Here is a 144,179-nt window from a genome sequence, read left to right on the forward strand (position 1 = left end):
ACAAACAGACCCAACCAATAGAAACATCAACACTGCAGCCATGTCTAAACTAAAGAAAAAGAACTACAAACAGACCCAACCAATGGAAACACCAACACTGCAACCTTGTCTAAACTAAAGTAAAAAATAAATTAAAAAAAAAACACACTTGTAATTTCCTAGAATTGCACCTTTCTAATTAGTATGCTTGCCCCAGCAGGGCAACCAGACTATTGTTCTTGTTTTTTCTCATCATCTGTTTCTGCTTCACCCAATCAGACATCACAATACCTTGACATCGTGAAGTCATCCTTTTCCCCCTCTCTGATTGGTCCCGTATAGGCTATCAACGGCAACCACACTTGCAATGTTTTAATTCCAATGGGAGAGTGAACGTGAACACAGCTTCTGAACCATTCTTTAGCTCCATGGTCACAAGCCGCAAAATATTCAATTCAATTTTTTTTTCCAGAGACAAATCAAGAGAAAATCTACTTTATTATCAATCTCTCTGTCCTAGCAACACACTCTCATAGGATCTAGCACCAGTGAACATAGAGCAGAAAAACCTTTGCCTAATGAGGTGTCATGGTGACTCAAAACCAACCTTTTTAGATTCTCATTCATTCCCTACCCATCATAACACTGGGTGATTGAAAACAATCAATATGTCCATTCATTCCCTACCTACTGTAATCATAATACCCAGGGGTCATCAATATGACAAATGTGTACTGTTACAAATTTGAGATTTATACATTATATTGTTCTTAGTTTGATCATAAGACCCAATTAGTATGGCACATTATGAGTCCACTAGTAGTGGTTCTCAAATTATTATTTTCAAGGACCCCTTAACTCTGAGAGTGTTCGAATGGATTATGGGTCCATTTGTTTCCATTTGTGCACTCTCAGAGTTATAGACTGGTCAATCAGGGCTAGCTCTGTATGTGTTTCTGGTAATATGACAACAATGGAATTTTGAGGAAAAATTACCACCACAAGCCAGTGTGGTGACTGATGACCCCTGACCCTTTTTGAGCTGCGCTCCTGGAAGGAGCTACGCTCCAACATCTGGCTTTGTCCGGGCTCTGAAGCGTGGCCTACATCTTGGCACAAAGCTCTCAAAGTATGTTGTACGCCCAGGGTCACATTGGCCAAGCTTTGCGGGAGGCTTAATTAAATCAGGCACGTGCACACAAAGACATCAAAGGGGGCTTGAGCCCCTGCCCTTTTATCCGTCTGTAAAAAGTGCCCTCTCCCGACCATGAATGCAGTTTTCACTGAAAGAAATGCAAATGCCCTCTTTCCATGTCATAACCGAAGGCAGCATTCAAGAGAAATGCCTTGTCCAAACTCTCCTGAACTTGAATGCAGCATCTTATGTTGAAAGGATTGCCCTCTCTGTGTAGAAATCCATGCCGTTATTGCCAGTATTGACTTGATTATGCTTCGTTTTGGTATCAAGCATCAACAATTTTCAAAGGCCCCTTTTAGAAATGTGAGCCCCTGCCTCTCTAACATTCTCTGCACGTCCCTGAATGAAATGAACTCTTAAATAGCACTGCTTACTTCACACTAGGTGTGTTTTTTTTTTACCTTTAGCCTACTGCTATAGCTATAGAATACTGGACTTGTATGTAATCCAATATTGTTGTACAATATTGATTCTTTATTTTGCAGGGGTGACTGACGTTTCCACTTTCGTCTTCCTCAGAGTAAAACAGGTCAGTGAGACCGCCTGGGGAGCCAGAGCCCCTGGTTGTCCCAGGTTCCATTCCAGAATCCAGGCCAGCAATGTGTCAATGTGTCCCTGAGCAAGACTCTGAACCCCTAACTGCTCCCCGAGCACCGTAGAATCCAATAGCTGCTAGCTGTAATAGGATGGTAGGCCTATGCAGAGGATGAATTTCACCAATATGTATACAAAAACACCTGGAGTGGGGACTATTCTATCACAATGACCTGATCAAGCAACATAAAACACTGTCTGTGGTGAATAGCCTGAGTAGACGTTGAAATGACTCCAAAGTGAAATGTCCCTTTACAGAAGTAGTTCACCTAAAACATTACTTATTTTATATTAATTACACATTATAATTAATTTGATGACTCAATATTCTCAAGAGTCTGCTGGTCATCAAATTATTGGCTCAGGAATGCGAGAACATATATCCATCATATAGTTATTATAACTCAGTAATAAAGGAATCCTATACTTTAATATCACTCAATAGGCTATCTATACTAACCAAATGAACCATAAACTGAATACAACACCAGTGTCCAGCAGTCAAATGTAGGAATACAACATTCCCCAAAACAATGATTAGAAACACAATCATGATTATGGTTTATTTATAAGTAATTGAATACAATATTACGTTAGTTCTTCTTCAAATGTTTTCAAAATAAAAGCATATACATAGCTGTTGTTTTTTAAAATAAAAGTTACAAATCCAGTTTTTCTTAATATAGCTCCACAAAGTAAATGTAAAATAAATGCCCCCTCACATGTTTCCTTCCCCCCAGTTTTTGAGCGGTGCTAACCGCTCCTATAGAACGCTTTTTTACCAAAACTATGATGTCACAAATGATGATGACATGAGTTCGCTAGACCAATGAAACACTTCGATTCTGTTGATCTGTCCATGATGTCATAGTCACAGAGGCACCCGATTGGTTCACCCTGATTTAGAACGCGTTTAGGCCGCGTAAAATACGTCATAAAACATTATTGAGCGGTGCTAACCTTGAATTTCAAAATTATATTAGATGAATATCACTTATAAGCGATAAAATAACCACACTTTTAGACAGACTGTGGAAAATCTTACAGGTTATAAATGATAGGCAGCTAATAGAAGTTTAAAATACAAATGAACAGACTTTGAAAAACTAAAATATTCATCTTCTGGCCTCTTCTCGCCTCTCTGGAGGCCTCTCTGGAGGTAAATAAGGTCACTTATCATTACACTATGACACTCTTACAAGCTACAATCCGTAGCTTGGTCAACTAACTGATGAGAAATGACGATAAAGACTTATATAGTCTGAGCAGACCTCTAGACTGACATCATACACAACAAAAAGAATATTGCCATGCATGCCTATCAACACTGATTTGCGCAGGAATTAGTTTGCACCGCTCACTTCACACGGGTGCGATTTTTATTAAAATGTTTCACCCCAAAACAGGCTAGGTATCATTTTAGGGGCAAGGCCACTTGGCCTTTGGTGTTGTTAAAATCTTTGTGGACACAAAGGCAAAATGCCAGGGGAGGAAATCCATCAAATATAACAAGGTTTTATTCCATTGAAAAAATTACTTAATTTTAAGGGCTAAGGATGATTTCAAATGTAATGTGTAGACTAACGGTAGAGAATTAACCCTTACGTTTGGTTCTACATTTTCATTCACCTGAAACTGCATCCCATATTTTCTGAGCCTCTAATGCGGTTTACAGAAATGCACAGTATTATACCGAAACACAGACACACAGTCACCCCCCCCCCCCCAACCCTAACCCCCACCCTGATGCACAGAAATACAAGGAAGCATGTACAAACAGAAACATGCGCACCCCCCCCCCCCCCCCCCCCCCCCTAACCCCTCCAACCCCACCTTTACAATACCATCATCTTGAATTCACAAACTCAACAAAAGACACTGGTGTCTACATATTGACATGAAAGAGACAGAGGTGATTGGTGAACAAGATACAGTCAGCTGGGGAATTAAGGCCACTGTGTGTGGCCTCAGAGCATGTCCTGAAATTCCTGCCCTCCCCCAAAATACCCCAGTGTTCCAAAACTCAAATCCAAAAGGTCTACTCATTTGACCAATTAGCATGCAGCCTCTAGTGGTCAGATCGCTGCATTGCATTGTCAGTGCATGTTTTATGTCAATCAATCAATCAATCAATCAATCAATCAATCAATCAATCAATCAATCGACTGTTCTGGCTTTGATCAACAGAAGTAACTTAGTATAACTTTAATTTTAACTTAGTATAAACTTACGTTAAGTTTGATATGTTAACATTATTTTCTCAATAAAGTCTGTGGGTGTTTTGTCAAATATTTAATGAATACTGATGATTGAGAGGATGATTAATATCTACTGGGGTGATTTAATGGTGACAATCATAAAGAGATTGTTCTAATGTTATGTTGTTATTCCATAACTTTTGTGTATAGATTGTTATAAAGGCTGGTGGTGGTTGAAAGGGGTTTGGTCCAGGATGTTCAGGTATGCGGGGGTTTGGTCCAGGGTGCTTTGGCCAAAGTTTCCAAGATCTGACTGAGAGCATTCTCCACCTAGTGGACACAAACAGTAAAAACAGCTTACATTGCATTAATGTCGACATTGAAATGATAACACTTTTTGACAGAATGGTCTGGAGATCAACATACTGTGCAGTAAACTGTCATCACAGAACAAACATTAATGTTTATCTGTAGAACAGACTCTTGGGAGAGAAGAGATTTGAATAAACATCTGAACATTACCTTGGTCTCCAAAGCTCTCATTTCGGTTCGCTGTGCAGTGAACTGTTCAGTCAAAGAGGCTTTGGTTTCATTCAGTTGTTCAGTCAGTTGTTTCAGCTGATTCTGTTGCTGCTTCTCCATTCTGTCCACTCTGCCAAAACACACACACACACACACACACACAAGCACACACACACACACACACACACACACACACACACACACACACACACACACACACACACACACACACACACACACACACACACACACACACACACACACACACACACACACACACAGTTTAACATGGCACGACACAGCACGAGATTTTCAGTGATTTAAGTTCAGGACAAAGCTAAATTCAACTCCAGTACTTGAGTATACAGTAGCCTATAAATACTCCTAGTCATATAAAATTACAATTACAATTAGCATCTTACTTGTCAGAAATCTGCTTAATCCTCTCAGAGTCACTGCTTCTCTCTGTCTCACTCTGGGCTTCCAGGAACTTCTGCTTCTGCTCCCTCTCCCATTCCTAGCACATGAAGATTGAGGATGCTATGAATACCATCTACATCTGCTTCACATGCAAGTTTCATTCTATCTCACCCAATTCCCTGACCCAACAGTACAACATATTAAATATGACATATTACTCTGAGTGATTTCCAAAGTGCCAAACCGGAGTAATCCTCAGCAAAAAACAAGCAACAAGAGTTAGGTGGTAAGTAAAAATGGAGTAAGTAAAGTAAATGGAGTGTAAGAAAAATTAATAAGTACTAGAAAGTAACTATAACAGGTGAACATCAAACCTAGCATCTGTCTGAACAACAAAAATAAAATAAAATACCTGTGTTCCAATGGATACAATGTAGTTATTATTTATTATTAATATAATGAACTGTGTTCCAATTGATCCTATGTAGTTATTTTCTCACAAGCTCAAATTAATACTTTTCATTGGTTGAATATTCATAAAATCCACAGATACAGTTTCACAAAAAAAAAAAAAAAAAAAAAGCAAAACTACAAGCTCACAACGCGTTGCAACGTTGTGCGTTGTGAGCTTGCAGGTTGGCTATTTGTGCTACCTTTGTGTGACATATGGTGAAGTAGGACATTAATTTACATTATTATTCACATTATATTCTGACCTGGAGTGGGGACTGGATGGTCCTCAGAAGGTGTTCCTTATGAAACCCAGTGGACTGACAGGCAGAGCACAGGTCATAGTCAGCACACACTGTGCACACATACCTGGTCCCCACAATATCGATCTGGCAGCCGTCACAGATCCTATCGTGCAGGATGTTAGGATCTGGCAAACAAAACAAGAGGAATGTATTAGCCTAGTATGAATTCACATATAAAACTAGAAAACATGCTCCCCGCAGCACAGGTTTCGACCAGGCCAGGTAGCTTAAACTGACCTCATGGACAATGTTAATACTTTTGAATGGAGGTTCTTCCTTGGCCTACGGGGAGTGTGCGTTCAAATGTTCTCACCGATGGGCCCAGCAAACGAGACCCTCCTGAAAACTTTGTCAGGTTTTCAAATGCCATTTAGTTTTATGATTTATGATTACTATGAAGTCCAAATTAAGTTTTGTTCATAATTATAAACAGTGTTTCCAAGAGGGAAAAAATAAATAAATAAATATATATATATATATATATATAGGATATATATATATATATATATATATATATATATATATATATATATAATATATATATATATATATATATATATATATATATCAGTGATCGCGTTAGACCGGTAATTGCCGGTTTTGACCGTTTTTTTATGGCCAAGACCGGAAAATAAAATTCCTCCCGGACATTCTGACCGATTGAAAAACCAATGGTCATTTATCATTATCGCCGTCTGCTCCTCATGCGCAGGCTGCCTCTATCTCTCTCTCTCTCTCTCCCTCTCGCTCGCCCGCCCTCCCTCTCTCTCTCTCTCTCTCTCGCTCGGCTCGCTCGCTCGCCTGTCCGCTCTCCCTCTCTCTCTCGCTCACTCGCTCGCTCATTTCAGTGTCAGTTTGCGACACGCACTGCATAAGCCATGGGAATTAAGGAATGCACGCACGGTCAGCAATCAACCCATATGAACAAACATTATACACTTGTTTGAAGTTCTTTATGAGGAGATGGAGTGGAGACAGTAGGAAGAGCCTTTTCAACTCTCCTAAAGTTGCATAACATGCGCACGGCGCACTGTCTGTCTGTGTCACCACTCGACAGTGAGTATTGGATTCATTGCTGGTCAGATCAGATGAATCTATCAACCTTTCCTTATGAAGCAAATGCTATTTTTCAATATTCTTAAGTCAAGACATGGTATTGTAGGCCTACTGTTGGTATGAAAGATGATGACAGAAAGACCTTGTTGTGAAAGCAGTGTGCCACATGCAGACAGCCTGCGCGATTAGTCCAATAATTAATTCCCTTGTGCGAGATTGAAGCGTTTTTTTTTCTTTCTTTCTTTTTAGCCTACTTTTTCATTCAATTCGTTTTCAGTCCCAACTATGCTGAGTAGGCCTAATAGACTACTTTAACTGTTGCTATTGGCTGTTTGTACACCTGCTTGTAATTTATGCATTAAAATGATTATGTCCGGTATTTTCTTCAGATGTCCGGTAAATTTTTATCATGCCGGTCACGGTGACCGGCTGTTAAAAATCCTAGCGCGACCTCTGATATATATATATATATATATATATATATATATATATATATATATATACCAGTAAGACTCCCTAATCGGGAGATAAGCGACCGTAGGTGGCTTATCTCCACAAATAGGGCAAAAATTTGTTTTTCCAAAATCTTCCTGATCCATGTTGATGACATGAGTGTAGACATGCTGTGTAGTGATATTCGTGATTTTAGGGCAAAAACTGTAGGAGCAGTGTCCAAAAATGTGGTCATTTGGTCATTTTTGCACATTTGGTCATTTTTTACATCTGGGGGTCCCCCAGGGGCTCCGGGGGTCCTTGGAGGTTGTAGTTTGGCAGGCAAGGAGTGTGTGTGTAAAATCTGGCATGGATCGGGTCAACGGGTGCGGAGATATAAGCAGGGAAAAAGTGTGACGTGTGACGTGTGAGCACATTTGGTCATTTTTTACATCTGGGGGTCCCCCAGGGACCTGGGGGTCCCTGGGGCTCCGGGGGTCCTTGGAGGTTGTAGTTTGGCAGTCAAGGAGTGTGTGTGCAAAATTTGGCATGGATGGGGGCAACGGTTGTGGAGATATGAGCAGGGCAAAAGTGTGACGGACTCACTGACTCACTGACGTACAGACAGCCGGTGGAGGTTTTGGTAGTAAATGCGACCGGAGATATAAGCAGGGAAAAAGTGTGACGTGTGACGTGTGAGCACATTTGTTCATTTTTTACATCTGGGGGTCCCCCAGGGACCCAGGGACAGGGATCTCCATATATGGGCATAAAATGTATGTTAATTAGTAAAGCCAAGCAGGGCCTTGGCAAGTTAGGGCCTGGGTTTGATGACTGGGGATCATAAGGCATGAGGGGGACCCTAACAGGACATCATCTGGGAATGCCCATAGTGTATTATGGACATTTTATTTATTTTATCCTTTATTGATATATATATATCCATATACGGACTTAATATTAACGTTCTCGGGGAAGGTAGGGTGTAAATCAGAGTAAAGCAGGCTCTTGGCTAGTTAGGGCCTGGGATTGATGACATCAGAAATCTCCATATATGGGCATACAAGGGATTTTGTTTCTGGGAATGAACATAATATGGTTTAATTTTAGTATATCCTTTATTAATAATACTATGTATCCATATACATACATACAATATATTGTATGCCCATACATGGAGATCCCTATCTGAACCAGCCACACAGATATGGGCCATGCCTTTGCCATCTGGCCAGTGATATATATCGATGACATCAGGGATCTTCATATATGGGCATAAAAGTGATAACTGTTACTCGCTATCAGAGGCGCATCATTCTCTGCAGAGACACAGATGTGCTGGTGTTAATTCTTATGTTTGCATACCAACTGAAACAAGAAATGTGGATACATGAAAAAGTTCAAGATATCAAAATGTCAAGTGAGATATTATAAGCCAAGGTCTGTTAGCATTTAATGTTCTCACTGCCAGTTCACTATAGGAAAAAAGAGAGCCTGGAAATTGTTCCAGACCTCAACTTTTACCAAGTACAGCTACTATCTCATTATTAGTGTGTATGCACACTCAAAATCAACCAGCAAATCAATTCATGCCGTTTTCTGTGGCATGTTTTGAAAACTGAAAGCCAATATTGATACATTGCCGCCAACAAGTGATGCCTTGACTCTGCACATCATGAGGACCCACTATCAACGAGGGTATCCAAAGCTACCCTCAACAATCAATTGTGTCTGGCACATGGTAGAAGGCAGGTTGGTCCCCCAGCTTTAAACTTAAAAACCTCTTTAGGCCAGATGCTTGGAACTTACAGTTTGTGGATGCAAGGCAAGTGGAAACCAGTACAGGGCATCGTGTTGGTCGTAAAAGAGGGATTTACTGTAGTGGAGCATATGGATGTGCCCGTGCAGCTTGGTACAAAAACTAATTTGACAAATTAAGAAATAGACCTTGAGTAGTGCCTCAAAAGTTCACCAAAATTGTATGTTATTACAAGCATTTTACTGTTATTACATGATTGTATTATTATTATTATTTTCAAATTATTTGACCATACAAGAGTGCTTCTTGTTTACTGATTACACATATTTCCATTATTAGATAATACCCAGGACGGTACAGTTTGCCATAAGCATTGAGTGTTGTCATATTGTCTATTTAGCATGACACATTAGTCTTGCTGTTATTCTTTGACCTTATCCATTTTGGTGTGATGTGTGTTTTGAATTGTGTAATTTCTTGTATACTCAAAATGGACAAAAACGCCATTAAAGAAGTTGCCTTTTACCATAATATTTACAAATCTATTGCAATACCATTCAAAATAACTTTCCATATTGTTCTTTTATCTATGTCCTTCAATATAACATGGAAAGACATACATTTTAAAGTAAAGAATGAATCAAATGCATATGATGTTTAATCGGATTATTTGACTATAGCATGAAATGGGCATTCAAATATTGAAGGGCTTATAAAAGTTACCAGAAAATGAATTCAAAATGCCAACCACCTTAAAACATCTTCTATGGGTACCTTCTAACACAAAAAAAAGGTTGTCAGCTTCTACCCAAACATAGCCGCAAAACTCATTTCTGAAGCACTTTTCAGTTTTGGCCCCTTGACTAAGGGTCACTTTTCTAAAAATCGACCTGTCCAGCTTTTTTAGTTTCTAGTTTTCAATGTTCATTTTAGGCACAGTTACACAAACAATTTTGTACAAATTAGATTATTTTTCAAAAACAATTAATCTGTAAAGAATTGTAAGTTACAGAAGTTACAAACTTCAACTAGTGGTCAAATCACACAATAACCTTTCCCTAAAGATAGAAGATTATATAAATCTTTATTCTATTACTGACCGTTTCGTGGGGAAGCTTGAGAATGGTTGTTTTCTTTACAACATTGATCCTTGCAGATTTTCTTTAGAAAAGAGGAGAAGAGATAAAGGTGGTTGATGATGATGAACGGAGGAGCCAAAGAAGGACGGGACTGGTACTCCATCACAAGCTGGTAGTGCTGGAACCTCCAGTAGAGGTCACTCTTCTCCTCCACCTTGTTGAAGGTGTTGCTGCATCATGGGGTGAAGGCACAAAACAACAAACTATCAAATCAAACCACTAAAAAACTAAGACGAATATGAAATAAGAAGTGATAGGAAGGTGATGACATGAAGTAAGATCAGAGATGATGAGAGGAGCTAAGAGTTGAGTTCAGGAAACCAAGAAGAGAGACAGAGAGAGTCTGGTTTTCTACCTGAGGATGGCGATGAGCAGGTTGATGAGCAGTATGTTGGTGACCAGCAGGAAAACCACCAGCAGAACCATCACCAGCCAGTTGTTGTACTCACTCCTGCATGGCTCAGTAACGTCATCTATCAGTGTCATGTTTTTGGTGCAGTTCTGCTCCCATTCTTTGCCGTAGACTGTATAAAAACATGAAAAAAAAGGATTGTGACATCACCCATTGGTTTCCAAAGACCCGTTTTTGAAGTGTAACCTCAGCTTAGTTTAGTTTAGTTTAGTTTAGTCAATTCTTAATAACATAAAGCAGTGTTTTTCTTTTCTTTTCTTTTTTTAATCATGGTTTATTTATTCAGCATTTGAGAAGCGGACCACCATTTGATGACATTTAGGGTGCGTTCGGAAATGCACACCTGGTGTGCTGAGTGCGAGCACTGACCGACCCAACTCAGAAGATGGGGTTTGTTGGTGTGGTGCGTCAGTGCGGTGTTTTGATTCTCAGCTGTGAACAATGGCGTGCAATGAATGCACTCTACAACGTCACCGCCACTGCACTCACTACACACCCAGTGCGTATTTCCGAACGCATCCTTAGTCTCTCAGTTGTCGTTGGATAAGATTTTGTCCACAATTCTATGCTGTATTGATGTTGGTGCCATAGGAGAGATAACAGGCAAACGTTGATCAAAATAACAATTCTTCTGATCTACATTCTCTATCTCTAATTGTGTAGTTCTGTAAAAAAAAAAGAAAAAAAGAAAGAAAAAAAGTAATCCGCTACTTTACAGCGTTACCTTCTGAGAAAAGTATATTGTTAGATTACTTTTCCGTTACCGACAATTAAAACCCACCTGCGAAGATGTTTGGTAAAATCCAGAGTTCAGCCTACTGGAGTGTTGTGGAGCTGTGCTGGGCTTCACCGTGGCTAATTTGCATTGAAGTTGATCTCCTCCTTTCACCAATGCATCTAAAAATAGTGTGAATACTTCCACAGCCTTACTAAAAGGCAATCACTGTCTTCTCTCAATATCTGGCATGTCACACATGTGCGACTAATGAATGTAAACAAGACCCTAACGGCACGCCGTCACTCGTGTGTGACACCAAAAGTAGTGACCCATTGAATACTGTAGATTAGGCACAGATTTTCGTGTAGTAGTGTAGGAGTGGGACGTACGGGAGTGGGACAAGCATCTTGCATGCATGTCTCCGCTGACAGAGACGCAGACAAGCTCATTCATTTAGGAAACAGCGCAAATGTGTCAGATGGATCAATTTTCCTTTGTGGCAACAGAAAGAATAATAGGTCTTAAATGTAACTAAGTAATGAGATTATTGTTTGGAAAAGGTAACTATAACAAAACTACTAAACTGGCAAACTAACAAAAAAAAGTAATCTGTTGCAGTAACGCCGTTACCCACAACACTGAAATTAGGTAATGCAGACGTTTAACAATAATTAACTTGACTTGAGAGTGTAAAATGAAACCAAATGGACCCTGGACCCACAAGACCCATTTAGTTTCATTTTACACTCTCAAGAGTTAAAGATCTAGTGTCCATTTGGTTTCATTCACACATGTGCTCACACACAGACACATACATACCATCTATTTCCTCAAGATTTAAATCTCCAAAGATGTAGAGGTACGGTCTGTAGAACACTCGACGGAAGATACGATCTGGGAAGGGATCAAATGGATACAGCAGAGCCTGAGTGGCTACTCCATATGCCAGTATCCACACCCCCAGGAAGAAGAGGAAGGAGATGACATCTTTCATCTGAACAGTGAGAAACAAAGACATTATTTTATTCGTTATAATATCAGTGACCAATGAGACCTTAACAGCATGATAAAAGAGCATTAATATTTTGTCTTATAGCTTACCATTTTGCCAACTATGATGATTTTTGGTCCCATTTCTTTGTGAATGGTGGAGATGTGAATGAGACGGAGTGTGAAGACCATGTAGTCGATACACAGGACACCTCGTCCAGCCTCATAGGACCACTTGAACATCCTGAAGCACACAAGCAGAAGAAAACACATTTCATCTCAGTTAATTCATTTTAATGAAACTCCTATAGTGATATGCAGTAGGAACCAAATAATGCGCTGTGCGAAGCCCTGACGTATATGTTGCAACTGCTTGTATACTTTCCGGCTCTGTCCACAGAACTGCCTCAGTAAAGTTCAAACATTTGTCAAGTTCATTACATCAATAATTATACTGCCATTGCAACACGGGTCTATTTGTAGCTAGACAGCTAGTTGACAATTCCTGGGATCCTCCAATAAAGACACAAGGTGTGCATTTTTGGAGACGATTAATTGTCATACAAATAATCGCAATTGACAAATATTGTACATTTATTTCTCCTTCATTATATACCACTGTGATAGTATGAGCTTCCATAATACATGTACTGTACACCTTAATGAAGAAAAGAGCAATTTAATTGCTTTTTGAACATCAAGAAAGACAAAAATGTTAGGGAGGGACTAGTGGAAAAGTAGTCTGGGATCCCTTCACTTTTCAGGGTTTGATCCAGTCGGGAGTGGAAACCGCTTTACGTCATGTTGTAGTTGTCAAAGGACTACAATTTAGCCGGAAAGATCAAACCGGATTCAGTTTTAACCCAAAATAATTCCCCTGCACTCAAGGACATACTTTTAGGGCCTACCTAATAAACCCCTTGATGCGGCGTAGTTTTGCTTTTGGAAAATTTGTTTGGTATATGCATCTTTTAGTCCAACTCGTAGCGACTGGCAAGACTACACTAGGCTACTCGAGCATTTTAATAGGGATTGAGGAAACAAACGGGGGGAAACCAAAACAAAGCGACGCCGCTTCTTCTGCTTGTGGTTTCCGTCTAGACCGGATCAAACAGCCCGTTGTAAACGATCGCAAGGTTAGAGATCGACCCAGTAGAACTAAAAGACAAGTCGTTTTATATTTGGCTGCAGTCTGGTGTTGCGCTCAGCAGATCTACGAGCTCGCAACGTGTAGCTTTGACGGGTTAGACCATAATAATCGGTGTACTTAGCTTTCAAATATTATATTATCTTTTAAATTGCTAAATCTAATAATCTAATAATTGCCCTTTTTTCAATATTTAAAAAATATAATTAATTTATCACAAATATCATAAATATTTTAGATAAATAGATAAATGAATACATGGTGATTCTCAGGTCTTAATCTGAGTTTTCTATTCTCTATTCATAACACAAAAACATAAATTTGAAAATGAGTCTTTTTCCTTAATTTTCATTTTTCCACCTGAATGCATTTTTGAAAAAATACAGCAAATCTGTCCGGGATTAACCTGACTTTCGCCAGATGGTTTGCAGCATTGCGTATGCCTGCATAACGCTCTGCTTCTACCATCTGGACTCGGTCCAGCACAACCGATGTAAGGGGCGGGCCATTTTTAGCAGGTGATTGGATATGGCCGTGCCAACTCCAACGACTCATATTGGCCTGTCTGCATGACGTTGCACCCAGAATCCGCCTCCTGGGTTTCCACGTGGTCTGCAATCAGACTCTATTGGCTCAGAGCCGCTCAGAGCCCGCCCATAGCTGCCGCTGATTGGTCCGGCCAGGGACATTCCGAAGGGAACCCCTCCTCCGCAAGTGAACCCAGATGGTAAAGCAATGCATAAGCAATGCTGCCACCATCTGGCGAAAGTCAGGTAAGTCCGGGATGCTTCAGAACGAGAAAATGAAAAATAAACTAAATGAAAAATTGAAATTGGGGCTCCAAAATGCCCTTTTCCATTTTCTAAACCTTTGATTCTGCACCAAAAGTTAGAAATTGAAAAAAAGGACTCATTATTCGTTTTTTCGTTTTTTCTTTTTTTTTTATATTGAAAAAAGGGCAATTCTTTTTATTATTACATAATAGTAAACAAATAAACAAACGTTTGAACACTAAGTACACAAATTCATAATCTATGGCTAGATCAGATTCTGATGGACAGACCGCTGCCGTTTTATTTCCAAGTTGGACGTATTTTTGTGGGTGGTGGTGGGTCTGTAGATGTGTTGTATTAACACTTCTGAATGGCACGTGGCACCTTTTGTACGGCAAAGTTTACAGATCGCTTCCTCCACATTACTGGGCTCTCTTTTATCGTTAAGCTTAACACAGAAATGTGCCCACAGCGGTGCGGTGGTACGAGGCTTTGGAAACAAACTTTCATCCCCATGACAGAAACTAGTTATCTTAGCCTATGCTAGCGCATCTGACCAAGACGACCTGACGACGACACAAGGACAACACATTAATAGCAGTGTGGCCGCTGCCTGCTGCGTGTGCGTGCAGCTGTGTGTGTCATTAGCGTCTCAGTTCCCACACCCTAGGTGGGCACTGCCTCCCCCTGGCCAGCCAGGGCACCTGATGGAGGGGAAAGGAACTGGTTGGAATAACGTGCTCCTTCCACGCGCTACGTCACAGCTGTGTACCAACCTGCAGATGAGACCAATTATGAACAGAATGATGGCAGCGACGTCACACCAGTTCCACAGATCCTGCCCGTACAGCCTTACAGAGAATGCCTGGAAGTAATAAATACATCAATCAAACTGAATCAAGTTGATAGATTACATTTACATTTAAGCCCAAGGAATGTTTTTTGTGCAAAACGAATGCTTCCAATGGATTCAGAATCATGACAAAACCCTAGTTTGACCCCTCACATGCTACATAAAGCATTTATCTTTAGTATTTTCTTCTTGTATAGTAAAGTTAATGGGACCCCAACTTAGATTGGCTCCCACAAAGTTTCCCAAGGGAGTTGGGTTGGAACAAATTCAGGGGTGATAGTAAGATAAGATTTGCACACGTCTTCCACGCTCAGCCCACCCCCCTTGGATTTAAGACTTTGCACGCACCTGATTACTGTATGCTATATTATTATTTGTCTTTAAAGTTGTACCATGTAACTTTTTTTATAAAACAAATCTTAAAATTGTCCTAACTGTTAAATCGCTAAAGTTTTAGAACACCCACTCCGTTATTTTCAGCTTCTGAAGCCTTCTCTTTATATGTTTTCTTCTTAGCAGTGACAGGGGCGGGATTTCGCGCGAAAATGACGTAATCTGCATCATCTGTATACGTTGTGTATACGTTGCCCAATCACATCGCCGATCATGCACACATGGTACACTACCGGCCAATCACAGCACATCTTGAAGTGGGGTCGCCATATTTGTAGTCGCCCGTGTGTCTCTTTACTCAAAAGGTAATCTCGCCTACCAGGCAGGGTGAAGTAGTCCGTTTCTCCGGAATGCCTGAACGCACAGGAACCAGGGACCCCTCTAAAGATAGCTCTCGGCGTTGTGGAGGCAGACGCGGGGGTGTGAAGGTACGAAAAACGGGCGAAAGACGCGAACGCGACCGCGGTTTGCTATAGGGCTACTGACCACTAGTTGAGCATCTTACACAGTATAGCTTTAAATGTCTTGATGAATTGAATACACAGTACCTTAATGTATGTTTTTTTTTTTTGCAAACTGCTAATATCAATCAATCAACCAAAAGAAGCTCCTCCCACTCACCTGTCGGATCTCCTCACATAAGAAGGTGAACACCCAGAAGTACAGGAGGTATTCACAGATGGACGGCCCACTAGGGGGCGGTGGCTTAAAGTCCACCAGCAGCACGTAGGCAAACAGGAAGAGGAAGAGGATGTACATCACTGCATTGCTCACAAAGGTAGTGATGGAAGCACTCCAGAACTGACGCCATCTTGAGTAGCCTGTGTCACTGTGAAATGGATGAAACATGATCAACCCTACAAAACTATACTCGCCGTAACACAAACACTGTGGCTTAGAATTGATAAAAAACGGTCCTGACTGAAAGAAAAGATTTTCGCAAAATAAACAGGACATGCTTGGATTACATTTACTCTGATTACTTTGCTCGACAGTACTTCAAAGGTAGGTAAAATGGGGGGTTGCCATGGGCACCAGCAAATTAAAAGTTGAATAATTCTGGGCACCCGCTGTGTTAAACAAATGATGAATGTCATTATAATGTCAGTAATGGCTATAACATATGGGACAACAAGTGTATTATTGTGTTAAACATGGGTGCTAACCTGTCCTTGAAGGTGATGAGGTTGGTGCAGAGCAGCAGGGGGCAGAAAAAGGTGAGAAGGAACTTCCACACTGGAGTGTCTCTCTTCATGTCACCCCACCAAATCTGAGACAGCATGGACTGAGAGGCAGAACAGTTTTAGCCTTTTTATGTGTTAATGTCACACACAGATATGTGTAATTTAATTACTGTATGTCATTTGATTGTCTGTTTTCATAAACTACAGTCTATTCCAAAACTATTTTAGGTCCTCAGAACTAATAACAGGATTAAAGGGATTAAACCCGAAGGCTGATTTTGTAGTTTGTTTTCATGGTTAAAAACTACAGCAGGGTAAAACATGGCAGGCTGCATAAGGCGGACCTTATAGTACACAGTAATGTAAGCAACTCAGCTGCATAAGGCTGACCTTATAGTACACAGTGATGTAAGCAATAGCTGCATAAGGCTGTGTTATTTGGCAAAGCAACTTTGATTATGTGCTTCTTGTAAACTTGTAACTAAGTTTACATCTCTTACAGCTCAAGACCTATTTCTTCACTCTTGCTGAAATTTTAAATCCCTGTGCTGGTATTCATGTCCGCACTAGTCTGAATTTTTTTTTATGATACAGCGCTTACTGATATTTTAAATATTTTTTAAAGTTTTATGTTTTTACGCTTTATTGTAATCATGTCTACTTTTTATGCAAGCACTTGTGCTGCATTTCATGTCATGAAATGAGGCTACACTGTAGCCTCATTTGGTTCCCAAACATTGGGAACAGTGCTATTTGAGGTGCGTTTTTTTTTTTTTTTACTATAATTTTTATCCCACGATTTTGCAACCCATTTTCACCCAGTGCCAATTGCCTATGTAATCCTGGGCTCAGCTCTCCCTCTGCCGTGCCTGGGGAGACAACGGACTGACCTCATGCTTCCTTCAATGCATGAGTAGTCCAAGTTGTTTCTTTTCACCTGACAGGGGGGATTTCCCCGGGATGGACGTAGCGCGTGGAAGGAACACGTTATTCCAACCAGTTCCTTTCCCTCCAATCAAGCGGGGAGGTATTATTGAGACCAAGATTACTGCATGTTTTTGTGAGGGTATCAACCCTAGGAGACACGGGGAGAACATGCTAACTCCACACAGAAAGGCCCTATCGCCAACCACACCTAGGGTGTGGGCGCTGATGACGGGGAGGGAGAAACACGCCCCCAGCACCCACAGCAGGAATCGAACCCAGGACCTTCTAACTGTGAGGCGAAGCGCTAACCACTGCCCCACCGTGCCCCCTGCGGTTGGTTGTTTAAGTTGGAGAAAATGTAGACAAAATATTTTCCCAAATATGGATATGACCACACTGTTTTGTAGGAACTAGTTATAATTATTATTCTTTTTATTCTTTTTTTATTTTTTCAAAAAATATTAAATCCTACACTCAGCTCACAGGAACTCTTCATTAGGCTATAGACAAAGCAGTCATTTTACTGACCACTCTGTGTTGCACATGTACAGTACCATAACTCAGAATCATAACTCAGACTGTGACCAGCTGAACCAGACAGTCTGAAATGGACAAACCTCTAATCCATCATGGTTGAAGAAGAGGAGTGATTCAGCAGCCATAGCCATCTCAAAGCAGTTTGTTCCCCAGACTGGAGACACTTTGTTGAGCAGCTTGAAGGAGTTATTCTCATCGTTCTGGTAACATGGACCCATCACAGCTGAGGTGAAAAATACCACACAATGAAAGTATTATAATATTAATAATAACTAGAAATGTAGTTCCTGCAGAAACTGCGTAGGCTCGCTGAAAACACACACAAAGTATATTTGTCTGGCATTTTGAAATAAATAAATAATTTCGCTACTGAGGGACGTCATTGTGGGACAGCTAAATATTGTCTTGCACATGTCCAATTATTCCCATAAAGGCCAAACCTGCTGAAAATACCCACAAACTATATTATGTACAGTACTAATTGAGCACAAGGAGATTATGACGCCAGAATCCGAGAGATATTGTAATGGCTATTTAAAGCACTTCCAATGGGAAAACGGAGAGGACTTCAGCAATTACACCTCATCCCTAATGGTAGACACAAATCATGTCTTACATAAGACTTTCTAGCACAAAGAGTGTGGAAATAGTATATTATGTACACTAGGAAATGCAAACTACCCTCCTCAGACACTAGTATATTATGCACAGTAGGAAATGTACACATCCCTCCTCAGAATTTTGATTCAGCTCAAGGCTAAGAAGTAATATAAATGGTAAGACAGAATTCATTTCCCATATGAAAAAATATAAAATATTGATATTGTAACAAGAAAAATACAAGCACACATAACTGTGTAAAGCTGAACAAGTTGAAGTTTGAACGGAAGCTGTAGCTCTAAAAACAAACAAACAAACACACACACACACACACACACACACACACACACACACACACACACACACACACACACACACACACACACACACACACACACACACACACACACGGCTGAAATGGTTGTTTAGACATCAGGGCAGAAATGGGTCTGGGAGAGCAGGTCGATTCCTGGATTCCTGGATTGTGAGCTTGTTTTTAAACACTGGATATATCAGTTCAGGAACAACAACCTAAAAACTTGAGTTTGATGATTTATTTAAGGTCTCACATTGTGCCAGGTTCTCGAACTTCAGTGACAGGTCTTTCATAGAACGTTTGGTCTCTGTCTCATATTCCATCTTTGACATCTCTCTAAGCATCTTACAGGCACTCAGAGCATTCAGCACTGGCTCCTCAGTCTAGGAGATGGGCAGAGAAACAGATGGACAGAGAGACACAGAGAGAAAGGGACAGAGGGACAGAAGGGCAGAGAGACAGGGACAGATGAGCGACAGAGACATATGACTGGTTACAGACACTTTCCCCCCCTTCTTTTTAGCCTTCTCTGAGCATCAGGTGTTTTACCATCTCCCAGAAGAAGACAGCCATGTCACTGTGGTTCTGCAGGACAGCCCAGATTAAGAGATCAGTCCAGGGGGATTTACAGGATTGGTTCCTGTATTCTCCATCCATCAGGTCTTCTCCCTCCTCCATCAGCTTTCTGACATGCTGAGGAGAGAAGAACAGAACTATGAAGAGGGCATCTAAGATAAGCTTTAAATGACCAATTTTAACAGATCAGGCTTATATTGCTAAAGGGTTAGGGTTAGGGTTTGTATTTGATTTGTAATTGGAAAAAATATGCTATTTGCAAATATTTTACCCCATCATAAATCACAATGTAGGCATAGTTACTGTATGTCTGTTTTACTCCAATGTTTACAAACATCAACATCAAACAAAATATAGAAAACAAGCTTACAAATCATTTATATTTTGTCTATAGCAGGGGTTTTCAAAGTGGGTGACGGGGCACCCTGGGGTGCCGTGACGGCAATCCAGGGGTGCCGCGAGATAATTTGATAATATTTGGAATTTAATTGACACTTGAAACAATTATTTAGTATAATTTTAAACTTGAAGTACAAAGTTATTTTCAGTCAGTTCTAACCAAAATGGCTATATCTTTTTTTTTATCGTTTTGTTGGTAAAGTAAACCCTGCTTCATCATACAAGACTGTCACACAAAACAAGTGAAAACAGCCGATCTACAAGCACACAGCGCCTCCCGATGCGAAGCGTTGTGTGCTTGTAGATCTGCTGTTTTCACTAGTTTCGTACATTTTGTAGATGATAAATACAAAACGAATGTTTTTGGACACCCGACAATGCCGATATGCTATAAATATAAGGTACTGGGAGTGAAAATTATAATGTAGGGGTGCCTCGGATTAAAAAAATATTCATGGGGTGCCCTGAGACAAAAAAGTTTGGAAACTCCTGGTCTATAGTGTTAACTAGAGAATAAAATAATTTCTCCAGGGCTATTTGTTTACATTTATAGTACTGAGCAGGCCTTCATTGACTTAAAAAATGAAGAAAGCAGAAGAAAGCAGTTATTTAATTTGATAAAACAAACTGTGCAACAGTTCATTATTTCCCTCTACAGTAAATATCCACACATAAAATAGCCCATCTACCAGCTTACAACACGCAACAACACTGCACATTGAGAGCTTGAAAATCTGCTGTTTTCACAGAGTGTTTAACCCCAAAAGAGGGACAATTGGGTTCACGTTTAAATAGTGGATGAAACAATATAACAGTATCATATGTTAAGAGGAATACCTCCAGAGCCTTCTTGGCAGAGGTGAAGTCTTCTAGACCCAGAACAGTGAAGTAGAACAGCTTCTCTTCACCCATTAACTTCTTCAAGACAAGTGACACCTGGAGAGACAGAGAAGAGGCAAAGAAATAAGACAATCCTGTCACAGAGGACACATTTCTCAAATCAGGATTTGTCCGATTTCTTTCTTTCTTTCTTTCTTTCTTTCATTCTTTCTTTCTTATGTTATTCACCAATGGTGCTGTTAGTTTAATTCCCCCTCTACCAACCTTACAACATTAAGTAGTGAGTCAAGGTCATGTCCTCAGAACCACTGATCAAAGATTATAATCTGTCTAAACCTAAACCCACCTCAAACAGGCTGATCTCTTCCAGAGAGTCTGAGGTTCCAAGTCTCTCCTTCAGGCGCTCCAGTAGCAGCTTGTAGAGCAGTGTGCCTTCACCCACTGTGCTGTAGAGTGTCTCCAGGAAGCCATAAGTCAGGTATTCCTCGAAGTCGAACTTCTTCTCAATGAACAGACGTACAAACTGTGTCTTGCCATTGATCAGTGCGAACGTCATGCAGTCCTTCAGAGCTTCATCCTGTTGGACACAGTGGAGGTAAAACAGGGACAGATTAAACAACTGTTTTTAAAATGTAGAAACAAATAATAATAATAATCATTGGCGGCCTTAACTATGTTTCATTGGTTTCAATTGAAACGGGCCTCGGCCGTCAGGGGGGCCTCCGACTGCCCGTCAGTCGAAGTACAAATGATGGTCAATGCAAATGATCGTCCATCGAAAACCCCCTCTCACATTTGGGCCCCCTTTAACGTGCTAGTTCTGCCTATGTCCTGTTGCCAGGGGGGACTCCGACTGCCGGTAAATCTCAGTCCAAATAAATGACGGTCAATGCGAATGACCCTCCATTGGAAGCCCCCCTCAATGGGCCCCCCTCTATCACACTGTCGCTGTGCCTGTGACGCTGCAGTGCACACCGATCGGCTTGACTTTGTAATACGAGCTAGGCGCGCGGTTTAGTTGTCGGATGGACTATCAAAACAAGTTGTTATTAGTTAGAATACATCACAGCTAGAGCCTTTCAAACGAGAGGGCACTTGTGAGTAAAGTTGGCAAGATTGTTCAACCACTAATTAACAACAATGCACGCTCATTTTAAGATGGCAACAACAAACATGGACGTAACACTGGTCTGTCTGTCGCATCCTATGGTCGTATCCAGTCAGATGAAACACGGTGTTAATCATGTCATGTGGACAGCTGGACACGTTACAACGTTACCTTGAATGGAATATATATCTGAGGAGCAATTATTTTGTCAACTTCCCCAAAAGGCTGTCCTGTCCTATTAAACCAGACGCTGGGACAGCATCCACTGCTTGTATCCACAATATAACTTGTGAGTATCCTAATTTATTACTTAACATGTCACGCCGATGCGCAAATGGTAATGTGGGTACAGTAATTAATGTACAGTATTTGTGCAAGTTGGCCCTACAATTGTGGATAGCCTATGCATTATGTTCAAACAGTTCAATCCAAAACATAATGCTTATGGTTGTGTTAGGCTGCTTTTATACGGACCTGGTTGTCATTAATGCATACAGATATCTATGAAAGGTCTTTTTATTAGATGTCTGGTAGATTTTAATCGTGCCATGTCACGCTGACCGGCAGTTTAAAATACTAGTTTGATCTCTGGTAATACAGTATATTTTTAGGGAAAAAAAAAAATACTGTGTATAAAAATATACACAGTATGGGGGGGCCTCCAAATTAGATCTTGAAACGGGCCTCCCAATTCTTAAGGCCGCCCCTGATAATAATGAATGGTAATGAAATAAAATGTGGGCTGATGTTCGGAAATGTGTTTGGTTTATAAACCCAACACCACGACGTGGTGAATAATAACAAAAGGCTTACTTATAATAATCTGACTATTAGGCTACTTATATTACAAAATAAAAATAAAAAATAATTTTATTTTGACCTCCCCCACCCTGCACAAGCACTTGGAGTTGTAAGACTTGAGGGGAAAGTCCTGTTCTGGCGAAGCCCGAACTGGCGAAGTGGGGATTTGTCTCCTACCGTAGCGATCTGGCGAATCGATTGTCCACGACACTGCAAGCGGCGCGAAGGCCAGCGGACCTTGGTCCTGCTCTTCGCCCCCGAGCGCCGCAGGCGCGAGTGGCCGCGAAGAGCGGGCCAGGGCCGCGCGGCCGGCGGAGCGCCGCGCGAGTTACGAAGCCGTGGTGAATGCAATCGTTATATTTATGCCCAGGCCGTAAGGCCTGGGCAAGCGCACGATAAACGCCCTGTCCAGAAGACGTTCGCCAGATCGCTACGGTATCGGACATTTCCCCACTTCGCCAGTTCGGGCTTCGCCTAAAAGGTACGTGCCCGACTTGAGGCATTATATTTTGTAGCCTATAACACGTTTCTATTTTCACAATTTCTGCCTCTAATATTTGACAATTTGGCCAATGTTAATTCTTTTATTTTAGGTATTAAAAAGTCCAGAATGCACATCAAATCTTTGGATTCAACTGATGCAAATCATAATGTGCGTGCCAGTGCAACCAGACTATAGTACTTGTCTGACTTTCTTTCTTTCCATCTTTCCGGATTAACTTTATTTTTCCGCGCTACTCCTCCCACAGTGGTGGCACGCACTTGGGCCAAATCATCCAGCTTCATCGGGAATCATCTGCTTGCATTTTCCAAAGAGATACAGTCTTATAAAGTTTAAATCATCTCCTCCCACGACAACAGCTGTGGGCGCGACTAACTCAAACACACATGTGTGTGTTTTGTCACGCCCATTCAAAGCAGTGCTTTGAAAGCACGCCAGGTTGAAAGTCTGGTGACGAGAGGTAGTTTGGTTATCTTTATATCTGCTAAATGTAGATAAATGTTGCCTGGCTCCAGCCAATAGACCCGCCCACTCTCTGAGTGGACAGCGCAGAGTCTGAAATCAGGCTAAGATAAATGTACAGTCCTTTCATTGTTTACCATTGTTAACAAGACATTTGGCAAATGTTTCTTTTATTTATAAAGACAGGGGTTCCTTCACCAGCACATTGTTTCAGATGATTGTGTTCATTTTGGTGAAATTTACTAAAGATTACTAAAGCAAGCCACTGGCCTGACAATTTAATATAGCCTACATTATCCTGAGGACACAGAAAGCACCATCTCAGGAGTGTTACCGCTGAGTTAAAATATCTATCAACCCAAATTAAATTAATGATCGCAAACATGAAACGGTTTGACTCATGTCTCGCTGTCGACTGTAGCTGCAGGATTTGGTCCCGTATCAAGAGCATAAAGATCCCTTCATCTAAACATCGTATGAAGAATGTAAAGGCAGTCACGGTAACCTACAGATGTCTATTGTTCCAACGGTGTCAAAAAATGCATTGATGAGTTGTAACCGTTTAAACCGGGTTGATTTTGTTAGCATGCAGTGAATTAATATGGATGCTATTTCCTTGTTGAGAGCGTGCCTTCATGTTAACCGCCATGGGCAGTCCTTTCATTAAGATGAGGAAGGATTAGGAAAGGTGGTTGGTCTTGTAGGAAGAGGCGGAGGGACTGGTTCAGGTGGGTGGTGCTAAGGTGAAAACCAGGTATACTTGTGATTGTGAACTGGTGAGTGTGGCTATCTTAATACCTGATGATCATATTTTAAGGGGGGGCATGTAAATACTAGGTGGCAGTATTTACATGCAGTGATTATACCTTTATATGTGTGGCTGATGTTGTTTCTAACCTTCCAGTTGATGTTGATGTCATCATTGAAGAGCTGCCTGCTGGCAAAGTCTACTCTGTTCCATCTCATTGCTAGAATCAGCTCCTTACAGTAAGGGAAGGTATCACCTGATGCACGCTGCTTACTGGCTGAAACACACACACACACACACACACACACACACACACACACACACACACACACACACACACACACACACCTTTTTCCAAAAATGCTTTGATCGCAGGGCGACACTGGGCTGCGACACTGGGCTGCGACGATTGACCGCGGTTAGAATTTTTGATTTCCGTGTCTTCAAAATAAAGCACAGGGAAAATGTACACTTGGATAATTACAAAAAATAAAGGCACTAAAATATTAAACATAATATTACTTATTGTTCTATGTTCTACCTGGCATCAGGGCTTTGATCATGACTGTATCAAAGTCTTCTGGTCTCTCCTTCTCTTCATGGTAGAATGTTATCAGATTCCTGTTCTGGTAGATGCTCTGAACCTGAGGGTCAAGGTCAAAGGTCACAGCAGGGGCGAATTAGACATTTATGCAAAACAGTAAAACTTTGAGTTTAGCTGAATCATTGCACGCGGACATACACACACCATACAATTCAAAATGTTTTTCATGTATTTTATTATTCCCAGGGTACCCCCCCCCCCCTTTTTACAAAAAGAAAAATCTGTAGGGGGAGGAGGGTGAAGAAAAAGAAAGGCACTGCATCTAGACTTGTGTGTCTCGGTTTTGGTTTTTGTCTTTGTAGATGATTGCACAATTTGAGGCATTACAAAACCTGATATTAAGTTTACATCCTTGAATGTTAATGTCTGGGGATCCCGGTCAAAAGAGCTAAGATTCTAACTAAATTGAAAAAAGAGAAGAGATTCATTTCTTCCAGGAAACCCACCTATCATGAACGGAGCATGATAAATTTAAGAAATTTGGATACATACAAACATATATACTAATACCCGTAAAAAAGGATTAGCAATTCTGATCAAGTATATCAAGTATATTTTGAGTGCCAAAAGGAAATAAAAGACATAGAAGGGAGATTTGTTATTGTTAAAGGGACTATAGATGAAACACAAACATTGGTGAACATATATATATACGCCACAGGAGAGCGATAAACAGTTCTTTAAAATGTTATTTGATACTATAGCTATGGAAACAGAGGGGGTATATTGGTGTGCTGGTGATCAAAATGTAGTTATTGATTATAACTACCAGTAGTAATAGAAATAAGATCTATCTATATCAAGGCTAGTTAATGGGAAGAAATGGGCTGTATTGATGTTTGGAGGGATTTTGTTCACCCTTTTCGGACAGATTACATCCACTACTCACAGTCTCACTCGGTTTACAGCAGACAATTACTATACACAGAAAGAAAATAGAGAACCAATACAGGACTGCCATATTGGAGTAACTGATGTGTCAGTTAGACCAAAGTGCTGTTTACATGAGGGTCTGTTTGTAAGACAGACAGAGAAATACAATATGGAGGTTGAATACTGGATTAATAAACCACCAGTAAGACGCCTAAGGGCGAAAAGCGAGGTAGTGCAGGACGTACAGTTTCATGACAGCACTGGTACAAGGTCAACTAAAAGGAGAACCTAGAAAGCCGTATGGCTTATTTACACAGGAACCACTTTATGTATCTCATAACATTGAAAGACAGACGGATAGAAGATAGTACTTTAACTAGGATAACATCAATTTCAAAAGCAGAAAAAGGATAACATCATACAAAAGCAGAAAAAGGATAACATCAATTACAAAAGCAGAAAAAGGGGAAGGGAAGGGGGGCTGGGAGCATGGGGGCTTAGTCTATTTACAAGTCTCGAGTCTTGTAAACACAGGACGGAATTCATTTTCAAGTGTGATTCGAGTTACCGTTGGTTGTTTAGGTTGGACAAAATGTGGTCAAAATATTTTCCCAAAAATTGATAAATATGACTGACGTCTGCCGTCTGCCATCATAGATGTCTTATAGACCACATGAGACTCAAACAATATGTCCACATATGGGCATTCCAAGCTATATGTTCAATATATGGGCATTCCCAGATATGGGCTTAATATTGATGGCATAAAGGGAATTTTATTGTATGGGCATTCCCAGATACAGCCATACAGGCTTAATATTGATGGGCATAAAAGGGATTCTATTAGTGTGGTTTCCATAACAGGGCATCAACTAGGAATCATGTAGATGTAGATGTAGAGGTCAACTCCATATATGGAAATAGGTGATGATCCATGTATGGATATAGAGCATCGCAGTTGAAGCCCCACCCCGTCCTCACTCTGGTGTCGGAAGCGTTTTCCGCATTCATTTCTTCCATAGACATTTCATAAAGTATTTATTTAAACGTTTTTAAGCCTTGGACAAAGCCACCTCGGCTGGAGAGGGATCATGTCAATATTCACATTTTTTTGAATGCAAAGATTAATTAGAAAGCTAAAAAAAGGGGCAGGGTACAAGACTGTGTACAACATTATTTTTAAAATTGCGGAAACTACACTCCCAGAATGCATTGCGAATGTTGTTGTTGTTTCCTGAAATAAAGCCCTTAAATCACGCTCAGTTTAGTTATCCAGGCCAGCATATGGTCTGAAATATAGTTATTGTCATCTCTGTGGACGCTCTTATCGTCATCCTTAACATAGTGGATCATATTTGTAAAAGAAAGACGATCGCTGACGGAGTTCAACTGACGTGCAATAATCCGCCGGGAAGACAGGGGGCAGTAGCTACTTCCGCGGTAACCGCAAGATACATGAAAGAAGAAAAAGCTAGACCAATCACAGACGTCGATTTCACCGGATGTACATGTTTAGCAGTATGGGAAATGCAGTTCTTCTCCGTGCGATCTTGATTAAAACGTGTTTTTACTAAAACTAGAGTGATTGCATACATACTCTGGGGTTCTACAGGAGCATATAGAACCATTTTACAACCACCAGCCTAGTGGTAAGTGTACATTGAATTGCTACGACTTTGTGGCTGATAATGAAAAACGCTATGGTGAAAATGAATGGGTTGTTTACTTCCGACACCGCACTGAGATGCTCTATAGGGTTTGATCTTTGATGAGGTGATGTCGCAACAATGTGATGTCACAATGTCAACAATATGATGTTATAATGTCAACAGGCAACAGGTCAGCAGCTAGACACTGAGGACGTCAGTTTGTTAACTTTCGGTCGCGAAACTAAAAACGTCTTTTTCACGGCCCAGTGTTGTTGAAAAAGATTCTCGGCGTTCTAAGCGTTTTTGGAAGTAGATTCCGAGATAAAGCTGTTTCTTTGCATCAGCAATGAATAGAAGTCTATGGAGATTATTACATGCTTCCTGACGCTGGCGGCTGGAGTTGCATCATGGGATATGTAGTGTTTTTATTACAGTACCTGTTCAACAAGTTGACCTGTCTGGGCTTCAGAAGGGAAGTGTTTCTTGACCAGTTCTGTCACTCTAACAACGTCATCACCAGCAGAGGCAGGTGATTGGTTCTCTAAGATGTCACTCAAGAGGTCAGCCACACCTCCTGAACCTGCCAGCACCAACCAGGGTGTGGATTTCGTCACAGACAGAACCACCCTCTGATGAAGATAGGAGAGAGAGAGAGAGAGAGAGAGAGAGAGAGAGAGAGAGAGTAGGCTACTTATACATACACATTATGTCAACGTTGCCTCTTCTACTACTTTTACAGCCTGGCTCTTATTTATTTTTAGATTTTCCCGATATATAAATATGTAATTTCTTGAAACAAAAGCACTTTGTATTTATAATTAAATAAACTGCTAAATATATAAGTTTCCTCACTCTCCTGGCTCATGTAAGTGAAATTATACTGTATAAAATCATTGTAATGTTAATGATATGGATGAATAAATTGTATTAAGAAGCAGTGATTGTACCTCCAGCATGAATAACTCTCCTGATATGAGGATGCAGAGGACAGGAATGGTAATGCTGCTGCTCTCTGTAAGAAAATAAAATGAGAAGATTATCCAATCATAACTCAACTGGGAAATGATCTTCTTCTTCATTGTAAAGAAACTGGGATGGAAAAACTTTTATTTTGAAAGATCATGCCGGCCCGGAACACAGAAATGGGGCTTTATTCCATTAGGAAGAGAAGGGAAAGGTTTGATGCGAAGTGCACGGACGAAGGGAAACCAAAGTATTGCAAACCTTTGAATGGATGGATCTTAAGACAAAAACCTGAGTTGCTTTGATCCCTTTCCCATGAGAATTCCTTTTTGATCGGATTGAGCTTGAGTTTAACAAACATTCAATGTGTTGCAGTGGGGTGCAGGGCATGCCACGTCTCACCGCAGATCTAAGTGAATATAGTGCCTAGCTGGAGATTGATTTATTGTTGTATTTTATTTTTAGGGTTATGGTGGTTTAAGATGCATTGTGAGAGTATTTAGAAATGTAGACAATGGGAAATGTGCAATTATTTGAATGTGCAATTCATTCTATTCTTCGAGTTTGCAAAATATATGTACATTTTATTGATTTTGCTTTTGGATTCAAGATTTTTTTCTTTAGTTTTCATGTTGTCTCCAATAAAGTAAATCTACAACTCATTGTCAGACTTAACCTCTTTCATGACCAGCTGGGACTCGTTGCTCTTTGTACAGTACAGTACAGTACAGTACAGTACATTTATAGCTATAGCACACTGATGTATTATTATATTTCCACATATCTCATATGTGAGTTTTACTTGAATATTTTCATATTTTTCTCTTTTTTATTAGATTTTACATTTGACCCCAATCGTTAAACTGGCATCAAGAGGAAGTAGAGAAACCTGGTTCTCACTTGAAACATTAAATATTATCTTCTTCACTTTGTGGAGACATGTTTCCACTGAAGCCTGAAGGCCTACTGTCACTTTCTGTGATTCTGTAAAATAATTTATATTTCTATCGATGGATGCTATTACGCGCAGCAGCTCTAGTCAATTTTAGACTATAATAAAATTGGTCTTCACAGAGTTTAATCAAAGTAGATTAAATATGCATTGTTTGTAATAACTTGTTCACTGATTTGAAATGATGTTTCAGAGTTTGATTTGTCTTTCATTTGTATTGTGCCCATAATTAAAATGCTCAAGTCATTGAATGATTTTGCAGTCCTCACGTTATTATCATTATAAGGAGCATGATGGTGCGGTCACTCAAAAATAAATATGTTTATATACAAGAATATTTTACGACCTGTTGCCACCTGTGTAGTCACGTCACCTTTTCAACAAGTGATCAGTGAAGAAGAAGAACAACAATTTTAGGTATTTCTGACTGAGCCGACTATAATAATAAATTGGTTCTAGCAATGGAGAGATGCTGATCCATACAACAATCTAGACAAGGTTTAAACTAAGGGGCTCTTGACTGTGTGGCATATCTTCAGAAAATACAGTAGGCTACGTAACAAGTCTCACAAAGGAGCGATATGCGCCCAGCCAGGGTGATATGTTAATTAATATGTTAATTTGCTGATCTTTGGGACCACTGGAACCCCCCTTTTGATGGCCTGTAGCCATAATATTCTTCTGTTTTTATGAAATGGGTGAGAACCCCTCGCAATATTAAACATTTTCCACACATCTTTTGATTTATTGGCACAATTTACTGTACAACAACTTCTAGTTATGTTTGATTTGTAGCGAAAGCATCCAAATCCCGACCAAAACACAGCATAAAGCGTACTTAATGCTTTCTAGCCTTGACAAGCGCACGTCAAACTGATAAGACGCTAGATGCGTGCGCAGGTCGGCAACAAATTATAGCGATTCAAAACAGTTGTCCTTCAAACCCCACCTCCATTCACTGTCATCAGAACAGAGGGAGCGCTCCTCATGATCACCAGAGCGTCTACTGTTCGCCCAGCTGCAGTCCATGAAGCCTAATTTATGCTCCGTCCTCACGTCCTGCGACGGTGTCGCGCGCAGACCTCCAAGCTCAGAACGGTTGCATTGGTGACGCCATGTGAGCTTGTATATCAGCTACTCTCGACGCGCAATACCGTTGCGCAATGAAGTATATATGTCTCGATAAGGGCGCACCCATGGGTGCATGTACTAGCCAACACACAAGAGGTTGAATGAACTGAAACCAGCGCTCCCCAAAACAACAGGTTTGGGGAACTGTTGAGAATTGATTACATGAAACAGCCACCTGTGCATTTAGTTGTAAATGTTTAAGAAGCATTCTTAAATGTTTATAAACAAGAAATCGGTCTATTTGCTGATAAAATATAGTTATCGACCATGACGGAGGCGCGCTGCCTCAAGCGACCTTGAGCCACGTGTGAACACCGCCAAGCGAGCTAAAGCGAGCGAGTTGCCGTGTCGAGCCTTGCGAAGGTCGCTTGAGCCAAGTCAGTGCCTTTCAAGTTGTAAATCAGGGGCCCAGAATAGTAAATATTGTTGTGGGACTGCTTTTGGGATTATTGGGTTGGGCTGCTGCATGCAGGCAGTGGTGGCTGCTATGTCTGGCAGAAGCCCTTGCTGGATGATTTCACCCGTATGCTGCCTAATGTTGTTTGTTGCTTTACTAGCCTGCAGGCGCAGCCAGAGAGAGACGGACAGTTGGCCACTTTTGTTTGTTATCAAGTTGCATTATTCTAATCTATAACGTTTTCAGATACATTTTAGAGTGCTGATTAAGTTTACAATGAGTAATACACAGTCTGGACGTCATCTTGAATGAGGAGTAGCTCTGTAATTAAGCTGTATTTGGATGAGCGTGCAGCAATGGGAATCAAACAGGTGAATGTATATTAAGTAGAGTCTATCCATGTCATCATGCAGCACGTTTTCATTCACAGGAAGTAATTAAGATTGGCTTTTTATGGACTTTTTATTTAAAAATAAACAAATTGTTTATTTCTTTTTTGGGGGGCATCTAGTGTTCGGTATGCCCATATGATGACCACCGATATGCACTAAAAGTGTGAAAAACATATTGTTCAAGGACTTTAAAATGTGATGATAAAGTGGCATAGGGCTTGTGATTCTACTGAGTGAAAAACACACTTTCATTATTACATAAAAATTAGTAAATAATTAAATAATCTGTCAGATATATATATATATATATATATATAATACAATAATTAATTTTGCCTAGTTTCTTGTGGCAGTTCAACACAAAAACAACCACAGTTAAACTATTATAGTTTGTGCTATTTTACTACTATTGAGTGGCAGATTATACCATGCTTAAGTTAATTCCAGTAACAAACAATTAACGTCCACCATCTCTTACCTCTGATGTGTTGTGTGGGGATGTGTTCCTCTAACAACTTGGCCCTGAAGTTCTCCTCTCCTCCTCTGCGACCTTCACTCCCATCATCCACCAGCAGGAAGACATCATGGTTCTTCTCCAGACAACAGGAGTCATTGGTTTTGTTCTCAGCAGAGTACTGAACTTCAATGTTGTCCTGAGAAGAAAACAGGAATTCCATCTACTAATGAATCTATGTAATAGTAGACATTACTGGTAACGTTGTTACCCAGGTGCTTCTGGTAAGATGGGGGGGGGGGGGGGGGGGGGGGGGGGGAGTCAGATGTAAACGCTGAATTTACTCAATTAATATGGTCCAAGACAGGAAGTTATGAGTATATTAAAAAAGGATCAATATTGTCAAAAACAACGTTATCACATTGTAATCTCAGTATTTATTATAATTTGAGAGTGGCGGTAACATAATAAACAGGACATTTAATTAATATCAGTACATACTACATACAGTACAGTACAGTACAGTATGGTACAGTACAGTACAATACAGTACAGTTAAGAATGTGATGTAAATATAGTAGAGTTCTGTAGAATGTTCATTTTATGAGGATGATTAATTAGATGGAGGAAAACACAATGTGTAAACAGTGTTTGTGTGTTAATACCTGAGGGTCGACCAACTGGTCTTTTTTGTGCAGAACTCCCCATGGAGTAATGCCCACCCTAGCGACCCTGTAACGGCCCCTCGATGCCTCTCCTACACATCTCCCTATGCCTTCATCAAAGCCTTCTGTCAGGATCCAGGGCCGGCTTCTTTCCATTTCTGTGTCTGTGACTGTGCGTGTGCGTGTGTGTACGTGCGTGTATGTGTGTGTGTGTGTGTGTGTGTGTGTGTGTGTGTGTGTGTGTGTGTGTGTGTGCGTGTGCGTGTGCGTGTGTGTGTGTGTGTGAGACAGAGAGAGAGAGAGAGAGTTTGTTCAGTAACAGTGTTAAATAGCTCTATAATGTGCAGTGGTCGTGGAAACAGTACTTGTTTTACTTAAATAAAAGTATCAATACTGCAACAGAGAAATACTCACTTACAAGCACAAGTCTGGTAAAAGTACAAAAGTAATGGCATCACATTATACTTCAAATAGAGTTAGGGTTAGTAAGTAAGTACTCTTTATCCAGAATGTCCCATTTCACAATTATATGTCTAAAATATATTAGGGCTGAGTAATCGTCATTAGAACATGGAGGGTTCCCAAAAGGTTCCCAGTTTGATCCCGGGCTCTCCCGGGTCTGGACTCTGGACCCCACTCTTCGAAGTTAAGCTCTGTACAGACCGGCGAATTAGCGAAAGCGACGTGAATAAGCGAACCAAAAAGGCGAAGGAATCCTTTTTCCATACACACCAAAAAGCGACGCGAATATGCGTATAATATTCGCTTAATTCGCCTAAATACGAGGGGTGATATCTGCCTGTAGCCACAGGAGAAATGAGAAGAAAGGAGAGAGAGGAGAGAGGAGAACGGACGGGGAAACAAATAAAACAATGGAAACTACATCCTCAAGTGAGGATGACCTGGCTGTGGTTGTTATTGTGACACATTGTGAGCTTGTATATTTGCTATTTAAAAAGTATTGATGGGAAAATGAAATTTGAATATTTTTGAAACATTTTCTGAAAATGAAACATAAATCTGTGTGGAGGTCCCTGGCACCACATATTTTCAGATGGGGGTCTGCGACTGTGAACAAATATGTTAATCTGAGGTCCTTGATATGAAAATATTTGGCAACCACTGGTTTAAAAATATTAGAAAGTAAGCCCAATAAGCAACTATAGTATTTTTTTAGAGACACACATTGCTTATTATAAGCCAGACATGGCAACCCAGGTACATTCAGAGCCCAGAGCGCCAACTACTGACACTTAAATGCAAGGACAACAGGAAACCAAATGATGTTTTTCAGGCCATCTTTTTCAGCCTCCGCCTCTTTCAGGATATGAACAGGAAGCCGGGGGCGGGGCCAGGAATAAGGTGAATAGCTACCTGTTCCACTGAAGAGCATTTCATTTAATCCAATCAGGAGAGATAACTCATAAAGGAGTAAAAGGATATGAGGATGTATAGTGCTCCATTTCTTTCAGCTCACTGCTTAGTGTTATCACTTCCAATTTAACTTTTTCCATAAACATACACACACACCTATTTTATGCAAGGCGTTGACCAGTCCCTCTCTGATGACCTCCTGGACCCAGGGTTTGACCTCTGCACTTCCTTCTCCTCCCACCACAGACACCACCAAGGTGGGTAGTCTATATTCTCTTGTGAGCAGGTCGTAGACAGGAGAGGGTTCAGTGTTTGATGACAGACGCAGGAACTATAGGTGATAAAAGAGACAAATCAGAAGGATGACAATGATGAACATGATCAACCTAAATACACTCTCAACTGTCATATCAAGAGGGGCAGGGTTTATAATACACTCTCATTTATACCCTTAATGTCTATTCTAAAGTTGAAGTTGTGTGTTTGTGTGTGTGTGTGTGTGTGGGGGGGGGGGGGGGGGGGGGGGTACAGCTGTCTGTCTGTCTGTCTGTCTGTCTGTCTGTCTGTCTGTCTGTCTGTCTGTCTGTCTGTCTCTCTCTCTCTGTTGTCATAAACAGTGCTATTAGATCAGAGGTAGGCAGCATTAATTTCCAGAGGGCCATATGGACCTCGATAAAGTGAGTGAAGGGCCACACTTTGTACAATTGAATTGAAACATGAAACACATAACAATTATGTTAAAACTGCATGAATTTGGTAGACAGGACAAACTACTTTACAATGAGGTCCTTTCACAACAAGACAGCTGACTGTTGTACTCTGGCCTACAATAAGAATATTACAGTTAATAGTTACATAAAATAATCTGTGTCAATGTTGTATCAAGTTTTAAATGAGCCTATACATTTATACTGCATCTTATCTGATATTCATCTCTCCATAGCTCACTGATAAAACACATTGCATTAAGTTATACATATGGACTCAGGGTTGACGGTTGCACTGTTACTGTTGGTGCATTAAAAACAGAACATTTGAGTACATACAGAGGTATGCAGGTATGTACTCAAATGGTAAATATTAAATATGAATTACTATTAATTGGAGTCAAGTTAAATCAATGTTTCTAGGGCCTGATTGAGATGGTCAAAGGACCGGGTCCGGCCCCCGGGCCGCATGTTATCCATGTGTGGATTAAATGAAGGTTCTCTCTGTGTGTGCGTGCGTGCATGCGTGCACGCGTGCGTGCGTGTGTGTGTGTGTGTGTGTGCATGCGTGCATGTGTGCGTGCGTACGTGTTATGTATTGGGATGATTCAATGAAATCATCATCAGAGACCTTAAAGCAATAACAACCTCCTCTTGACTGAATAATGTTAAATAGATGATGGAAGACAGAGTATCATGAACCACAGAGAACATTGATCACATTGTCAGTCAGACACTTACAAATCTGGAGGACTCTATCTCTCCCTCAAACTTCAAGTATCCATAAGCATCAGTGGGATGTTCAGAGGAGTGCAGCTCAGTGGTCCACTCAGTGTCCTCAGCTGTCTTGATGTCTGTTAGATGTTTGTCTCTGGGATGTCCACACTGACACCATCTATCCCTGATGACACAACAGGACAATACATCAATACACCACTGCTTCTCAAAGTGGGGTCTGGGGACCCCCAGGGGTTAAATGAGGAACAGTTTAAACACTTAAACCCTATTTTATCTTTAAAATGTAACAAAAACAGCCTATCTAAAAAGCTCATCACAACGTGACATATTATAGATTGTTTGGGAGGTGTGACCAAATGCCACTTATTTTATTCAGCCTCATGTTGCTATAACAGGCCGATTCGTGTTTTGACCTATAACTCCACCGATGTAATGTAAAACACCAAAGAGGCCAAGGAAAAACCTTTGCCCTGCATCTTTCACATCTGCCTTTTATATCGCCACCAGGAGACCAAATTATGAATGCAGCGTCCGGTTGCTGTGAAAGGCAGAGAAGATATGGCACCCATTTCTCTATTTCTCTATTATAGCGTAACTTGTACAGTTACAAGTAACTCACAAGGGCAGTAACTTGATCGAGTTATAGTTCTGCCCCTGGAGAAATGTAACTTGTAAAGTGTCAAGTTAACATTTTCAGCGTTAAATTGAGAATGTACATTTGGTGTACATGAAACAAAATATAATACCCTACAAAAAAAAGCTAACCATGCCAGCAGAAATATACCTCTCAACCGAGTTTTATACTTTTATTTCAAATGGTTGACATTTTCTTTAGTAAACATCTGTGTTCCTAAAATAAAGTTAAAAAAGAAGAAAAAAATCTGTTCTGTTGAGGATACTGTTACATGAGTCATGACATTTGATTGTAAATCTTATCACATCACATCTATATATGCGTATTATCTAAACTGTTACGACATTTGATCGTAACAGTAAAACTATACTTAACTGTTCCCTTCATTATCACACTGTGATATTACGATGACTCTGCTAGTAGCTGCAATACACCGTGGTACGGCGAAGCATAATATCAGGAAACAGTCTGTGTATATTATTAGTGCAGGAACGGAACGCAGCTGGCTGTCGGAAGTCAATGTTGCTCATAAAAAAACCTTAGATATTGTAATGTTGTGTTACTTTATTTAATATCCAAATAGCCTAATAATATTAGTTATAACCAGTAAGACGCCTAAGGGCTGAAAAGGGCGAGGGCATGAGGACGGAATTTGCACAGGGCAGAATTCATTTGTGTGATTCGAGTTGTGGTTGGTTGTTTCAGTTGGACAAATTGTGAACAAAATATTTTCTCAAATATGGACTGACGAGACGTCTGACATCATAGATGACTTATGTTATAGACCACATGAGACTCACCCAATATGTCCATATATGGGCATTCCAAGCTTTGGGATTAATATTGATGATATCAGGGATCTCCATATATGGGCATACAGGGGACAAGGAGGGAATGTGACAGATTGAAGGAAGGAAGGAAGGAAGGAAGGAAGGACAAGATGTGGGCATGCGGTCACAACGGGTTCCTATCGCCAAATCAAATGTGTTCAGATCTCTGAGTCAAGTCTCCTGAGGAGGTGCTTCTGAGGCCTGTCCTGGACAGGTGTCACCGGACGTAAAAACAACAACAACATAATAATATCATGGAGCAAGGAAACGGAAACCCTTTACCTGGAAGAATCTTCTATGAAGGTGTTGCACTCTCTTTTCTTGAAGTCTTCGGGCCACCATCTCTGAAAACATATTAGACACAGGTTATGATATGTTCCTTATTATGTCTGGGCCGCCCTTCGGGCGGCCCAGCGTCTAGTCGGCGACCTGGCCAACTCGGAACAATGTAAATAGGGAATGAATGCCCCGCCCTTTAATGCAAACCCCATTATACCTGTTTTCATAGGACCCGTTTTGACCATCTGTCTGCCTGTGTCCATTTATGCCCATATATGGAGATATCTGTATCTGTCTGTCTGTCTGTCGGCGTCCATTTTATGTCCATATATGGAGATCACTGCAGTTATAGTTCTGGGTCCATTTTATGCCCATATATGCCCATATATGGAGATATCTGTCTATCTGCGTCCATTTTATGCCCATATATGGAGATCTCTGTATCTGTCTGTCTGTGTCCCTTTTATGCCCGTATATGGAGATCTTTGTGATTCTGCGTCCATTGTATGCCCATATATGCCATATATGGAGATATCTGTTTATCTGCGTCCATTTTATGCCCATATATGAGATCTCTGTCGCTTTTTTGCCCATATATGAAGATCTCTGCACACACAGTACCGGTTGCGGAAAACTCTGATGTCAGACATCAGCTCCGCATACGGGCATTCATTTTATTCCCATATATGGAGAACGCGCGTGTCCCGGTGGGACGAACGGTTCTCGAGATACGCGGATTACATACATACATACACACTCACAGAGATTTTTTGTTGACTCATGTGGCGTACGTGATGTCAGAGCCTTTTATGATGTGATGTCACAATGAGTCAGCGCTTGCGCCGATTTCCTCCGGAACAGCCTGATGTCAACAATCAGCCCAGCATAAGGAGATTCCGAACGTTTCGTGCCGGTTATAGGGAAAACCGCGCGTCGGGTCGGGTCGAGGCCCGGCACTGCACTCCGTGCCGCGGCGGGGAACGCGCATGTCGAATCTGAAGCCGGTGGGACGAACGGTTCTCGAGATACGTGGATTACAGACAGACAGACACACACGCAGACACGCAGACACGCAGACACGCAGAGACTTCTCGCATTTATAGATAGATATGACATTTAATATATCTGCAATGTCCAATGCCTATAATGCATACACAGATGCACAGTGCCATTTCAAAACTTCACACGTCCTGCCATTAGATCAGCTATTTTGTTCTATTTTTATGACCTTCTCTGACTTCAGTTTAAATCTATGTATGAAGGAGGATTCTGCTTTTCATTGGGAATGGAGTGGTTTCTTGCCATTAGCAAGTTTGGTTAAAGGTCCACATAAAGTTTAATAATAGAGCTATTATTAAAGAACCCACCTCCTGTTCAGATGCAGATGTGTTGTCATCGATGAGCCCCTTCTCTTGGTGGCGGTCTACCTCGTCGAGCCCCTCCTCCCCGGTGTTTCCACCATCTAGGTAAGCTGAGGTCAGTAGGTGCATCCCCACCTCTATTACCTCATGGCCGCTCATCTTCTCTTCTGTGTTTCTGGAACGTCCAACTCCCTCTCTCCTTCTTGCCTCCTAGGATGATACACATAGAGACATTGTTGTTATTAAAGGAGTCTTCATTTACTAAACAGGTTGTTTGATCCGGTCTAGACCGGATGGCATCCTACCGTACATCATTTTGTAGTAAAACGGACTACAATTTGGCAGGAAACACCAAACCAGAAACAGTTTCAACCCTGTTAGCGCATGCGCAAGTTGTGAGCGCATGCGCAAGTAGGAGTTAAAACTGTTTCCGGTTTGGTGTTTCCTGCCAAAGTGTAGTCTGTTTTTACTACAAAATGACGTAGCTAGGATGAGATCCGCTCCCGACCGGATCAAAAGCCAGAAATTGGAAGCCGTCCCAGGCTATTAAAGGAGTAGTTCACCCCTAAAATGACTTTTGTTTTATTGATTACTCACGCCATGGAGACTTCAGTTCAATAATGCTTGTTTTGTATTTATTACAATAAATGTAATTTAATTGATGTTGGGGACCCAAGACAGTGACTACGTTTGTTACCTCATGTAGAAGAAGTAAGAAATATAAAGGCACGTGTAGCCTAATGCACCCCCCCCCCCCCAGAAGAGGAGAGGCTTTAAAAATGTTCAAAATTGCCAAATACAAGCTCGCAGCGCGGCAAGAAGTGACAGGGTGTGAGCTTGTAGATCTATGTGAGACCCAAAATCAGAGTGAACATTTTGAACCCAGTCTTCCTAGTGTCCACTCTTCCCATAAAAATGGTTTCCAGATTTCCCTAGTGCCCACCTTTCCTGTAGGCCTATGTGTCAGTAGTTTAGACAATTTAATGTGATGGTTTAATATGATTTAGGCCTGGGGCAGAGGTTCTTAAATAGGGGTCCAGGGGCCCCCAGCGGTCCGTGAGGGGTATCCATGGGGGTCCCCAGCCAACATGACCTAATATAGTATCAAAATCAGTTCAAACATTTCAACCCCCTGTACTGTATATGTTGGCTATGTGAAGATCTACAAGCTTACAACATGAGGCGGTGAAACACGTTTAGATAGATCAAAAAGAAATATACAAAATACCATACTTAGCCTATTATACAATCCTGCACTAATGGATATCAGACTAAGGTTGATTTATTTAACGTTCATAGGAGTCTGCATTTGAAATCCAGTATCCCCAAAATGCTGTTTCACTGCAAGTGTTTCTGTCACCAATGCTGCTAGAGAAAAATGTTTCTTCTCTGTTTCCCCTCAAACAACAAACAACCACTATTTTACCGTAGTGGTTACGCACACGCACCCAGTAACACGCACACGCGCACACGCACACACACACGCACACACACACACACACACACACACACACACACACACACACACACACACACATATATATTAAATGATTATATACCTTTCTGTGCAGCCTCTGTTGTGGTCAGTGTGTCCGTGTCTGGGAGTGGAAAGGCGGGCCTGAACTGAAGAGTGGTTTTATACTGGTTCTCAAGGTGAGGCACGGGGCCCCAGGGCCTGCCAGGGGGTTGGGTTAGGTCTGGTAGGACCTGCAGACACACACACACACACACACACACACACACACACACACACACACACACACACACACACACACACACACACACACACACACACACACACACACACACACCTCTTGGACAGAGACTACATGAAGCTGCTGAAAACCTGTGTGGTCACTCATGAGAGTGACCACGTGTCTGCCCAGGCCTACAGGAGCTGTTAGACAGGTTCCCAAGGACCTGTATTGGCACTGTCTGTATCATCCTGAGGAACGGGACGACTCTCAGCGCGCACACACACACACACACACACACACACACACACACACACACACACACACACACACACACACACACACACACACACACACACACACACACACACACACACACACAGAGCGATACTACTCTAACTTGTTTGACCGTTTGGTCCACGACCGTTTGGACCGTTTGGTCCACGACCCACTGCTCACTCTCTGTTTCCTTGTAATTATCTTATGTATGTATTGTGCAATGACCAATCAATGTATGTAACAAAACCTGTTTGTATGGTTTCATCCCATTGTATACTGCTCCGTTCCCTTATGCCTAAAGCCCATTTTCCACTGGCCCAACTCCACACCACTCCACACCACACCGCCCACTTGTGCCAGGTTTTCCACTACAAGGACCTGGGTAGAGTGGTGTGAAAGTGGTACTAAAGGGTACTAAAAAGTATCCACTCTAGAGTAAGTCTGAGCTAGGCCAAACAGGGCCAAACACTTCATAATGACTGATCACTCACTGACTTTTCATTTAGACCACCAGGATATAGTTGTAATACATGATAATAGATTCTATTGTGTTATAACCACTATTATAATCTATTATAGTGTCTTTTAATTATCATAGTAATACATTAATACTTTATAATGTATTATAATCACAGTTATATTCCATTACAGTGCACTATAATTAGGATAGTTGTAATACAAATTTATATTGTATTATAATCACAGTTAAAAGGGTCAATTTGTTTCTTACCGATGGCGATAGGGGTACTTTTTTGTAATGGAAAATGTAGATATTTTTTATGTGGTGTGGTGTAGTGTGGTGTGGTGTGGTGCTAAAACTGCAGTCAAAAAGGGGCTTAAGGGGCAGAGCCAGTCAATATATACTGTACGTTTTCTGCTATTCTGTGCCATTCTCTGGTGACAGCCACATGCTGTCACTAGACTAACACCAAAACATATGCTTATGTGCTCTCTCTCTGACAGCCCAGGCTGTCATAAAACAGATCACACAACATTATTGTGGGCTCGCCTGGAAGGCGAGCACACGTATGTTATCTTCATTATTGTGGGCTCGCCTGGAAGGCGAGCACACGTATGTTATCTTCATTATTTATATACTATACTAGTCAGTATCTCCTCAAAACTTTGGCGCGCTTCATCTCTTAAACGCTTACACCTTTCAACACCATTCAAATTTTTATGTGTTCAGCTTACTGAGGACAAGTGTGCTTGTATTCTTGGTTTTGAAATGTTTTGTAGTATAAATATAAAAAAATAAAAATGTTTAACTTTAAGCACCCAATGCATTTCCAATGGGTTTAGTGAGTGGGGACAGAGTGGAGAGAAGGATAATAGACCCATGTTTATGTTAAGGCGCTGTGGCTGCAGTGTTCACACTTCAGATATGCTATCTATATCATTGCGTTCACACAGGTCTGCTCTCTGATTTGATCCAAATGTCTAAGCTGTGTGATGTATAAAACTATAGTTATAGTTAAAACTATAAATAAATGTCCCTCTCCACTCTACTGATTACACAGCTGTGATCAAGAATCAAGTCCGGGCGATGGGATGTAAATCCCATAGCCATATATCCTAGAGCCCGCAGGGACAGTCAGCCATATTAGTGGTTGTTTTTGGTTGTCAGGGAGATATCAAAACCAATGCATTTCCAAGTCAGATACACAAACACAATAAAAGTCATGCTCCACTCCTCAGTCTGGAGTGGCCACATAGAAGAACGCCTTGGTTATAGACATAGTGGAGGACAGATGTGATCTGGGATTGTTAGCCTACAGTATATGCACTCAATATACTCCACTACAGTTGGAGTCCATTTGACAGTTGCTGGTTCCCAAACACAGAATCAAAAATGTAGATCTAGAACACATAGAATATGTACAGTACAGTAAGGTTCAGTAGAGTACAGTAAAAGTACAGTAAGGTTCAGTAGAGTACAGTAAAGTACAGTAAGGTACAGAAAGGTACAGTACAGAAAGGTACAGTAGAGTACAGTACAGTAAGGTACAGTAAAGTACAATACAGTACAGTAAGGTACAGTAGAGTACAGTAAAGTACAATAAAGTACAGTAAAGTAGAATAAAGTACAGTAAGGTACAGTGGAGTACAGTAAAGTACAGTAGAGTACAGTAAAGTACAGTATAGTAAGGTACAGTAGAGTACAGTACAGTAAGGTACAGTACGGTACAGTAGAGTACAGTATAGTATAGTACAGTAAGGTACAGTACAGTACAGTAAGGTACAGTAGAGTACAGTACAGTAAGGTACAGTAGAGTACAGTAAAGTACAGTAAGTTACAGTAGAATACAGTAAAGTACAGTACAGTAGAGTACAGTAAAGTACAGTAAGTTACAGTACAGTACAGTACAGTACAGTACAGTACAGTACAGTACAGTAAGGTGCAGTACAGTATAGTAAGGTACAGTACAATACTGTAAGGTACTGTACCTTACAGTACCTTAAAGTATCCTATTTGTTGGGTTGGAATCGAGCCCACACTGTTTCGAAGGAACAGTATTTCTAGTTTATTTATATATGTGTATCTCCTCAAAACTTTGGCGCGCTTCATCTCTTAAACGCTTACACCTTTCAACACCATTCAAATTTTTATGTGTTCAGCTTACTGAGGACACGTGTGCTTGTATTTTTCGTTTTGAAATGTTTTGTAGTATAAATATAAAAAAATAAAAATGTTTAACTTTAAGCACCCAATGCATTTCCAATGGGTTTAGTGAGTGGGGACAGAGTGGAGAGAAGGATAATAGACCCATGTTTATGTTAAGGCGCTGTGGCTGCAGTGTTCACACTTCAGATATGCTATCTATATCATTGCGTTCACACAGGTCTGCTCTCTGATTTGATCCAAATGTCTAAGCTGTGTGATGTATAAAACTATAGTTATAGTTAAAACTATAAATAAATGTCCCTCTCCACTCTACTGATTACACAGCTGTGATCAAGAATCAAGTCCGGGCGATGGGATGTAAATCCCATAGCCATATATCCTAGAGCCCGCAGGGACAGTCAGCCATATTAGTGGTTGTTGTTGGTTGTCAGGGAGATATCAAAACCAATGCATTTCCAAGTCAGATACACAAACACAATAAAAGTCATGCTCCACTCCTCAGTCTGGAGTGGCCACATAGAAGAACGCCTTGGTTATAGACATAGTGGAGGACAGATGTGATCTGGGATTGTTAGCCTACAGTATATGCACTCAATATACTCCACTACAGTTGGAGTCCATTTGACAGTTGCTGGTTCCCAAACACAGAATCAAAAATGTAGATCTAGAACACATAGAATATGTACAGTACAGTAAGGTTCAGTAGAGTACAGTAAAAGTACAGTAAGGTTCAGTAGAGTACAGTAAAGTACAGTAAGGTACAGAAAGGTACAGTACAGAAAGGTACAGTAGAGTACAGTACAGTAAGGTACAGTAAAGTACAATACAGTACAGTAAGGTACAGTAGAGTACAGTAAAGTACAATAAAGTACAGTAAAGTAGAATAAAGTACAGTAAGGTACAGTGGAGTACAGTAAAGTACAGTAGAGTACAGTAAAGTACAGTATAGTAAGGTACAGTAGAGTACAGTACAGTAAGGTACAGTACGGTACAGTAGAGTACAGTATAGTATAGTACAGTAAGGTACAGTACAGTACAGTAAGGTACAGTAGAGTACAGTACAGTAAGGTACAGTAGAGTACAGTAAAGTACAGTAAGTTACAGTAGAATACAGTAAAGTACAGTACAGTAGAGTACAGTAAAGTACAGTAAGTTACAGTACAGTACAGTACAGTACAGTACAGTACAGTACAGTACAGTAAGGTGCAGTACAGTATAGTAAGGTACAGTACAATACTGTAAGGTACTGTACCTTACAGTACCTTAAAGTATCCTATTTGTTGGGTTGGAATCGAGCCCACACTGTTTCGAAGGAACAGTATTTCTAGTTAGTGTGGTTGCCCTTACAGGGCAACACACTATAGTCCTCGGGAAACTTTATTAAGTGTGCCTATGCATAGCATGGGCAGACTTATTGTTATCGCTCATATTTAAGTCTGTCCATACTTTTCCCCAAAGTTTGGCACGCTACTCCTCCCACAGTTTTTCCACCACACACTCGCGCCATATGTCAAATCGACCGGCTTACTCGGGAATGGTGTGCTATCAAGTTGCTAAGAGAAAGGTTCTATAGTTTAATTGATATTAATTTATTAGTGAATTAATTTTCCCCATTGACTTATAATGGGAATCGCATTCAATTGTTTTTCTCTCGCAAACCATAGGGGCTACAGTTTCAAGACTTGGAGAGGAGGTTCATAATGATTGTAAGAATTAATCAAAAAATAATGACATCACTCGGCCTCATGGTGGCGCTATAACGGCCAACTTTACGTTTTGCCCCGTAACTCTTGAACCGTAGGTCGGAAAATGAAAATTATTTTTTCCCTGGATTCCTTGGGTCATGACGCATCTCCCCATATAGGCCACGCCCATTTGCGTATGGATAGATTTTCCGCCATCTTGAATTTTGTCCAAAACACACTTTTTGCTCCTTTTCCTACATATTTTCTTCAAATGTCTTAAAAACCGGTACACATGATCTATGAAGCCAGGCGATAAACATAGTCAAAGGATATTTTGATTGTCAATACCGTTTGTTCGTAACGCGCTTCCAAAGTTAGCGGGAGGGGCCCGTTTCACAAACGATAACCATAAATCACAAACAATAAGTCGAGTCACCACGGAATTTCAACCACAGGTCGGGGGTGGCATACTCAACGAATCCCCAAAAGCATTTCCACTTCGACCCCTAGGGGGCGTCACAACCGCACGAAACGTAACCGCTTCGTGCCAGAACGCGTTTTTCACGGGGACCGACCCTCTCACGACGAAACGCAGACGACTCGGAGGATGGTCTCACAGTTTGAACCGCTTGCTTCCTTACTGTAGTGTACTGTACCTTAGTGTGCTGTATTGTACTTTACTGTACTGTACTGTATGTTATTGTACTGTGCTATACCTTACTGTGCTGTACCTTACTGCACTGTGCTGTACTTTACCTTACTGTGCTGTACTTTACTGCACTGTATTGTACTGTACCGTACCTGCACTGTATTGCACTGTACCGTATCTTACTGTATTGTACTGTATCTTCTGTACTGTACTGTACTGTACTGTACTGTACCGTACCTTACTGTGCTGTAGTGTACAGTACCTTACTGTATTGTAGTGTACTGTATCTTCTGTACGGTTTTGTGCTGTACCTTACTGTGCCGTGGTTTACTGTACCTTATTGTACTGTATTGTGCTGTACCTTACTGTACCGTAGTGTACTGTATCTTCTGTAATGAACTGGATGGTAGTGTACTGTACTTTATGGTACTGTTATGTGCCTTACTGTAGTGAACTGTAATACTGTACTGTACCTTAGTGTGCTGTACTGTACCTTACTGTACTGTACTGTACTGTATGTTATTGTACTGTACTATACCTTACTGTGCTGTACCTTACTGCATTGTACTGTACTTTACCTTACTGTGCTGTACTTTACTGCACTGTATTGTACTGTACTGTACCTGCACTGTATTGTACTGTACCGTACCATACTGTATTGTACTGTATCTTCTGTACTGTACTGTACTGTACTGTACTGTACTGTACTGTACTGTACCTTACTGTGCTGTAGTGTACTGTATCTTCTGTACTGTTCTGTGCTGTACCTTACTGTGCTGTAGTGTACTGTACCTTATTGTACTGTATTGTGCTGTACCTTACTGTACTGTAGTGTACTGTATCTTCTGTAATGAACTGGATGGTAGTGTACTGTACTTTATGGTACTGTTCTGTGCCTTACTGTAGTGAACTGTAAAAGTGTGCTGCCCACCCCCACCCCCTGGAAGTGCGGTAGGCTGGAAGCCTCTAGAACCTAGGGGGCGTCACAAACACGCGAAACGTAACCGTTTCGTGCCGGAACGCGTTTTTCACGGGGACCGACCCTCTCACAACGAAACACGGGCGACTTGGCAGATTGTTTCACCGTCCAAACCGCTGCACAAGGTCGCGCACTGCAGGCACACTTGTTAAAATTGACTCTGTCAATTCTAGTTAAGTGTGCCTATGCATAGCATGGGCAGACTTATTGTTATCGCTCATATTTATTTACTTAAGTCTGTCCATACTTTTCCCCAAAGTTTGGCACGCTACTCCTCCCACAGTTTTTGCACCACACACTCGCGCCATATGTCAAATCGACCGGCTTACTCGGGAATGGTGTGCTATCAAGTTGCTAAGAGAAAGGTTCTATAGTTTAATTGATATTAATTTATTAGTGAATTAATTTTCCCCATTGACTTATAATGGGAATCGCATTCAATTATTTTTCTCTCGCAAACCATAGGGGCTACAGTTTCAAGACTTGGAGAGGAGGTTCATAATGATTGTAAGAATTAATCAAAAAATAATGACATCACTCGGCCTCATGGTGGCGCTATAACGGCCAACTTTACCTTTTGCCCCGTAACTCTTGAACCGTAGGTCGGAAAATGAAAATTATTTTTTCCCTGGATTCCTTGGGTCATGACGCATCTCCCCATATAGGCCACGCCCATTTGCGTATGGGTAGATTTTCCGCCATCTTGAATTTTGTCCAAAACACACTTTTTGCTCCTTTTCCTACATATTTTCTTCAAATGTCTTAAAAACCGGTACACATGATCTATGAAGCCACGCGATAAACATAGTCAAAGGATATTTCGATAGTTCGTACCGTTCGTTCGTAACGTGCTTCCAAAGTTAGCGGGAGGGGCAAGTTTCACAAACGATAGCCATAAATCACAAACAATAGGTCGAGTCAACACTGAATTTCAACCACAGGTCGGGGGTGGCATACTCAACGAATCCCCAAAAGCATTTCCACTTCGACCCCTAGGGGGCGTCACAAACGCGCGAAACGTAACCGTTTCGTGCCAGAACGCGTTTTTCGAGGGGACCGACCCTCTCACAACGACACACGGACGACTCGGCAGACTGTCTCACAGTCCGAACCGCCGCACAAGGTCGCGCATTTAGCGCGCTGCAGGCACACTTGTCAAAATTGACTCCGTCAATTCTAGTTAAGTGTGCCTATGCATAGCATGGGACACTTATTGTTCTCGCTCATATTTATTTATTTATTTATGTCTGTCCATACGATTCCCCAAAGTTTGGCACGCTACTCCTCCCACAGTTTTTGCACCACACACTCGCGCCATATGTCAAATCGACCGGCTTACTCGGGAATGGTGTGCTAGTAACTTGCTAAGAGAAAGGTTCTATAGTTTAATTGATATTAATTTATTAGTGAATTAAATTGTCCCCATTGACTTATAATGGGAGAAAGCAAAAATTCACATTCAATTATTTTTCTCTCGCAAACCATAGGGGCTACAGTTTCAAGACTTGGAGAGGAGGTTCATAATGATTGTAAGAATTAATCAAAAAATAATTACATCACTCGGCCTCATGGTGGCGCTATAACAGCCCACTTTACGTTTTGGCCTGTAACTGTTGAACCGTAGGTCGGAAAATTAAATTTATTTTTTCCCTGGATTCCTTGGGTCAAGACGCATCTCCCGATATAGGCCACGCCCATTTGCGCCTGGATAGATTTTCCGCCATCTTGAATTTTCTCCAAAACACACTTTTTGTTCCTTTTCCGACATATTTTCTTCAAATTGCACAAAAAACGGTACACATGATCTATGAACCCATGCAATGAACATACTCAAGGGATATTGCGATAGTCCATTACGTTCGTTCGTAACGCGCTTCCAAAGTTAGCGGGAGGGGCCCGTTTTGCAAACAATAGCCATAAATCACAAACAAAAGGTCCAGTCAACACTGAATTTCAACCACAGGTTGGGGGTGGCATACTCAACGATCCCCAAAAGCATTTCCAATTGGCCACATGGTGGCGCTATAACGGACCACTTGCCTCGTAACTCTTGAACCATAGGTCGGAGAATTAAAATTCTTTTTTCCCTGGATTCCTTGGGTCACGACGCATCTCTCCATATAGGACACGCCAATTTGCACATGGGAAGATTTTTCACCATTTCAAATTTTCTCCAAAACACACTTTTTGCATTTTTTCCTACATATTTTCTTCAAATGTCACAAAAATGGGTACACATGATCTACTAACCCATGCAATGAACATAGTCAAGGGATATGTCTATAGTCCATACCATTCGTTCGTAACGGGCTTCCAGAGTTAGCGGGAGGGGCCCGTTTTGCAAATAATAGCCATAAATCACAAACAAAACGTTGAGTCAGCAATGAATTTCAACCACAGGCTGCGGGTGGCTTACTCAAGGAATCCCCAAAAGCGTTTCCAATTCGACCCGTAGGGGGCGTCACAAACGCGCAAAACGTAATTGTCCCCATTGACTTATAATGGGAGAAAGCAGAAATTCACATTCAAGTATTTTTCTTTCGCAAAGCATAGGGGCTACAGTTTCAAACCTTGCAGAGGAGATTCATAATGATTTTAAGAATAAATCAAAAAATAATTACATCACTCATCCTCATGGTGGCGCTATAACGGCCCACTTTACGTTTTGCCCCGTAACTCTTGAACCGTAGATCGGAAAATTAAAATTATTTTTTCCCTGGATTCCTTGGGTCAAGACGCATCTCCCGATATAGGCCACGCCTATTTGCGTAGGGATAGATTTTCCGCCATCTTTGATTTTCTCCAAAACACACTTTTTGCTCCTTTTCCTACATATTTTCTTCAAATGTCTTAAAAACCGGTACACTTGATCTATGAAGCCACGCGATAAACATAGTCAAAGGATATTTTGATAGTCCATACCGTTCGTTCGTAATGCGCTTCCAAACTTAGCGGGAGGGGCACGTTTCGCAAACGATAGCCATAAATCACAAACAATAGGTCGAGTCAACACCGAATTTCAACCACAGGTCGGGGGTGGCATACTCAACGGATACCCAAAAGCATTTCCACTTCGACCCCTAGGGGGCGTCACAAACGCGCGAAACGTAACCGTTTCGTGCCAAAACGCGTTTTTCACGGGGACCGACCCTCTCACGACGAAACGCAGGCGACTCGGCGGACGGTCTCACTGTCCGAACCGCCGCACGAGGTCGCGCATTTAGCGAGTTGCAGGCACACTTGTCAAAATTGACTCTGTCAATTCTAGTGTTGAATCTACAAGCACACTTTCCCAAAGTTTGGCACGCTACTCCTCCCACAGTTTTTGCACCACACACTCGCGCCATATGTCAAATCGACCGGCTTACTCGGGAATCGTGTGCTAGTAACTTGCTAAGAGAAAGGTTCTATAGTTTAATTGATATGAATTTATTAGTGAATTAATTTTCCCCATTGACTTATAATGGGAATCACAAAAACTCACATTCAATTATTTTTCTCTCGCAAACCATAGGGGCTACAGTTTCAAGACTTGGAGAGGAGGTTCATAATGATGTCAAGGATTAAATAAAAAATAATAGTGTCATTTGGCCTCATGGTGGCGCTATAACAGCCCACTTTACGTTTTGCCCCGTAACTCTTGAACCGTAGATCGGAAAATTAAAATTATTTTTTCCCTGGATTCCGTGGGTCAAGACGCATCTCCCGATTTAGGCCACGCCCATTTGCGTAGGGATAGATTTTCCGCCATCTTGAATTTTCTCCAAAACACACTTTTTGCTCCTTTTCCTACATATTTTCTTCAAAGGTCTTAAAAACCGGTACACATGATCTATGAAGCCACGCGATAAACATAGTCAAAGGATATTTCGATAGTCCATACCGTTCGTTCGTAACGTGCTTCCAAAGTTAGCGGGAGGGGCACGTTTCGCAAACAATAGCCATAAATCACAAACAATAGGTCGAGTCAACACTGAATTTCAACCACAGGTCGGGGGTGGCATACTCAACGGATCCCCAAAAGCATTTCCACTTCGACCCCTAGGGGGCGTCACAAACGCGCGAAACGTAACCGTTTCGTGCCAGAACGCGTTTTTCACGGGGACCGACCCTCTCACGACGAAACGCGGACGACTCGGCGGAAGGTCTCACGGTCCGAACCGCTGCACGAGGTCGCGCGTTTAGCGAGCTGCACTGCAGGCACACTTGTCAAAATTGACCCTGTCAATTCTAGTTTATTCCTTATTTCTAGATAAACTTTTTTTTCGGCGCGTTTCACGGCCCACAGTTTTTGTGCCACACACTCGCGCCATATGTCAAATCGACCGGCTTCATCGGGAATCGAGTGCTTCCATTTTGCTAAGAGAAAGGTTCTATCGTTTAATTGATATTAATTTATTAGTGAATTAATTTCCCCCATTGACTTATAATGGGAATAGCAAAAACTCACATTCAATTATTTTCTCTCTCTTAAACCATAGGGTCTAAAGTTTCAAAACTTGGAGAGGAGATTCATAATAATTTTAAGAATTAATTAAAAAATAATTACATCATTCGGCCACATGGTGGCGCTATAACACCCCACTTTACGTTTTGCCCTATAACTCTTGAACCGTAGGTCGGAAAATTAAAATTATTTTTTCCCTGGATTCCTTGGGTCATGACGCATCTCCCCATATAGGCCACGCCCATTTGCGTCAGGATAGATTTTCCGCCATTTTGAATTTTCTTCAAAACACACTTTTTGCCTCTTTTCCCACATATTTTCTCCAAACGTCACAAAAATCGGTACACAAGATCTCTGAACCCACGCGATAAACATAACCAAGCGATATTTCGATAGTCCATACCGTTCGTCCGGAACACGCTTCCGAAGTTAGCAAGAGGGGCCCGTTTTTCCAAAAATAGCCATAAATCATAAACGAAACATCCAGTCAACACCAAATTTTAACCACAAGTTGCGGGTGGGATATTCAACAAATCCCCAAAAGCATTTCCACTTCGACCCTTAGGGGGCGCCACAAACGCACAAAACGTAACCGTTTCAGGCCAAAACGCATTTTTCAGGGGGAACAACCCTCTCAAAACGAAAGACAAACGATCTCGGGAGCGACGTGACAACATAATCGTCTTGCAAAACTCGTGGGAGGGGGGTGGGGCGAGCAACCACACTCGCAATTTCCCAAATTGCACATTTTCTACTTTATTTATATATGTGTATCTCCTCAAAACTTTGGCGCGCTTCATCTCTTAAACGCTTACACCTTTCAACACCATTCAAATTTTTATGTGTTCAGCTTACTGAGGACACGTGTGCTTGTATTTTTCGTTTTGAAATGTTTTGTAGTATAAATATAAAAAAATAAAAATGTTTAACTTTAAGCACCCAATGCATTTCCAATGGGTTTAGTGAGTGGGGACAGAGTGGAGAGAAGGATAATAGACCCATGTTTATGTTAAGGCGCTGTGGCTGCAGTGTTCACACTTCAGATATGCTATCTATATCATTGCGTTCACACAGGTCTGCTCTCTGATTTGATCCAAATGTCTAAGCTGTGTGATGTATAAAACTATAGTTATAGTTAAAACTATAAATAAATGTCCCTCTCCACTCTACTGATTACACAGCTGTGATCAAGAATCAAGTCCGGGCGATGGGATGTAAATCCCATAGCCATATATCCTAGAGCCCGCAGGGACAGTCAGCCATATTAGTGGTTGTTGTTGGTTGTCAGGGAGATATCAAAACCAATGCATTTCCAAGTCAGATCCACAAACACAATAAAAGCCATGCTCCACTCCTCAGTCTGGAGTGGCCACATAGAAGAACGCCTTGGTTATAGACATAGTGGAGGACAGATGTGATCTGGGATTGTTAGCCTACAGTATATGCACTCAATATACTCCACTACAGTTGGAGTCCATTTGACAGTTGCTGGTTCCCAAACACAGAATCAAAAATGTAGATCTAGAACACATAGAATATGTACAGTACAGTAAGGTTCAGTAGAGTACAGTAAAAGTACAGTAAGGTTCAGTAGAGTACAGTAAAGTACAGAAAGGTACAGTACAGAAAGGTACAGTAGAGTACAGTACAGTAAGGTACAGTAAAGTACAATACAGTACAGTAAGGTACAGTAGAGTACAGTAAAGTACAATAAAGTACAGTAAAGTAGAATAAAGTACAGTAAGGTACAGTGGAGTACAGTAAAGTACAGTAGAGTACAGTAAAGTACAGTATAGTAAGGTACAGTAGAGTACAGTACAGTAAGGTACAGTACGGTACAGTAGAGTACAGTATAGTATAGTACAGTAAGGTACAGTACAGTACAGTAAGGTACAGTAGAGTACAGTACAGTAAGGTACAGTAGAGTACAGTAAAGTACAGTAAGTTACAGTAGAATACAGTAAAGTACAGTACAGTAGAGTACAGTAAAGTACAGTAAGTTACAGTACAGTACAGTACAGTACAGTACAGTACAGTACAGTAAGGTGCAGTACAGTATAGTAAGGTACAGTACAATACTGTAAGGTACTGTACCTTACAGTACCTTAAAGTATCCTATTTGTTGGGTTGGAATCGAGCCCACACTGTTTCGAAGGAACAGTATTTCTAGTTGCTATATCATGTTCGTTAAATAAAAAATAAAAAAAACGCTCAGAAACTCAACCTAGTGACTTTTTATTGAACACTCTCAGTGCTGTTTGTGCCTCCAAGTGTACAATAATGTACACCCCAAATATTGGCCACTACAGAACCTTCCCTAAACCATCCAGGACAACGCTCCACAGGTCCCAGACTCCACCTTAGCCCTTGCCTTGACGACCTTGCAGGCATATGCAGAGGTTAAAATGAATTATAAATGAATTATAAAATAGCAATTTATTCAAATGTAATTGAAGGTAGTTACTCTGTTTATAATGATGTGTTCTATGTCTATCTATGTACCGAGGGCATTTGCTGTAAACAGTGCCGGGATACACACAAGCACACGCACATGTGCGCACACACACACACACACACACACACACACACACACACACACACACACACACACACACACACACACACACACACACACACACACACACACACACACACACACACACACACACACACACACACACACACACTCTCTCTCTCTCTCTCTCTCTCTCTCTCTCTCTCTCTCTCTCTCTCTCTCTCTCATGCTAGTTGACACTCACTGACCTATAATCACTGCCTTGTCCAACATAAACCTGACATTGCACACATTCTCTAGCAAGCTGTCCTTCTCTAATGATATGCTGTCAAATCCTGATTGATCAATACTTGTCTTCATTGTGAATGTGTGACATTCCATGCTTCAGCCATAGTAAATTAATATAATATTGTAAATTAATATAATATTCTACTGTATGCACTGACTGCAGACAAACAATAATCATAATAATGTGCCAGGATGAAATAAATAATGAATTGAAAGACTAAACAACAACACATGAGGCTACTGTTTTCAATCAATCAATATATTTAGAAATTCCTACTTAATTTGTCCACTCCACATACAGAGCCAGATGAATACCCTGGCTGTCTGATTCTTGGGGTCACATCATCATCCTATTAAACGACGAAATGTCTGTCAATCACACTCAGCCAATCAGGAACCAGCATTTCGGTGACACCATAATATAGTAGGCCTACTATAAAATGGGAGAAGGTGGCGCAAACCTCCATCTGTAACAGGTAACGGGTAAGGAACAGATCAGGACCTGATTATTATAATTTTAATTTTTCTCCCGATTCAAAGCGATTTCCAAAAATGTATTCTCATTCTCATTTCAAGCAGGGTCGGTTCTAGGCATAAGCAACATAAGTGGTCGCTTAGGGCCACAGCCACTAAGGGGGCCACATCACAGGGAGAAGATTGCAACGCGTTTTGAGCTTGTAGATCAGCTATTTTTCACTATATGCATTGTGGCCCTCTGGAGTGAGTGTGAATACAGTGGCCCTCTCGGCATGTGGCCAAGACCTTCACTTAAAGGAGTAGTTCAACCCCAAAATGACTTTATTTCCATTGATTACTCACACACATTTCAAACACATTTACCCCCATTGATTCCGGATGGGGACCTGAATGTATTTGGGTCCCGGGCCCATCCAGAATCAATAGGGGGAAATTTACTAAAATACGTTGTTTGTCTTAGGAATGCGACAAATGCAAAAAAAATATTATTGAACACAAGTCTCCGTGGCGTGCGTAATCAATGGAAAGAAAGTCATTTTGGGGGTGAAATACTCCTTTAATGCGGCCCGCAGGTTAATATTGGAATATTGATATATTATTGATTTCAGCTGTTACAATTCCAAACATGCAAACTTCACCCGCTTTAATTACTTCAGTCTATATTAGTAGCTTAGTGCTAGTCTTTTTTGTCCAATGTATTTGCATTTCATAAAGTTAACATACGAACATATAAATGCATTGGAAATTAAATAATAATTGAAGAAGCACTGCTGAAACAATGTCAGGAGCTTCCAGACACACTGAGCAGTGGAGAACAAGCTGACATTAATGGGCCAGCACTGGCTAGTGGCTACGGAAATGAAGGACCCAATTCCTCAGTTACCCAACAGCATGACTGCATTGGAACTACTGGATTTTCTCCACAAGAAAAAAACTGACAGAGTTGTATCCACATCTTTGGGGGATTGCCTGCACCTTGCCAGTGACAGTGGCATCAGCTGAGAGGAGCTTTTCAAAGCTTAAGCTCATATAAACTTATACCTTGAGATCCACTATGGCACAAGAGCGCCTCACAGGACTTTCCATCATAAGCATCAATCATGAGGTTGGTGGGGAGGTATCCTATGACTCTGCATCAAGAAAATCAAGGAAGGAAAGAATTTGAGGACTGAGGAGGTGGTGGTTTGGATGGTGGACAACAAAAAACAATAATTTCATATTATTTAGAACAGCACATTTTGCTCCACTATTTCAAAGTAAATGTTGTGTCACCGTTGTGTGGTTACTGTCTGACTGTTACGTTATTTTCATATCTAGAAATGTTATTGCCATGTCTCTTCTGTTAGGGACAGATTTGTGTTCTGTATAGACACTGCATTGCCATGTATCTTCTGTTAAGGACAGATTCATTCAGAAAAAGTAAAATGGGATTTTCAAAATATTTTGGAATAAACAGGCATTGCAAAATTTGCATTAAAATCCAGTCCAGTCTGTACAGCATACAGTCGGGGGGGGCACCCCGACTGTATAAATCAGCAAAATGGTTTGGGGCTGTGTGGCCAAGTCTCAATAATTTGGGCTTGTTTTCATATACCTGGTTGCTTGTTTCTCCAGCAAAACACTCCCAGCTCAGCTGGGTGTGTGTTTACATGCTTGAGTGCTAACAACAGTCACCACATGTTCTACTAGATAAAAGAAGACGTTATAACTTTTTGGCGATTCAAAGACGTGCACGTCCGTCAGTGGGGGACCACCTAAAACAATCTTGCTTAGGGCCAACTGAGTCCTAGAACCAGCATTTTATTCTAGTGATGTTCCTTCCAATTTGTGTTCTATTTTACACCAAGTAAGACATGACTACATTATTACTCTTTATTTCCGACTCTTTATTTCTACACACACACACACACACACACACACACACACACACACACACACACACACACACACACACCACACACACACACACACACACACACACACACACACACACAAATGACGGCGTATCCAGGATTTGCATTTTTGTGTAGGCAAAATGTGCCAGACGTGTGGGCATTATAACATGCTGTGTTTGCATGGAGGCCTAACAAACTCCTATACATCACTTGTCAGAGCCGCTGGATGTTTTCAGTGAGTGGATAGACGCCTGTGAACAGGCCAACGCATAGCCCTTCTATGATTGAGAGGCTGCAGTAGGCATGCCTACTTGGAGAATATGTGTGCAGTGTGTTTGATATGTCTCTGTAGTGGTATATGAGAGACCTGTGGAATTAAGGTAGCCTATATTGCTGTATATTTTAATTACAGTATTGTTTGTGCAACTCGGTAGTCAGTATACTGATAAACTGTATACATACCGGTAGATGTAACGCAGAAGTCAAGTCAGTAAAGGCTACAGTAAACAATGTAAATAATAATGTAAATGTAACTTGTTAACTGTTATTCCACCCCACCGTGCATGGACATGTTTTGGATCTGGTCAATAAAAAACTGGCGAAACAAAGAACAACCATTTGATTCACTTTAATTCAGCAGTTTAAGTTTAAGTACAACTAGATACATTTCCTTTTCACCAATGGTTACAATATAGAAATGTCTGTCTGTATCCATAACTATCAGGAGTAAATATTAAGTGAAAAGGTTAAGCTCAAACCTTACTGAGGTACAGTATCTAAGGAATAGGAATTCAATTTGCACACTATCAAAAATAATGTGATTTTTTATTTAATCTACAGTGAAGCAATAGTGGAATTATATGTTTGGATCAAATAAAATAACAAATAAACCCCTAAATGATTTTAATGTGGCACATTGTTTATTAAGGCTTACCATTAATCCTACAGCAATGAAGGCTATATACTCATTCTGGTGTCCAAACATTCACATATCATAATCAAATGAAATCTTCACCATTACAGTTAAAACAACTGCAAAACATGTAAGACTTCGGTCTTCACATAACTCCTCTAGATTTTATAAATGATTACATAAGCATATTACTCTCTGATGATTGTGGTGAACAAACACAAGAAATTATATGCATCCATGTTCAAACTTTTTTTTTTATCTATCCAATTAGATCGTCCAAATATTTAACAAGGTAAACTAACTAAATATAAATCGCTGCTTCCTTTAATTTCTTTTTGAAGATTAATGTGTTGCCTATTCCTATTGTCAGGAGCCTCTATTCCAGTGTTACTGCTCTATACACCACATTAACCACTTCCTATCAACCTGCTGTTTCTATTTAGAGCATGCCATAGGGGAACATTAACACATACAAGAACAAATATGTAAAATACTTGAGCTTGTATATCAGCTGTTTTCGTTATTTGTGGTTAACATGTAGTAACATCGTTGCTGTCGGGCAGAAACCTCTTATGTCCATATTTCAACGTGTTTTTGCGTAACTGAATGCCCTACTACGTGATCATACCACAAAAGCATCAAAAGTAGCAGATCCACAAGCTCACAACACAGCGTGAAGCCACACGCTTTGAGCTTGTAGATCTGCTATTTTTGAATTTGAATCCTTGAAAGGGATCACTTGTGGACATAATGAGATTTCCACCCTACAGAGTTGATATGGTACACACACCTTTTGTGAGTAATTAATAGAGGTCCAATTGAACTGTAAAATCTTATGCAATTACAATAAATTATGCTGAATAAAACTTGAAGCAAATGCCAAACCATTTTATATCAGAGTTACAGACTTGTATGGGTCAATTTAGACCCCCTAAAGGACCCCACAGAGTCCCTGGAATGCACTTTGAGAAACACTGCTTTAGACAATTGACACTGGGTGAAAAGAAAACGCTACCCGTTTCGTATTTATTTTCGGACCACTGAGTCCCTTGCTCTGTATCTCTCTCGCTCCTTGCCCTGAAAAACGTATTTCGCAACAGAAAAACGCAGCAGTGTGCAACCAGCTTTAGTGTCGAAGAGTCCTGAAGCAAGACTCTGAACCCCTAGTTGCTCCCGGTAAGCAGGTTGGTGCCTTGCATGGTTTCCTCTGCCATCGGTGTATGAATGTGTGTGTGAATGGGTGAATGTAATGCACAATAACAAAAAGCATCTAAAGCCCCTTTTCCAATGACATGGCCCAACACCACACCACTCCACACCGCCCACTTGTGCCAGGTTTTCAACTACAAGGACCTGGGTAGAGTGGTGTGAAAGTGGTAAAGTGGTATTAAAAGGTATCCAATCTAGAGTAGTTCTGAGCTATAGGCCAAACAGGGCCAAACACTTCATAATGACTGATTGGTCATTATACCATGAGAAATGTCATAGCTTGTCCGTCTTTCAGTCAGTACAGGAAGTGATGTCACGTGACATCACCTCATCAAAGATCTAACCCTGGATATTCATACTGTCACTGTGACATCACAGTGACAGTCCATATATGGGTATCCCTTTTATGCCCATATATGAAGATCCCTGATGTCATATATATATATATATATATATATATATATATATATATATATATTTATTATGTCACAGTTATTTTTGAGTTTCAGTGAAATTGAGAACCAGAGCGCTCGTCGTGCGGCACGGGGCGGAACAAGCGGTCGCTTTGATCCACGACAATGTAGCGTCGGCAGGAATGATAGCGTCTCACCCCACGGAGGTTAGGGTTAGGGTTAGGCATAGTTTTACTGAGGTTAAGGTTAGGGTTAGGGTTAGAGTTAAGTATAGTAAGCTAATGGCTAAACACATCTGAGCTAGGCTAGTAGATAAACAAAGAAAGAGTGGTCGCAAACGAGTGACGTCAGCCACTACACAAGTGAATGGCTGTTGTCGCCATCTCATGGTGACTTCGCAGGGGTGGGACTTTAACTGATTAATTGCGATTAATTAATTACAGAAAATTAACGCGATTAAAAATATTAACACATTTTAATCGCACTTAGTTTTTGCACCAGCAGCTGGTGCTGTTCTGACTGGACTCGCTGACGTGACCACTGAACAGCTCCACTATCCTGACATTAAACCATTATGGTATTGCATTATGATTAAGCCTTCTGCATTCCCCTTGCACCTCAAAATAATGGATTACTTGTTCAAAATGCCGACTGGATAACATCACAGAGGCAGCAACAGTAGGTAATGAAACAGACCCGACCAATAGAAACAAACACTGCAGTCATGTTTAAATTAAAAGGAAAAACTACAAACAGACCCGACCAATATAAACATCAACACTGCAGCCATGTAAAGGAAAAAGAACTACAAACAGACCCGACCAATGGAAACACCAAACACTGCAGCCATGTCTAAACTGAAGGAAAAAGAACTACAAACAGACCCGACCAATAGAAACATCAACACTGCAGCCATGTCTAAACTAATGAAAAAAAAAAACTACAAACAGACCCAACCAATAGAAACATAAACACTGCAGTCATGTCTAAATTAAAAAGAAAAACTACAAACAGACCCAACCAATAGAAACATAAACACTGCAGTCATGTCTAAATTAAAAAGAAAAACTACAAACAGACCCGGCCAATATAAAGATCAACACTACAGCCATGTCTAAACTAAAGTAGCTCCATGGTCACAAGCCGCAAAATATTCACAAAGTTTTCATAGAGACAAATCAAGACAAAATCTACTTATCAACCTCTCTGTCCCAGCAACACACACGGGATCTAGCACCAGTGAACATAAAAACGTTTGCCTAATGACGTGTCATGGTGACTTAAAACCCACCTTTTCAGACACACATTCATTCCCTATACGTAATCATAATACTGGGTGATTGAAAACAATCAATATGTCCATTATAGTCCAGTCATTATATGAAAAAACCTAAAACAAATCGCAATAGTAGCAAACTCAACTGATTCTGTATCCTCATTATGTCCTTAGTGAGGGAAAAAAAGTCCCAAGGAATCCCATCACGGGAAAGTTTTGAAAACGACCTACCTACCTTCACTTACTATACACTACACTATAAAGGAAAATATGACTCCCAAAAAATCTGCTTTAAGTGGGATGTGAGTAGCCTGATAAATCAGTCCGCACATTACCACCCCCTCTTGGTGGTTGGTGTGTAGTGTGGACTGACCCCAGAGATTAAATCATTTATTTCTTCTCGCCCGAAGAGCGGGCGGCTTGAATGGGCCAATCAGGGTTGTATGCTTGGGGCACGTGGTTTGGCATCTGGTGTCCCAGCCCCCCCCCCCCCCCCCCCCCCCCCTCAGAGCAGTGTAGGCCCACGTGAGAGTCACTAGTGGACTCTGATTGGTGTCCTCTGCCCACGTGAGAGTCTAGTGGACTCTGATTGGTCCGTGAAAACTGTCATGGCGGAGTCAGACTCGACTCGAATTATTTTAATAAACTATACAATAGTGCTGTTTCATTACGATTTAATACCATTTTGCACTAACGTAAACATGCAATCATATAATATGTTATAAGAAATAACATATTTTTGCAATGTTACGCCACGTCGCCATCGGGGACTCTAAGCGCGCGCGCGTGTGTGTGTGTGTGTGTGTGTGTGTGTGTGTGTGTGTGTGTGTGTGTGTGTGTGTGTGTGTGACGTCAATAGCTGCAAGCCTAGCTTGCAGCTAGGCTTTTGTGCAAAACAATGCTTGCAATGGATTCAGAATAATTAAAAACCCCTAGTTTGACCCCTCACATCCCACTTAAAGCAGATTTTTTGGCAGTCATATTTTCCTTTATAGTGTAGTGTATAGTAAGTGAAGGTAGGTAGGTCGTTTTCAAAACCTTCCCGTGATGGGATTCCTTGGGACTTTTTTTCTCTCACTAAGGACATAATTTGAGGATACAAAATCAGTTGAGTTTGCTACTATTGCAATTTGTTTTAGGTTTAGCCTAATGTTGGCCTAAAAGTACTGGACTATTAATGCCCTAATCATAATAGCCTACCCAGGGGTCATCAATATGACAAATGTGTCTGTGGCAAAGACCTTTCTGTTTTACACAACATTATATTGTTCTTATTTTGATCATCAAATTATTATTTGCAAGGACCCCCTTAACTCAGAGTTACTGACCTGTAAGGGTCCATTTGGTTCCATTTGTACACTCTCAGACCTGTTATGGTCATTCAGGGCTATCTCTTTATGTGTTTCTGGTAATATGGCAACAATGATTTAAGGATTTTGACAAAAATGACCACCACAACCCTTAAACCTTTTTGAGCTGTGCTCCTGGAAGGAGCTACGCTCCAACATCTGGCTTTGTCCGGGCTCTGAAGCGTGGCCTACATCTTTTGGCACAAAGCTCTCAAAGTATGTTGTACGCCCAGGGTCACATTGGCCAAGCTTTGCGAGACGCTTAATGAAATCAGACACATGCACACATAGACATCAAAGGGGGCTTGAGCCCCTCCCCTTTTATCCACAACGTGTCGCAGTGTGACGCGTTGTGAGCTTGGCTTTTTCAAAGGCCCCTTTTAGAAATGTGAGCCCAAGGACCACTGTAGGCCAGATCCTGGCCTTAAGGAAAATCATTGAGGAGATGAAGAAGAACAACTTGACAGCAGTGCTGTGTTTCATTGACTTCAAAAAGGCATTTGATTCAATAGATAGAGGCATAATGCTGAAAATCCTCAAGGCTTAAGGAGTCCCCCTGAATCTACTTCGGGCCATAGAGGCCATGCACAAGGGCACAAGAGCCAAGGTGGTAACCCCAGATGGCATCAGCGAGGAGTTCGAAATCCTAGCAGGGGTGCAGAAGGGAGACACTCTTGCCCCCTTCCTCTTTATCATAGCTCTGGACTACGTGCTCAGGAAAGCCATCAACGGGCGGGAGCAGGAGCTTGGCTTCACAATTACACCAAGGAAGTCTAGTAGAAACCCTGCTGTAGCCCTGGCAGACCTAGACTACGCAGATGACATCTGCCTGGTGTCTGACTGTGTGGAGCAGGCGCAGAAAATCCTGAACAGAGTGGAGGTGGAATGTGCTAAGGTTGGCCTCAGACTGAATGCAAAGAAGACTGAGGTAATCACCTATAACATCCACATGGACCATCCGCTGATTACAACATCAGATTGCAACGCTCTGCGAGAGGTCAATGACTTCAAATACAGAACAGGACCTTAAGGTCAGGAAGGCACTAGCGTGGAGGGCCCTGAACCGCATGTCAAGAGTGTGGTGCTCGAATCTCCCCCGACACATAAAGCTGAGCCTATTCCACGCCACTGTGGAGTCTGTCCTCCTGTATGGCTGCGAAAGCTGGACCCTGACACCCACCCTGCAGAAGTCCCTGGATGGGTGCTACACCAGAATGATATGAGCTGTTCTGAATGTGGACCAGAACATCCACATTACCAACAAGGACCTGTACAGGCAACTGCCGAGGCTCAGCAAGAAGGTAACAGCTAGGAGGATGAAGCTGGCCGGCCACTGCCACAGACATCGGGAGCTCCCGGCCAGCAGGCTGGTCCTGTGGGAACCAACGCACAGGCATCGATCGCGAGGACGTTCCGCGTTAACGTATGTGGAAGTCCTGAAGAAGGATGCGGGAGCTGAGAGCTCTTCGGAGCTGGCCGGGTGTATGGAGAACTCCGATGGAAGCTCGTCTGTGGACGACCGAGAGAGATTCTCTGCACGTCCCTGAATGAAATTAACTCATAAATAGCACCGCTCACTTCACACTAGGTGTGATTTTTTACCTTTAGCCTACTTCCATAGAATACCGGACTTGTATTAACACAATATTCAGGGCCGGGGGGGGGGGGGGCTCCGAAAAAATAAATAAATATATATATATATATATGATGAATTTTAAAGTATTGTAATCCAAATAAAGTGATATTTGTGTTTAGTTACTGTACATTTTGTTTTATTATGGTAATAACATTGAGCTGCTCTGCTGGCCGCACTGCATGTAGCTGCTCTTCCAAGCCGGGTCCGCCCTCATATCAATCTGGAGTGGAGCTGTTGGGTGACCTGGATCAAGAACGACCAACAATAGCAGCGGTGCTGGCGGCCGAAATCACAGCCAGAGCCATGGATGATGAGCAGGTCCGTCGGTGCCTTGGCTTGCATAATTATTTTGTTTGTTTCATTGAATGAATGAATAAATGTAGATGCTGCACAGCCAGCCTGCACATAAGCGCTTCCCTTTTATATATAAACCGGCCAAATAATTGCTATCCTATATGCTTTCCCCCCTCCTCTCTCTCCGCTATTTTCCATTTAGGAGGCGGTGAAAAGCTCGGAGCTCCTGCCCCGCTCGGAGGCTCCCGAGCCGGGACCCTCAGCGGTGGCGCAACAGGCCGCAACAGCCATGGAGGATTGTAAGGATTGTAAGGATCCATTGTAAGGATTCTTACAATATTGATCCTGCTCGCTGGGGTAAAGTTGATGACAGAGTTCAGTCATACTGGGCTAAGAATGGCCCGAGTCATGTCAAAATAAGGAGGTGGACAATAAAGCATCAGAACGACGTTATGGAGAGCACAGGAGATATTTCTCCAAATCCTTTTTCAAACGAGAGCTGCAAAATAGAGTGTTTGTGAGCAGAGAATGGCTGCTGTATTCCCCCTTCCGCCGCTTCCGTTTTCTGCTTTGTTTGCCGACTATATGGTGGTGAGGGTAATGCTCAATGTGCATTTAAAACAACCGGCTTCAGTGACTGGAAACATGCCTCAGATGCTTTGCCAAAACACGAAAAAACTGACTACCACAGGAAGGCAATGCTTAATTATATAAAACGTGCATCAGATATTGGAGTCATAGACACTGAACTCAGAAAACAGCTGGAATCACAGTATACATACTGGACAGATGTACTCAAGAGAGTTGTGACAGTTGTCACATTTTTGTCAGAACGGGGAATGGCTTTCCGCGGCTCAAGTGAAATATTTGGCAGGGCTGACAATGGAAATTATTTGGGGATCCTCGAAGCAATAGGTGAGCATGACCGATTTCTTAAGTCACACATAGAACAATATGGTTGCGACCGTAGGTCGCATTTACTATCAAACCCTGCACAAAGTGTAAGTCCGTCCGTCAGTCCGTCAGTCAGTCTGTCTGTCTGTCACACCTCACACGTCACATTCTTGCCCTGCTCATATCTCCGCAACCGTTGCCCCGATCCATGCCAAATTTTGCACACACACTCCTTACCTGCCAAACTACAACCTCCAAGGACCCCCGGAGCTCCAGGGATCCCCAGGTCCCTGGGGGACCCCCAGATGTAAAAAATGACCGAATGTGCTAAACTGACCAAATGACCACCCCAACGGGGCTGCTCACGGGGAATTCCCGGGGACCACCGACTCCTGGTGCTCCAGAACGGATGCAAAAGTGGTGGCGCCCCCAGTGGAGGACCCCCTACACTGCAGCTCACATAAAATGCCGTAACTCCGGCTAGGAGCGACCGGGACAGCCGGGGCCGGTACCTATTCGTCCGCCTTGCCGGCGCGGAGACCCCACCCCTCATTTCTCACATGGCCCTCTTCTAGCGCCACCATGAGGCTGATTCTTGCAAAACACATTTTTGGACACTGCTCCTACAATTTTTGCCCTAAAATCACGCAAATCGGTACACAGTATGTCTACACTCATCCCATCAACATGAATCTCTCCCATATAGCGCCACCTCCAGGCCGAATTTTCAAAACACATTTTTGGACACTGCTCCTACAGATTTCGCCCTAAACGAAAATCACTACACAGTATGTCTACACTCATGTCATCAACATGGATCAGGAAGATTTTGGCAAAACACATTTTTGCCCTATTTGTGGAGATAAGTGACCTACGGTCGCTTATCTCCCGATTAGGGAGTCTTACTGGTAATAAAGGTTCAGGTACTCCCTCTTATCTTTCCTCAACCATACGTGAAGAATTGATTCAGCTGATTGGGGATCGCGTGCTGTCAGATATTACTAGTGCAATTAAAATGGCCAAATATTTCTCAATTAGCGTTGATTCAACCCCCGATGTTTCACACACTGATCAGCTCACATTCGTATTACGTTACGTGTCACCCGAAGGCGACATTCATGAGCGCTTTTTAAAATTTCTGCCCATAGACAGCCACACAGGGGAGGCTCTGTGTGAGTCCGTGCTCACGGTTTTAGAGGAGATGGGCATTGAAAAAAGCAATTGCAGGGGTCAGTGTTACGATAATGCTGCTAATATGTCTGGAGTATATAAAGGGTTACAAGCTTGCATGAAAGTGATAAATCCGCTTATTGAATGGGTCCCGTGCGCTGCGCACACGTTGAATCTGGTTGGTGTTAACAGTGTCAACTGCTGCTTAGAGACGGCTGAATTTTTCAACTTCGTGCAACATCTATTTAACTTATGTTCCAAGTCAACAGCTACATGGGCAGTCATAACTGCTGGATTGCAGGCCAATGAAAACAAACGCATTGAAACACTTAAATCTCTCTCTGACACTAGATGGTCTGCACACGCACAAGCTACACAGGCTCTGTGCATAAATTATGCTAATGTTCAAGATTCACTTAAGAGCATTGCCGATAACACCACCCAGAACCCTGCAACTCGAAAAGAAGCACAGTCACTTCACAAGAAAATGGATAAACTTGAGGTTGCTTTTCTGTGCAATACAGTATGTGGAATTGTATTCTCCAGCGTTTTCTGACTACAAGTGAGTTGCTACAGGCTGTGCATCTGGACCTGTGTAATGCAGTTGATATGGTCAGCTCTTTGAGGGGTTATGTAAAAGGCTTGCGAAATAACTTTGATATATTTGAGGCCCAAGCTAAAAAAATGTCTCAGAACTTTATAAAGGGAAAAATAACACGAAAGGTTCAGGTGGATGAGTCCACAACACCTGAGGTTGACTTGACAAGCAGAGAAAAGTTCAGAACTGATGTATTTTTTGTTGTTATGGATAGGTTAAATACAGAACTGGATCGTAGGTATGCTTCCTATAATGACCTCAACAACACTTTTGGCTTCCTCAACAAAATCACTACTCTATCTGACCAAGAGCTGCGTAAGAGAGCTGGTCTCCAGAAGAAATATTCAACTGATTTGCATTTAGATTTTGTTGAAGAGGTTGTTCAATATAAAGAATTCATAGGCAGTGATACTTCTAATGCAAGAGAGCTTTTCCTGTCCCTGAGGAAAAGACAAACAGAGTCCCAGTTCCAGTCCTTCCAGCTCTTCCCAAATGTAGACATTGCTTTGAGGCTTTACCTGACATTACCTGTGACTAATGCAAGTGGTGAGCGCAGTTTCTCTAAGATGGCACTAATAAAGAATAGACTGAGATCAACAATAAGACAGCAGAGGTTAAATAGTCTGACCATCATGTCATCTGAGAGTGACATGGTCCGCAAACTAGATTTTACTGACTTGATTAAGGATGTTTCTGCCAAGAAATCCAGAAGGCACAGCTTCTAAAATGTAGGCCTAATTATTATACAGAAACTGTTTCTGTAGTGCCTTTGTATGGATATTATAGCTTATGGTTATATTATTATTTTATATTTTTTCCCCTGTAAGTGTTATAATGAGCACATATTGCTTAAGCTTACACAGCTTGGTTATTGAATGTGGAACACTTATTGTGTTATGATGAACACATCTTTATTGCTTTTGTATGGATATTATAGCTTATGGTTCAATACTTGCTCAGAGATGGATTGTATTTTCTTGGAAATATATAAAAAAAATAATACTTGTTCACTTCTAGACCAGTTAAAAAAATGTGATAAACAGCTTGCTTATATTTTGTATTTTCCCTGTAAGTTAGTGTTATGATGAGCACAGCTTTTAAGCTTACACTGTATCAATTACTGCAATTGTTTTATGATGAACACAGCTTGCTTGGTCTTGTCTTGCTGTTTTTGTGTTCTGCTGTTACTGTGATTTTGTTATGAGAGCAGACAGTAGCACATTTATTTAGAATAAAGCATATTTTAATGTAAAACACAAGTGGCTTCATTCAGCACCAATGCACCATGGACAGCAACTCTGTCGGTCTTTCTGCTCGGTGCTCTCTCTCTGTCTTCTTACCTTCATTGTCTCTCTCTCTTTCTGTCTCAAAGCAGTTAACATGAACTCAAGTGTAAAAAAAAAAGGCAATTTAAATTACATTTTTATCACCAGAATGACCAAATACAAAGAAACCGTAAAACCCTGAAAAGCGACATAACCACAGAAACACATTTTGTGCGCGCGCACGAGGGCGGGGGCCTCTTTATTTCCCCTTGCCCAGGGGCCTCATGTCATCTAAATCCGGGCCTGACAATATTGTTGTACAATATTGATTCTTTATTTTGCAGGGGTGACAGACGTTTCCACTTTCGTCTTCCTCAGAGTAAAACAGGTCAGTGAGACCGCCTGGGGAGCCAGAGCCCCTGGTTGTCCCAGGTTCCATTCCAGGCCAGGGCAGCAATGTGTCGATGTGTCCCTGAGCAAGACTCTGACCCCCTAACTGCTCAATGAGCGCCATAGAATCCAATGGATCCTAGTTGTTATAGGATGGGTAAAGTTGTTAGAGGATGAATTGTTTACAAAAACACCTGGAGTGGGGACTGTTCTATTACAATGACCTGATCAAGCGACATAAAAAACTGTCTGGGTGAAAAGCCTGAGTAGACGTTAAAATGACTCCAAAGTGAAGTGTCCCTTTACAGATGTAGTTCAGCAAAACATTACTTATTTTCTATTAATTACACATTCATTAATTTGATGACTCAATATTCTCAAGAGTCTGCTGGTCATCACATTATTGGCACAGGAATGCGAAAACTATTAAGAGTTCTCAAATTCTTCCCAAACCTGACCATACCCGACCCGACCCGATGTTTTCGGGCCGGGTAGGGCCTAAAATGTATGCTAACTTTGCTAAGTAGTCAGGCCGGGCCTCTGGCCAGCCCAGTTAGGGCCCAGTTAGGGCCGGGCCTTCATTTTCAAGCCTGTTGAGAACTCTAAAACATATCCATCATATAGTTATTATAACTCAGTATAAATGAACCTTATAGTTATAACTCATTATATAGACTATCTATAGTAACCAAATGAACCTTAAACTGAATACAACACCAGTGTGCAGGAATACAACATTCCTCAAAACAATGATTAGAAACACAATCATGCTTATGGTTTATTCAAGTAAATTAATACAATATTACAATTTTCAAAATAAAAGCATATACATAGCTGTTGTTTTTAAAATAGTTACAAATACAGTTTTTCTAAATAGAGGCCTACTGTATGCTCCACAAAGTAATGTAAAATAAATGCCCCCTCACATTTTTTATTTATGTTTCACCCCAAAACAGGCCAGGCATCATTTTAGGGGGAAGGCCACTTGGCCTTTGGGTGTTGTACATTTTTTGAGGGCACAAAGGCAAAATGCCAGGGCAGGAAGGCAATCAAATAAAACAAGATTTTAATTAAAATGTAATATGTAGACTAACTGTAGAGAATTAACCCCTAAGTTTGGTTCGGTTAATTTTTACCTGTTTTCTACCTTCATTAAAAAAAAAGGTAGAATATATTTTTTTTTCCACCTGAAACTCACTGGCCTTAAAAATTGCACCCCGATGCACAGAAATTCAAAGAAGCATGTACAAAAACAGACACAAGATCAGGTCCAGGGTGTTCAGGTTGACAGAGGTCTGGTCCAGGGTGTTCAGGTATGCGGGGGTTTGGCCCAGGGTGCTTTGGCCAACGTTTCCAAGATCTGACCAAGAGCATTCTCCACCTAGTGAACACAAACAGTAAAAACAGCACATAGGCATTAATGTCGCCAACATATGTGTAGTAAACTGTTGAGGAGTCATCACATTAGATTAGAACATGATGAGTCATCACAGTTCAAACAATAATGTTCATCTGTAGAACAGACTCTGAGGAGAGAAGAGATTTGAATAAACATTTGGACGTTATACCTTGGTCTCCAAAGCTCTCATTTCGGTCCGCTGTGCAGTGAACTGTTCAGTCAGTTGTTTCAGCTGATTCTGTTGTTGCTTCTCCATTCTGTCCACTCTGCCAAAACACACACACACACACACACACACACACACACACACACACACACACACACACACACACACACACACACACACACACACACACACACACACACACACACACACACATTGATTGATTACAAAGTATACACACAATAATAACCGTGTGTGACATGACACATTGTCTCACTCTCAATAGATGATGATTAAACAGTACAATGTATCATATACAGTAACTGTTATGCTTCATTCCCACTGGACGTGATAAAGATAACCATAACGATGTGTCAGCGTTCACATCAATTATGGTGGCTTACTAGCTTCATCGTTTTGGTGTGGAGGCTGCCATCCACTTCAATTAAAACGTTTTCTTTTTTTTCTTTTTTCTTCTCTTCGCACCCAGTGATGTACGCACACACACATGCATGCACACACAGTTCAACGTAATGAATTAGATTCAAGATTCAATACATTTATTGCCACGTAAACATAGTTGATAAGAATGAGTCTTGGTTCACTCTCAGACATAAATAACATTAACAAGGAAACCATGTACAAATATCCATAAACACAAGAAAACAACATTTCTGTATTGTATCTGTATTTTATTATTTTCTGTATTCTGCAATCTCTGGCCTGATGGGAGGAGATTGAAGAGGTAGTGTGTGGGATGAGAGTTGTCTGCTAGGATTTCTTTTTAAACATCCTAATTATTCTTGTTGAAAAGAGCTAGTGATGAAAGTGAGGGGAGACTACGTCCACTGATTTTAGATGAGTATTATACTCTTTCCAGACAAGTCTTGTCCTGAGCGTACCAGACAAGCATGGTTTTATGGTTAAGTATCAAGTTGTTGCTTTCACACCATCCCACACCAGCTCCTCTACCTCTCTGTGGTAGTCAGATTCATCCTCGTTGGTAATAAGACCCACCACAGAGGTGTTGTCTGCAAACCTATACAACAGAACTGATCTAGAGTTTGATTGACAGAGATGTGTTTATAAAGAATACAGGAGTGGAGATAGGACACACCCCTGGGGGGCGCCTGTGTGTTCAGAAGCCTATACACTGCCTATTCACGTTATTCCTGGCCCTCTCTATGGAGGCTGCCATTTTCTTTTACAGAGGGCAAAACATCTTTTCACTTCCTCCCAAGTAAGGAAGTGACAGGGAATTGTCTGTTGCCAGATTTTGCCAAAGAAATAAGCCCAACAGAAGCAACTAGGCTATACTACTTTACATTTACATTTGAAAATAGCAGATCAGCAAGCTCACAATGTGTCACATTGCGACATATTGTGAGCTTGTATATTTGCTATTTAAAAAATATTGAGGGAAAAAATATATATTATTTTGAATATTTTTGAAACATTTTAACAACATAAATCTGTGTGGAGGTCCCTGGCACCACATATTTTCAGATGGGGGTCTGCGACTGTTGACAAATATGTTAATCTGGGGTCCTTGATATGAAAAGATTTGGGAACCACTGGTTTAAAAAATATTAGAAAGTAAGCCCAATAAGCAACTATACTATTTTTTTAAAAGACACTAATTACTTATTATAAGCAGACATGGCAACCCATGTGCATACAACCTAACCCTAACCCTAGAACGCCAACTACTGATACTTTAATGCAAGGACAACAGGAAACCAAATGATGTTTTTCAGCCAGCTTTTTCAGCCTCCGTCTCTTTCAGGATATGAACAGGAAGCCGGGGGCGGGGCCAGGAATAACGTGAATAGACTACAGAACTATTACACTGATGTAGTGGTGTAAAGTAATTAAGTACATTTACTCAAGTAACATGTTTATTTTTAGGTATGTTTTACTTTACTGGAGTATTTCCAACTTTCAACTGTACTTCTACCCCGTTACATCTCAAAGGTAAGTATTGTCCTTTTACTCTCCTTTTATTACTATTTACTTTGTAGATTCTCAGTGCATTGCTGTATTGAATATTTGAAATCAAAACACATTGTGCATTGCTGTATTGAATATTTGAGCTCAAAACACATTGTGTGAGCTTGCAGATCTACTATTTTCAATATATTTGAAATATAAGTGGTATTGTACTACACTGCATGCATCATTTTTCCTTTCCTACTTTCTGAGTCAAAAGTACAATATTTATATTTATCTTGTAGTGCAGTGAAAGTCATACCTTCTAAGTATCCAAAATGTACTTTGTTGGTGTCCACTGTCCACATCATCATCATCATCATCATCATCATCATCATCATCATCAACTTACTTGTCAGAAATCTGCTTAATCCTCTCAGAGTCACTGCTTCTCTCCGTCTCACTCTGGGCTTCCAGGAACTTCTGCTTCTGCTCCCTCTCCCATTCCTGTATGAAGAGTGAGGATGCTATGAACACCATCTACTGCAAGTTTCACCCAGTTCCCCTGCCTGCAGAACAAGTGACCCCAACTAGTAGGAGTACAACATATTAAATATAACATATTACTCTGAGTGATTTCGAAAGTGGCAAACTTTGCCAAATCTTCAGCAAACAATAAGCAACAAGAGTTAAAGTAAATGGAGTATAAGCAAAATTAAGTAAGTACTAGAAGGTAACTATAGCAGGTGAACATCAAACCTAGCATCTGTCTGAAAAACAAACTATCTAGCATAGGTTACTTAGTATCTGTGGAGAAGCAAACAATATACATACATATGCATACAAACATAATCCAAGTGAATAAATGAGACAGTCAAATATAAATATCAACACACAGTATATATAAAATACCTGTGTTCCAATGGATACAATGTCGTTATTATTTATTATTAATATAATGAACTGTGTTCCAATTGATCCTATGTACTGTAGTTGTTATTTTCTCACAAGCTCTAATTAATACTTTTCATTGGTTGAATATGTATACATTCATCAGATACACTTAAAGGAATAGTTCACCACTTTTCAACCTGTCTTCATATAATAGGTCCTCACTAATGTTCATGATAAAATATCAAAAAAAAAAAATCTACTCAGTCCAAGTCTCCTAGGAGAGCTGTGGGAAGATCAGAATCCATCGTCTTGTGACATCACCATTTTCCACAAAAAAAAATGTTATCAATATTTTTGAAAAATATATTTAGATTTTTGTTATCGCGAGAACAATGGCTTCCACTTTAAAATTGCAACTTTTCAGGAATAGAAAGCATGCAGTTTCTATAAGCTGGATTGGCAATCGATGATGTCACAATACGATGGGTTTCTGACCTGCCCACAGCCCTCCTCTGAGGAAAAAAAAAAAAAGAAAGAAAAGAAAAGCTATTTTTGAGTGAGGACCAATTATATGAACATAGGTTGAAAAGTGGTGGAGTGCCCCTTTAACAACTTTCACACAAGAACAAAAAAAGCAAAACTACAAGCTCACAACGTGTTGCAATGCTGTGCGTTGTGAGCTTGCACATTGGCTATTTGTGCTACCTTTGAGTGCCACAAGTATGGTGAAGTAGGACATTAATTTACATTATTATTCACATTATATTCTGACCTGGAGTGGGGATTGGATGGCCCTCAGACGGTGTTCCTTATGAAACCCAGCGGACTGACAGGCAGAGCACACGTCATAGTCAGGACACACTGTACACGCATACCTGGTCCCCACAATAGGATTGATCTGACAGCCATCACAGCACCTACGATGATGGATGTTAGGATCTGGCAAACCAAACAAGAGAAATGTATTAGCCTAGTATATTGTGTATAAAACTAGAAAACATGCTCCCCGCAGCACAGGTTTCGACCAGGCCAGTAGCTAAAACTGACCTCATGAACAATGTGAATACTTTTGAATGGAGATTTCTTCGTTGGCCTACTGGGAGTGTGCGTTCAAATGTTCTCACGGATGGGTCCAGCAATGCTTGTGGCATTCGTGCAAACGAGTCCCTCTTGAACACTTTGTCAGGTTTTCAAATGCCATTTAGTTTTACGATTTACGATTACTATGAAGTCCAAATTAAGTTTGTTCATAATTACACTCTAAAAACTGCTGGGTCATAAACAACTCAACTTGGGTTATTTTTGATCCAACTCACTGGTCAAATAGGGACCGATGCCCAGTTTGGTTAATTTAACGCAAGAAATTTGGTTATGAATGTTGACCCATAATTTGGGTCAAATAAAGAACCAAATTATTTGTTTAAAATGACCCAAGATTGTAGTCAATATAACCCACGTTTTGGGTTGAGTGGGCTAAATGAATACAACCTACATATGCATGGTCTGGAGAATGACAATGCCAATATTATCTGACATTAACATAATATCAGAAATGTTTCAGGGTTCTTCTCAGATGATTTGTTCAAAGTTAAGTAATATCAACATAAAAGTGCATAATTAACTCATACCCTGCCAAAAAAGATGTTACTATGATAAAAACGTCTTTAAAACGTCTTTTTCACTATGGACCTCCCTGCCAGACGTCTTCTGAACGTCTTTTTTTTTTTAATAATAAAAAAAAAAAAAAAAAAAATTGAAAAAAATGTTTTTGAAAAAAAAAAATTTGGACCTCCAACAGTGTACTAGGCATGATCGCGATCGCGAAATTGCATGTTTAACCCCCATACCAACCCCATCTTTCAAACATGGCAGCCATGTTTGTTTACATTTGAAGAAAACATAAGGGCTCCTTTCTCCTGAATGCCTGAACGGATTTCCAAGCGGATTTTTTTGTTTGAAAGCTGTGAAAAGCATGCACATGCATAGTGCATGATCTGTGCACGAATGTGTGCACCAGCGTGCACACTATTTTTTTAACCCTTTGTTGGCGAACCGGCAATATAAGAGGTCATCCCACTTTAAATATGGCACCGACTGAGTTAAATATATATGCAACAATGTTGATAATACTATAATCAGAATAGTTTAGAGAAGATAAACAAAATAATCTCAAAAATTACCATGAGTTCTTCTCTTTCAGACCAGCTGGGGGAGGGAGCTCAACCCTAAGCTAGCAGCCAAGCACTTACGGTTAGGGTTTAGGCTCAAATACTGACAAATCAAATTCAGACATATGACAGTCAGCTTGCCGAGACAGACACATGGATATGACATATTTAGCATTTTTAGCTCCCAAAAGCTTAGAAAATGTCTCTGGAAACCTAGACAAATGCTTTTCCCAGCATGCTTTGCAAACAGGTTTATGGTGCCTGTCCCCTGATTGGCCCAAAGCTAGACCACTGACCCAAGTATGGGTTACCACTAACCCCAAAAACGGGTCACCCCCAGATAAATATTAAATACTAACTCGAACAACCCTGGAATTGGGTCAAAATAATATCCCAATAACTCAAGGAAGGTTTGTGGCTCTGAGAAATGACCCTGAAATTTGACCTAACACAAATGACCCATGATTTAGGTCAAGAAATGACCCATGAGTTTGTATTGAATGATCCTATATGGATATGAACTATTGTCCATCCATGTAAACAGTGTTTCCAAGAATTGTCTGACTGAACTATTACTTTCAGCAGTAAATATATATATATATATATATATATATATATATATATATATATATTAGGGATGTGAAAATCGACTTGAAAATCAATTCAAAAAGTATGAGTCGAAAAATCGAAAAAAGTTGTATTTTTATTTTTATTTTTTTTATTATTATTTTTTTTTCTAAAGTTTTCCCCCCAAAAATGTTTTAATCGCTTGTTCGTTATAAGCGTCAATGTTTTCCAAATGTGAGAGGACCGGTGTGTGTGTGTGTGTGTGTCTGGGTCGGGGACGAGTGAATGTCTGTGTTGCATGCATGGATCGCAGATTCGCATGCATGCGGCGCTGGTCAGGTCCGCGGACTACTGGTTGAGAAACACTGCTGGTCTGTTTGTGTGCCGCGTCATAACAGTGCGCGCTGACTGGATGTGTTATGTTTACCTCCTGCCTGTGCATGCATGCTTGACACGAAAGCTCGCTTATTTAATGGCAACGTCGCCTCGTGTGCAGTGATTTTGTCAAGCTTGACAATAAAACACAACACAAAATAAATACACTAATCGCCGTTAATGCGACACACCCGTGGGAGAGCCTCTATGGAGAGAGCGAGCCAGCGAGGCAGACCAAACAAAGCTCCACATTTGATATACTATTCTGGAGTGCCAGCCTGAGCGATCCCACTACGGAACGGTTCCATGGACTTTGTCACTCCGCTTCTAGTCTATAGAGAACAGACTCCATGCTAACGCAAGGAAGAGCAATTGTTTATTATAATTATTATTAGGGCTTTGATGCAAGTTCTGGTGGGTGCTGCTGCAAGTTGTGTTGCTTAAAGTAATGCGCCGTCGTGGTCTCCTCTCAGCTGCAGCTTAGCGGGGGGGGGGGAGTGAAAAAGGTCGATCGACGCGTCGATTTTCGGCCGCGGCGCGTCGATTAGCAAATAATGTGTCGATTAACATCCCTAATATATATATATATATATATATATATATTAAGCAAATATTAAAGCACAGTTACACAGACAGTTACAATGACACTTTTGTACAAATTTGATTATTTTTCAAAAACAATTCATCTAGAACGAATCGTAATTCATGCAATATTTTGTTACAGACTTCAACCAGTAGTCAAATCACAAAATAACCTTTCCCTAAAGATAGAAGATTAAATAAATATTTATTCTATTACTGACCGTTTCGTGGGGAAGCTTCAGAATGGTTGTTTTTTTTACAACATTGATCCTTGCAGATTTTCTTTAAAAAAGAGGGGAAGAGATAAAGGTGGTTGATGATGATGAATGGAGGAGCCAAAGCAGGACGGGACTGGTACTCCTTCACAAGCTGGTAGTTCTGGAACCTCCAGTAGAGGTCGCTCTTCTCCTCCACCTTGTTGACAGTGTTGCTGCATGGAGGGGTGAAGGCACAAAACAACAAACTATCAAATCAGACCACTAAAAAATTAAGACGAATATGAAATAATAAGTGATAGGAAGGTGATGACATAATAATAAGATCAGAGATAATGAGAGGAGCTAAGAACTGAGTTCAGGAAACCAAGAAGAGAAACAGAGAGAGTGACAGACAGAAGACTGGTTCTCTACCTGAGGATGGCGATGAGCAGGTTGATGAGCAGTATGTTGGTGACCAGCAGGAAAACCACCAGAAGAACCATCACCAGCCAGTTGTTGAACTCACTCCTGCATGGCTCAGTAACGTCATCTATCAGTGTCATGTTTTTGATGCAGTTCTGCGCCCATTCTTTGCCATATACTGTAGAAAAACGTGAAATAAAGGATTGTGACATCACCCATTGGTTTCCGAAGACCCTTTTTTGAAGTGTAACCTCAGCTTAGTTTAGTTTAGTTTAGTTTAGTCAATTCTTAATAACAAAGTAGTGTTTTTCTTTTCTTTTCTTTTTTTAATCAAGGTGTATTTATTCAGCATTTGAGCAGCAGGCGACCATTTGATGACATTTAGGGTGCGATCGGAAATGCACACCTGGTGTGCTGAGCGCAAGCACTGACCGACCCAACTCAGAAGATGGGGTTTGTTGGTGTGGTGCGTCAGTGCGGTGTTTTGATTCTCAGCTGTGAACAATGGCGTAGGAAATGATAACAAAATGCACCATTTGCTGCTTTATTGGTCCTTTGGGCTTTATTGTTACACACACATCAACGTGTAAACGAACAGGCAGGCCAATGTTATGAATTAAATTACTTATCAATAGTAATGTTACCTTAGCAACTGCTGCTTTTAAAGTGATCCCTGGCTAATACGACAAATATGCCTTAATACATTATAATTGTCCTCTATAACTACAATGTAAAATTAAAAACATCTCAAATATTTTATTTCTTCTAGAAATAGCTAATCTTTCAGTCAAAAGGGGTAATGCCTGTCGCAAGTTGATGATGTCATAAATGTTATGTGTGGTCTAATTTATGGCATGCATGTGCAAAATAAACCACAAACACATTTGAAATATTGATTTGATGCTCATATTAACCATAGGAAGTATTACGTTTGTTTTTATTTGCACATGCATTCCATAAATTCCATAGGGATAGATCACAAATTACATTTATGACATCATCAACTTGCAACAGGCATTTCCCCTATTGACTGAAAGATTAGCTATTTCTAGAAGAAATAAAATATTTAAGGTGTTTTTAATTTTACATTGTAATTATAGAGGACAATTATAATGTATTAAGGCATATTTGTCGTATTAGCCAGGGATCACTTTAAGAAAGTTTTCCGACTGAAAAAGCGCACAGCTGCCTCTTAAGTGATCGATCGTAAATAAGCCACAATGAATGCACTCTACAACGTCACCGCCACTGCACTCACTACACTGAACACACACCCTGTGTGTATTTCCGAGCGCATCCTTAGCCTCTCAGTTGTCGTTGGATAAGATTTTGTCCACAATTCTATGCTGTATTGATGTTGGTACCATAGGAGAGATAACAGGCAAACGTTGATCAAAATAACAATTCTTCTAATCTACATTCTCTATCTCTAATTGTGTCGTTTTGTAAAAAAAAATTAAATAAAAAAAGTAGTCTGCTACTTAACAGCGTTACCTTCTGAGAAAAGTATATTGTTAGATTACTTTGCCGTTACCGACAATTAAAACCCCCCTGCGAAGACGTTTGGTAAACATAAAATCCAGAGTTCAGCCTACTGGAGTGTTGTGGAGCTGTGCTGGGCTTCACCGTGGCTAATTAGTGGCCAAGGCTACGAAGTGGCAAATGGCCACTCATTGTGGGCTCGCCAGTACCTGGCGAGCACACTTTAGATATTGTCATTATTTATTGTGGGCTCGCCTATAAGGCGAGCACACTTTAGATATTGTCATTATTTATCTATCAGGCAGGCAATCAACAGTAGACGGGATTTCGGTTCCTTTCTACTCCTACATACTTAGTGAGAAAATGAAAATAAAAACATCAATGTGTTCAGCTTACTGTGGCGACGCGTGCTATTACTTTTTACAGCAATCGGCCAAATGGTGGCGCTGCAGGAAGCCTTCGAAAGTGCGAACTTTGAACAGGTATAGCTCATGCTGTGTTTGAGTTACAGCCATGAAACCTGTATACACTTATGCCTCTCCTCATGCCGAACAACTTTTACCCTCTAACTTTTGACCTCTGACCTTTAGGTCTCCCACAATTCGGAATTATATGAAAAACAGTAAAAATCTATCTCCTCCTGGGTTTTTTTCGATACGCGCACAAAACTTTTTTCACATGAACTTTGGACCAATACGGTCAAACTAATCTCGGCGGATTTCTTTTAAAGTGAAATATAATTTTTTAATAATTCAATAAATATTGCAGTTTTATGCAAATTATTCTTCGGCCTCTAAATCATACATGCAAAGTTACACGTTCATGGCATTTGGCAAAGATGTGGAGGGTTAGTCAAGGTATCACTGAAACCAATTTTATTCCAATCGGCCAAAGGGGGGCGCTATACGAAGCGTCTGAAAATTCAAACTTCAAACGGGCATAAGTCATGACTCGTTTCGTTTGAAGACATGCAACTTGTTACACGCGTGCTTTGACTCAAGCGGAAGACATCTGTGTCGTTGTTAAGTAAGCTCCGCCCTTCGATTTTCCGCCACTTTGAGCAGTTTGTAAAACGCGTAAACCCGCTTTTATTCTGGAATTTTCGCGTCACGTGCACAAAACTTTTTTTACGTGAACTTTGGACCGATATCTAAAGATCTGTCAGATCGGATTTCTTTAACATTGAAACATGCTTTTTTAAATAATTCAAACAATATTGCATTTTTATGCAAATTATTCTTCTGCCTCTAAAACATACAAGCAAAGTCACATTTTCATGACAAAATAGTGTAGAGGGTTAGTTCAAATATCACTGAAACCAATCTTACCCCAAATGGCCAAAGGGGGGCGCTATATAATTTTGAGCAGTTTGTAAAACGCTTAAACCCGTTTTTATTCTAGGATTTTTTTTGCAATTTGCATGAAACATTCTACACGCAATCTAAGGACCTTTATCTAACATGCCTATGAAGTGCACACAAAAAAATTATAAAATAATAATAATAAATATAGCTGCAAGCAGCGATAAAGTGTCCAAAGCCAAAAACACCTCAAATCATGAACACAGCCTGGGATGTGCGTGAAATCTTGCAAGCACATTCCCAATAGGTCAAGGAACAGATACCAACCTTCTCACATTGGCCTGTTATAGCGCCACCAGCGGGTCAACTTTTGCACAACACATTTTTGGAACAAAATGGACCAATCTTTGACGTCAGTAACGTCAAAGAGAGCACTGCCTGCGATCTTGACATTTTGTGCTTTTATAGCCATTGTTTTCTGGCTTGAAGCGAGCCCACAATTGTTTCGAAGGAACAATATTTTTCTAGTTTATTTATTTATTTGTTTATCTAGTAAGTAGACGGGATTTTCGGTTCCTTTCTACTCCTACATACTTAGTGAGAAAATGAAAATAAAAACATCAATGTGTTCAGTTTACAGTGGCGAAGTGTGCTATTATTTATTATAGCAATCGGCCAAATGGTGGCGCTGTAGGAAGCCTTCGAAAGTGCGATCTTTGAACAGGTATAGCTCATGCTGTGTTATACATACAGCCATGAAACCTGTATACACTTATGCGTCTCCTCATGCCGAACAACTTTTACCCTCTAACTTTTGACCTCTGACCTTTAGGTCTCCCACAATTCGGAATTATATGAAAAACAGTAAAAATCTATCTCCTCCTGGGTTTTTTTCGATACGCGCACGAAACTTTTTTCACATGAACTTTGGACCAATACGGTCAGATTTATCTCGGCGGATTTCTTTTAAAGTGAAATATCATTTTTTAATAATTCAATAAATATTGCGGTTTTATGCAAATTATTCTTCTGCCTCTAAATCATGCATGCAAAGTTACACGTTCATGGCATTTGGCAAAGATGTGGAGGGTTAGTCAAAGTATCACTGAAACCAATTTTATTCCAATCGGCCAAAGGGGGGCGCTATACGAAGCGTTTGAAAATTCAAACTTCAAACGGGCATAAGTCATGACTCGTTTCGTTTGAAGACATGCAACTTGTTACACGCGTGCTTTGACTCAAGCGGAAGACATCTGTGTCGTTGTTAAGTAAGCTCCGCCCTTCGATTTTCCGCCACTTTGAGCAGTTTGTAAAACGCGTAAACCCGCTTTTATTCTGGAATTTTCGCGTCACGTGCACAAAACATTTTTTTACATGAACTTTGGACCGATATCTAAAGATCTGTCAGATCGGATTTCTTTAACATTGAAACATGCTTTTTTAAATAATTCAAACAATATTGCATTTTTATGCAAATTATTCTTCTGCCTCTAAAACATACAAGCAAAGTCACATTTTCATGACAAAATAGTGTAGAGGGTTAGTTCAAATATCACTGAAACCAATCTTACCCCAAATGGCCAAAGGGGGGCGCTATATAATTTTGAGCAGTTTGTAAAACGCTTAAACCCGTTTTTATTCTAGGATTTTTTTTGCAATTTGCATGAAACATTCTACACGCAATCTAAGGACCTTTATCTAACATGCCTATGAAGTGCACACAAAAAATTATAAAATAATAATAATAAATATAGCTGCAAGCAGCGATAAAGTGTCCAAAGCCAAAAACACCTCAAATCATGAACACAGCCTGGGATGTGCGTGAAATCTTGCAAGCACATTCCCAATAGGTCAAGGAACAGATACCAACCTTCTCACATTGGCCTGTTATAGCGCCACCAGCGGGTCAACTTTTGCACAACACATTTTTGGAACAAAATGGACCAATCTTTGACGTCAGTAACGTCAAAGAGAGCACTGCCTGCGATCTTGACATTTTGTGCTTTTATAGCCATTGTTTTCCGGCTTGAAGCGAGCCCACAATTGTTTCGAAGGAACAATATTTTTCTAGTTGATATTGGACTTCATCATTATTCCGCCACTTTTTCACTTGTGGCTAGACCGTGCAGTCGCTTTTTACGAAACTCGGCAGTATGGCAGAGGACTATGCCAAACGGCTAAATCGCGAAGCTCGCAACAATCGGCCAAAGGGTGGCGCTGTAGGAAGCCTTTGAAAAATGCCAACTTTGAACTGGTGTAGCTCATGCCCTGTTTCAGGTACAGCAATGAAACCTGTATACACTTATGCGTCTCCTCATGCCGAACAACTTTTACGCTCTGACTTTTGACCTCTGACCTTTACTTCTCCCACAATTTTGAATTATATGAAAAACAGTCAAAATCTATCTCCTCCTGGGATTTTCGCGTAACGTGCGCGAAACTTTTTTTACATGAACTTTGGACCAATGCGGTCAGATCTGTCTCGGCAGATTTCTTTTAAAGCGAAACATTATTTTTTAATAATTCACTCAATGTTGCAGTTTTATGCAAATTATTCTTCTGCCTCTAAATCATACATGCAAAGTGACACGTTCATGGCATTTGGCAAATATGTCGAGGGTTAGTCCAAATATCACTGAAAGCAATCTTACTCCAATTGGCCAAAGGTGGGCGCTATACGAAGTGTTTGAAAACTCAAACTTTAAAGGGGCATAAGTCATGCCTCGTTTCGTTTGAAGACATGCAACTTGCTTACACGCGTGCCTTGACTCAAGCGGAAGACATCTGTGTCTTTGTTAAGTAAGCTCCGCCCTTAGATTTTCCGCAATGTTGAGCAGTTTGTAAAACACTTAAACCCGCTTTTATTCCGGAACTTTCGCGTCACGTGCACGGAACTTTTTTTACATGAACCTTGGACCAATATCTAAAGATATGTCAGATCGGATTTTTAAAAAATTGAAACATGATTTTTTAATAATTCAATTCATATTGCGGTTTTATGCAAATTATTCTTCTGCCTCTAAAACAAACATTCAAAGTAATATTTTCTCACTGTGCAGAGCTGTGCATAGTTCACATGGTAAGGCCTTTGTCTATCATTCCAGAAGTCTCCTGTTCAAGCCTTACCTCATGCATTTAAAATACATTTTACAACATTTTGCCGTGAAAACCCTGGTATTGCAACTAAACATGGCAACCCGACCAAACATGGCAACCTTCTTAAGCAAGAGTATAAATAGTGGTTGAGTTGAGGCCACTCCCCCCCTCTCAGATTGTTTGGAAGCTGCATGGTGCTGCTGGTTGCTGCTACTCACTGCTACATTATGCAGCAGCTGCAGGTCTGTACACTGTTCATTATTCCAACAACTATTCCAATTTCTAACAGTTTTATTCATTATACTTACCCATACTATAATTTGGCTTTTAGATTTACCTCACCTGACCATACCTACCCGATCCACTCGATACACTGGCTGTGTGTGATGGAGGAACAATGTGACTTGGTAAGCTAACCATGTGCTCTGAAATGTTATGTTGTTTTTGGTTTTGGGATCTAAATGTTAAACGATTTCTTTTGGAATGTAATGCTTGTATGTTAGCTGCAACGTTGATTATTGAATTGATGTATTTTGAGTTTAATGCCAATGCCTAGTTGGGCAGATTAATGGAATTATTTTGTTTCAAGCCTGTAGTGCAGCAGATTATTTGAATTTTTGTTTTTCTATTCATTTGGCCTTTTTCTTTGATCCAGGCCAGGTTTATTGCCTAGAACTGAATCTGAAAGATGGCGAGCCTGCAGAAAGACTGACACAATCCTGTCTGACCTATGGTTATGGGTAGGAAAAAGCAGCCGCAGTGACACTTATTCCTAGTTTCATTTTATTTTTAAATGGAATGTTTTCTTCATTTCCACATGCAATGTTTTGGTCCCGGTCAGGGGCGTCACACCAAATTCTGGGCCCTGGGTACAAGGATTCACAGCGGGCCCCCCATGAATGTTAACTATTGAAAAATAGCAGATATACAAGCTCACAGCGCGGCACCGAGTGCCACGCTGCGAGCTTGTAGATCTGCTATTTTTGAAAAAAATGTGAAAATGTGTGCAAGAAACATATGTTTCCATGTCAGTGATGCTCAAACTTTTTCATGTGAAGGACCCCCAAAATTATATGTATTTAGCCACGGACCCCCATCTCAAAATATTTAGTTCCAGGGACACCCCAGAAGCAAAATTTGAGTTACAAATGTTCGCTTAAAAAAACACATATATTCAAAGATTTGCACACATTTTCACGACTTTTCAAAAATAGCAGATCTACAAGCTCGCAGCGCGGCACCGACGCGTTGTTAGCTTGTATATCTGCTATTTTTCAATAGCTAAAGTTACTAGGGCCCCTCCAACTTGGGCCCTAGTAACTCAGTCCCACTTTCCTACCCCTTGTGACGCCCCTGGTCCCGGTCCCCAAGTCACAATCAGTCACACAGCTGCGCAGCAATTGATAATCATCACCACACCCAGTATAAAACCGTCAGTCTGCAGTTTGCTCAGTGAGGTGCACATCACTGGAGCTGCTGCAGATCTGTACTGTTCATTATTTCAACAACTATTCCTATTTCTAACAGTTTTAATTCATTCATTCAGTTTAATTCATTCACCTCAGCTCACCTCACCTGGCTGGAAGATAAATTGGTAAGTGAACATGTGGCTCAGAAATGTTTGTTTCTGGTTTTGGGATTGGAATGTAAAAAGATTCATTTCGGGAATGTAATTATTGCTTGTAGATAAGCTGCTAAGTTGATTATTGATGTGTTTTGAGTTCAATGGCAAGCTTGTAGATCAGCAGATTTGTCGACTTTATTTTGTTTTAAGCTTGTAGATCGGCTGATTAGGTTTTTTTTATTAGTTTATATTGTCAGGAGTGTTTAGTTGTGGATGATTGCCTGTGTCCACTATTGTTTGGGGTGTGGCCTCATCTCTTTCTTTAATGTAAGCATTTAACTAAAGAGATGTGAGTATTATTGCGACTGTTAGGTCGCAGTTACTATCGAAACCTCCACCGGCTGTCACTCTGTCCGTGTGACATCATACTTTTGCCCTATTCATATCTCCGCTACCATTGCCCCTATCCATGCCAAACTTTGCACACACTCCTTGGCTGCCTGATTTCTCATATGGCCCTCCAGCGCCACCATGAGGCCGATTCTTGCAAAACATTTTTCAACACTGCTCCTACAGATTTTGGCCTAAAATCACGCAAATTGGATGGCAAATCACAACCTCCAAATCAGCAGATCTGTTGACTTTATTTTGTTTTAACCTTGTAGATCGGCTGATTAGTTGATATCTTTTTTTTATCCAGGCCCTGTTTTTTGCATGTGAACTGAATCTAACTGATGGCTTTGTTTGGTTTTCAGAAAAACTACATTTCCCAGAATGCAGCAGCTAAGATGGCTGCTTGTTGCAATCAGTTTGATTTGTCAGCACCTGGCCGCAACACAGCTTCTCCGAGTCAGGCAATCCAAATGTTTTTGCTCTTAACCACCGAGCTCTGCTTCACTGTGTAGCTGGCTCTCGAAGGGACTCTTCCAGCGAGCAGTAAGCAAAACTCCACTATGTTCATTTGCTCTGTATTTTGCCACATTGCTAATGGTGGTTCTATCTGTTCCCATTGTAGGCAAATTAGGAGCTGCATCTGAATCTTAGAAGAGAAATGGCATGTGTTAATGGAAGCAACGGCATACTGTGAAACATGTGTTTCGAATGTAACCCCTGTTTGTTAAGTTCTGGAAAGAAGCATATTTTGAGTTAAAAGCCCCGGTTTTGGGAAGAACTTTATTTCATGTTTTAGGGGAACGCCCCATTGAATAAAACAACGCTTATTGCGTTTTCACCTTGAGAACTGTTTCCGTGTGCTGGTTTGGGTTCAGACTTCACAATACTTAATGTTTAAAAACTTTATTTGAAGACGTGTTAAAAGGCCCGGTTTTGGGAAGAACTTTATTTCATGTTTTAGGGGAACGCCCCATTGAATAAAACAACGCTTATTGCGTTTTCACCTTGAGAACTGTTTCCGTGTGCTGGTTTGGGTTCAGACTTCACAATACTTAATGTTTAAAAACTTTATTTGAAGACGTTTACTACTTGAATTATTTGAAAACATTGTGATTTAAAAGACATGCCTGAAAATGGCTAGGTTGTTAACCCTCTGTTTTGAAGGTTTACAACCTGATGACCAACTCTTCAACAAAGACAACTAATGAAAAAGTTGGAAAATAAAGATATTGAGTTAAAACCTTGAGTTCTTTGGAACTATTTTATGTCTGTTGCATATAGTCTTTTGCATACATGTTGTGTAGAGGTCAATTTGTGCTTTCACCAATAACTATGCCGATTAGTGTAAAATCGGCAGAGTCTGTCATTTATAGCGCCACCAGAAGGCCGAAAACGCATTCTTTGATATTACTCCTTCAGATTTTATCCGATAATCACACAAATGGGCACACAGTATCTCTACAGTGATGTAATCATGATGGATTTGTCCAATATCATATTCTATCTAATTGGCTAACATTGAATTCCAAGGTTTGCAGGATTGCTCCTTTTTGAACAAAATGTCTCAAACGCAGCCTGCTATTTGTGTGAGATTTTGCACGCACATTCCCACTAGGCCAAGGAACAGATGCCACCCTTCTCACATTGGCCTGTTATAGCGCCACCAGCGGGTAAATTTTTGCAAAACCCATTTTTGGAACAAAATGCCTCAAATCCCGCATGCAGCGTCCGATTGCCGTGAAAGGCCAAAGAACACGTGGTACCCTTTTGACTTTGGCCTATTATAGTCACCACTAGGCCAAAAAAAAACACCTGACCTGCCGGAGACCTGTTCGGAAGAACACTGCTTCCAGTTTTTCTTTGATTTCTTCTTTGCTTTCCCTTGATGCTTTTTTGCTTTCCTACTTTTTCTACCTTGGCCACTTTATCGCTGCTTGCAGCTATATTTAGTGGCCAAGGCACGAAGTGCCCGAAGGCCACTTATTGTGGGCTCGCCTATAAGGCGAGCACACTTTAGATATTGTCATTATTTATCTATCAGTCAGTCAGACAGTAGACGGGAACTTCGGTTCCTTTCTACTCCTACATACTTAGTGAGAAAATGAAAATAAAAACATCAATGTGTTCAGTTTACAGTGGCGAAGTGCGCTATTATTTTTTATAGCAATCGGCCAAATGGTGGCGCTGCACGAAGCCTTCGAAAGTGCGAACTTTGAACAGGTATAGCTCATGCTGTGTTTGAGGTACAGGCATGAAACCTGTATACACGTATGCGTCTCCTCATGCCGAACAACTTTTAGCCTCTGACTTTTGACCTCTGACCTTTAGATCTCCCACAATTCGGAATTATATGAAAAACAGTAAAAATCTATCTCCTCCTGGGTTTTTTTCGATACGCGCACAAAACTTTTTTCACATGAACTTTGGACGAATACGGTCAAACTAATCTCGGCGGATTTCTTTTAAAGTGAAATATAATTTTTTAATAATTCAATAAATATTGCAGTTTTATGCAAATTATTCTTCGGCCTCTAAATCATACATGCAAAGTTACACGTTCATGGCATTTGGCAAAGATGTAGAGGGTTAGTCAAGGTATCACTGAAACCAATTTTATTCCAATCGGCCAAAGGGGGGCGCTATACGAAGCGTCTGAAAATTCAAACTTCAAACGGGCATAAGTCATGACTCGTTTCGTTTGAAGACATGCAACTTGTTACACGCGTGCTTTGACTCAAGCGGAAGACATCTGTGTCGTTGTTAAGTAAGCTCCGCCCTTCGATTTTCCGCCACTTTGAGCAGTTTGTAAAACGCGTAAACCCGCTTTTATTCTGGAATTTTCGCGTCACGTGCACAAAACTTTTTTTACGTGAACTTTGGACCGATATCTAAAGATCTGTCAGATCGGATTTCTTTAACATTGAAACATGCTTTTTTAAATAATTCAAACAATATTGCATTTTTATGCAAATTATTCTTCTGCCTCTAAAACATACAAGCAAAGTCACATTTTCATGACAAAATAGTGTAGAGGGTTAGTTCAAATATCACTGAAACCAATCTTACCCCAAATGGCCAAAGGGGGGCGCTATATAATTTTGAGCAGTTTGTAAAACGCTTAAACCCGTTTTTATTCTAGGATTTTTTTTGCAATTTGCATGAAACATTCTACACACAATCTAAGGACCTTTATCTAACATGCCTATGAAGTGCACACAAAAAATTTATAAAATAATAATAATAAATATAGCTGCAAGCAGCGATAAAGTGTCCAAAGCCAAAAACACCTCAAATCATGAACACAGCCTGGGATGTGCGTGAAATCTTGCAAGCACATTCCCAATAGGTCAAGGAACAGATACCAACCTTCTCACATTGGCCTGTTATAGCGCCACCAGCGGGTCAACTTTTGCACAACACATTTTTGGAACAAAATGGACCAATCTTTGACGTCAGTAACGTCAAAGAGAGCACTGCCTGCGATCTTGACATTTTGTACTTTTATAGCCATTGTTTTCTGGCTTGAAGCGAGCCCACAATTGTTTCGAAGGAACAATATTTTTCTAGTTGATATTGGACTTCAGCACTATTATTCCGCCACTTTTTCTCTAGCGGCTAGACCGTGCAGTCGCTTTTTACGAAACTCGGCAGTATGGCAGAGGACTATGCCAAACGGCTAAAACGCGAAGCTCGCAACAATCGGCCAAAGGGTGGCGCTGTAGGAAGCCTTTGAAAAATGCCAACTTTGAACAGGTATAGCTCATGCCCTGTTTCAGGTACAGCAATGAAACCTGTATACACTTATGCGTCTCCTCATGCCGAACAACTTTTACGCTCTGACTTTTGACCTCTGACCTTTACTTCTCCCACAATTTTGAATTATATGAAAAACAGTCAAAATCTATCTCCTCCTGGGATTTTCGCGTAACGTGTGCGAAACTTTTTTTACATGAACTTTGGACCAATACGGTCAGATCTGTCTCGGCGGATTTCTTTTAAAGCGAAACATTATTTTTTAATAATTCACTCAATGTTGCAGTTTTATGCAAATTATTCTTCTGCCTCTAAATCATACATGCAAAGTCACACGTTCATGGCATTTGGCAAATATGTAGAGGGTTAGTCCAAATATCACTGAAAGCAATCTTACTCCAATTGGCCAAAGGGGGGCGCTATACGAAGTGTTTGAAAACTCAAACTTTAAAGGGGCATAAGTCATGCCTCGTTTCGTTTGAAGACATGCAACTTGCTTACACGCGTGCCTTGACTCAAGCGGAAGACATCTGTGTCTTTGTTAAGTAAGCTCCGCCCTTAGATTTTCCGCCAATTTGAGCAGTTTGTAAAACACTTAAACCCGCTTTTATTCCGGAACTTTTGCGTCACGTGCACAGAACTTTTTTTACATGAACTTTGGACCAATATCTAAAGATCTGTCAGATCGGATTTTTTAAACATTGAAACATGCTTTTTTAATAATTCAATAAACATTGCAAGTTTTATGCAAATTATTCTTCTGCCTCTAAAACATACATGCAAAGTAACATTTTCATGATGAACTACTGTAGAGGGTAAGTCCAAATATCACTGAAACCAAAAAGAATCATATTTGAACTGGGGACCCCCCACCCTGACGTGAGTAGGGTTTTCCCATGATCTGGGCCTTAGGCTAGATGCAGAATAGAGCTGGGACGTTCGCGAACAAATCAAATCTTTTGAACGGCTCTTTGAAGTGAACGTTGGGATCCGGTTCGCGCAGTAGAGAGCCGTTCATTTGGGGGGGAGACCCCCTCCCCCCAATTCAACATCTCCTTGCTACTCCACTGAGTACTGACTGAGTACAGTGCAGGGACGGACTGGGACTAAAATTCAGCCCTGGCATCTTGGCCAGACCAGCCCCCACAACCAGCGCGTGCGAAGATACTCTACTCTAAGTGTTTAATACCACAACTTTTACAGACTACAAATGATAACTACACAACTACACAATCCATAAATTGTATAACATACAGTTCTCACCACCAAACAGCGGAGTATGAACATGATTAGTGCCAAAATGTGTCAGAACTTTTTCTATTTTCTTTCTTTCTTTTTTTTTTACACCAGCCCCCCCAGCCCCCTAGCCTACCAGCCCACCGGGCAAATGCCCTGTATGCCAGATGGCCAGCCCGCCCCTGGTACAGTGAGTGAGTGAGAGAGAGAGAACAATTGGAGGAGTGAGTTCATTGTTGCCTGCTTGTTTTTTTTAGGTGTTTTATGAATAACAAAAGTCAAGGTAGCTTAATTTACACACACATTTTATGAAAAGGGTAAATACTAAATTGTGATCTCAACTGTCAGCAGAGGAATGTGGTGCCACCTTGTGGATTCATGTTTAAACAAATTCTTCTTAAAAATATATAAATATACAAGGAGACAAATGAGCCAGTCTTTTGAACGGCTCTTTTTAGTGAGCCAGATCGATGGTACTGTCTCACTTCAAATAGCCATAAATCCCACCTCTAATGCAGAATGGTTAGGCACAGGTGTGTGTGTGTGTGTGTGTGTGTGTGTGTGTGTGTGTGTGTGTGTGTGTGTGTGTGTGTGTGTGTGTGTGTGTGTGTGTGTGTGTGTGTGTGCGCGCGCGCATGCGTGCGTTATTCTTCTGCCTCTAAAACATACATTCAAAGTCACATTTAAATCACACTTTGCAATAATGTAGGTTAGTGCACTGTGCACTTGTGCACTTGTAACCCACGGTTCAGCGGGAATTACAGTCATTTTATTTTATTTTTCAAATGGAATATATTCTTATTTTTCACATGCAATGTTTTGACCACGGTCCCTGAGTCACAGCTGCCGAGCATTCGTAATCACCACACCCTGTATAAAGCCAGTCTTTTTTCAGTTTGTTCAGTAACCTCATTGGAGCTGCTGCAGGTTTGTACACATTTCATTTCAAGACTATTCCAATTTCTAACAGCATTACTCCATTTATATTTAACCCACACTATATTGCTTTTAGATCCACCTGACCAACTCTGATATTGACACTGAGGCTAAGATAATTAAGATAATTAACCACTAAGATAATTGGTAAGTGAACATGTGGCTCGGAAATGTTTGTTTCTGGTTTTGGGATTGGAATGTAAAAAGATTCATTTCGGGAAAGTAATTATTGCTTGTAGATAAGCAGATTTGTCGACTTTATTTTGTTTTAAGCTTGTAGATCGGCTGATTAGTTGATTTTTTTAGTTTTTTTGCCTGTGAACTGAATCTTAATTGTTTGGTTTTCAGAAAAACTACATTTCCCAGAATGCAGCAGCTAAGATGGTTCCTTGTTGGGCGTCGGCCGATTGAATCCATCTGAACAGTAGTTTGAACAAAACACTGCTGAGTTGAGGAGTGTGTGCTGCTCTGTTAACCGGTAAGACTGTTTGCTTGTATTTTGTATGGTCTCTTTTACCGTTTTACTGTGTTATTTTGGTTATATCGTTTACAGTGAGAATGTGTTTTATATTGTCAGGAGTGTGCAGTTGTGGATTATTGCCTGTGTCCACTATTGTTTGGGGTGTGGCCTCATCTCTTTCTTCAATGTAAGCATTTAACTAAAGAGATGTGAGTATTATTGCGACTGTTAGGTCGCAGTTACTATCGAAACCTCCACCGGCTGTCACTCTGTCCGTGTGACATACTTTTGCCCTATTCATATCTCCGTTACCATTGCCCCTATCCATGCCAAACTTTGCACACACTCCTTGGCTGCCTGATTTCTCACATGATTTCTCACCATGAGGCCGATTCTTGCAAAACATTTGTGAACACTGCTCCTACAGATTTTGGCCTAAAATCACGCAAATTGATTGTCAAATCACAACCTCCGTCCCTGATTTCACACATGCCCCTCTCTAGCGCCACCATCAGACAGATTTTTGCAAAACACATTTTACAACACTGCTCCTACAGATTTTGGCCTAAAATCACACAAATTGGATGGCAAATCACAACCTCCAAATCAGCAGATCTGTTGACTTTATTTTGTTTTAACCTTGTAGATCGGCTGATTAGTTGATATCTTTTTTTTATCCAGGCCCTGTTTTTTGCATGTGAACTGAATCTAACTGATGGCTTTGTTTGGTTTTCAGAAAAACTACATTTCCCAGAATGCAGCAGCTAAGATGGCTGCTTGTTGCAATCAGTTTGATTTGTCAGCACCTGGCCGCAACACAGCTTCTCCGAGTCAGGCAATCCAAATGTTTTTGCTCTTAACCACCGAGCTCTGCTTCACTGTGTAGCTGGCTCTCGAAGGGACTCTTCCATCGAGCAGTAAGCAAAACTCCACTATGTTCTCCTCTGTCGCACATTTGCTCTGTATTTTGCCACATTGCTAATGGTGGTTCTATCTGTTCCCATTGTAGGCAAATTAGGAGCTGCATCTGAGTCTTGGAAGAGAAATGGCATGTGTTAATGGAAGCAACGGCATACTGTGAAACATATGTTTCGAATGTAACCCCTGTTTGTTAAGTTCTGGAAAGAAGCATATTTTGAGTTAAAAGCCCCGGTTTTGGGAAGAACTTTATTTCATGTTTTAGGGGAACGCCCCATTGAATAAAACAACGCTTATTGCGTTTTCACCTTGAGAACTGTTTCCGTGTGCTGGTTTGGGTTCAGACTTCACAATACTTAATGTTTAAAAACTTTATTTGAAGACGTGTTAAAAGCCCCGGTTTTGGGAAGAACTTTATTTCATGTTTTAGGGGAACGCCCCATTGAATAAAACAACGCTTATTGCGTTTTCACCTTGAGAACTGTTTCCGTGTGCTGGTTTGGGTTCAGACTTCACAATACTTAATGTTTAAAAACTTTATTTGAAGACGTTTACTACTTGAATTATTTGAAAACATTGTGATTTAAAAGACATGCCTGAAAATGGCTAGGTTGTTAACCCTCTGTTTTGAAGGTTTACAACCTGATGACCAACTCTTCAACAAAGACAACTAATGAAAAAAATAACTAATGAAAAAATAAAGATATTGAGTTAAAACCTTGAAGAGTTCTTTGGAACTATTTTATGTCTGTTGCATATAGTCTTTTGCATACATGTTATGTAGAGGTCAATTTGTGCTTTCACCAATAACTATGCCGATTAGTGTAAAATCGGCAGAGTCTCTGTCATTTATAGCGCCACCAGAAGGCCGAAAACGCATTCTTCGATATTACTCCTTCAGATTTTATCCGATAATCACACAAATGGGCACACAGTATCTCTACAGTGATGTAATCATGACGGATTTGTCCAATATCATATTCTATCTAATTGGCTAACATTGAATTCCAAGGTTTGCAGGATTGCTCCTTTTTGAACAAAATGTCTCAAACGCAGCCTGCTATTTGTGTGAGATTTTGCACACACATTCCCACTAGGCCAAGGAACAGATGCCACCCTTCTCACATTGGCCTGTTATAGAGTCACCAGTAGGCCAAAAAAAACACCTGACCTGTTCGGAAGAACACTGCTTCTAGTTTCTCTTTGATGTCTTCTTTGCTTTCCCTTGATGCTTTTGCCTTGGCCACTTTATCGCTGCTTGCAGCTATATTTATTATTATTATTCCGCCACTTTTGCTCTAGCGGCTAGACCGTGCAGTCGCTTTTTACGAAACTCGGCAGTATGGCAGAGGACTATGCCAAACGGCTAAAATGCGAAGCTCGCAACAATCGGCCAAAGGGTGGCGCTGTAGGAAGCCTTTGAAAAATGCCAACTTTGAACTGGTGTAGCTCATGCCCTGTTTCAGGTACAGCAATGAAACCTGCATACACTTATGCGTCTCCTCATGCCGAACAACTTTTACGCTCTGACTTTTGACCTCTGACCTTTACTTCTCCCACAATTTTGAATTATATGAAAAACAGTCAAAATCTATCTCCTCCTGGGATTTTCGCGTAACGTGCGCGAAACTTTTTTTACATGAACTTTGGACCAATGCGGTCAGATCTGTCTCGGCAGATTTCTTTTAAAGCGAAACATTATTTTTTAATAATTCACTCAATGTTGCAGTTTTATGCAAATTATTCTTCTGCCTCTAAATCATACATGCAAAGTGACACGTTCATGGCATTTGGCAAATATGTAGAGGGTTAGTCCAAATATCACTGAAAGCAATCTTACTCCAATTGGCCAAAGGGGGGCGCTATACGAAGCGTTTGAAAACTCAAACTTTAAAGGGGCATAAGTCATGCCTCGTTTCGTTTGAAGACATGCAACTTGCTTACACGCGTGCCTTGACTCAAGCGGAAGACATCTGTGTCTTTGTTAAGTAAGCTCCGCCCTTAGATTTTCCGCAATGTTGAGCAGTTTGTAAAACACTTAAACCCGCTTTTATTCCGGAACTTTCGCGTCACGTGCACGGAACTTTTTTTACATGAACCTTGGACCAATATCTAAAGATATGTCAGATCGGATTTTTTAAAAATTGAAACATGCTTTTTTAATAATTCAATTTATATTGCGGTTTTATGTAAATTATTCTTCTGCCTCTAAAACAAACATTCAAAGTAATATTTTCTCACTGTGCAGAGCTGTGCATAGTTCACATGGTAAGGCCTTTGTCTATCATTCCAGAAGTCTCCTGTTCAAGCCTTACCTCATGCATTTAAAATACATTTTACAACATTTTGCCGTGAAAACCCTGGTATTGCAACTAAACATGGCAACCCGACCAAACATGGCAACCTTCTTAAGCAAGAGTATAAATAGTGGTTGAGTTGAAGCCACTCCCCCCCTCTCAGATTGTTTGGAAGCTGCATGGTGCTGCTGGTTGCTGCAACTCACTGCTACATTATGCAGCAGCTGCAGGTCTGTACACTGTTCATTATTCCAACAACTATTCCAATTTCTAACAGTTTTATTCATTATACTTACCCATACTATAATTTGGCTTTTAGATTTACCTCACCTGACCATACCTACCCGATCCACTCGATACACTGGCTGTGTGTGATGGAGGAACAATGTGACTTGGTAAGCTAACCATGTGCTCTGAAATGTTATGTTGTTTTTGGTTTTGGGATCTAAATGTTAAACGATTTCTTTTGGAATGTAATGCTTGTATGTTAGCTGCAACGTTGATTATTGAATTGATGTATTTTGAGTTTAATGCCAATGCCTAGTTGGGCAGATTAATGGAATTATTTTGTTTCAAGCCTGTAGTGCAGCAGATTATTTGAATTTTTGTTTTTCTATTCATTTGGCCTTTTTCTTTGATCCAGGCCAGGTTTATTGCCTAGAACTGAATCTGAAAGATGGCGAGCCTGCAGAAAGACTGACACAATCCTGTCTGACCTATGGTTATGGGTAGGAAAAAGCAGCCGCAGTGACACTTATTCCTAGTTTCATTTTATTTTTAAATGGAATGTTTTCTTCATTTCCACATGCAATGTTTTGGTCCCGGTCAGGGGCGTCACACCAAATTCTGGGCCCTGGGTACAAGGATTCACAGCGGGCCCCCCATGAATGTTAACTATTGAAAAATAGCAGATATACAAGCTCACAGCGCGGCACCGAGTGCCACGCTGCGAGCTTGTAGATCTGCTATTTTTGAAAAAAATGTGAAAATGTGTGCAAGAAACATATGTTTCCATGTCAGTGATGCTCAAACTTTTTTCATGTGAAGGACCCCCAAAATTATATGTATTTAGCCACGGACCCCCATCTCAAAATATTTAGTTCCAGGGACACCCCAGAAGCAAAATTTGAGTTACAAATGTTCGCTTAAAAAAACACATATATTCAAAGATTTGCACACATTTTCACGACTTTTCAAAAATAGCAGATCTACAAGCTCGCAGCGTGGCACCGACGCGCTGTTAGCTTGTATATCTGCTATTTTTCAATAGCTAAAGTTACTAGGGCCCCTCCAACTTGGGCCCTAGTAACTCAGTCCCACTTTCCTACCCCTTGTGACGCCCCTGGTCCCGGTCCCCAAGTCACAATCAGTCACACAGCTGCGCAGCAATTGACAATCATCACCACACCCAGTATAAAACCGTCAGTCTGCAGTTTGCTCAGTGAGGTGCACATCACTGGAGCTGCTGCAGATCTGTACTGTTCATTATTTCAACAACTATTCCTATTTCTAACAGTTTTAATTCATTCATTCAGTTTAATTCATTCACCTCAGCTCACCTCACCTGGCTGGAAGATAAATTGGTAAGTGAACATGTGGCTCAGAAATGTTTGTTTCTGGTTTTGGGATTGGAATGTAAAAAGATTCATTTCGGGAATGTAATTATTGCTTGTAGATAAGCTGCTAAGTTGATTATTGATGTGTTTTGAGTTCAATGGCAAGCTTGTAGATCAGCAGATTTGTCGACTTTATTTTGTTTTAAGCTTGTAGATCGGCTGATTAGTTTTTTTTTATTAGTTTATATTGTCAGGAGTGTTTAGTTGTGGATGATTGCCTGTGTCCACTATTGTTTGGGGTGTGGCCTCATCTCTTTCTTTAATGTAAGCATTTAACTAAAGAGATGTGAGTATTATTGCGACTGTTAGGTCGCAGTTACTATCGAAACCTCCACCGGCTGTCACTCTGTCCGTGTGACATCATACTTTTGCCCTATTCATATCTCCGCTACCATTGCCCCTATCCATGCCAAACTTTGCACACACTCCTTGGCTGCCTGATTTCTCATATGGCCCTCCAGCGCCACCATGAGGCCGATTCTTGCAAAACATTTTTCAACACTGCTCCTACAGATTTTGGCCTAAAATCACGCAAATTGGATGGCAAATCACAACCTCCAAATCAGCAGATCTGTTGACTTTATTTTGTTTTAACCTTGTAGATCGGCTGATTAGTTGATATCTTTTTTTTATCCAGGCCCTGTTTTTTGCATGTGAACTGAATCTAACTGATGGCTTTGTTTGGTTTTCAGAAAAACTACATTTCCCAGAATGCAGCAGCTAAGATGGCTGCTTGTTGCAATCAGTTTGATTTGTCAGCACCTGGCCGCAACACAGCTTCTCCGAGTCAGGCAATCCAAATGTTTTTGCTCTTAACCACCGAGCTCTGCTTCACTGTGTAGCTGGCTCTCGAAGGGACTCTTCCAGCGAGCAGTAAGCAAAACTCCACTATGTTCATTTGCTCTGTATTTTGCCACATTGCTAATGGTGGTTCTATCTGTTCCCATTGTAGGCAAATTAGGAGCTGCATCTGAATCTTGGAAGAGAAATGGCATGTGTTAATGGAAGCAACGGCATACTGTGAAACATGTGTTTCGAATGTAACCCCTGTTTGTTAAGTTCTGGAAAGAAGCATATTTTGAGTTAAAAGCCCCGGTTTTGGGAAGAACTTTATTTCATGTTTTAGGGGAACGCCCCATTGAATAAAACAACGCTTATTGCGTTTTCACCTTGAGAACTGTTTCCGTGTGCTGGTTTGGGTTCAGACTTCACAATACTTAATGTTTAAAAACTTTATTTGAAGACGTGTTAAAAGCCCCGGTTTTGGGAAGAACTTTATTTCATGTTTTAGGGGAACGCCCCATTGAATAAAACAACGCTTATTGCGTTTTCACCTTGAGAACTGTTTCCGTGTGCTGGTTTGGGTTCAGACTTCACAATACTTAATGTTTAAAAACTTTATTTGAAGACATTTACTACTTGAATTATTTGAAAACGGCTAGGTTGTTAACCCTCTGTTTTGAAGGTTTACAACCTGATGACCAACTCTTCAACAAAGACAACTAATGAAAAAGTTGGAAAATAAAGATATTGAGTTAAAACCTTGAGTTCTTTGGAACTATTTTATGTCTGTTGCATATAGTCTTTTGCATACATGTTGTGTAGAGGTCAATTTGTGCTTTCACCAATAACTATGCCGATTAGTGTAAAATCGGCAGAGTCTGTCATTTATAGCGCCACCAGAAGGCCGAAAACGCATTCTTCGATATTACTCCTTCAGATTTTATCCGATAATCACACAAATGGGCACACAGTATCTCTACAGTGATGTAATCATGATGGATTTGTCCAATATCATATTCTATCTAATTGGCTAACATTGAATTCCAAGGTTTGCAGGATTGCTCCTTTTTGAACAAAATGTCTCAAACGCAGCCTGCTATTTGTGTGAGATTTTGCACGCACATTCCCACTAGGCCAAGGAACAGATGCCACCCTTCTCACATTGGCCTGTTATAGCGCCACCAGCGGGTCCATTTTTGCAAAACCCATTTTTGGAACAAAATGCCTCAAATCCCGCATGCAGCGTCCGATTGCCGTGAAAGGCCAAAGAACACGTGGTACCCTTTTGACTTTGGCCTATTATAGTCACCACTAGGCCAAAAAAAACACCTGACCTGCCGGAGACCTGTTCGGAAGAACACTGCTTCCAGTTTTTCTTTGATTTCTTCTTTGCTTTCCCTTGATGCTTTTTTGCTTTCCTACTTTTTCTACCTTGGCCACTTTATCGCTGCTTGCAGCTATATTTTGCATTGAAGTTGATCTCCTCCTTTCACCAACACATCTAAAAATAGTGTGAATACTTCCACAGCCTTAATAAAAGGCAAACTCACTGTCTTCTCTCAATATCTGGCATGTCACACATGTGCGACTAATGAATGTCACTCGTGTGTGACACCAAAAGTAGTGACCCATTGAATACTGTAGATTAGGCACCGATTTTCGTGTAGGGGAGTGGGACGTACGGGAGTGAGACATGCATCTTGCATGCATGTCTCCGGCGCTGACAGAGACGCAGACAAGCTCATTCATTTAGGAAACAGCGCAAATGTGTCAGATGGATCAATTTTCCTTTGTGGCTACAGAAAGAACTATAGGTCTTAAATGTAACTAAGTAATGAGATTATTGTTTGGAAAAGGTAACTATAACAAAACTACTAAACTGGCAAACTAACACAAACGCTGTTACCCACAACACTGAAATTAAGTAATGCAGACGTTTAATAATAATTAACTTGAGAGTGTAAAATGAAACCAAATGGACCCTGGACCCAAAAGACCCATTTAGTTTCATTTTACACTCTCAAGAGTTAAATATCTAGTGTCCATTTGGTTTCATTCACACATGTGCTCACGTACAGACACATACCATCTATTTCCTCAAGATTGAAATCTCCAAAGATGTAGAGGTACGGTCTGTAGAACACTCGACGGAAGATACGATCTGGGTAGGGATCGTATGGATACAGCAGAGCCTGAGTGGCTACTCCATATGCCAGTATCCACACCCCCAGGAAGAAGAGGAAGGAGATGACATCTTTCATCTGAACAGTGAGAAACAAAGACATTATTTTATTTGTTATAATATCAGTGACCAATGAGACCTTAACAGCATGATAAAAGAGCATTAATATTTTGTCTTATACAGTAGCTTACCATTTTGCCAACTATGATGATTTTTGGTCCCATTTCTTTGTGAATGGTGGAGATGTGAATGAGACGGAGTGTGAAGACCATGTAGTCGATACACAAGACACCTCGTCCAGCCTCATAGGACCACTTGAACATCCTGAAGCACACAAGCAGAAGAAAACACATTTCATCTCAGTTAATTCATTTTAATGAAACTCCTATTGTGATATGCAGTAGGAACCAAATAATGCGCAGTGCGAAGCCCTGACGTATATGTTGCAACTGCTTGTATACTTTCCGGCTCTGTCCACATAACTGCCTCAGTAAAGTTCAAACATTTTTCAAGTTCATTGCATCAATAATTATACTGCCATTGCAACACGGGTCTATTTGTAGCTAGACAGCTAGTTAACAATTCCTGGGATCCTCCAATAAAGACACAAGGTGTGCATTTTTGGAGACGATTAATTGTCATACAAATAATCGCGTAGAACTAAAAGACAAGTCGTTTTATATTTGGCTGCAGTCTGGTGTTGCGCTCAGCAGATCTACAAGCTTGCAACGCGTCGCTTTGACGGGTTAGACCATAATAATCTGTGTACTTAGCGTTCAAATATTATATTATCTTTTAAATTGCTAAATCTAATAATCAAAAAATTGCCCTTTTTTCAATATTTAAAAAATATAATTCATTTATCACAGGCAGTCCCCCCCCTGTAGCCTACTATTGTCAGTCACCCGTCGCCCTGGGGTTGTGCGTTTTTCGGTGAGCTTCTGAAGAGGCTTAATATTCATATCAATATTCATTCATTTTGTCCACACATCCAGTGTGGAAGGAAGACAGACAGACAGACAGACAGACAGACAGACAGACAGACAGACTGGGCATATTAAATTGCCTCTCTGTCTGTCTGTCTGTCTGTCTGTCTGTCTGTCTGTCTGTCTGTCTGACTGACGCACGCACGCACGCACGCACGCACGCACGCACATACATGCATCTGCATGTGCAGATACATAAATTCGGTAATCAATTAATTAAATAAGTTGGGAAATATAACTATACATTTTAGCAGGATAAGAGACCTATGCCATAATCAAACCAAAACCAACACAACTCCAATACCTTCTCATCATTTCACAACAAACAATGAATAGCTTGATGATGGCCCATCTGTGTAACGCAGACTTCAAAGGTGGTAGGATCAAAGTCACTTATTAAGTGTGCCTGCCATGCAAAGCAATGGCAAACACTTATTGTAATCCGCCATACTTAATGATAATCACGCCACAAATTTGGAGCCGTAATAACTGCCGCACAATTTACGCCACCGCCGCAATATATACATCAAAACGTGCGGCTCGGCCGGGAATGGTGTGCTATTACTTTTCTTTCCGATCCGCGTTACCATTGCGACGTAATTCGCAAAAAACGACGCCAAAAAACCCCATTCACTTAGAATGGGGGAAATTTCGGCACGTAATAACTGCCGCACGATTTACGCCACCCCCGCAATATATACATCAAAATGTGCGGCTCGGCCGGGAATGGTGTGCTATTACTTTTCTTTCCGATCCGCGATACGATTGCGATGTAATTCGCAAAAAACGACGCCCAAAAACCCCATTGACTTAGAATGGGGGACTCTGAAAAAAAACTAGAAACTTTGGCGCCACATAACTCTGCCATACTTTTGCCTAGCAACGTGATTTAAACTTTAAAATGCACACACAACTTTGGTCTTTTTCCAGCCAATAGGGATGAGCTGTAATTGATTAAGCCCCGCCCCCACTATAACAGGAAGTGCCCTTTGCCAAACAGGAAGTGCCTCTACATCTCATGAACCGTTTATCGTACAGACTCGCGGCTGGTGTCATAATTTTTTTTTCTCAAATTTTTTTTTTCTCAAAATTTTTTTTTTCTCAAAATTTTTTTTTCTCAATTTTTTTTTTCTCAAATTTTTTTTTCTCAATTTTTTTTTTTTAAATTTTTTTTTCTCAATTTTTTTTCTCAATTTTTTTTTCTCAAAAAAATTTTTTTTTCTAAAATTTTTTTTTTCTCAAAAATTTCTTTTTCTCAAATTTTTTTTTTCTCAATTTCTTTTTTCTCAATTTTTTTTTTCTCAATTTTTTTTTTTCTCAAAATTTTTTTTTTCTCAAAATATTTTTTTCTCAAACATTTTTTTTCTCAAAAATGTTTTTTCTCAATTTTTTTTTCTCAAATTTTTTTTCTCAATTTTTTTTTCCTCAACATTTTTTTTCTCAAAATTCTTTTTTCTCAAAAAGTTTTTTTTTCTCAATTTTTTTTTCTCTCAATTTCTTTTTTCTCAAATTTTTTTTTTCTCAATTTTTTTTTCTCTCACACAAGGTTGCACAGACTTAGCGAGCTGCAGGCACACTTAAAATTTCTTAGAAATTTTCTTTTCTAGTATTGGGTTGGAGACGCACAACATGAATTAATCGATGGGATGATGTCATGGTTTCTCCCGTGAGTTTTTTTAACAGATAATAATAACAGTGGTTATTTATATGCAACAAGAATGCATAAAAAACAGACTCGTCATCACTGGCTCATCGTTCATCATATGGAAAGTGATTATTCATTATTGTCATCATTAATAGCTAAACAATATATCACACACACACACACACACACACACACACACACACACACACACACACACACACACACACGTGTGTGTGTGTGTGCTTTCATGACAATCATGAAATCACCTTACAGCATTATATTTTGTAGTGAACTACTTGTACATACACGTTGCAGGTGAGGTTCATTTTGCACAATGAATTAGCCTATAGAGTAAATTACCATTTGCACTATGGGAACGGGATAGTATGCACTTATAGGCTATAGGGCTTTGTCTTCAGGTGATAAGATTTGCACTGTCAAATGTCAATAAGTAAGTGCAGGGGACAATGTTGTAAAAAGTAGGCCTTAAGTGTCCAGTGTCACCGCTGCTGCTGCAGTACTTCTTTCCTTCTTCTCACTCTCTCCCCGTCTGTCTGTCTGTCTGTCTGTCTGTCTGTCTTTGAGTAGCTATCTACAAAAGTGCTATAGCCTATCGTATGTAAATTACTATTATTATTATTATTAAGTGTGCCTGCCATGAATGGCAAAACACTTATTAGTGTGCCTGCCATGAATGGCAAAACACTTATTGTAATCCGCCATACTTAATGATAATCACGCCACAAATTTGGAGCCGTAATAACTGCCGCACAATTTACGCCACCGCCGCAATATATACATCAAAACGTGCGGCTCGGCCGGGAATGGTGTGCTATTACTTTTCTTTCCGATCCGCGTTACCATTGCGACGTAATTCGCAAAAAACGACGCCAAAAAACCCCATTCACTTAGAATGGGGGAAATTTCGGCACGTAATAACTGCCGCACGATTTACGCCACCCCCGCAATATATACATCAAAATGTGCGGCTCGGCCGGGAATGGTGTGCTATTACTTTTCTTTCCGATCCGCGATACGATTGCGATGTAATTCGCAAAAAACTACGCCCAAAAACCCCATTGACTTAGAATGGGGGACTCTGAAAAAAAACTAGAAACTTTGGCGCCACATAACTCTGCCATACTTTTGCCTAGCAACGTGATTTAAACTTTAAAATGCACACACAACTTTGGTCTTTTTCCAGCCAATAGGGATGAGCTGTAATTGATTAAGCCCCGCCCCCACTATAACAGGAAGTGCCCTTTGCCAAACAGGAAGTGCCTCTACATCTCATGAACCGTTTATCGTACAGACTCGCGGCTGGTGTCATAATTTTTTTTTCTCAAATTTTTTTTTTCTCAAAATTTTTTTTTCTCAATTTTTTTTTCTCAAATTTTTTTTTTCTCAAATTTTTTTTTCTCAAATTTTTTTTTCTCAATTTTTTTTTTCAATTTTTTTTTCTCAATTTTTTTTCTAAATTTTTTTTTTCTCAAAAAAAATTTTTTTTCTAAAATTTTTTTTTTCTCAAAAATTTCTTTTTCTCAAAATATTTTTTTCTCAATTTTTTTTTTCTCAAATTTTTTTTTCTCAAATTTTTTTTTTCTCAAATTTTTTTTTTCTCAACATATTTTTTTCTCAAACATTTTTTTTCTCAAAAATTTTTTTTCTCAATTTTTTTTTCTCAAATTTTTTTTCTCAATTTTTTTTTCCTCAACATTTTTTTTCTCAAAATTCTTTTTTCTCAAAAAGTTTTTTTTTCTCAATTTTTTTCTCTCAATTTCTTTTTTCTCAAAATTTTTTTTTCTCAATTTTTTTTCTCAATTTTTTTTTCCTCAACATTTTTTTTCTCAAAATTCTTTTTTCTCAAAAAGTTTTTTTTTCTCAATTTTTTTTTCTCTCAATTTCTTTTTTCTCAAAATTTTTTTTCTCAATTTTTTTTTCTCTCACAAGGTTGCACAGACTTAGCGAGCTGCAGGCACACTTAAAATTTCTTAGAAATTTTCTTTTCTAGTTATTATTATCAAAACTGGTGTTTACACTGTGTCCCCATCAATGCGTGCGCATACCTCTCCCATTCATGTTGTGTGGTCTGATTACAAACCAACGTTGTGATGGCCAATTAAGATTGTTTGCTCACCCAGTGGGTTGCTAATGACCCTTATTCATACGGCTGCCATCCCGCTGTTTTTCTCTGCAAGCGCTCCGTGCCAGATATGTATGTGAACATAAATAAATATTTTAGATAAATAGATAAATGAATACATGGTGATTCTCAGGTCTTAATCCGAGTTTTCTATTCTCTATTCAAAACACAAAAACATAAATTAGAAAATGAGTCTTTCCTTAATTTTAATTTTTCCACCTGAATGCATTTCTGAAAAAATACAGTAAATCTGTCCGGAATGCTTCAGAACGAGAAAATGAAAAATAGACTAAATGAAAAATAGAAATTGGGCCTCCAAAATGCCCTTTTCCATTTTCTCAACCTTTGATTCTGCACCAAAAGTTAGAAGTACACATTCATAATCTATGACTAGATCAGATTCTGATGGACAGACAGCCCGCTGCCGTTTTATTTCCAAGTTCGGCGTATTTTTGTGAGTGGTGGCGGGTCTGTAGATTTGTTGTATTAACACTTCTGACTGGCACGTGGCACCTTTTTTACAGCAAAGTTTACAGATCGCTTCCTCCACATTACTGGGCTCTCTTTTATCGTTAAGCTTAACACCGAAATGTGCGGTGGTACGTGGCTTTGGAAACAAACTTTCATCCTCCATGACAGAAACTAGTTATCCTAGCCTATGCTAGCGCATCTGACCAAGACAACCTGACGACGTCACAAGGACAACATTAATAGCAGTGTGGCCGCTGCCTGCTGCGTGTGCGTGCAGCTGTGTGTGTCATCAGCGTTTCAGTGCCCACAGTGGAGTTGGCAAAAGGGCCTTTCTGTGTGGAGTTTGCATGTTCTCCCCGTGTCTCCCTGGGTAGATACCCTCACAAAAAACATGCAGTAATCCTGTTCTCTATACTGCCTCCCCCTGGCCAGACGGTGCACCTGATGGAGGGGAAAGGAACTGGTTGGAATAACGGGCTCCTTCCACGCGCTACGTCACGGCTCTCTATTTACTAATACTAGAAGCTGGGCCGCCCTTCGGGCGGCCCAGCGTCTAGTCGGCGACCTGGCCAACTCGGGAACGATGTAAATAGGGAATGAATGCCCCGCCCTTTAATGCAAACCCCATTATACCTGTTGTCATAGGACCCGTCTTGACCATCTGTTTGCCTGTGTCCATTTATGCCCATATATGGAGATATCTGTATCTGTCTGTCTGTCGGCGTCCATTTTATGTCCATATATGGAGATCACTGCAGATATAATCCTGGGTCCATTTTATGCCCATATATGGCCATATATGGAGATATCTGTCTATTTGCATCCATTTTATGCCCATATATGGAGATCTCTGTATCTGTCTGTCTGTGTCCCTTTATGCCCGTATATGGAGATCTTTGTGATTCTGCGTCCATTTTATGCCCATATATGCCATATATGGAGATATCTTTTTATCTGCGTCCATTTTATGCCCATATATGAGATCTCTGTCGCTTTTTGTTTGTTTCTTCTTTAAGCATATGGAGATATCTGTTTATATGTGTCCATTTTATGCCCATATATGAGATCTCTGTCGCTTTTTGTTTGTTTCTTCTTTAAGCAGAATACGCAGCCTGCTTAAATCTGCATCATTCAAGTCATCCTCCCAGTCCCACGTCTTATGTTTGTCTTGTCTCTTTTATTTTCTTTATCTTTTTTGGAGCGGACCCCATTAATGCAAACCCCAATATACCTGTTGTCATAGGACACGTTTTGACCATCTATCTGTTTGCCTTTGTCCCCACCCTTTAATGCAAACCCCAATATACCTGTTGTCATAGGACCCGTTTTGACCATCTGTTTGCCTTTGTCCCCTTATGCCCATATATGGAGATCTCTGCACACACAGTACCGGTTGCGGAAAACTCTGATGTCAGACATCAGCTCCGCATACGGGCATTCATTTTATGCCCATATCTGGAGAACGCGCGTGCCGGTGGGAAGAAGGGTTCTCGAGATACGCGGATTACATACATACATACACATTCACAGAGATTTTTTGTTGACTCATGTGGAGTACGTGATGTCAGAGCCTTTTATGAAGTGATGTCACAATGAGTCAGCGCTTGCGCCGGTTTCCTCCGAAACACCTGATGTCAACAATCAGCTCCGCATATGGTGATTCCGAACGTTTCGCGCCGGCGTACGTGATGTCAGAGCCTTTTATGAAGTGATGTCACAACGAGTCAGCGCTTGCGCCGATTTCCTCCGGAACAGCCTGATGTCAACAATCAGCTCCGCATAAGGAGATTCCGAACGTTTCGCGCCGGTTTCGGAAAACCGCGCGTCGGGTCGGGCCGAGGCCCGGCACTGCACTCCGCGCCGTGTCGGGGAACGCGCGTGCCGAATCTGACTTAGGGGAGGCCATGGGGCTGGCTGTCGTCTTCTCCCCCTTGCTGACATCGGCTTTGGCAGGGTTTGAACCACTCACCTTCCGTATGAAGGGCATATGCACTAACCACTACACCAACGTCCCGTTTTGATCATCTGTTTGCCTTTGTCCCCTTATGCCCATATATGGAGATCTCTGCACACACAGTACCGGTTGCGGAAAACTCTGATGTCAGACATCAGCTCCCCATTCGGGGATTAATTTTATGCCCATATCTGGAGAACGCGCGTGCCGGTGGGAAGAACGGTTCTCGAGATTCACATACATACATACACATTCACAGAGATTTTTTGTTGACTCATGCGGCGTACATGATGTCAGAGCCTTTTATGAAGTGATGTCACAATGAGTCAGCGATTGTGCCGATTTCCTCAGGAACAGCCTGATGTCAACAATCAGCTCCGCGTAAGGAGATTCCGAACGTTTCGCGCCGCTTCGGGAAAACCGCATGCCGAGTCGGGCCGAGGCCCGGCACTGCACTCCGCGCCGCGGCGGGGAACGCGCGTGCCGAATCTGAAGCCGGTGGGACGAACGGTTCTCGAGATACGCGGATTACATACACACAGAGATTTGTCGCATTTATAGATAGATAAGTACTATAGTAAAGAAAAATGTCTGTGTACCAACCTGCAGATGAGACCAATAAAGAACAGAATGATGGCAGCGACGTCACACCAGTTCCACAGATCCTGCCTGTACAGCCTTACAGAGAATGCCTGGAAGTAATAAACAGTAAACACATCAATCAAACTGAATCAAGTCGATAGATTACATTTACATGTAGAGGACAACTTTAGATTTTTACAACAAGGGTTCATATTTTAGATTGTAACTAGAAATACTGTTCCTTCGAAACAGTGTGGGCTCGATTCCAACCCAACAAATAGGATACTTTAAGGTACTGTAAGGTACAGTACCTTACAGTATTGTACTGTACCTTACTATACTGTACTGCACCTTACTGTACTGTACTGTACTGTACTGTACTGTACTGTAACTTACTGTACTTTACTGTACTCTACTGTACTGTACTTTACTGTATTCTACTGTAACTTACTGTACTTTACTGTACTCTACTGTACCTTACTGTACTGTACTCTACTGTACCTTACTGTACTGTACTGTACCTTACTGTACTATACTGTACTCTACTGTACCGTACTGTACCTTACTGTACTGTACTCTACTGTACCTTACTATACTGTACTTTACTGTACTCTACTGTACTTTACTGTACTCCACTGTACCTTACTGTACTTTATTCTACTTTACTGTACTTTATTGTACTTTACTGTACTCTACTGTACCTTACTGTACTGTATTGTACTTTACTGTACCTTACTGTACTGTACTCTACTGTACCTTTCTGTACTGTACCTTTCTGTACCTTACTGTACTTTACTGTACTCTACTGAACCTTACTGTACTTTTACTGTACTCTACTGAACCTTACTGTACTGTACATATTCTATGTGTTCTAGATCTACATTTTTGATTCTGTGTTTGGGAACCAGCAACTGTCAAATGGACTCCAACTGTAGTGGAGTATATTGAGTGCATATACTGTAGGCTAACAATCCCAGATCACATCTGTCCTCCACTATGTCTATAACCAAGGCGTTCTTCTATGTGGCCACTCCAGACTGAGGAGTGGAGCATGGCTTTTATTGTGTTTGTGGATCTGACTTGGAAATGCATTGGTTTTGATATCTCCCTGACAACCAACAACAACCACTAATATGGCTGACTGTCCCTGCGGGCTCTAGGATATATGGCTATGGGATTTACATCCCATCGCCCGGACTTGATTCTTGATCACAGCTGTGTAATCAGTAGAGTGGAGAGGGACATTTATTTATAGTTTTAACTATAACTATAGTTTTATACATCACACAGCTTAGACATTTGGATCAAATCAGAGAGCAGACCTGTGTGAACGCAATGATATAGATAGCATATCTGAAGTGTGAACACTGCAGCCACAGCGCCTTAACATAAACATGGGTCTATTATCCTTCTCTCCACTCTGTCCCCACTCACTAAACCCATTGGAAATGCATTGGGTGCTTAAAGTTAAACATTTTTATTTTTTTATATTTATACTACAAAACATTTCAAAACCAAAAGTACAAGCACACGTGTCCTCAGTAAGCTGAACACATAAAAATTTGAATGGTGTTGAAAGGTGTAAGCGTTTAAGAGATGAAGCGCGCCAAAGTTTTGAGGAGATACTGACTAGTATATAAATATAGAAATAAATAATGAAGATAACATACGTGAAGGCGAGCCCACAATTAAAGAATATAAAAGGTGAGTGTTAAAATTATTTCATTTACTTCTTTCTATTGTTTTAGAGATTCTTATTTCAGTGGTTGGGGGCATGCGCACAAGTGGCTAAATATGTCATTTTACACAGAATAAGCCCATTCCCAAGATACAACGCAACCTTTCATGGATGGATGTTACTTATGGGGCTAGAAGTGTTACTGTAAATAGCAATAAAGAAACTGCTGGCTTATTGTGTCTAAAAGGACATATTTAGCCACTTGTACGCATGCCCCCATGCGTATGCATGCCCCACATTTTAGCACGGTAAACACGATAAAACAATAGAACGAAGCAAATGAAAACATTTTAAAACTCACTTTTTCTTTTCTCTAATTACAATCTAAAATATGAACCCTTGATGAAAAAAACAAAGTTCTCCTTTAAGCCCAAGGAATGTTTTTTGTGCAAAACAAATGCTTCCAGTGTATTCAGAATCATGACAAAACCCTAGTTTGACCCCTCACATGCTACTTAAAGCATTTATCTTTTGTATTTTCTTCCTGTATTCACCCAAGGAAGTTATTTAAGAAGGAATGGAAACACGTGACCACCTGGCATCTGCCATGTCTGGCTATGAAGCTCACCATGGGTGCCAGAACTCGCACCGGAAGTGCGATAAAATACATGTCAGTGAAGCGCAACGGTGGTGGGCCGATGGGCAATAGCCTTCCCACACTCCCCCGCCCCCACCGTTGCGCTCAGGGTCGTTGGGAAAACCACGGTCGCGTCAGTGAATGGAGCCGGCTTGATCAGCTCATGAACAAACCTGGAACAAAAACTATTTATGAACGACTGAGATCTTTGTCAAATAATCTGTTCAGGAATATAAAAGAAGACATATCAAAGGTATTTTTACAATCACTTGCTTTTCGATGTGCACAGTACATAATGAAATAATAATAATAACAGTAAATAATAATCGTTTCTGTCTCCGAAGATTTGGTTCCCAGACAGGAAACGGTGGATAGTCTCGCAATACTTGGCATGTTTAGAAACATACTTTTTGCTCTTTAATAGTGCTATGAAATGACACAGAGCACACATCGAAAATCCACACAGCACAAAAAAATTAGTGACATGCCTTCTTTTATTTTCCTGAGCTGAGTATGTTATAAAGGTCTCACTTTTTCATAAATAGTGTTTGTTCATGAGCTGCTGGGAGGCTGCTCCACAGTCTTCCACTGAACTTCCGGCTGCAGTTTGACACCCATGGTGCGACGAATCTGCCGGTTGGAACTGCGAGATAGCGAAAGGGGCGTGGCTGTCTTTACCTCTTATTTTCCTTGTAGGCCTATTCACCATATTCCTGGCTTCCTGTTCATATCCTGAAAGAGGCGGAGGCTGAAAAAGCTGGCCTAAAAAACATCATTTGGTTTCCTGTTGTCCTTGCATTAAAGTGTCAGTAGTTGGCGTTCTAGGCTCTGGGCTCTGAATGTACCTGGGTTGCCATGTCTGCTTATAATAAGCAATTTGTGTCTTTTAAAAAAATAGTATAGTTGCTTATTGGGCTTACTTTCTAATATTTTTTAAACCAGTGGTTCCCAAATCTTTTCATATCAAGGACCCCATATTAACATATTTGTCCACAGTCGCAGACCCCCATCTGAAAATATGTGGTGCCAGGGACCTCCACACAGATTTATGTTGTTGAAATGTTTCAAAAAAAAAAATCCCCCTCAATATTTTTTAAATAGCAAATATACAAGCTCACAATGTGTCGCAATGTGACACATTGTGAGCTTGCTGATCTGCTATTTTCAAACGTAAATGTAAAGTAGTATAGCCTAGTTGCTTCTGTTGGGCTTATTTCTTTGGCAAAACCTGGCAACAGACAATTCCATGTCACTTCCTTACTTGGGAGGAAGTGAAAAGATGTTTTTTGAAGCAGCACACAGAGAAAAACTCTCTAGCGCCCTCTGTAAAAGAAAATGGCAGCCTCCATAGAGAGGGCCAGGAATATGACTTTGATTGGCTCCAACAAAGTTTCCCAAGGGAGTTGGGTTGGAACAAATTCAGGGGTGATAGTAAGATACAAGCCCCAAGGTCTTATCTGGGTTTTGTCCTATATAAATCTGTGCAACCATGTTTTTCTTTTTTCTTTTCTCACAAACTGCTAATAACTTATACAATCAATCAATCAAAAGAAGCTCCTCCCACTCACCTGTCGGATCTCCTCACATAAGAAGGTGAACACCCAGAAGTACAGGACGTATTCACAGATGGATGGCCCACTAGGGGGCGGTGGCTTAAAGTCCACCAGCAGCACGTAGGCAAACAGGAAGAGGAAGAATATGTACATCACTGCATTGCTCACAAAGGTAGTGATGGAAGCACTCCAGAACTGACGCCATCTTGAGCAGCCTGTATCACTGTGAAATGGATGAAACATGATCAACCCTACAAAACTATACTCTTTTAAACAAATGATGAATTCCATTATAATGTTAGTAATGGCTATAACATGTGTATTATTGTGTTAAACATGGGTGCTAACCTGTCCTTGAAGGTGATGAGGTTGGTGCAGAGCAGCAGGGGGCAGAACAAGGTGAGAAGGAACTTCCACACTGCTGTGTTCTTCATGTCACCCCACCAAACCTGAGACAGCATGGACTGAGAGGCAGTTTTAGCCATTTTTATGTGTTAATGTCACACACAGATATGTGTAATTTAATTACTGTATGTCATATGATTGTCTGTTTTCATAAACTACAGTCTATTCCAAAACTATTTCAGGTCCTCAGAACTAATAACAGGATTAAAGGGATTAAACCCGAAGGCTGATTTTGTAGTTTGTTTTCATGGTTAAAAACTACAGCAGGGTAAAACATGGCAGGCTGCATAAGGCTGACCTTATAGTACACAGTAATGTAAGCAACTCAGCTGCATAAGGCTGACCTCATAGTACACCGTAATGTAAGCAACACAGCTGCATAAGGCTGACCTTATAGTACACAGTGATGTAAGCAATAACTGCATAAGGCTGTGTTATTTGGCAAAGCAACTTTGATTATATGCTTCTTGCAAACTTGTAACTTTTAGTTTACATCTCTTACAGCTCAAGACCTATTTCTTCACTCTTGCTGAATTTTTAAATCCTTGTGCTGGTATTCATGTCCGCACTAGTCTGAAAATGTTTTTATGATACAGTCCTTACTGATATTTTAAATGTTTTTTAATGTTTTATGTTTTTACACTTTATTGTAATCATGTCTATCATTGTAATCATGTCTATCATGTTGTTTTTTTTGTTTGTTTTTTACTATAATTTTTATCCCACGATTTTGCAACCCATTTTCACCCAGTGCCAATTGCCTATGTAATCCTGGGCTCTGCTCTCCCTCTGCCGCGCCTGGGGAGACAACGGACTGACCTCATGCTTCCTTCAATGCATGAGTAGTCCAAGTTGTTTCTTTTCACCTAACAGGAGGGATTTCCCCGGGATGGACGTAGCGCGTGGAAGGAACACGTTATTCCAACCAGTTCCTTTCCCATCCATCAAGCGGGGAGGCATTATTGAGACCAGGATTACTGCATGTTTTTGTGAGGGTATCAACCCTAGGAGTCACGGGGAGAACATGCAAACTCCACACAGAAAGGCCCTATCACTGACCACACCTAGGGTGTGGGCGCTGATGACGCGGAGGAAGGAACACACCCCCAGCGCCCACAGTGTCCCCCGGCAGGAATCGAACCCAGGACCTTCTAGCTGTGAGGCGAAGCGCTAACCACTGCGCCACCGTGCCCCCTGCGGTTGGTTGGACAAAATGTGGACAAAATAATTTCCCAAATATGGATATGACCACACTGTTTTGTAGGAACTAGTTATAATTATTATTCTTTTTATTCTTTTTTTATTTTTTTCAAAAAATATTAAATCCTACCCTCAGCTCACAGGAACTCTTCATTAGGCCATAGACAAAGCAGACATTTTACTGACCACTCTGTGTTGTACATGTACAGTACCATAACTCAGAATCATAACTCAGACCGTGACCAGCTGAACCAGACAGTCTGAAATGGACCAACCTCTAATCCATCATGGTTGAAGAAGAGGAGTGATTCAGCAGCCATAGCCATCTCGAAGCAGTTTGTTCCCCAGACTGGAGACACTTTGTTGAGCAGCTTGAAGGAGTTGTCCTCATTGCTCTGGTAACATGGACCCATCACAGCTGAGGTGATAAATACCACACAATGAAAGTATTATAATTACATATCAATAATAACTAGAAATGTAGTTCCTTCAGAAACTGTGTGGGCTCGCTGAAAACACACACAAAGTATATCTGTCTGGCATTTTTCGCAACTGAGGGACGTCATTGTGGGACAGCTAAATATTGTCTTGCACATGTCCAATTATTCACATAAAGGCCAAACCTGCTGAAAATACCCACACACTATATTATGTACAGTAATAATTGAGTACAAGGAGATTATGACGCCAGAATCCGAGAGATATTGTAATGGCTATTTAAAGCACATCCAATGGGAAAACGGAGAGGCTCAGCAATTACACCTCATCCTTAATGGTAGACACAAATCATGTCTTACATATATAAGACTTTCTAGCACAAAGAGTGTGGAAATAGTATATTATGTACACTAGGAAATGAAAACATCCCTCCTCAGACACTAGTATATTATGCACAGTAGGAAATGTACACATCTCTCCTCAGAATTTTGATTAAGCTCAAGGCCAAGAAGTAATATAAATGGTAAGACAGAATTAATTTCCCATATGAAAAAATATAAAATATTGATATTGTAAAAAGAAAAATACAAGCACACATAACTGTGTAAAGCTGAACAAGTTGAAGTTTGAACGGAATCTGTAGCTCTAAAAATGTGGAAGAAATAGGGTGCCAAAAAAAAGTGTCTGGGGACAACTAAGTGAGAGAGAGAGAGAGAGAGAGAGAGAGAGAGAGAGAGAGAGAGAGAGAGAGAGAGAGAGAGAGAGATTGGGAAGGACACACATATTGGGAAGGACACACACACACACACACACACACACACACACACACACACACACACACACACACACACACACACACACACACGCACACGCACACAACCACCCCCCCCCCCCTCCCCCCTACACACACACACACACACACAATCAAAGACTATACAATATATTTAACGGTAAAACTAGATATTGGCTTGTGTCTTTTTTCTGCTTTACCCACAATGCTTTGCACAGCCATAGCAGAGGGGCCTGACCTAAATTTCAAATGTTTGAAATGGTACACAAATTAAAAAAAAAGTAATAACATATATTGTTAATAGAATATTTGAAATAAATAGCCTAAACTAGAAGCAGTGCTATTCCAAACACAGGTCTCCACCAGGTCAGGTATGTTATTGTGGCCTCCTAGAGGCGCTAAATGTGAAAAGGGTGCTGTCTTGCATGATTTGAGGCATTTTGTTCCAAAAATCAGTTTGGCAAAAGTTGACCTGCTGGTGGCGCTATAACAGGCCAATGTGAAAAGACAAAGAGTGTCATTTGTTCCTTGACCTAGTGGGAATGTGCTTGCAGAATTTTTCTGTAATCACAAGCTGCGTTCATGATTTCACGCATTTTATTCTAAACCAATCCAATCCAATCCAATCCTGCAAACTTTGGAAGCCAGTGGAAAATCAGACAGATCCATGTCGATGACTGTAGAGATACTGTCTACCGATTTGCCTGATTAGTGCTAGGCAAAGGTTGTGCAAAAATCGGCCTCCTGGTGGCGCTACAGGCCCATGTGGGCAGAGGTTCTGAATTGGTATCCAGGGAGTGTGTGTGCAGTTTGGCAACGTCCACTAAAGACTGAAATGGTTGTTTAGACATCAGGGCAGAAATGGGTCTGGGAGAGCAGTTTGATTCCTGGATTCCTGGATTGTGAGCTTGTTTGTAAACACTGGATATCAGGATAACCACAACCTAAAAACTTGAGTTTGATGATTTATTTAAGTCTCACATTGTGCCAGGTTCTCGAACTTCAGTGACAGGTCTTTCATAGAACGTTTGGTCTCCGTCTCATATTCCTTCTTTGACATCTCTCTAAGCATCTTACAGGCACTCAGAGCATTCAGCACTGGCTCCTCAGTCTAGGAGATGGACAGAGAAACAGATGGACAGAGAGACACAGAGAGAAAGGGACAGAGGGACAGAAGGGCAGAGAGACAGATGGACAGAGAGACAGGGACAGATGAGCGACAGAGACATATGACTGGTTACAGACACTTTTTTCCCCCTTCTTTTTAGCTTTCTCTGAGCATCAGGTGTTTTACCTTCTCCCAGAAGAAGACAGCCATGTCACTGTGGTTCTGCAGGACAGCCCAGATTAAGAGATCAGTCCAGGGGGATTTACAGGGCTGGTGCCTGTATTCTCCATCCAGCAGGTCTTCTCCCTCCTCCACCAGCTTTCTGACATGCTGAAGAGAGAAGAACAGAACTATGAAGAGGGAATCTAAGATAAGCTTTAAATGACCAATTTTTAACAGATACATTAGGCTTATATTGCTAAAGGGTTAGGGTTAGGGTTAGTGTGATGCCCCACACATTTAGTCTGTCATTAGAGGTGTGCCTGCCTTGCTTAACTGTGTCCTAATAGGTGAGCTGGGTGGGGCCTCATTGGCTCGTTGGTCTAATGGCTTATTGGAGAGCACCTGGGCCCGGTGCCTCCAGGAGTCTATAAAAAGCCAGCCCATGCCATTCTGAAGCAGAGATCTAGAGGAGGCTGACCTGTCTCCACCAGCCCTGTTGCCTCATGTGCTGTTATGCTTAGTCTTACTTTCCATCCAACACCCCACACTACACCATGTTCCACTCATCCACATTTACACTACTGATCACTGACTCCACACATCATAGGATCCTTTTGGCATTAGTTTCTGTTGTTGAAAGCCTTATTTAGTTGTTATGTTAGCCTTTATTTAATAAATACACCTTGTTACACTTTTGCCATGTCTCCTCTCCCCAATCTTTTGTTATGACCTGAGCCAGTCATGACAAATGGGGGCTCGTCTTAACGTGAGTATTTGAACTTTAAAATTTGGTTAAAGTTAAATATTTTTGTGCGCGCACCTACAGAGGTGGTTTTGATAGCCGGTCTGTAACTAGAAGTAATTGGGGTTTCCCTGTGACATGGGGTAAATTTTTGCCAATTAGATTCGGTTTTGGGAGTTTGGCTCTGGATTGCCCATTGTCTATTTTGACGCTGTTTTCAAATTATTTTCGGTGCGTGCAGTCTTGTTTGCTGTTTTGTTACCGTTAAAATGCATTTTTTGATTTGCTGTGTTTTTCCGTTGGGCATTGGAGTTATTTGAATGTTGGGCTGAGTTTTGTGACTCACTTATATACTGTATATTTTGAGTAGACTTTTTACGGAGCTTTTGCTGTTGTCCCATGTAAGGCATAGCCACGTTGCGTTTCTTTAAACCTTCGTGGGGTTTGTTATTTTTCTTGTAGTGTTGGGGTCACCTACGCGCCTTCCGGGGGCACAGTACTTGGTGTGGCAGCGCGGCTATCAACTGGTTACGTTGTCCCCAGGTATATATTAGTGCGTCAATACCCACACAGACCCCATGAAGAGCTAGGGTTGAGTTAGATAAGCTTTGGCTAGGCAGTTAGGGGGACGCTCCTGTTTGCTCAAATTGTATTGGTGTCTCACTTAAACTTTGTCTTTAACATTCAAACGTGAATATGGCCCAAATGGATGATTTTGTGGCATCGCCGTCTGAAGAATTTTTGGATCTTTGTAGTAAAGAGCAGCTATTGGAAATTGCTGACCATTATAAAGTTGATGTTGGGGACAGGAGACGCAAAACTCAAACAATTAAATGGGTGTTAATGGCCAATTTAACAGAGATTGGTATATTGCCAGAGACTGAGACAGAGGGAAGCGACAGCAATGTGTTGCCGTTACCTAGTCAGGGTCAGTTTTCATTTGAACAACAAAAAGAGCTTCTGCTTATTCAACTTGAAATGGAGAGGACTAAACAACAGGGGATAATTGAAAAGGAGAGGGTTGAAATTGAAAAAGGGAAAATTGAAATGGAAAAACTCAGGATTAATTTGCAGAGGGAAAAGGTAGAACTGGTAAAAGAAGGTAAAATGGATCAGAGGCTGTTAGAACCTGGTGGAGGCCCAGCTGTAGAAAAGGCCTTTTGACCTGGTTAACAATTTGAGGTTAATCCCTAAATTCAGTGAGAAGGAGCCTGAAACCTTTTTTTCATTATTTGAAAGGCTGGCAGACTCCAGAGGTTGGCCTGATGCGGATAGGACTGTGATGCTTCAATGTGTTTTAACGGGGAAGGCACAGGAAGCTTATGCTTCATTATCGGTAACAGATTGTTTAAGCTATGCCACGGTTAAAGCTGCTGTTCTTAACCCTTAAGTGCTGTTCGGGTCATTTTGACCCGTTTTACATTTTCATTTGAAAAAAAAAGGTAGAAGTTTAAATTGTTTCCACCTGAAACTCACTGGCCTTAAAGATTCTTCTGAGATGAACATGTAAAAAAAATATTTTTGCACTACACCCATGCTACACCCCCCTCATATTTTTTGAACCTTAAGTGCTGTTCGGGTCATTTTGACCCGGAAGCACAGATGCACAGAAATACACAGTATTGTGCCAAAACAGAGACACACAGTCACCCCCATTTGTCACCCCCACTTCTAACACCCCCCTTCCGAAGACCCATTCCGAACCCCCCCCCCCCCCCTTTCCGCACCCCCCCCCCCTCCCTACACTTAACCCCTGATGCACAGAAATGCAAGGAATCATGTACAAACACAGATACACAATCACAATAAAGGTATCTATCTATCTATCTACCCCCTAACCCCTTCCACCCCTCCAACCCCCCTCACCTCGCCCTTACCCCCTCCCCTCCAAACCCCCCAAACCCACCCCCCCTCCCACCTCCCTCCCACACCCCCCCCCCCCAGATGCACAGAAATAAAAGAAAGCATGTATACTAACACAGACACAGTCACCTCCTTCCCCCCCTCCCCCTCCTATCGCCCTCACCCCCCCACACCCTTCACCCCCTCTCCTCCTCACCCCTCCCCTCCTCACCCCTCCCCTCCTCACCCCCTCCCCTCCTCACCCCTCACCCCTCCCCTCCTCACCCCTCACCCCTCACTTATCTGAAGTTTTCCTTGTGACTGTACTGTATCTTAGGGGAAATTTTACATTATTTTACATAAACATAAGGTGCTGTAAAGTAACACTGTATTTCAGGGGTGCTGTGGATGAAAATGTTGTTTACAGGGGTGCCCTGAGACCAAAGTGTTTGAAAACCTCTGTCCTAGTGTATACGTTCAAGTGTATATTCATATGTGACGTTCATGTGTGTTCACATGTGTATTCAGCTCTATGTGAGAATGATGTCCTGTTGAACCACAAGTATTCAATTAATGGGCATGTTGTTCATACAAATATTGTCTGATTTTCATTTTGTCCTATAAGCATGAGAAGTAGTTTTTTTACATGAATTTCAGCTAAATCATTAAAAACGCCTAGCTCTTTCAGTGTTTAATGTGATATAGCAAAGCAGAAATGCAAACATTTACCATATATATCATATGAATTGTTTGGTATTGAGTCAAAGTCAATGTATCATGATGATTTGTTAAGTTAAAATTTATATTAGTGTTGTTTTTTTTAAACCAAATACCCCCCGGGTCAAAATGACCCGAACAGAACGAAGGTGTAGTGAATCTGAACAGAACTTAAGGGTTAAGGTGTACGAAATGGTGCCTGAAAGCTATCGCCAACGCTTTAGAAATGGCCGAAAAGACGAAAAACAGTCTTATTTGGAGTTTTCACGTGAATTGGTGAATAACTTTAATCGTTGGCGTATGGCTGCAGGGGGGGACACCTGTGAGAGCTTGTGCGATTTGATACTGTTGGAGCAGTTTAAAAATGCAATTCACAGTCGTATAGCTATTTATATCACTGAACAGCAGACTAAAACTGTTGCAAAAGCTGCTGCTTTAGCTGATCAGTACGTGTTGACACACAGAGACTGGGTACCGCGGGGCGCCCAAGATACGCACCAGGAGGGTGTCACATCCAGCCATGGGGAGGGTGGTCAGAGCGCGCCGTTCCATAAGAATTTGAAAATGGAGGACGGGAAAAGTTGGGCTACCCGTGACGGTGAAAAAACATGTCACTACTGTGGCAAGAAAGGTCACATTAAAGCAGACTGTTATTCATTGAAACAAAGAGATGGAACGATGGAGGTGAAGTCGACTGCGGCCATTGGGCCTGTGTCAAATGTGAGGTCGGTAGGTCCTCTACATGAGAGCGAGAGTAGTCTCGGCGGTGTAGATGAGGCATATCGACCGTTTGTGGAAAGGGGGTTGATCTCTCTTGTGGGCTCACAGGACAAAGTGCCCGTGACAATTCTGAGACACAGCAGCGATGGGCACGTATGTTCTTGACTCACTCCTATCATTCTCTTCACAGTCTGCGACTGGGGATGCCATGTTGAGCCGTGGTATGGGCATGTCTGTAATCCCTTCTCCTATACACAAAATCAATCTCGAATGTGGCCTGGTGCAGGGCCAGGTGGAGGTGGCGTTGTGTACTGCTTTACCGGTGGCTGGGGTTGATGTTCTCCTGGGTAACGAGCATGCTGGTGCTCGTGTGTGGGAAAATGTGTCGGCACCACCACTGTTGAATCGCATAGGTTCCTCTAAGCCTTCTGAGGTCTGTTCAAATGCTAAAGTGAAAATGAAGCGTTCGCTTGGTCAGGGGTCTGAACGTCGGAAATTCAGATCGGGTGAGCAGGTGTTGGCTCTCTTGCCTTTTCAAGCAAAGCTTACAGGTCCATACACTGTGATCAAGCGTATCTCAGATGTCAACTACCTCATGTCAACTCCTAATTTTCGCAAAACTACTCATTTATGTCATGTAAACCTGTTGCGACCTTGCCATGGTCTTGAGTCACCATGAGTCCATCTTCTCAGTCAGTGGCAGTGACTGAGGTAGAGGACTAAATGGTTGATATGTAGAGCTGTTAAACCAGTGTACCAGTTTCCATATCTGATACTTGCTGTCTCTTGGTTTTTTTAGTGCCTGGTGTTGCAATCCCTGGCCTGTCCTGCTCCTTGACGGCATCATTGCTATAGCTGAAACACCGTATCCAGCCGTTGAGGGGGAAGGAGAGTCCAGGAGTATTGCAGGGCCAGGGCTATAGGGTGTTACTAGTGCACTCTAATTGTTGACGATGCATTGAAAAGTACTTATTTAGAATGTAGTAAAACCATGGTATACATTAGTGTTAACATTGATGAGGTAGAATGCACTGATTTGGGGGTATATTATTGCATTTGGGTAATGGGGGTGTTATAATTTTTCTTTCATCAGGCAAACTGTTTGCCTGATGAAGGTTTAAATACCGAAACGTTGCATTACTTTATTAAATTCCCCTTTTTTGCATTGGAAGACAGTATGCGTGGAGTTTTTGCCTTTTCAGTCAGTTATAACCAAAATGGCTATTATCTTTTTTTATCGTTTTGTTGGTAAAGTAAACCTTGCTTCATCATACAAGACTGTCACACAAAACAAGTGAAAACAGCCGATCTACAAGCACACAACGCCTCGCGATGCGAAGTGTTGTGTGCTTGTAGATCTGCTGTTTTCACTATTTTAGTACATTTTGTAGATGATAAATACAAAACGAATGGTTTTGGACACCCGACAACGACGATATGCTATAAATATAAGGTACTGGGAGTGAAAATTGTAATGTAGGGGTGCCTCGGATTAAAAAAATATTCATGGGGTGCCCTGAGACAAAAAAGTTTGGGAACTCCTGGTCTATAGTGTTAACTAGAGAATAAAATAATTTCTCCAGGGCTATTTGTTTACATTTATATTACTGAGCAGGCCTTCATTGACTTAAAAAATGAAGAAAGCAGAAGAAAGTTATTTAATTTGATAAAACATTTCATTATTTCCCTCTACAGTAAATATCTACACAGAAAATAGCCAATCTACCTTTTTGATTGATTGATTGAAGACTTTATTAGAAGTTTGCATAGGAAAAGGTACAGTTTCATGACGGTACAGTTCACTGGTACAAGGTCTACTAAAAGGAGATCCATGAAAAGACTAAGCTTATTTCCACTGGAAACCATTGAAGTATCTCATATAACATTGAATGACAGACAGATAGAACACAGTACTATGCAGTAGATATGTAAAGAAAAACAAAACAAAGACAGTAATTCTTAAACAAACAGTATATACAAAGAAGGGGCAGGGGAGGGTAGGGTTGGGGCTAGGTTCATTATTACCAGTTGCGAACGGCTGCTGCCTGTAAGTGGCTTTTCAGGGCAATTTTAAAGGATGCAAGTGATCCACACTCCTTTATGGCCTTCGGTAAGGCTTTCCACATTTTGGTGGTATAGCAGAAAAAAGAGTTTGACCCTTTGTTGGTTTTGACTCTGGGTTGAAAGTGATCTGTGGCGCTGCCTCTGGTGTTGTAATTATGGACATCCTTAATGTTTATAAAGTATTTTGACAGGTACTTGGGTATCATAGTGGTGTAGTGTATCTTGTACACCAGGCCCATTGCAAGCTGCTGTACTCTGTCATCTACTCTGAGCCACCCCACTCTTAATTGGTGAGTAGCGGTGAGGTGAGTCTGATAGGGAAGGCTAAGCAGGACCCTAATTAGTTTATTTTGGGCTGTTTGGAGTTTAGTTTTCAGGGCTTGTGGGGCGTCACGATACCATACGTGGACTCCGTAGTCAAAGAGGGGCTGGATTATTGCACCAGCTATGGTCTTCAGTGTGTTAAAATTGACCATCGGGGCTATCCTCTGTAGGAAACGAGTTCGTTGGTTGATTTTATTTATTACTTTAGAAGTCATCTTTTCACTGGAAAGATTAGCTTCCAGGATACATCCTAAGTAAGAGATTTCGTTTTTTCGTGTTATGACCTTGTCGTGTTATGACCTTGTCACCCACTTGATTTGTTCCAAAGAGGATGGACTCCGTTTTTCCCAGGTGAATTGATAATTTGTTGTCGTTAAGCCATGTGCAGATCTTACTTAGTTCAGAGTTAAGTGTCTTCTCAACCTGCAAGTGGTCCTTGCCCGAGACTAGGAGAGCCGAGTCATCCGCGAACAGGAACAGGTTGCAGTCACAAGCAGATGCCATGTCGTTCACGTATATTAGGAACAACAGAGGCCCCAGTATGCTACCTTGAGGAACACCACAGCTTACTGGGAGGGGGGGGGACATGGTACCGTTAATCTCCACCACCTGTTCCCTCCCCACCAGGTAAGATTGCATCCAACTCACTGCTGCGCTGTCAAGACCGATGGCTTTTAGTTTCTCAATCAGAATAGAATGATTTACGGTATCAAATGCCTTCTGGAGGTCCATCATGACCATGCCGCTATATTTGCCGTCATCCGCTTCGCGTTTGATTTGGTCAGTCAAATAGAGAAGGCATGTGTCGGTGGAATGAGATTTTCTGAATCCAGATTGGAACTCGTAAATCAGATTATTCTCATCGAGATATCTTGCAATCTGTTCGTAGACTATTTTCTCCATGACTTTGGATATGGAGCTGAGAATGGAAACGGGACGGTAGTTTCCAGGGTCTAGTTTGCTACCTTTTTTATGCAGGGGGGTTACTTTTGCTAGTTTGAAGTCCTGTGGGACATGACCCTGTTCGATGGAAAGGTTAATTATGTGGGTAATGATTGGAGCAATGGTGGCGGCTGAATCTCTGAGAAATCTAGCTGGAATTTTATCAAGGCCAGTGGCCTTGTGCTGAGGTAGGGCGCTCAGTTTTTTAAACACTTCATCAGTTGTCACTGTGGCAAGTTTAAAACTGTCTTTTATGACACCCAGTTTATTGTAGTATTTCTTAACAAAATTTATACCATACCGCCCAGATGGGGCGACCAGTCTTTCAACCAGTGAATGGGCCATGGTGGTAAAGGTTTTGTTAAGATGGGTAGCTACTTCACATTTGTCAGAAATGAGAGCGGCGTCCGTTTTGATGTTTATGCTGTGGCATATGTTTTTAGATTTTAAGCCTAATTGGTTGTTAAGCAACTTCCATAGGTCTCGTGGTTTATTTTTGTATTCGTCGATTTTGGTGTCGATGTAGTCTTTTTGGGCGGATCTACATAGTGCGATCGTCTGGTTTCTGAGTTTCTTGCACTGAGCAGTAAGATGTTTGATTTGGATATTGAGGTCAGGGTTGAATTTTTTCCTAAGCTTTTTGCAACACTTACGTTTTTCATCGTACTTTTTGTCTCTGAGTTTAGCTGATTCGGCTATATCTGAGTTATACCATGGCTCTTGGCGGGCTTTAACCCTGGTGGTTTGCAAGGGGGCCACGTCGTCTAGAGCATTGGTCAATTTGGTTTTAAAACCACACCATGCTCCTTCGACATTTGTACAATTCAGTTCAGAAGAAAAGTCAGTATTCGCTAGTGTGTGATTTAATGCCTCACTGGAGTAGTTTTTGAGGCTTCTAGCTACCACTGTTTTGTGACCACTAGCCTTGGGTTTGTGTATTTTACGCGTACAGTAGATCATGTAATGATCACTAAGACCGCATACAATAGCCCCGCTAGCGGTGACTTTGGATTTGTCTGTGGTTACGATGAGATCTATGAGGGTTTGGGAGTGCTCCGTCACCCTGGTAGGTACGGTAACGAGCTGAGTGAGACCATATTGATTACATAACCCATTAAAGGACTTGAACAGGGGTGCTTCTTTACGCAAAGCACAAACATTCCAGTCGCCCAAAGCATAATACTCAATACCGTCCACCTTTGCTAAGCTCTCCTCAAACAGCTCAAAGAAGTCATTCTGGTCAGGGGGTCTATAGACTGCGCATATTAGTATATTTTTAGCATGTTCAAAAATTATCTCGACCCATACAGTTTCAAGAGAGCTGTGGTGTAGGTCAGGGCGAATGATAAAATTTAAATCATTGTGAATATACATGCAAACACCGCCTCCCTTCCTGTTCCTATCATTCCTAATGACAGTGTAATTGGCTATTTCAATGCTAGTATCTGAGAATGAGTCATCGAGTTTAGTCTCTGAGAAGGTTAAAATGTGTACCTTACCATCAAGAAACATAGCTTTGATTTGTTCCAGTTTGGGTTTCAAACTGTTGATGTTGAGATGAATCATTTTCAGTCCTCTTTTCACAAAAGTACCTTTCATGTCTGAGGTGTTCAAATAGCCATTATCAGGGCTGGGGGAGGGGGTTTCCCCTGTGTGTGAGTCCACATCCGTGTGTATTGGGGGTAGGGGGGCGCTGGGGGTGGGGGGGAGGTCATGTCCCGTTGATGTCTGAGAACCTAGACAATGGGATATCCAGCTTCTTTCATCGGCGCGAGGTGTCGAGGTGGCGGCGCCGGCGCAGATTGTATCAAAGCCGAGGTACGCCAACAGCCATGATTGGTTTCGATCCCTGGGGGGTGGCGGGGCCAGCGGGGGGACATCCTGCTCGGTGGTACTGGTAATCTCCGGGGATCCGACTGCCGCGAACTGGGCACCAACAGCCACGATGTCGGGTGGTGGAGCCGGCGCGGGGGTGGACACACCGACGTCCGAGGTGCTCCGTGGGTCGGGTGGTCCCTCGTGGATCCGTGGTTCCTCCGAGTTGGCCGTGTTGGTAACCTCACTGGTCGACAATGGCGATGAGTCGACCGTGGAAAGACCATCCGCGGCTGCGAGAACGGCGGCGAGTCTGCGAGTCATCTGTCGGGTTGCAACAGGTCCAGGGTGGGTTTCTATATCTCCACAGAGTAGCAGCAAAAAGTAAATAAGGGACCTTCTGTCCATACTACTGAGTCGGTAAACCATACGAGAAACGTTAGAAAAGATAAAAATATCCATCCCTTTGTCCCTGGTGAGTAGTTTACTGGCGCGCGGCGGCGGCTCCGGCGAGAAGTTGAGGAGCGAGAAAAAACGCGTCCGACCTGCATGGCTGCATGACCTGCATGGCTGCTGGCTACCAGCTTACAACACGCAACAACACTGCACATTGAGAGCTTGTAAATCTGCTGTTTTCACAGAGTGTTTAACCCCAAAAGAGGGACAATTGGGTTCACGTTTAAATAGTGGATGAAACAATATAACAGTATCATATGTTAAGAGGAATACCCCCAGAGCCTTCTTGGCAGAGGTGAAGTCTTCTAGACCCAGAACAGTGAAGTAGAACGGCTTCTCTTCACCCATTAACTTCAAGACAAGTGACACCTGGAGAGACAAAGAGGCAAAGAATAAGACAATCCTGTCACAGAGGACACATTTCCTCTCAAATCAGGATTTGTCCGATTTCTTTCTTTCTTTCTTTATTCACCAATGAATTACACATTAGCTTTAATACAATAAGTATGTGCTGTTAGTTTAATTCCCCCTCTACCAACCTTACAACATTAAGTAGTGAGTGAAGGTCATGTCCTCAGAACCACTGATCAAAGATTATAATTTGTCTAAACCTAAACCCACCTCAAACAGGCTGATCTCTTTCAGAGAGTCAAGGTCTGAGGTTCCCAGTCTCTCCTTCAGGCGCTCCAGTAGCAGCTTGTAGAGCAGTGTGCCTTCACCCACTGTGCTGTAGAGTGTCTTCAGGAAGCCATAAGTCAGGTATTCCTCGAAGTCGAACTTCTTCTCAATGAACAGACGTACAAACTGTGTCTTGCCATTGATCAGTGCGAACGTCATGCAGTCCTTCAGAGCTTCATCCTGTTGCACACAGTGGAGGTAAAACAGGGACAGATTAAACAACTGTTTTTAAAATGTAGAAAAATTAAATAATAATGAATGGTAATGAAATAAAATGTGGGCTGATGTTCGGAAATGCGTTTGGTTTATAAACCCAACGTCACGACGTGGTGAATAATAACAAAAGGCCTACTTATAATAATCTATTAGGCTACTTATATTACAAAAAAATAATAATAATAATCATATTTTGACCTCCCCCACCCTGCACAAGCACTTGGAGTTGTAAGACTTGAGGCATTATATTTTGTAGCCTATAACACGTTTCTATTTTCACAATTTCTGCCTCTAATATTTGACAATTTGGCCAATGTTTATTTTTTTATTTAGGTATTAAAAAATCCAGAATGCACTTCAAATCTTTGGATTCAACTGATGCAAATCATAATGTGCGTGCATGTTTGTGTTAAGCATAGGGCAACCAGACTATAGTACTTGTCTGACTTTCTTTCTTTCCATCTTTCCGGATTAACTTTATTTTTCCACGCTACTCCTCCCACAGTGGTGGCACGCACTTGGGCCAAATCATCCAGCTTCATCAGGAATCATCTGCTTGCATTTTCCAAAGAGATACAGTCTTATAAAGTTTAAATCATCTCCTCCCACGACAACAGCTGTGGGCGCGACTAACTCAAACACACGTGTGTGTTTTGTCACGCCCATTCAAAGCAGTGCTTTGAAAGCACGCCAGGTTAAAAGTCTGGTGACGAGAGGTAGTTTGGTTATCTTTATATCTGCTAAATGTAGATAAATGTTGCCTGGCTCCAGCCAATAGACCCGCCCACTCTCTGAGTGGACAGCGCAGAGTCTGAAATCAGGCTAAGATAAATGTACAGTCCTTTCATTGTTTACCATTGTTAACAAGACATTTGGCAAATTTATTTATAAAGACAGGGGTTCCTTCACCAGCACATTGTTTCAGATGATTGTTTTCATTTTGGTGAAATTTACTAAAGATTACTAATGCAAGCCACTGGCCTGACAATTTAATATAGCCTACATTATCCTGAGGACACAGAAAGCACCATCTCAGGAGTGTTACCGCTGAGTTAAAATATCTATCAACCCAAATTAAATTAATGATCGCAAACATGAAACGGTTTGACTCATGTCTCGCCGTCGACTGTAGCTGCAGGATTTGGTCCCGTATCAAGAGCGTAAAGATCCCTTCATCTAAACATTGTATGAAGAATGTAAAGGCAGTTAACATCGTATGAAGAATGTAAAGGCAGTTAACATCGTATGAAGAATGTAAAGGCAGTTAACATCGTATGAAGAATGTAAAGGCAGTTAACATCGTATGAAGAATGTAAAGGCAGTTAACATCGTATGAAGAATGTAAAGGCAGTCACGGTAACCTACAGATGTCTATTGTTCCAACAGTGTCAAAAAATGCATTGATGAGTTGTAACCGTTTAAACCGGGTTGGTTTTGTTAGCATGCAGTGAATTAACATGGATGCTATTTCCTTGTTGAGAGCGTGCCTTCATTAACCGCCATGGGCAGTCCTTTCATTCATTAACATCAGGAAGGATTAGGAAAGGTGGGTGGTCTTGTAGGAAGAGGCGGAGGGACTGGTTCAGGTGGGTGGTGCTAAGGTGAAAACCAGGTATACTTGTGATTGTGAACTGGTGAGTGTGGCTATCTTAATACCTGATGATCATATTTTAAGGGGGGGCATGTAAATACTAGGTGGCAGTATTTACATGCAGTGATTATACCTTTATATGTGTGGCTGATGTTGTTTCTAACCTTCCAGTTGATGTTGATGTCATCATTGAAGAGCTGCCTGCTGGCAAAGTCCACTCTGTTCCATCTCATTGCTAGAATCAGCTCCTTACAGTAAGGGATTGTATCACCTGATGCACGGTGCTTACTGGCTGAAACACACACACACACACACACAAACACACACACACACACACACACACACACACACACACACACACACACACACACACACACACACACACACACACACACACACACACACACACACACACACACACACACACACACACACACACACACACACACACACACACACACCTTTTTCCAAAAATGCTTTGATCGCAGAGAACCGTTTTTTTTTTTTTTTTTTTTTTTTTCAGGGCGACACTGGGCTGCGACGGTTGACCGCGGTTAGAATTTTAGATTTCCGTGTAAAAGTAAACACCCCAATTGTGGATTCTGTGGCTCTTAAAAATAAAGCACAGGGAAAATGTACACCTGGATAATTACAAAAAATAAAGGCACTAAAATATTAAACATAATATTAATTATTGTTCTATGTTCTACCTGGCATCAGGGCTTTGATCATGACTGTATCAAAGTCCTCTGGTCTCTCCTTTTCTTCATGGTAGAATGTTATCAGCTTCCTGTTCTGGTAGATGCTCTGAACCTGAGGGTCAAGGTCAAAGGTCACAGCAGGGGCGAATTAGACATTTATGCAAAACAGTAAAACTTTGAGTTTAGCTGAATCATTGCACGCGGACATACACACACCATACAATTCAAAATGTTTTTCATGTATTTTATTATTCCCAGGGTTAATATATAAAAGTGAGGTCGTGCAGGACGTACAGTTTCATGACAGCACTGGTACAAGGTCAATTAAAAGGAAAACCTAGATAGTACTAGATAGTACTTTAACTAGGATAACGTCAATTTCAAAAGCAGAAAAAGGATAACATCAATTACAAAAGCAGAAAAAGGGGAAGGGAAGGGGGGGCTGGGAGCATGCGGGCTTAGTCTATTTACAAGTCTCAAGTCTTGTAAACACAGGACGGAATTCATTTGCAAGTGTGATTCGAGTTTCGGTTGGTTGTTTAGGTTGGACAAAATGTGGACAAAATATTTTCCCAAAAATTGATAAATATGACTGACGTCTGTCGTCTGCCATCATAGATGTCTTATGTTATAGACCACATGAGACTCAAACAATATGTCCACATATGGGCATTCCAAGCTATATGTTCAATATATGGGCATTCCCAGATATGGGCTTAATATTGATGGCATAAAGGGGATTTTATTGTATGGGCATTCTCAGATTCAGGCTTAATATTGATGGACATAAAAGGGATTCTATTAGTGTGGTTTCCATAACAGGGCATCAACTGGGAATCATGTAGATGTAGATGTAGAGGTCAACTCCATATATGGAAATCTAGGTGATGATCCATGTATGGATATAGGGTTTGATCTTTGATGAGGTGATGTCGCAACAATGTGATGTCACAATGTCAACAATATGATGTTATAATGTCAACAGGCAACAGGTCAGAAGCTAGACACTGAGGACGTCAGTTTGTTTACTTTCGGTCGCGAAACTAAAAACGTCTGTTTCACGGCCCTGTGTTGTTGAAAAAGAAAACGATTCTAGGCGTTCTAATCGTTTTTGGAAGTAGATTCCGAGATAAAGCTGTTTCTTTGCATCAGCAATGAATAGAAGTCTATGGAGATTACATGCTTCCTGACGCTGGCGGCTGGAGTTGCATCATGGGATATGTATTGTTTTTACTACAGTATGAATCAGGCCCTAAAGCCGCTAAGTTATTAGCGAGACGTCTACGTAAACAACAAGCCGATATGGCAGTTCATAAACTATTTGACTCAAAAGTAAATTAAAATACAAACCTGGAGAAATTGAATAAATATTTAGTGAATATTACAAAGAACTGTAGTGTATACTTGAACATCCACAAACAAAGCCCCTGGTAACGATGGATTCCCATCTCTTACCTGTTCAACAAGTTGACCTGTCTGGGCTTCAGAAGGGAAGTGTTTCTTGACCAGTTCTGTCACTCTAACAACGTCATCACCAGCAGAGGCAGGTGTTTGGTTCTCTAAGATGTCACTCAAGAGATCAGCCACACCTCCTGAACCTGCCAGCACCAACCAGGGTGTGGATTTCGTCACAGACAGAACCACTCTCTGATGAAGATAGGAGAGAGAGAGAGAGAGAGAGAGAGAAGGCTACTTATACATACACATTATGTCAACGTTGCCTCTTCTACTACTTTTACAGCCTGGCTCTTATTTATTTTTACATTTTCCCAATATATAGTAATTTCTTGAAACAAAAGCACTTTGTTTTTATAATTAAATAAACTGCTAAAAATATGTTTCCTCACTCTCCTGGCTCATGAAAGTGAAAGTATAGCCTACATGTAAGTGAAATTATGCTGTATAAAATCATTGTAATGTTAATGATATGGATGAATAAATTGTATTAAGAAGCAGTGTACCTCCAGCATGAATAACTCTCCTGATATGAGGATGCAGAGGACAGGAATGGTAATGCTGCTGCTGTCTGTAAGAAAATCAAATGAGAAGATTATCCAATCATAACTCAACTGGGAAATTATCTTCTTCTTCATTGTAACGAAACTGGGATGGAAAAACTTTTATTTTGAAAGATCATGCCGGCCCGGAACACAGAATTAACGGTGCACCGGCTGCTTTAAATGGGGCTTTATTCCATCAGGAAGAGAAGGGAAAGGTTTGATGCGAAGTGCATGGACGAAGGGAAACCAAAGTAATGCAAACCTTTGAATGGATGGATCTTAAAGGAGTAGTTCACCCCCAAAATGATTTTTTTTGTATTGATTAGTCACACCATGGAGACTATTTAGTTTTTTGTGGCATTCCTAAGACAAAAATGTGATAACAATAAATGTACCCCCATTCGTTCCGGATGGGGACCCGTTTTGAAACGGGTCCCCATCCGGAATCAATGGGGGTAAATTCACTCAAATCAAATTTTGTCTTAGGAATGTGACAAAAACCAAAAAATATTATTGAACTCTACTCTCCATGGCATGAGTAATCAATAGGGGAAAAAAAGTCATTTTGGGGGTGAACTACTCCTTTAAGACAAAAACCTGTGAGTTGCTTTGATCGCTTTCCCCTGAGAATTCCTTTTTGATCGGATTGAGCTTGAGTTTAACAAACATTCAATGTGTTGCAGTGGGGTATGCCACGGTCTCACCACAGATCTAAGTGAATATAGCGCCTAGCTGGAGACTGATTTATTGTTGTATTTTATTTTTAGGGCTATGGTGGTTTAAGATGCATTGTGAGAGTTTTTAGAAATGTAGACAATATATGGGAAATTTGCAATTATTTGAATGTGCAATTCATTCTATTCTTCATATGGAGTTTGCAAAATATATATGTACATTTTATTGATTTTGCTTTTGTATTCAAGATTTTTTTCTTTAGTTTTCATGTTGTATCCAATAAAGTAAATCTACAACTCATAGTACAGTTTGTACAGTACAGTACATTTATAGCTATAGCACACTGATGTATTATTGCGACTGTTAGGTCGCAGTTACTTGCACTCCTATACTATCCAAACCTCCACCGGCTGTCAGTCCGTCCCTCCGTCAGTCAGTCTGTCAGTCACACGTCACACGTCACACTTTTCCCCTGCTCATATCTCCGCAACCGTTGCCCCGATCCATGCCACATTTTGCACACACACTCCTTGCCTGCCAAACCACAACCTTTATCCATCAATTCTCACATGGCCCTCTTCGAGCACCACCATGAGGCAGATTCTTGCAAAACACATTTTTGGACACTGCTCCTACAATTTTTGCCCTAAAATCACGCAAATCGGTACACAGTATGTCTACACTCATGTCATCAACATGGATCTGTCCCATATAGCGCCACCTTCAGGCCGATTTTTTCAAACACATTTTTGGACACTGCTCCTACAGATTTTGCCCTAAAATCACGCAAATCAGTACACAGTATGTCTACACTCATGTCATCAACATGGATCTGTCCCATTTAGCGCCACCTTCAGGCCAATTTTTTCAAACACATTTTTGGACACTGCTCCTACAGATTTTGCCCTAAAATCACGCAAATCGGTACACAGTATGTCTACACTCATGTCATCAACATGGATCTGTCCCATATAGCGCCACCATCAGGCAGATTTTTTCAAACACATTTTTGGACACTGCTCCTACACATTTTGGCCTAAAATCACGCAAATCGGTACACAGTATGTCTACACTCATCTCATCAACATGGATCTGTCCCATCTAGCGCCACCATCTGGACGATTTTGGAAAAACACATTTTTGGCCTATTTGTGGAGATAAGCGACCAACGGTCGCTTATCTCCCGATTAGGGAGTCTTACTGGTATTTCTACATATCTCATATGTGAGTTTTACTTGAATATTTCCATATTTTTCTCTTTTTTATTAGATTTTACATTTGACCCCAATCGTTAAACTGGCATCAAGAGGAAGTAGAGAAACCTGGTTCTCACTTGATTAAATATTATCTTCTTCACTTTGTGGAGACATATGTGTCCCAATCTCCCCAGGAGCCAGTCATTGCAATTTTTTTCATTTTCATTTTTTCATTTCATTTGAAAGCTGGGGATCATAGCTACAAAATGATATATTGGTTGTGGAGATTGACCCAACAGTTTTGAAGATATGGCTTATAGAATGATGCCATGCTGAAATAGTACTTTTGAGATATTCAAGTTTTAAATAAATTTCTAACCTGCAATGACCTGACTCCGCCACATGGGGAGCAATCTTCAATTCAATCTTCAATTCAAAGAAGCTTTATTGGCATGAGAACACAAACGTTTACACAGTGGTGGAAAAAGTACCAACATTTTATAATAAAGTAAAGTATCAATTCTGCAATGTAGAATCACTCTGTTACAAGTAAAAGTCCAGAATAAAAAATGTACTTGAGTAAAAGTACAAAAGTATTGGTATCCAAATGTACTTAAAGTACCAAAAGTAAAAGTACAAAATGTTTGAAAATAGCAGATCTACAAGCTCACAACGCGTCGCACCGCAATGCGTTGTGAGCTTGTAGATCGTCTATTTTCAAATAGCCTTGGTATAACATAGGGCTAAAGTGGTTTATGTATGTTTTAAACTTTAGTTATTGCTCTCTAAAAAGATAATGCCACAACAGCATCTCAAGCATTATTGGGCTAAATGTAAAGACGCTACAGTGCGCCAACCGTGAAGCAGTTTAACCAATTTGCTACATACGTCTACACAAACGGTCAGATTACAAAGATAAATTGCTTAGTGAAGGCTCACAGATGTCACCATAGGGTACGCTCCAGCAGAATGTCCCGTAATGATCGTATTATTTAATGAGGAGCATTTTAATCCGATCGGTCGTCGTTTCCTTAAAAAGGTATTAATGTATCTAAGTGCAGTACACCTCGCAACCGATGGGGTCGCATGGCTGAAAAACAACAGAAAATGGCATCTGATCGGATTAAAATGCAGTTTATTAAACAATACGAAAGATACGGGTAATTCTGCTTGAGCGTACCATACTGTGACATCTGTGAGACTTCAGTAAGCACGTTATCTTTGAAATATGAAGGTTTTTGTAGACGTACGTAGCAAATAGGATTAACTGCTCAACACGAGGTTGAAGTGAACCTATTACGTGTGCAACAGGGCTAACTGTGCTAAATGTAGCATAATCAGTGTTTGTGTAACTTCAGCCAGAAGGATTATTTGACCTGATAATAAAACACAATCTACAGGCTTAACCGCCTCGCGTTGTGAGCTTGTAGAAGAGAGCAACAATAGAGTTGGGTCACGTTTTATTTGTTTATAGCCTGCAGCTAGCGCTGCAGCTAGCGCTAGCTAACGCTAGCTAGCGTTAGCCGTTAGCCACTCATAGCCAGTCAACCAGAATAGTCTACTCTAAAGTCAACTTTCCGACGGCGAGTGAACGATTGCATTCCATCCATGTTTTCTTGGCTGTCAATTTATTGTCCAAAAAAACAAACACCCTGAACGTTAGAATTAGAAAGTTTAGGACGACACTGATCTATTCAATGCTAAGCTAACTCAGTGACAAAGGAAGCTTCCGCACCGGAGCATACGTCACAGACGTCTCCAGGCCGCTCCAGGATCATTTCACCAGCGTAGAAGAAGAAACAGCGGAAGTCAAGAACGGCGGAAGAATAATAAATAATAATACACAAAATCATACATTACGTGGTTAATAATTGTTCATTTGGAACACACGTGGCATTAAATTAATGGGATAAATACTGTGGGTTGCTTCGCTAAGTAATGGAGTCCCGATATTACCGCATTTGGCTACAAACGGCTAACAAAGGCTGGCTAGTTAGCATTTTAGCTAATATAAACTGGGAGGACTAACAGAATTATGTACCGATCTCTCACATTAATTAAAAAAAGTCTTATTTACATGCAGAGTTAAGCTCTGGCGTTTAAGTGAAATGTAGCCTAGATATTATGAGATGCTGTTGTGGCATAAAAAAAAAAAGAGCAAAAAAAAAAAAAAAAATCATTTTGGCTACAGGGAATAATGACAGTCCCCGAGATGACTAGCTGCTGGGGGTGCTGGGACACATATGTTTCCACTGAAGCCTGAAGGTCTACTGTCACTTTCTGTGATTCTGTAAAATAATTTATATTTCTATCGATGGATGCTATTACGCGCAGCAGCTCTAGTCAATTTTAGACTATAATAAAATTGGTCGTCACCGAGTTTAATCAAAGTAGACCAGTAAGACTCCCTAATCGGGAGGTAAGCGACCGCCAGGTCGCAGCGTGATTTTAGGGCAAAATGTGTTGGAGCAGTGTCCAAAAATGTGTTTGAAAAAATCGGCCTGACGGTGGCGCTATATGGGACAGATCCATGTTGATAAGATGAGTGTAGACATACTGTGTACCGATTTGCGTGATTTTAGGGCAAAATCTGTAGGAGCAGTGTCAATCGGCCTGAAGGTGGCGCTAAATGGGACAGATCCATGTTGATGACATGGATGATTACCAACAAGACTCCCTAATCGGGAGATAAGCGACCGTCAGGTCGCAGCGTGATTTTAGGGCAAAATGTGTAGGAGCAGTGTCCAAAAATGTGTTTGAAAAAATCGGCCAGATGGTGGCGCTATATGGGACAGATCCATGTTGATGAGATGAGTGTAGACATACTGTGTACCGATTTGCGTGATTTTAGGGCAAAATCTGTAGGAGCAGTGTCCAAAAATGTGTTTTAAAAAATCGTCCAGAAGGTGGTGCTAAATGGGACAGATCCATGTTGATGACATGAGTTTAGACATACTGTGTACCGATTTGCGTGATTTTAGGGCAAAATCTGTAGGAGCAGTGTCCAAAAATGTGTTTTAAAAAATCGGCCAGAAGGTGGCGCTAAATGGGACAGATCCATGTTGATGACGAGTGTAGACATACTGTGTACCGATTTTCGTGATTTTAGGACAAAAATTGTAGGAGCTGTGTCGATAAACGTGTTTTGCAAGAATCGGCCTCATGGTGGCACTAGAAGAGGGCCATGTGAGAATTGATGGGTGAGGAGGTTGTGGTTTGGCAGGCAAGGAGTGTGTGTGCAAAATTTGGCATGGATCGGGGCAACGTTTGCGGAGATATGAGCAGGGCAAAAGTGTGACGCGTGACGTGTGACAGACTGACTGACTAACTGACAGACGGACAGCTGGTCGAGGTTTTGATAGTAACTGCGACCTGACGGTCGCAATAAATTGGTTCTAGCAATGGAGAGATGCTGATCCATACAACAATCCAGACAAGGTTTAAACTAAGGGGCTCTTGACTGTGTGGCATATCTTCAGAAAATACAGTAGGCTACGTAACAAGTCTCACAAAGGAGCGATATGCGCCCAGCCAGGGTGATATGTTAATTAATATGTTAATTCGCTGATCTTTGGGACCACTGGAACCCCCCTTTTGATGGCCTGTAGCCATAATATTCTTCTGTTTTTATGAAATGAGTGAGAACCCCTCGCAATATTAAACATTTTCCACACATCTTTTGATTTATTGGCACAATTTACTGTACAACAACTTCTAGTTATGTTTGATTTGTAGCAAAAGCATTCAAATCCTGACCAAAACACAGCATAAAGCGTACTTAATCCTTTCTAGCCTTGACAAGCACACTATGTTTGTGATGACGTTGCACGGAAATGCATATATGGAGTCGATGGAATATAATATATTTCACTTCCATAATTACTTTATGCTTGATAACATAAAGTCTTCTTCTTACACAGCATGATAGTTGTGTATCAATGTCTCCATTGATTTAAAGTCCAACTGAAATGGCTTTTTGGGTCATTTTATTTTGAATTATCAGTCTGAAACGGAAGCCTGTGTTTCTGAACCAATCAGAAGGCCCTTCAGGCAATGGCACAGTAAAATCTGACTCATGTGGTGCCTAATGTTGCATGAAATCATCCAACAAAGGCTTCTGCCAGAAATATGGTGTGGGAAGCCTCGTCCCGTAGGGGAGGGCTCCTACGGGGCGAGGCTTCTGGCAGGGTTTCTTTCTTTTTACAGGGGTTGGGCACTATCCTCAGTGGCTTGGCTCACTAACCATTAGACTCACAATCCACACCTCCCTAGCTTGTTCACATCCCGCTTGTGCCATTATTTTTCTGCCAGCCGCCAGTGACGTAGACAGAAATTACATTTTAGTGGGCGAAATGCCAGCCGAAATGCCAGTCAAAATGCCAAAAAATCTAGTGTTCGGTATGCCCATATGATGACTAAAAGTGTGAAAAACATATTGTTCAAGGACTTTAAAATGTGATGATAAAGTGGCATAGGGCTTGTGATTCTACTGAGTGAAAAACACACTTTCATTATTACATAAAAATTAGTAAATAATTAAATAATCTGTCTATAATCACTAATAAAATAATTAATTTTGCCTAATAATGAGTTTCTTGTGGCAGTTCAACACAAAAACAACCACAGTTAAACTATTATAGTTTGTGCTATTTTACTACTATTGAGTGGAGTAGGTAACTATCACCTTTAACCTGGTCATGGCAGATTATACCATGCTTAAGTTAATTCCAGTAACAAACAATTAACGTCCACCATCTCTTACCCTCGATGTGTTGTGTGGGGATGTGTTCCTCTAACAACTTGACCCTGAAGTTCTCCTCTCCTCCTCTGCGACCTTCACTCCCATCATCCACCAGCAGGAAGACATCATGGTTCTTCTCCAGACAATAGGAGTCATTGGTTTTGTTCTCAACAGAGTACTGAACTTCAATGTCCTGAGAGGAAAACAGGATTTCCATCTACTAATGAATGTATGTAATAGTAGACATTACTAGTAACGTTGTTACCCATGTGCTTCTGGTAAGATGGGGGGGTCACCGGTCACATGTCAATGCTGAATTTACTCAATTAATATGGATCCAAGACAGGAAGTTATGAGTATTAAAAAAGGATCAATATTGTCAAAAACAACGTTATCACATTGTAATCTCAGTATTTATTATAATTTGAGAGTGGCGGTAACATAATAAACATGACATTTAATTAATATCAGTACATAAAGTACAGTACAGTACAGTATGGTACAGTACAGTACAGTACAGTACAGTACAGTTAAGAATGTGATGTAAATATAGTAGAGTTCTGTAGAATGATCATTTTATGAGGATGATTAATTAGATGGAGGAAAACACAATGTGTAAACAGTGTTTGTGTGTTAATACCTGAGGGTTGACCAACTGGTCTTTTTTGTGCAGAACTCCCCAGGGAGTGATGCCCACCCTAACGACCCTGTAACGGCCCCTCGACGCCTCTCCTACACATCTCCCTACGCCTTCATCAAAGCCGTCTGTCAGTATCCAGGGCCGGATTCTTCCTGTCAAAGCTTCTGTGTCTGTGACTGTACAGTATGTGTGTGTGTGTGTGTGTGTGTGCGTGTGCGTGTGCGTGTGCGTGTGCGTGTGCGTGCGTGCGTGCGTGCGTGCGTGTGTGAGACAGAGAGAGAGAGTTTGTTCAGTAACAGTGTTAAATAGCTCTATAATGTGCAGTGGTCGTGGAAACAGTACTTGTTTTACTTAAATAAAAGTATCAATACTGCAACAGAGAAATACTCACTTACAAGCACACGTCTGGTAAAAGTACAAAAGTAATGGCATCACATTATACTTCAAATAGAGTTAGAGTTAGTAAGTAAGTACTCTTTATGCAGAATGTCCCATTTCACAATTATATGTCTAAAATATATTAGGGCTGGCAGTGGCTCAGGGGCAGAGTAATCGTCATTAGAACATGGAGGGTTCCCGAAAGGTTCCCAGTTTGATCCCGGGCTCTCCCGGGTCTGGACCCCACTCTTCGAAGTTAGTGTGGAAGAGTCCTTGAGAAAGACTCTGAACCCCTAGTTGCTCCTGGTGAGCAGGTTGGTGCTTTGCATGGTTTCCTCCGCCATCGGTGTATGAATGTGTGCGTGAATGTAATGCACAATCTATATAAAGCACCAAGGCGCTATTTAAATGCACCACTCATACGTAAAACAGGGTTAGGTTAGTAAGTAAAGTAATATTACAAATATTTGAAGATTTACAAGCTCACAACACATTGCGACATATTGTGAGCTTCAAATAATTGTTGTGAGATGTAGTGGAGTAGAACTAAAATAATACAACATAAAATACATGTTCAGGTCGGGATACTAATGGAATCCATAGAAGCAAAACATATATATAAATTATATGTATATTTCAGCAAGGCATCAGAGGATGACGTTTCAACACTCAGGTCTTCAACAGGGTTTTCAACCAGGGTGATGATTAGTCACACTCAAGTAGAGGCTGTGGGTGGCATTCAGATCATTCTGACCAATGACTACGTCACTCATCAGAAGATGATCTTAACTCACTGAATGCCACCCTTGATTAAAAATCTACAAAACTGGTGCCAGCCATTTTGTTTAATTTTGCCTTTTTATGGGGGCCAAAATCATATTTTGTACTTAAATTATTATATAAATCTATGCTTCTATCGAAAGCCACACTACCCCTCTTACAAAGGAAAACATGTATATTTATATATATATATCCTATCATTAGATTTGGGCTTCAATAGAACATGTGTAAGATGTCTTGATCATCATCATATGTGTATGCTGTCATTGGGCCTGTGTGTAATCTGGAGTGCAATGGCCTTTGAAAACCACCAGGTGGTGGTCTCCTACTATCTGATCAACTAACAGAAGAAGGAAGAAGACGTCCATCTTTTTTTTGGTCTGGGCCTAGTTGTTTACATTTTGTCCAGGCCTTTTAGCTAGCATGCTACACACTTCAGAGCCCTGGCGATCGCTATCAAGGGCTTTGATTGCCAAATGGATGGCATCGACAGAACGGGGGCATTTTTCTGCGTTTTTTGAATACCTATACATCGTCTGGGAAGCACGGAATGTGTATAAACGAACGTTTTAAGATAACATTTAAACGGCCGGAACCAATGTTTGGTTATACCGGTTTCAAGTCGGACTGTGTTACACTGGTGCTACAGTCAAATCGGCCGTATCGCTCCGGTCACGGAGGCTAACGGCTAACTTCTAGAGCGATTTTTTTGAAATTACAATTATGAAAAAATGCAAAAACTTTTGATTAATTAAAAATACGTAAAGTACGTTTATGGCATTCAGGAACAAAGACGTATACTACGTTTATGGCGTTCAGACATCCACAGCAGACATCACTGTATGCAAATCTACATCCGATGACGTCTGCTGTGGATGCTAGATCAGCAGGGGTCTTCAACGTTTTCAGGCCAGGTAACCCCAAACTGATGGAGAGATGGAGCAGGAACCCCCTGCCCCTACCTCTTAGGGTAGGGGTGGGGCTACAACATGTATGGAATTGTGTTTCATGTGTAAATATACCATGTTATGGTGCATTCAAAATAATAGATTCATATATTTATGCTTTTATTTTAAACATGTATAAGTGGCCATACCACTGCAATTTATAAACTGAGAACGATGTCAATGCTATCAATCTATGACCAGTAAGACTCCCTAATCGGTCGCTTATCTCCACAAATAGGCCAAAAGTATGTTTTACCAATTATCAAGACATACGGGCAGTTGACAGTTTGCCATGGTTACTCATTGAAGTTGAATCTCCATATATGGAGATAACCTACGCATCACACTAAGTCTGACCTCACCAGCCCATATTTGGGCAAGAGCAACTTATGTCTCCATATATGGAGATATGATGACATCACACAGTCCTCAGCCGATGATGTGGCGTGATGTCATACAATACACAAACGAGCCCTACAGTATAAAGGGGCAATTCTTGCCAGGAAAGAAGCATTTCTTCGACTCAGACCTTATCGCCAGGGTTGGCTTATAGCAGCTGTCGGTAGATAATGCCGGGCTTATATAAGGGTCATTTGTGTACGGTGTGATTTGCCATGGTTACTCATTGAAGTTGAATCTCCATATATGGAGATAACCTACGCATCACACTAAGTCTGACCTCACCAGCCCATATTTGGGCATGAGCAACTTATGTCTCCATATATGGAGATATGATGACATCCACAGTCCTCAGCCGATGATGTGGCGTGATGTCATACAATACACAAACAAGCCCAGATATGAGCAGGGCAAAGGTGTGACGTGTGGCGTGACGGACGTGACGGACGTGACGGACGGCCGGTGGAGGTTTTGATACTAAACTGCGACCTTACGGTCGCAACTAACAATCTGTCAATTGCACAAAAATGTTTTCAAAAATGTCAGGGAGCCCCTGCAGTATCCCCGCAGAACCCCTACGGGTCGAGGACCCCCTGTTGAAGACCTGTGTGTCATCCTCATTTTTTTTTATTGTGACCGTCAGGTCGCACTTACTATCAAAACCTCCACAAACTGTGAGTCAGTCAGTCAGTCAGTCCGTCCGTCCGTCCGTCCGTCCGTCCGTCCGTCCGTCAGTCTGTCTGTCACACCTCACACGTCACACTATTGCCCTGCTCATATCTCCGCAACCGTTGCCCCGATCCATGCCAAATTTTGCACACACACTCCTTGCCTGCCCACACCCCAGGTCCCTGGGGGACCCCCAGATGTAAAAAATGACCAAATGTGCAAAAATGACCAAATGACCACCCCAACGGGGCTGCTCACAGGGAATTCCCGGGGACCACCGACTCCTGGTGCTCCAGAACGGATGCCAAAGTGGTGGCGCCCCCAGTGGAGGACCCCCTCCACTGTAGCTCACATAAAATGCCGTAACTCGGCTAGGAGCGTCCGGGAGAGCCGGGGCCGGTACCTATTCGTCCGCCAAGGCAACGCGGAGACCCCACCCCTCATTTCTCACATGGCCCTCTTCTAGCGCCACCATGAGGCCGATTCTTGCAAAACACATTTTTGGACACTGCTCCTACAGATTTTGCCCTAAAATCACACAAATCGGTACACACTATGTCTACACTCATGTCATCAACATGGATCTGTCCCATATAGCGCCACCATCAGGCCGATTTTTTCAAACACATTTTTGGACACTGCTCCTACAGATTTTGCCCTAAAATCACACAAATCAGTACACAGTATGTCTACACTCATCTCATCAATATGGATGTCCCATATAGCGCCACCATCAGGCCGATTTTTTGAACCACATTTTTGGACACTGCTCCTACACATTTTGCCCTAAAATCACGCTGCGACCTGACGGTCGCTTATCTCCCGATTAGGGAGTCTTACTGGTATACTTTATTGTGTCAAAACATGTAAAACATTTTCATTAAATCATTATTCAAACATAAATTTTATAGGTCACCTTTTCCATAAGGTACATGTCCTCTGTTTTTCCCCACCATTTCTCTACCTAGGGAGGTTCCAAACCTTTCCAACTCCTTGATATTTGTTTGAGCGCTGTAATTCTCAAGATCCAAAAGAGATATAAGTCTCGACTTTGCAGACTTTGGGGACGTGTTCCAAGGAGTATATTATGATTTTGTAAGTTTAAAACTCTCCCAAATATTTGTTCTATTGTTTGTGTGACTCTTGACCAGAAGGTTTGTATTTTGGGGCATGTGAGGAATATATGGGTGTGATCCGCATTACTCTCCCCGCATTCCCTCCAGCAGCCAGAGTTTAAATTATACTTAGATATTGACAGAGGTGTTTGAAAGTACCTTATATTTATTTTCCAGGCGTATTCCTGCCAGAATGGTGATCTTAAAAAAATAAAAATTTCTTTGAAACTCTGATTCCACTCCTTTCCATTTATAGTAATTCTCAGTTCTTTATCCCACTTGTCCTTAATGTAAACTAAATCTTCAGGTTTATTTTCCTGAAATATTTTATAAAGTTGTCCGATTGTATTTCTGTATTCATTTCTTTGATGCGATTTTATTATATATCTCAAGAGAGGGTGAAGGTTTCCAAGAGTTCTAATTTTAAGCTGATCTTTGAGGTAGCTCCTCACTTGCAAATATCGATGAAATTGATTTCTAGCAATTCCATATTGATCTACTAAATATTCAAAAGAGACCACCTCGTCTTCCTTGTACATTTGATAGAATATTGTGAGACCTTTCCCTTCCCATATCTTAAAAACTTGATCCATAGTATTTGGAGTGAAATCTGAGTCCCGTGACATTTCTCTCATAAGAGTCATTTCTTGTTCTTTGACTTTACTTATATTAGATATTGTTTTCCAAATTTTGAAAGTATTGTATATGGAGTGGTTGAGTGTTTTAATCTGTGCTTTATTAAAAGCTGTGAAAATCAGAGTACTGAGTGACTCAACCAGTTTAGACTCCATAAGCTTCCATTTAGGATTCATTTTATTGTTCGTCCAGATCAGGATAGATTTAATCTGTGCTGCATAATAGTAATAAATTAGATTAGGTAATGCCAACCCACCTCTGTCTTTGTTTTGTTGCAATGTTTTAAGTTTAACTCTTGGCTTCTTTGCGTCCCATATAAACCTTCTCAACAGTCCCTCCCAAACATGAAAACATGTACAGTGGTTCACAGAAAATTGAGTCGCCTCAGGTATCTGTAGGTACCTCTGGACACCCACCGGTCTCTCTGGAGATGGGAGTGTCTAAAAATAGGAGGCCGTCCTTTCAGCTTATCTTCTGCAATACAGTCAAGTGACACTAGATGGCATAGCAGAGCAATTAGTTTAACTATTTTGCTGGGGATTGAAATGAATTGAAATGAACCACAGAAGAGACTACTGTAGATACTAGAGAGTAATTATACTTTAAATGGTGTAAAAATACATTTTGGCATAGGACTTTTTCATTAAATGTTAATTAAATGTCTCATTTGTATTTGTAAGGGTCCATTTAAAACTGGCTATGGGACTAAAACGGATAATTATAAAGTTAACAGTTCACATGACAATGAGCTTATTACCAGCACTTAATAACAGTTCCACTGTTTCAGAGAGAGCATGTTTCATTATGGAAAAGCTCTGCTGTTCGCTTGTCTGTCTTTGTTTCCTTGTTGGTTTGAAAACATGTGTCTACCCATGTTTTTCTTAGATTAGCCAACTAATTCTACTATTTCTTTGCATTTGATGTAATTGGTGTTGGTGTAATGATGTATTACCTAAGTTCTAAGAATTACTTGAGTTCAATGTTGAGGTATTTGTATTTTACTTTAGTATTTACAAATTCAATTTGGTGGTCATTACTTCACAGTGTCTATATATCATTGATTACTGCACCTCTCAGTTCTCAATTATAAACATTTATAATCATGTAGTCCAGGGGGCGCCTGAGGGATTGAGCATACAGTTATGAGAGCACTGGCCAAACTGCATTCCTGGCACTCAGCCGATATCACACGTCGGCTTTGTCCCTTTCAATGTGAGCAGGGCGTCACCCAGCGTCAAAGCCCGCCTCCACATCCTGGCTGTCTGCAAAGGCTGTATGTCTACTCGTGATGTAGCTCTACTGTAGCCTATACAGTATTCTACCCCCACCTCCAAAATAATAAAAAAAAATCTCAACTGAACTGTGTCATGTTCCCAGCCTACATAGGCCTATACTGTGTATTTACCCTTCAACTATAAAATATATATTGTTTTTAATGAGACATGCTTTGTAATTAGGCTATGCTCCCAAATCCATATTATTATCGTCTGTTCGCATATTTCAATGAGTCCCGCAAAAGGAGGTTTTTAGCGAGGTGAAGTGAAACACCAACAAAAGTCACCTGGAAGATGAAGGTCGGAACATTTATAGCCTATGGAGCATATTTCTGGACATTATCTACGGGGATGGGCTATTTCTCTATCAAAATAACAACTTTTCTAGTGTTATTTCTTATCCTGGTAAACATCATGGGTCTGTCTGACAGACAGCGTTCCTTGTTCGGCCATGTCAGATATATGCGCTTTCTCTAATTATCCAACAGAAGAGAGAGAGAGAGAGAGAAATGGTCAAGCCTATAATATATTCAATAGAAATATATTTGTTATGCCAAATTACAAAACCAAACCCGAGTGGCCCCGTAATGGTCTTGTCCAGTTCCGTCCCGTTCGGATTCTTTTTTTGGGTTTTTTTAGACCTGTGACATTGTCCTGAAATCCGTTTATTTCCGAGGTTCAGAGAGACCCGAGCATTTAGCTTATGATTAGGCTATTAAAAGTCCATGCGTGCCTCTGCCTTTCATGTGGTGAGGTCTACTCAATCTAACATACTGCAGCTGTGTGAACTGATTGACAGGCACTGTCAGAAGTCAGAGCGGTGTAAACTTTATCATGTAATGTAGACTTTATTGTCCAATGCTGCTGGTTGGTTGCCTAGGAATCTAAATCTATAATATTAACATTGAAACAAAAGCCAGGGAGAAAGGAATGCTTTTAAACAAATGTCAAGTTTAGGCTACTGAGTCTGATGTTGATTAGCAAATACATTTGTTTAATTTCGCTGTTTTAATATTTAAATGGTATGATGATGATGAAAGCAACATGCGTGCCTTAAGAGGAGGCTGGACGCACTGGAGAAAAAAAGCGAAATAGCCGATCTGCAAGCTCATAATGGACATGATTTATTTCAGTCTAACAGTGGACTGACACTGGACTGTTTATTCTGTCTGTCTGTCTGTCTGTCTGTCTGTCTGTCTGTCTGTCTGTCTGTCTGTCTGTCTGTCTTGTTTTGTCTATAAACCAATAAATGTTTTATAGCCAATATGCTATAGACATTTTTAAAAGGCTTTCATATACTCCTGACATTTTTCAAATGAGGTTTGGGCTAATAGATCACTATGTGTTCAGTTTAGGCTATTTTCTGGGTTTCAATTAGGCCTACAACAACACAAATAATAGCTAATAATAATACATTTTCGGTTAGTCTGACAGACTGCACTGTTATGCAGCAGGGGAGGGGGTGCTATGACATCCAGCAGCCAGCGGCCAGCGGTGGACAGTAACTGAGTAAATGTACTTGAGTACTTTTACTTTTATTTGTACTTCAAGTAAAGTGAAGTGAAGTGGTTGTATGCCTTTATAGCCTAATAATCGAAATTTGCAAAGTATCTAACTGTTTTCAAAAGATTGTAGTGGAATAAAAATAGCCTACTCGAGTAAATGTACTCAGTACACCAATGAAGCCTGCGTGTGCCGTCAATTCAACACGGGCGGACAATAGAACTGGTTCAACATGTTTGGCACAGATACTTGTGTATTGGAAGCAATTAGCTTGTCTAGAGGGTCGCCTATATGGTCAGCTGCTCCCCCTCCAACCGTCCTACTGTATATGTTCCATGTGATGTTCTCCCTTATAGACTGTTTTTATTTAATTTTTTGACACTTGCTTTGGCAATGTAAACGTATGTTTTCTCACAAAATGTCATGATTACCGAAAAGTATTGAAAAACAGTGTGGTAAATAATAGTTTGACATTTTAACTTGACCTTTCACTCTGTAATTAGAAAGGGACCCTTTCACAAAAGCAAAAGCGATTGGTCATGTCAGAGGCTTGGTTCTCAAAAACCTCCTCGCTGTCACATCTTCTTCTGAGACGTTGACATTTACCAGAAGAGGAGGAATGGAGAAGGATTTCTACAGGCATTAGGCCTACATTTATGATCATGATGGC

The 144,179-nt window shown here is 40.9% G+C and overlaps 1 protein-coding gene across 1 annotated transcript; it reads right to left on the bottom strand.

Annotated features, from left to right (window-relative positions):
- Positions 1 to 4,183: 4,183 nt before the first annotated feature.
- LOC308295004 (transient receptor potential cation channel subfamily M member 4-like) lies at positions 4,184 to 55,066 on the bottom strand (the record flags this gene model as incomplete). The annotated part of the gene is made up of 25 exons (XM_080737940.1): positions 4,184 to 4,299; positions 4,966 to 5,008; positions 5,628 to 5,791; positions 10,053 to 10,222; positions 10,408 to 10,576; positions 12,002 to 12,176; positions 12,284 to 12,416; positions 14,869 to 14,957; positions 15,960 to 16,167; positions 16,505 to 16,623; positions 18,067 to 18,209; positions 19,156 to 19,285; positions 19,452 to 19,595; positions 20,715 to 20,813; positions 21,064 to 21,294; positions 24,488 to 24,558; positions 24,880 to 24,982; positions 27,902 to 28,093; positions 28,412 to 28,476; positions 31,778 to 31,952; positions 33,971 to 34,123; positions 35,241 to 35,400; positions 36,984 to 37,045; positions 38,348 to 38,551; positions 55,022 to 55,066. The coding sequence occupies 25 exons, from the start codon at positions 55,064 to 55,066 to the stop codon at positions 4,184 to 4,186; spliced, it is 3,363 nt and encodes a 1,120-aa protein (XP_080594066.1).
- Between the last annotated feature and the right edge of the window lie 89,113 nt (positions 55,067 to 144,179).

This window comes from Nannobrachium achirus, assembly GCF_963921795.1.
Source record: "Nannobrachium achirus genome assembly, chromosome: 12".
NCBI lineage: Eukaryota > Metazoa > Chordata > Actinopteri > Myctophiformes > Myctophidae > Nannobrachium > Nannobrachium achirus.